Source organism: Cupressus sempervirens, chromosome 6 (genome assembly GCF_028749045.1).
Source record: "Cupressus sempervirens isolate cs-2001-9-10 chromosome 6, ASM2874904v1, whole genome shotgun sequence".
NCBI lineage: Eukaryota > Viridiplantae > Streptophyta > Pinopsida > Cupressales > Cupressaceae > Cupressus > Cupressus sempervirens.
This window is the reverse complement of record NC_143123.1, coordinates 644042436-644186614: the sequence shown is the minus strand read 5'-3', so window position 1 is coordinate 644186614 and position 144179 is coordinate 644042436. Positions and strand designations below refer to the sequence as shown.

Below are 144179 nucleotides of genomic sequence, written 5' to 3'. Positions count from 1 at the left end.
CTTTAATCTTATGTTTGGATAATTTTAGTGATTCATGGGTGATAGATTCTGGGGCTTCATTCCATGCTACAACCCATAGAAAATATTTTCAAGATTATGTTCAAGGTGACTTTGGACAGGTATATTTGGGTGATGATAAGCCCTATCCTATTGTTGGGAAAGGAAAAATAAAGATCAAGCTGCCAAATAGAAAATGACTAGATGTTCCAAGAGGTAAGGCATGTCCCTAATTTAAGAAGAAATCTAATTTCTACAAGACAACTAGGTAGTGAAGGCTGCATAGCCATGTATTCAGACAATATCTAAAATGTCACTAAAGCTTCATTAGTAGTAGATAAAGGTGCAAAAGTAAGCACATTATATCTATGTACTGGTAACACTTATTCTACCTTACTTGCTACTGATAATGTTAATGCAGGGAAATCTACTATAGATGTTGTGAGAGAAAATTAAAAAATGTGGCACCATAGGCTTGGGCACATGAGTGAGAAAGGGATGAAAATACTTCACTCTATTGCCAGAACTAAAAAACATCAATTTAGAGTTCTATGAAAGTTGTGTTTATGGAAACAAAAAAGAGTCTAATTTCTTAGAGTTGGGAAAGAAAAGAAGAGTGAGAAGTTAGATCTAGTGCATTCAAATGTATGGAGACCATCTCAGGTATCATCTCTTCGTTGCTTTCATTATTATGTTATTTTTATAAATGATTCAACCAAGAAAACATGGGTATATTTCCTAAAACCAAAATATAATGTTTTTGAAACATTTAAGAAATGGAAAACTTTGGTTGAGAATGAGATAGGAAAGAAGTTGAAGTGTCTTAGATCTGATAATGGAGGTGAGTATTACAACACAACCTTTGAATATTTCTATTCTATTAATGCAATTCGAAGGAAATAGATAGTTCCAAGAATCCCACAAGAAAATGGAGTGTTAGAAAGAATGAATTGGATAATCATGGAACATGCAAGGAGCATGACATTGCATACTAGTTTGCACCTTCATTTTTGGGTAGATGCTGTAAACACTATTGACTATTTGATAAATAGAGGACCTTTAGCCCCTTTGATGGTGGTATTCTAGAGGAAGAATGGACTAAAAAAAAGGGTAAATTATTCATTTATGAAAAATTTTGGTTGTGAAGCTTTTGTCTATGTTGATAAAGAAAATAGAACCAAGCTTGATGCTAAATCTCCAAAATGTACCTTCATTGGATATGGAGGAGATGACTATGGTTATTGATTATGGGATTTATAAAATATTAAAGTTATTAGAATTAGAGATGTTATATTCAATGAGAAGGTCATGTATAAAGAATAGTTGTAGGAAAAGAAGCATGAATAGGTCAAACAAGAATATGTGGTGTTGGGTGAGACTCCTAAAAATGAAAAGCCACTGGTACCTAATTCTTAGCAAGAACATGTTATCCCACAAACTCCTGTAAGTGTTAAGAATTCTACAAGGTCAAGTAGACCTCCTAAAAGGTTTTCTCCTTCTTTTTATTCCATTTTATTAATTTATTCTGGTGAACCAAAAGAATATGAAGAAGTAATGTAGGTGGATGCCAAACAATAGTGGAAGCTAGGCATGAAAGAGATGGAACCCTTGTTGAAAAATAAGACTTGGGAATTATTCCATTTACCTTAAGGAAAAAGAGACTTGCCAAAAAAATAGGTTTATAGACCAAAGGAGGAAGATGGAGGAAAAAAAACGTATAAGGCTAGACTTGTGGTAAAGGGTTTTGCACATGAAAAGGGTATAGATTTTGATGAAATATTATCCCCTATTGTAAAAATGACTTCAATTAGAACTGTACTAAGTCTTGTGGCTGTAGATGACTTGCATCTTGAACAAATTAGATGTCAAGACAAATTTTCTCCATGGATACTTGGAGGAGGAAATTTACATGCAATAACCGAAGGGATATGAGGTCAAGGGTAAGGAGAATTTGGTGTGCAGGTTAAGGAAGATTCTATGTGGCCTAAAGAAGGCACCTCAACAATGGTATTTAAAATTTGATAGTTTCATGGTTGAACAATATTACCATAGATGCCATTCTGATCAATACGTATATTTTAAGAGATTGGATAATGAGAGTTGCATTATCTTGTTACTCTATGTTAATGACATGCTTGTTGTTGGGTCTAATTTGCAACAAATAAATGAAAATAAATATAAATTAGCAAGGTCATTTTCTATAAAGGATTTGGGTGCTGCTAAGAAAATCCTTGGTATGAGGATTACATAGGATAGGAAAAATAGAATCTTGAATTTGTCCCAAAGTGAGTATACAAAGAAGTTGTTGAAAAGATTTAATATGCATGATGCTAAAGAAGTTAGTACACCTTTGGATATTCATTTAAAATTAACTAAGAAAGTGTGCCCAAAGGCATATGAAGAGGTAGATAAAATGTCTAACATCTCATATTCACCAGCTATTGGCAGTTTGATGTATGTAATGGTATCCTTGAACACGTACCATGCATCAATATTATCATGTACATTAGGGAGGAACAATACCTTCACTTTTTACTTATGGTCTTTGATATTAAGCTAGGGAATTGGACATGACCAAGGAATCTACTTTTGTATCTATTCCCTAGGGATTTCTTTAATGGAGAAGGCTTCAAAGCCTTTAATTTCATCACAAGCCTTGTTTCTATAGTTCTTGAGCATATGATTCTTGACTATGTACAAGGCTTAGACTTTCTTGAATGTCAACTTTGCATCTTCTCAAGCTTTGAGAACTTTATCCCTTTCTCTTTTATAGCAGCTATGTTCAACAATAATGCCTCTTAATCCATTGTGTTAATTTTTTTAAACTCATGTTTATATGTGAGATGAGTTATCTTTCCTTCTTAAGAGATCATCACAATACTGACTCCAAAACTAGCATATGTACAACTATCATCAAACTCTAGTATCCATATGCAAGAGTCATCCATGGGTGTTACTTCTTTTATCAATGACAAGTCACTCAAAATAATGTAATTTCCAAGTTTAAGATCTTGGTATAGAATTCAACCTTTGGAATCATCTAACTTCATCACGATGAACTTTTATTTCTCTTTTGGCTTTGAGCTTTATATTATTATTTCCCATAAAAAAGACATTTGTGTAGCTAGTCCAACTTGATTTCACCTCCCATGTCCTTGCAAAAATTTTGACTTAACAACATACCATAACTTGTAGGAATATCAGTGACCAGGATGATCAACTTTAACCTTTTGGCTGGATGGCTTACTAATACTACCTCTACATTTTTGATCTATCTAACCAAGGGACTTGCTTTTCATCCATAGAATAATGTCTGCCAAATTTTTTGGTCAAGGAGAGTCCTAGTGTACGAGTGATAGATGTTGGTATCACATTGTTTGATGCTCTTGAGTTAGTTATACAATTTCTTAATTTGTAGCCATTTATGAACATCAAAACATAGAATGGCTTAGGGTTTTTCCCTAAGTGGTATCTAGAACACAACACTCTTCCTCTTGAAATAGTTCTGACCATGAAGGTTCTTCCTCATGTCATAAATTTGTGCAACCATTAAAACTACTATTACTACCCTTACAATATTCAACCAACTTGACAAGTTTCAGTGGATTTAATTTAAAATAATATGTTGGGGGCATTTATTTAAGATAATCTCTACAAAAATAAATAATATCAAATGAGTTAGGATCCTTACTAGTTTGAACAACATGAGATGATGAGGCATCAGGGCCAATTCCTTTAGCAAGAGTGGTTGTAGGGATGTTATGCCAAGGTATAGTTGAGATAAATGGGACCTTTTTCTTATGACTCCTAGTTAAAATGACTAATGATGTCTCATCCAATATTGTAAATATAGCTCCTCCTCTTTTTGAGTCAAATTTATACTAGAATTAAAAACTTCTAGAGTCACCATTGGGAGAGGAATCATCCTCACACTTGAGAGTGTCTTCTAACAATGCATTTGAAATGATCATTTGCATGAACCTTAGCATCTCTAGCTAGGTTTCCCCATAATGATCAATAGTCAGATGAAACACAAACTTGTTCCCCTTCTTAGGTGGTGCCTCTATGGGCAACCCTTTTTCTACAAGAGGCAACTATAATATCTTCCCTTCATTGTTCCTTCTTGGGATATCTTGATAGGGCTATAAGAAAGATGAGTTGGGTTTTAGAAAGTACCTTTTCAATGCAATTACATCATTTAAAAGATTCTAAAATAATGCTACTAAAGAGTTTGTACCAATACTTCTTGCTCTGGTTTGCATTTCTCTCTTCCACTTACCAACAAAATGAGATCTTATATCTCAATCACTATACTCTTGATAACTACCAAATCAACCACTCAAGCTCATCTTTGATTGAAATTTATGTCAGGGGGCATGGAACTTAGGAAGTAAATACTATGATTATCTGGGGTTGGTCTAGTATTAGCCAAAATATGATTTGACAATATTGTTGAACTTTTCCATTAATCATTGCATAGTTTGTTAGAAATAGATAATATTGAGAGCAGGGGGGGGGTTGAATCAGTATTTTCAATCTTTTTTCCCACAACTAGATATTATTAATTACTTTTCCACATGCATAAGAAAGTAAACCAATAATGCTAAACAATATAAACAACCATACATAAAGAGAGCTCATAACACCATATTTTGTTAACTAGGGAAACCTTGGCCAAGGGAAAACACTAGTGGGGATGAAACCCATAGGATGATTCATTATATAAAGAATATGGTTAAGGATATTGACTTTGTTAGGAGTCTATGAAGAATGTATAGTGTCTTTGTTAGTGTAAATAATTATTTATTACACTTTACTTAGGATAAATGCATTATTTTATTATTTATTAGGTTAGACACCTAGGAGTTTGCATAATTAACTGAGTTATGATGTAGACAACGCAATTATTCACACTTTATTTTATCACATGTTGTCTACAATATAGAGTTTGCATAATCAACTGAGTTGTCATGTAGACAACATAGTTGTTTGCACTCTTAATTAAGCAAATGGTGTCTACAACATAATTTTACATGACACACCTTTGTAGGCTTATCTTCTCATCATCGCACTAACTGCTATACTTGATAGAGGATAATCCTATCTTGGTGGGCATATACTTAGTTGTGAGACTTATCATATTGCTAACTCCTAGACATTCTAGAAGCATTCTAGAGGCCTTTATATTCAGGCACTCCTAGTGTACTTGTACATCGATTGCATTTCATATTGTTACTCTGATCATACTCTACTGGTCTATTTTGTGCTAGCTATTGAGCTTCTTGGTCTTGGATTATTTTTCCCTAAGATAAATTCTTACATGATATTAGAGCCATAGGAGTGTCATTTCATAGCCATTGGAGACCATTCTTGCTTCACCTCTTTGAGGACACCTCGATTCAGTTCTAGAGTATCTGTAGCTATTGGGACTATCTAGAGCCAAAGTGGACCTCACCATTGCATCTAGAGCATTGCTTTAGTGAATTTTGACTATAAATTTGCCTATGTTGGGCCATAGTTAAAATTGGGGCAATTTTTTTTGCAAACTAGCACTTGAAGTCCCGATTCATAGTATTCAATATGATCATTTTTAAGATCTACACATTTATTTTCTCTACAATTTTTGGATTTGTATTTTCAAATTTTTTTTGGCCTATTAGGCCTATAGAGATTTTTTTTTTTAAGGAACTGGGTGGTGAAATCCCAACCCATCTAAGATATTTGACGAAATATTCCTTCCAACATTGGTGGTCTCCACAACCATATTCTGGTGGATTGCACAACTTATGAAAAAATTTATACAATCTGATGGCTACACATTTATGTTAATCTCTGCATGTCCTTTCTTTTATTGACCCCACTTTTCTTCAACCATGCATATATGGGACTAAAAGTCTGACTAGATTCCCTCCTCTAGCCACCTTGCCTCCCAATGTTGATGCCATCTTCTCATTCTTTGACTACTGTCTGTAACTTGTTGATGACCTCCAAATCACTACCAATCCTCCTACTAGCACATTAATATTTGGCATGGTGCTGTCAGTTTGGAACTTTGATGCTAGCATCATTCAAAACCTTGATGCTCTCTGCCCACACCACAAAATATTTTGTGCTCCTGCCACAATTCAACAACATAGGCCCACCCACCGCAAACTCAATGCACTCCACAACAATGTAAAATTTTCCACATTAGATGCATACCTAACATATAAGCACTGTGACACAGGCTCATCTGTATGATCTGTATGCTGACATCATTGCCATGTCATCCAAGGAGGCTTTTTTTGTTGACATCATCTAGGCATGTGAATAAATTTGACGATAATTTGACCATTATTTGTAGGCTAAATTGCACTATTGCAATGGCTATTTAGATGTCAAATTTAACCTCATAGTTTGCTGATGAGACCCCTCTTCATATTCAATTTTAATTTGATAGTCCGACTTTGGGAGGCCATATCTCAGTCATCTAAGCTCCAAATTAGGTGCAATTTTTTTGATTTTGGCTAGAATTTCTTGAATTTTTTAGTGGTCTATTATTTTTTGGTTTTGGTGCATGGATTTGTTAGAAATTGTAGCTTTCAGTGACTATACCTGTCCAATCTTATAGTTTTCAACTTCAATTGCTCTGTACGAGCTCATTTGGACTCCAAATCAAGTTCTATTTTTTAAAAAAGTGAATAATTTTTTATCCACTTTCTAGATATGCAATTAGATTATAGGCATGTGTGGACCAAAACATCACTTTCATAAATAGGTCCTTTTTCGCATTATAATGCTTTGATAAAACTGTAGAAATGTTGTATACTTGAGCTATAGTGATTTGAACTCTAAGAGGAGGTTGTAAATAGTAAATCAAAAGTCCACTAATGCCAAAATTGGCAAGTGGATATTGTAATCGCACTAAGTATAAAGTGCCAAAATCTTTCATTTGGTAGGTTCTTGATTGAGTGAATGGGGGGTGTCTCTTGGTGTTGTGTTCCTCTTTTCCTGCTATTATCTTTCATTTTTTGCATCATGCGAAATCTTAAGATTCCAAAATTAACACCACATAACAATGCCACATGTTCTATTAAAAAATGGTGTGAACTAATGGATGATGAAGTTTCTCAATATGTAGATGGTTCCTTTCCTAAACCAACAAGTGATCAAGTATCCAAAAGTGATATCGATGCTTGGATATAGGCAGGTAGGAAAGCCCTAAGTGATATTAGGTTAGGAGTTGAAGACAAGATCCTCTATCAGATCATGAAGTATGATACATTCAAGGAAACTTGGGATACCCTCAAAAACCTGGTAAAGTGACTAAGGAGGATGTTTACAAAATTGAAGATGAGCTTGTCTCCCTAGATCCTAAGACCTTTGATTCTATTCAAGATTTTAACATTAAGGTGAATGAATTAAGAATAAAACTTGATGATTGTGGTAGTCCTATTGAAGATGACAGGTTGATCTATCTCATTCATAATAAGCTCTCATCTGAGTACTCCGCATTTTTCTCTTCTTTCAATACCACAAAGGCTACCTTAGGAGCTTCCTATAAGAAAATCAATTTTGATGATTATGCTCAACTGTTAGAGGATGAAAAAACTAAGTTACAAACAATGGGGATTCTCAAGTCTTCAAATTCTAAGGCATTGGTGGCTAATAATGAGGGTTCTCAAAATTTAACTAGTCAAAATTCAAACAAAGGAAAGAGAAAAATGAAGAAGTGGAAGAATAAAAAATAAGAGGATACAAAAAATTCAACACCAACATCAAATCAACAAAAAAGTAGGTCTTCTTCTAATATCAACAAAAAGGGGGACACTAATTAGGAGAAGAAAAAGTGTTTCTATTGTAAGAAGATGGGTCATGATGAAGATCAGTATTATCACAAACAAATTGATAAGTTAAAGAACATCATGAAGAAACATAATGTTCTTTTGCCTAATGCTTATAAGGAGAAAGGATCTTCATCTTCAAATTCTAAGGGAAAAACGCATGTTTTACTATGAAACACTATTAGTTAGGGATAATGGATTATTGATTTAGGTGCCACACACCATATGGGTGCATCAAAGAGAGATTTTTCTTCCATGACACATTCAGAGGTACCACACATCTTTGTAGGAGTCGATACTAAAGTGGAAGTTGGAGGTAAAGGTGAAGTTGAGATGGACAATGGAGCATTCAAGGATGTTCTATATATTCCTAAACTTACCTCCAACCTTCTTTTAGTTTACCAAATGACTCACTATGGAGATGGAAATAAGGTTGAATTTCTTCTTGATTCAGTGGTAGTGAAAAGCATCAACGATGACTTTATGATTGCAATAGGAGAAGCCAATCATGATTCAAGGCTTTACACTTTCTCTTCCTTTGTGCCAAAATCTATTACACAAGCCTTGTTACTACATTCAAATGTAGAAAGAAAACTATGGCATGAGAGATTTGGACATCTCAACTACATATATCTTTAGTAGCTTAGCAACAAGAAAATGGTTAATGGTCTACCTCAAGTCCAGTTTTTAGAAGGTGTTTGTTCAGGTTGCTCACTTGGAAAACATCCAAAAAAATTGTATGAAAGGGGGAAGTCTTGGAGAGAACAATGTGTTCTTGAATTGGTTTATAGTGATGTGGAAAGTCCATTTCTAGTACCATCATTTGGAAAGTCTCACTATGCACTCACCTTCATAGATGACTTCTCTCACTTTACTTAGGGTTTCTTCATGGCTCATAAGAGTGAAGTGTTTGAAAAATTTCTCAGCTCCAAGGCTCAAGTGGAAAAGCAGTTAGAGAAAGCCATCAAAGTTCTTCGAATAGAATGGGGGGGAGTATGTGAACACAAGACTAATAGATTTTTAAACTCAAGAGGGAATTGGTGTTCAACATTAAATACCATATATGCCACAATAGAATGGTGTTGCTGAAAGGAAAAATAGAAATCTTAAGGAGATGCCCACTTTCATGCTACTAAACAAGTCTCTTGATCAAGTCTTTTGGGATGAAGCAATGAATTGTGCTAACTACATCCAAAATAGGAGTCCTCATAAAGATTTGGATGGTGTAACTCCTTTTGAAGCATGGATTGGTAGGAAACCTATAGTTAAGCACTTCAAAGTCTTTAGTTGTCTAGCATGGGCACAAATACCTCTATAGAAATGCAAGGCATTGGAAGCTCAAAGAAAACCTTACATCTTTGTTAGATATGTGAACTCACATAAAGGCTACAAGTTTATGGATCTAGAGACACATGATATATCCTATGAGAAGAGTGTACATTTCAAAGAAAGTTGTCCAAGCTTTACTTCTTCAACTCCTTCTTCCTCCTTCATTGAGGAGAGTGATAGTGAGAAAAATGACTTGGAAGATATTCATCCCCAACCAAAATAGAGGCATAAAATAGTTGAGGTTAAGGATATAACTTCTACATCTTCTTCCAATATACCTATATGGGCTAAGCAGACATTAGTTGCGACAGGACCATTGACAAGGAATCCTTTAGATACTAGAAGGACAAGATCATAGCACAACTCACTCCCACATGCTTATATTTTAGTTGCTTTAGATCCACAATCATTTAAAGAAGCATTAGGTATTCCATAATGGGATAGAGCAATGGAGGAAGAATATAACTCTCTTATGAGAAATGATACATGGGACTTAGTCTCTCTTTCTAAGGGAAAAAAATTGGTTCGATGTAAGTGGATCTATTGAACCAAATTCATAGTGGATGGAAGTGTTGATAAACATAAGGCTCAACTTTTTGCAAAATGTTTCTCTTAGGTACCTGGCATTGACTACACTAAGACCTTTGCACCAATGGAAAAAATCAATTCCATTTGTTTGACACTTGCTATAGTAGTAGCTCAAAGATGGGTTGTTCATCAGATGGATGTGAAAAATACATTCTTGAATAGTGATCTCTATGAGGAGATTTATATGGAGCAGCCACAAAGATTCATCCAGGATCTTTCCATGGTTTTCAAATTGAAGAACTCTATCTATGGACTTAAACAAGCTCAAAGAGCTTGGTATGCCAAGATGGATTCTTTCCTTCACTCAGTAGGGTTCACCAGATGTCATTCCGATCCAAATTTCTACATTCTTTAGAGGGATGATTCACATTTTCTTCTTGTGCTTTATCTTGATGACTTAACAATTACATGGAGCATAACATCCATCATTGAAAGTGTCAAGGCTACTTTGCAGGATAGGTTTTCAATGACAGACTTGGGTCTACTACACTATTTCCTTGGTATTAAGATACATTAGTCTTCATCGAGGATAACATTATCACAACCCAAGTATGCTCTTGATCTACTTGCTTGATTTTGCATAAGTGACTACAAGGTTGCATATACCCCATTCCTTTCAGGAGTTAAGTTAGAAAAAAAGTGTTCCACTCCACTTGTTGATGTGACTTTGTATAGATAGTTAGTTGGAAGCCTCATCTACTTGACACATACATGCCCTAGCATCTCATTTGCAGTTGGCATGGTTTCTCACTTCATGCAAGAGCCACATGAAATTCACTAGAAGGTATCCAAATGAATCCTATATTACATCTAGGGTACACATACACATGGGATACACTATGCAGCTAGTACTGGGCTCTAGTTAGTAGGTTATACAAACTCAGACTATTCAAGAGATATTGACTATCACAAGTCTACTTCAGGATATATGTTTCATCTTGGTTTTGGCCCCATTTGTTGGTAGAGTAAAAAGTACAACAACATTTCTCTTTCAACAACTAAGGCTGAGTATCGAGGAGCTGTGACTATAATGACATAAACTATCTAGCTGTAGTAGATTCTAAAGGAGTTTGGTTTTGATCTACCCAGACCCACAGTCATCCATTGTGATAACTAGAGTGCTATTGAAATCTCAAAACATCAAGTGCAACATCAATGCACAAAAAATATTGAGGTTCATATGCACTACATCAAAGAGTTGATTCATGAGTAGGTCATTGCATTGTAGTATTGTCCTATAGAGCAGCAGGTAGCCAACATCTTCACCAAGCCCTTCATGGAGGTCAAGTATCTTCATTTGGAGATATCTTGGGGGTGAGGGATTTTTCACCAAGGCGGTCACATGATCCTTATCTTCTATATTGTACATATCTCTCATTTTGGAGGAGGGTTTTTCTCATGAGGTTTTCCCTCTTTCTCTATTTTTAGAGAGATATCATTGCATTTTAGCATTGCATTGCTACTTGGTTACCTAACATGGCCTAATAGCTGAGACCCCTTATGCATTTCATCATAGCTTTTGTGAGCCTAAGTGCATTCCCCTAAGTTTCACTTAAGGGGGGGTGTTAGTGTAGATAATTATTTATTACACTTTACTTAAGTTTACTTAGGATAAATGCATTATTTTATTATTTATTAGGTTAGACACCTAGGAGTTTGCATATTAATTGAGTTGTTATGTAGACAACATAGTTATTCGCACTCTATTTTAGCACATGGTGTCTATGACACTAGAGTTTTCATAATCAATTGAGTTGTTATCAAACAACATAGTTTTTCACACTCTTAATTAAGCACATGGTGTCTACAACATAATTTTATGTGACACACCTTTGTAGGCTTATCCTCTCATTATCTCACTAACTCCTGTACTTAATTGAGGATAATCCACTCTTGATGGAAATGTGCTTAGTTGTGAGGCTTATCATATTGCTAACTCCTAGACATTCTAGAAGCATTCTAGAGGCCTTTATATTCAGGCACTCCTAGTGTACTTATACATCAATTGAATTTCATATTGTTATTCTGATCATACTCTATTGGTCTATTTTGTGTTAGTTGTTGAGCTTCTTGGTCTTGGGTGATTTTTCCCTAAGGAAAAATCTTATAGTCTCATGTCCCTATTAGGAGACTAGGCCTTGTTAGAAGTCTTAACCCTATTAGAAGTTGCTTCAACCCTGTTAGGAGTTGGTGGATCATATACAAATGTGTGCAATAAGAGCCCACTACCCTGACATGTAACTATACAATTAAGTTCTTAAAGAGAATAGATATACATATAATACTGGATCACTTGATGTACTTCAAAATTCTTCTGATTGTCAGTTCTTCATACAAGCCTTTGGTAGACTATAGAAAATCTTCTCTTCTATTTTCTTAATGTCATAAACAAGGAGTAACTATTCATATATCAACTTGCATCATAACTTTGCATTATCATATCACATAGCATAACTTTTCATTCACATGTCTCACATCTAACTTCACAAATGAAGTTTTTTACTTACATCAATCATATCAATAAATCCTTCCTTAGTCAGCTCATATATCATCCTTAGAGTTGGCTGATCAAGAAATAATAATCAAAATAATTCTTCAAGTCATACAACTCAATTTGCTGACTTGCTCTATTCTATTTGGTGAAGTATCTACATTGATGTTTCCTTCATAACTTGAACTTGGTTGACTATATGGACATGCGCACTAGTATACATCATCAAGATGATGTCATGCATCTATAGTCAACTACATAAGAGAATATTCTAAAGGAATATTCTACTATCAATAGATTTCATCAGGCTACTATAACATTGTCCAATACAGACAATTTTCTATTGTAAACAATCATAGCTATATTGTGAAACATATGTTGCCATAAATGAAAAACACATATCTCATCTTATTTGACTAATTGGTCATATTTCCAACAATCTCCCCCTTTGGCATTGATGGCAATATTTTGGGAAAATTGGCTAAGTCCCAAAAAATGCTATCACACTAATCAAAGTAAATAAATATACATAACAAAGCAAAAATATTATATTCATGTTTTGAGAAAAAAATTACATCCCTTATAGCTCTGATTACAAAGCTTTCTTAAAGCAAAACTTACTATTATACTTCAAAATACAACTATATAACTTACAATTACAATTTTCCTTATTTGTCCCCCTTTGACATCAATAACAAAGGTGTCAACAAAAAGAAAATCCTATCAAAATTTGAAAGCTACATCAAAATCTGGAAAAAAAATCATTGAAGTTAGTCTTCAATTGTGCAAGGTGTTTCTTTCAACTATCTTTCAATGCATCTAACACAATTATTAGTACACATAGGGAATATGTGGCTAACTCTACTGCATTTAAGTTTGTAGCCACAAACTTGTCATATGAAGTTTTAGCTCCCAAGTATTCCTCCAAATAATTCTATAACAATGTAACCTATGGGGATTAATGATCTCTCAAAAGAGTAAATCTTTTTAGGGCTTTCTCTTTTTTTGCTTGTATATCTGGGATGCTATCATGAATTGCTTCCATTCAATGCTTAAAGTTTTCTAACTTCTGATTTTGTTTTAGAAAGTTATCTATAAGCATCTATAGTTCAGTTGCCTTTCCTTTGATTTGTTCATCAAAACTATGAAGGTGAAGGTATGCCACATTGCATTTAGCATATATCTACTTCCCTTCCTCCATACTCTACCTTAATACCTTTATGCATATATTTAATGTTTCTATATCATTCCTTATATTTTTACACATAGTATTAAGAAGATTACCATCATGCTCAATCTGTGCTTGTATTATAACAATATTGGTAAGCATTGTAAACTCATTGTCAAAATTTTTGCACACAATTGCTACTCTGTTGAATGTTTGTAGATGTATCAATAGAACTTACTGTCTTCTCTAATCTATCCAAAACTAAAGTTAAAGTCTTCTCAATTGACTTAAGTGATTTCTTCTTTTCAAGGAATTTACTCAAAGAAGATATAAGTTTTTGTGCTTCATCTTCATCATCTAACTGTACTACTATGGTGACCACTGCCACTTGTGTAGGTGGTATAGAGGGTTTTATTGTTACTATAGGCACACTTGTAGTAGCTGGCTCAGTGCTACTTGACATAGTTTCCAATTTCTTCTCAGAAGATACATCTTCTTTCTTTTTCTCCTACTCTTCTTCGTCATCATAAGAGCTATTGTAGTCAACAATATTGCCAACAATGATAAAGCCAAAATATTTGAATGGTTCTTCTATTCTATCCATTATTACATTTGTGTTATCTACTTGCATGGATTCACTATCAATGGTAATGTGTGGTGAATCACTTGGAATTGAAGCTTTAGCTAGTTGTTCAAAATTGTGAGGTGGACTAGCTGATTGCACACTCTTCTCAGTCTCCTTAGGCATAGTAGACATGTATGTGACTATTGTCTTTTGAGTTTCCATATTTACCTCTTCATAATTTCCTCCCATAAAAAGAATGGATCTCTTCTTTTTCCTCAACAAAGGTGCTATACTTTGGAAAATTTCCTTTAATTCTTCCTCATTGTTTACTATACATAGCTTTTTGACCATATTCATCCTTATTTTTTTATCTTCCTCAATTACTCTATACTCTCTGTTTCTTAGTCTATTATACAAATCTTTAGGAATTTGACCTTTTATGCTATCAAACCTTTTATCTTTCAGAATCATGTTTCTAACTACAACATTTTCTAGTTGGATCCTATCCATATTATTGTACAAATCATAACACTTATTCAATTGCACAAAATTGTTGTCATTAATAATTTGCATATTAAGATTTTCTACCTTTGGCTTCCATACTTTCTTTCTTCCTAAAGTCTTTGCTTCCTGATCTGTAGGCTCTACTGGTCTGTCACCAGTATCTTCTTCAAATTTTGAGGAACTGATCTGTAGGGTTTTCCTCCTCTTACTTGGTCTACTTGTTGCTTGCTTAGTTCTCTTTCTAGGAGAGGGGATCTACACAAGTTTTGTTTTCTTAAACCTTGTAGACTTTCTTGGCATTGATGCCTCCTCTATTTTCTTTTGGTTCTTCAAGGGTTGCTGCTGCACAACTGCTACATATGGCACTATAGGTGCTTGTGCACTTATTTGTGTAATTATGACTTGTATAGTAGGTCTAGCCATTGCAATAGGTGTAGGAGTTAATAATTTGGTTTGACCACTAGCCTACATCTCAAAGGCTATCCCTTTCAATTCTTCAAATTCTTTCCTTGACATCCCAAATTATTTTAAGATAAAATCAATTACTTTGTCTACTTTCTTCTTGATGTCCTTGTCCATTAGATTTTTTTGGACCTCTTTCATCTTTTTAGTATATGTACCCCATCTAGGATATCCAAAATCTACTTTAGAGTGTAGAATTATCTGTGTATAGCCTTCAATTAGTTCAACGCTCATTTCACAACCCATAAGTCCAATGAACTTTATTTGAGGAACTACTACCTCCATGCATGTGAAATCTGTTTCTACCATGAAGCATAGTTCATTCTTATATTTCTCTATTAGCACAGGTGGTATCCTATACCTTTTCTTCTTTTTAGCTTGTAATCATTTCATCATTTTATCAATATCATTGTCCCTGACTATTTTTGATTTAGATCTATATGCTCGAGTGATAGTTTGCATTGCATACTCACTTCCATCCCAATTTGAAATACCAAGAAACTACTTTGTTGCATAGAAGAATATATGAGTTAATAGGGATTCAAACCTAAAGACTATGCTCTTAGAATTCTTGATCCTTGATATGTTATCCAAAAATTGAATTAGGATAATATTACATAGATTAACCTTTTCACCCTTTACTACCATCACATAAGCTGCATGAAGAAATCTGGTTGAGACTAAATTTGTCCTAGATTGATGGTTGAACTTATAACCCAAAATTTTAATTAGGTGTCTTACTCCATCATCCTGAATGGTGTTAATCTTCATGTTTCTACCATCAAAACTTGTGTTGAGATTTGTTTCAACTATTCTATGCACATTCTTTATGTTCATGGGATTGCATCCTTGATTGCTAAAACTAGTGACCTTGTGAATTAGATCATTATCAATGCATATAAGTGAATCTCCTAATCATAGAAGGTCATCATGAATTCTTCTCAAAATGATTCTTATCTATTCATGGTTTTCAAAGTCCATATAAAACATGTACTTAACTAGGTTAAGTTGTCCTAGGTATGCATACTCTGGTTTCAATGATAAATCATTGTTGAGCATTTTCTCCAATTCTTTATGGATCTTAGTATCTCCTATGCTTTCTATCTTATAGTGAATATAACTTCTTATGTCCTCGACATGAAGAACATTTTCCAATACTTGCAAAAATGCTCCAATGGGGTCATCAAGTAGAGAAATAAAAAGGTGTTTCTTAAAGTTATATCTAGGTCTATTACTGATATCAAACACTTCTTGTGTTTCCATTACTGAAAATATGCTCAATTTTTTTGAAAAATAACTCAATTTCACATTTTAGGGCTTTCAGTGATCATGCGTATCTGCAAACTTCTTCAATAATTCAAATAGCTATCAAATCACTCTTCACTATAGCACTTAAGATTTCACACAAAAAAATGATGTTTATAAATCAATTTTCATCCTTTAAATCTTATACAATCTATACTTTGCATTAAATTTTTGTCACAAATTCAAAATACTGTCTCTACGTAATAGAGAGATTATTTTTTCTACATAACCTCATACTGATCATATCAAGAAATGCACGCTTTACTATAGAATTATCTTAGTGCCTAGTATATACTACTAACTGTGTAACTTCTAGTATTCTCTCTAACATCAAGTTTCATTTAATTGATACACTATTTTATTGAGAATGCTTAATTTAGGTAGGATGTGTCATAGACAATAGGTGACTTTACTATCTTATTAGGTACATTAGGATGTACTTCTTTTAGAACTGTATTAGAACTTCTAGGTTTTTTTTCCTTTACAAATGTTTTCTTGAATTCTTCTATCAGCTTCTTCATTTCTTCCTTTAGACTACCATCATTTTTTTTTGTTGTTCCTTTTGTACTTTTGATTCCTGTTCAGGTTTCTTTTATCCATTCTATAGAAATTTTCTGTGTGACCAAAATTATTACATAATTGACATAAATGTACATTCCTTCACTACACTAGTTATTAGGTCCTCTAGAGTTCCTTGCAATGTGTCCAAGATTATTACATCTGTAACAAACAATTTTTCTTCTTTCTTCACGTTCATTGTTGTGAGATCCTCTTATGTTACCTGCACTATTAGTGTTCTTGAACATTCTACTATTTGCATTATAATTATCAAATTTAGGTTTCTTACAATCTACTACATAATGTCCATATCCATGACAATTATGATATTAAAAATTTGAAATAGGTTTAAAAGACTTACTTTTGCAATTGTCTCCAGTATGTTCAGGTTCATCACATCTGACATGAGATTCCTTTCTTCTATATTCCTCATCTTGATTGGATTCTTTAGATTTCTCAGAGTGAGTAATATTCTCTTTATCTTTAGATATATCATTAGATTTTCTCATGTTTAGATCTTTCTTGACTTTAGGAGTGACATGTGCTTTTCTCTCAATAGATTTCTTGGCAAATTGTCCAACAAAGAATCCAAGTCCAATCTTATCATAACTAGGTCTTTGTACAAATATTTGTTCTTCAATCTTATCACTATTGGTATATAATTTCTCAAGTTGCTGTTTAGTTTGCACCAATTCACCTTTCACAATAGTATTGTATTTCTTTAATTTTACATGTTCCAACTTGATAGATTCTAACTTAGATGTTACTTTGCTTAACTAGGACATTAGATATGCATTTTCATCTTTTATTTTAGAATCATTCTTTCCTCCATTTTTCTTAAGACTTAGCTTGAGTTCTACTATTTTTAAGTCATGTTTCAAGATATCATTTTCTTTCTTTAGATCTTCAATATCATCATCAAAAGTTTTCTCACTAAGTCCTTTTTGCTTTAGGTTATCTATCTTGTCCTTTAGTTTACCAATGTAAACTTTTGCATCTTCATATCTATCCTTAAGGCCATCTCTTTTATTAGTAAGGAGATCAATTTTCCCAAGAGCTTCTTCAAGATTCTTCTTCAACTGTTCCATATCTATAAGGATTTTATTTAAGCTGTTAAGCCTCTTTTGAATAGTTAAGCTTGGATACCAATTGTTAGAAATAGATAATACTGAGGGGGGGGGGGGGGGTGGTGAATCAATATTTTCAATCTTTTTGCCCACAACTAGATATGATTAATTACTTTGCCACATGCATAAGAAAGTAAACCAATAATGCTAAATATTATAAATAACCATACATAAAGAGATCTCATAACACCATATTTTTTTGACTAGGGAAACCCTGGCTAAGGGAAAACCTCAGTGGGGATGAAACCCACAAGATGATTCACTATATAAATAATTTGGTTAAGGATATTGATCCTATTAGGAGTCTATGAAGAATGCATAGTGTCTCGAGTCCTTGCTAGGAGACTAGGCCTTTTTAGAAGCCTTAACCCTATTAGGAGTTGCTTCAACCCTGTTAGGAGTTGGTGGATCATATACAAATGTGTGCAAGAAGAGCCCACTATCATAACATGCAACTATACAATTAAGTTCTTCAAGAGAATAGATATACATACAATACTGGATCACTTTCTGTACTTCACAATTCTTTTGATTGTCAATTCTTCATACAAGCCTTTGGTAGACTATAGAAAATCTTCTCTTCTATTTGCTCAATGTCATAAACAAGGAGTAACTATGCATATATCAACTTGCATCATAACTTTGTAGTATCATAGCACATAGCATAACTTCACATTCACATGTGTCACATCTAACTTTAAAAATGAAGTTCTTTACTTTTATAAATCATATTAATAAATCCTTCCTTAGTTGGCTCACATATCATCCTTAAAGTTGGCTCATCAAGAAATAATAATCAAAATATTCTTCAATTTGTACAACTCAATTTGCTAACTTGTTTTGTTCAATTTAGTGAAGTATCTACATCGATGTTTCCTTCATAACTTGAACATGGTTGACTATACGAACATGCACACTGGTACACATCATGATGATGATGTCATGTATTTGTAGTCAACTACATGAGAGAATATTCTAAAGGAATATTCTATTATCAATAAATCTCATCATGTTGCTGTAACATTTTCCAATACTTAGACAACTTTCTATCACAAACAATCATAGCTATACTATAACACATATGTTTCCATAAATGACAACCACATATCTCATCTTATTTAACTAATTGGTCATATTGCCAACATAGTTATGGTTGGCTCTTTTTTATATGAATGATTTGTGATAATAATGTGTTGTCATCCTCAACAATTTTCAACCTAGCTTCAAACTATTGTTTCATGTTGGACTAATTGGTAATGCATCTTAGAGGTCGATGTTGGATCCATTCTACAACTTTATCGATTAATTTTTCTATAAACAAGCACACAACAACATCTTTAAATTGGATAGTGAGGATGCTCATTATTGTGAAGAATGATATAATATGGTACTTTGTTAAAACTTTCCCATCACTATTAAACTTAGGAATTTTTTTTGGATACCCATGCTAGATCATTGTGTGCACCCAAATTTAAGGGGCCAATCATGACTCCCCATAGTACAACCATTTCCTTGGGTAGAATGAAAGGAACCAACTGTAAAATTAACTCTAGTAAGTGCAGTTAGTTTGTGCAAAGTTAGAACCTAGAAAATTAAAGATACTCTATTTTGTTTCTTTGGGGGAAAGCTGGTTGGCTTTTACTCTAAAAAATATGACTTATCAATGGGAAGTTAGTTCTTCTAAGTTATTAAAAAATAGAGTCTATTTTCCCTCAGTCCTTGACAATCCTTGTATACCCACTTAGACTCTAGATTACAGGAATATCCTTGTTCTTGCTATTTTTACTTTGATCAGTTCCCTGGTACTCATCATTGGGGTTGTCTTAGTCTTTTCCTTTGGATAATTATTTCCAAGTTCTTCTCTATAGCTTTTTCTTTCTCTAAGACTAAACTCATTCTTCTATAATCCTCCACATTTTTTCTCATTCTCCATGCAAGGGTATTTAACTATTTGCTAATATCTTCTTTCTCATCTTGCAAACCCATTTTTGGTTGGAGGACTGATATGTCTTCATGAGGAAGTAACATTTTTTTTCATAGTATAGGTGACCAATTGACACTTGACCATTCATATCCCTAATAGAGTTGCCAAAAATCTATTGGCTAATAGATTATTCTTCATATATCTTCACCTAATTTTTCTCTCTTGTGCCCACATGAAGATAAAACATTCCCAAAAGTTGGGAAGGTTATATATATATTATTGAAACTTCCCTTTGAATGTTTCTTTATATTTCCTAATTAACATGGGTATGTTCTTAACATGAGAGAAGAAGAGGAAATTACAAAGTCCTCCATATCCATGAATTATTTAGGCATGCAATTTGGTCACTTATTCCATCACCCTACTCAAAATCATGAATATGATAAGATTTAATATTTTCCCTTCCTACTTCTATATGAACAACTCACATTATTAACTTATCTAACTTCTGAAAAAAGAATGAATAATAGAAACAAATGAAATAGAACCAAAGTAATTTTCAAATTTCCTAATGCTTGTTAAAATTTAGAGAGATTCCACTTTACTAAAGTTCAACAAAAACTATCTCTATCAACATCCATCTATCACATAAAAAGGAAAATACCACAATAAACAAACAAACAATCTTTACAAGATTCTCTAGACTCACTTAGTTATCTTAGTAATAGGGGGAAAATGTACACCAAAATTTAGTGATCCTTTCCATTAACTTTTAAACTAGTACATATAGGCCCTTTATTTTCTGGTTGTTACAAAAGAAAATTTTCTTAAGAGAACAAAGTATATGAGAGGAAGAGTGACACTTATCATTTTATAGTGGATAAATGATTATGATGTAGTGCAATGCAGGAGAATCCCCAAAGAAGATGCCCTAGCCCCTAGAAATATAACCAAACAATGAAAACACAATAGCAAGAAGCAAAAATGCAAGATCTGATACCAAATTACAATAATTTGTTCATAAAATATAACTGATTACATGCAATATGTTCGATTGTAAGGCCTTCCGGGTTAGGGCCAAATACAAGAAAAAATTACAAAATAAATTTTGCAAGATCCAAGAAGATTCAACTTACAAAAGAAATCTCATGTAGTCCAAATACACAATTGGATAAGAACACCAAGAACAATCCAGACTTGTACCCTTAGGTCAACCAAGAGATCCTCTAGTTCCTAAGCCATAGCTCTAGCTCTTCAAATTTGCATCTATCCTTCCTTCTATACCAAATGAATATCTAAAAGACTCCAAAAGACCCATACTTAAATTAATATAAGCTAGAAGCCAGCCTAGAATGCTAAACACTAAATAAACCTAACATTAAATACTTGAAGAACCACAAGTCAGCCTCCAACAGAAATTAAATGTTTTAAAATTGATATCTCAAAAAAATCGCAATATCTCATAGCTTTGATTGAATTAGAACTCATGCTTCAAAAAAAAGGTATTAATTTAGGTCCTCTACAACCCCTTAAGATTTCTAAAGATGATTCATAAAGGATAACTTTGGATTCATTTTGGAAGTCACACTCAGAAACACATTGTGCAAAACTGCCAGAAATTGATACTCTAGGAGAATTTCCATATCTCCCAACTTATAAAGAATTAGGACTAGTTACCTTAACAAGAGATAGTAACATAGGTCCTATTCAATCCCTAAACTTCATATCCTCTAAATTATTTTGGAAAATTAGTTACATGGCTTGCAAAAGGTACCCAAAAACTAGAAAACACAGTTCTAGCAGCAAGGGTAAAATATCTCCAACTTTAACTCAATCTGTCCAATCTCTATGAAATGATGAGGAAAGGTTCTCCAATGTTTTTCCAATACATTCATAACCATAAAAGCATAACTCCATGAAAATCCAAGCTCAATTCTCCTTAGCACTTAACAAAAATGCCTCTGAACATACATGATTGCAAGCAAGCCTAGGATACTCCTACATCAAACACCCCAGGTTCAAAAAGATGTTCTAGTAATTGGAAGAAAATCTTCTAGGATTCAACACTTAAATCTCAAACTAGTTCTTCACATAGATGTCCTCCAAGCTTTCAACTTGTACACTCTTTCCCTTGTTTTTCTCCTTCTTCTTCACATCCACCACAAGTGTTCCATTGGTTTGATTTCCATGCTAATTTCTAACCTTCTCAAAATTTTCCAACTCAACTCAGTTGCCAATACTTAGGTTTCTCCTATTGAGCTCTTCATTCTACAAAGGAATTAGGGAAAACTTCCTACCACCTTTCTCAATAGTAAACACATTCCTAACACAATCATGCACATCCTTACAATCATACTGCCAAGGTCTACCAAGTAACACATGACAACTATTCATATCCACAATATAACACAACACTTGATCCTTATACTACCCAATCTGGAAATCAACAAGGCACTTCTTCCTTACTTCCAAATCATGCTCACCTTGCAACTAGCCAATCCAATAATGATAAGGATGTCTCACTCTCTTCAAACCAAGTTTTTGAACCATCTCTTTAGTAACAAGGTTATCAGTACTACCACCATCCAAAATCACCTTGCAGATTTTGCCACTAAAATTACAAAAAGTCCTAAAAAAATTAGTCCTCTAAAAAGAATCCAATTTCCTCTCACCAACAAATACTCATCGAGACAACAAACTCTTTCCTTTCCCAGGCTAACTATCCAAGACTACAACCTCATTCACAACAACAATTGTCCTCCCAATTAGATATTCAAAAGATCTATGCCCTTCTTGACCACACTTGAAATAATTACCTTTGAACCCACCTTCGCCTATCCTTCATTTCTATTCAATAAATTTTGGTTCACCTTTTTCTTTTAGTTTAGCTTGTGTCGAACTATCCTACTTCTTTGTCCCTCAAGAACTTCCTTGATTCTTCTTCTTTAGCTTCTCCTCTACTCTCAAACCATACTAATAAGCATCCTCAATTGAAGAAATATTCAGCATACCAACCTCATCCTGAATATTGAATCTCAAACCATTAATATACTAAGCTACCTTCTCTTTTGAAAATTCTGTATGCCCAGACTGAATAGTCAACTTGTAGAACTCCTTAGTATAATCCTTCACACTCATATCCTTCTATTTTAGATTCTACAAATTCTTAAACAACTCAAGTTCAAAATTAGTAGGAATGAACCTAACTTTCAACTTTGTCACTATAAATCTCCATCTAGTGATCTTCATTTCACCTTCCTCTTCTCTATCTCTTTGTAGTTCTTTCAACCAAAGAGTAGCATATCCCTTTAGCTTAGTTTGTTCCAACCTTACTTTGTGTGGATCCTCAATATCCTCAAGCTCAAAGTAGTCTTACAACTCACTAATCCAATCAATCAGGTCTTAAGGATTCAAAGTACTCAAGAAATTAGAAACCTCCATCTTATGTTTGAGCTTCAATAAAAATCTAGGTCGAGCAAACTGACCAACCTTAATTCTAATAGGTCTCTCCACATGATCAGTTCTATCCTCACTACTTGATCTAGAAACTTCAATGTCTTTGGAATATTACTCATAACTACCTTTAGTACCCACATGCCTAGGTAAACCACCTAAAACACTTATAATTTCAGCAATCATGCCACTCTTTGTCAATACTATTTGAGACCTGAAATTGGTTTTAACCTCCTCCATCTCAGATTTGAAATTTTCTTTAACCTTCTCTGAGATCCATTCTTGTACAACATCAATAAAATCATCAATTTCTCTAGTGTCAAATATTCTTGGAGGCATCTTCCAAAATTTTAGCAAACCCTAAGCAACAAATCCACCAATACAAAAGATCAATTAGCCACAAGATCAACATTCCTTGCAAATCTTGGTGTAAACTGCTTTAGCTTCAGTGATCTATCAACACACTCAGGAACAACCTTGGCTCTGATACCATTTGACACATTGCAAGGTAGGAGTATCCCCAAAGTATATGTCCTAGGCCCCAATAATATAACCACATAATGAAAAGACAACAAGAAGAAGAAAAAATGCAAGATCTGATACCAAATTACAATAATTTATTCATAAAATATAACAGATTACATGTAACATGCCTGGTTGTAAGGCCTTCCAAGTTATGGCCAAATACAACCAAAAATTGAAAAATTAGTTCAATAAGATCCAATAATATCTAATTTAAAAAACCAATCTCAAATATTCTAGATACACAATTCGATAAGAACACCAAGAAGAATCCACACTTGTACCCTCAAGTCTACCAAGAGATCCTCTAGTTCCTAAGGTACAACTCTAGCTCTTCAAATTTACATCTATCCTTCCTTCCATTCCAAATAAAAGACTAAAAGACTCCAAAAGACCTCCAATTATACCAATATAAGATACAAGGCATCTTAGAGTTCTAAAAATTTAAATAAACCTAACATTAAATACTTGAAGAGCTACAAGTCAGCCTCCGACAAAAATTACATGTTTAAAAATTGATATCCAAGAAAAATTATGATATCTCATAGCTCAAATTGAATTATAATTTATGATTCAAAAAAAAGGTAGTACTTTAGGTCCTATACAACTCCTTAAGCTCTATAAGGTTAAATTATTAAGGATAACTTTGGATTCATCTTGGAAGTCATGCACAAAAACCCGTCCTGCAAAGCTGCCAGAAATTGATACTCTAGGAGAATTGCAGTATCTCCCAACTTATAATGAATTAAAAATAGAAAACTTAACCAAAGATATTAATCTAGGTATTCTTAAATAATTGAACTTTTCATCATCTAAATCATTTTGAAAAATTAATTACATGGCTCACAACAGGCACCCATGAACCAGAAAGCATAGTTCCAACAACAAGGTAAAAATGACTCCAACTTCAACTCAATCCATCCAATCTCTATGAAATCATGAGGAAAGGTTCTCCAATGTGTCTAAAACATGTCTCTAACCATGAAATAATAACTCCACCAAAATCCAAGCTTGATTCTCCTCAAAACTTAATCAAAATCCCTCCAAACATGTAGGATTGCAAGCAAAACTAGGATGCTCCTACATTAGATTACAACATAAACTAAGGAGAAAAAGGATTAACATTCCAACCATAAGCTTTGTGGAATTTTATTGAATAAAAAAGAGAGTCTTCATGGCCTTAAATATAAATGAAAGATCATTCACATTAGTGATATGTACATTGTAGAGGGAATCATCTAGTACTCATGATCTCTCACCATTTTCTTAAACTTTTTAGACCACAACTTCATTTTCTCTAAGGCTTTGGCTAGCATCTTGTAAAAAGAAGTGAGCTTGTGAAGTTATAAAGCTTGAAAATTTGAAGGATTCATTCAATCATCAATAAATTCATGGAATTATGTCTTCATATGTTTGATGTCAATGACCTATCCACTTTTTCTCACATGTGAGTTTATATGTAGATCCTTGAGATACTTGAAGAGTGTCTCCTTTTATTTCTTCACTAACTCATATAGCCTCCTTAAATTATTCTCAACCTTGATTACAGTATCCCTCTTAAAATCAAGTAAATGGAGCTAGTATGTCAAGAGCTCATCACCAACTTTCAATAACCTGAGGCTGATGGCTTTTTTGACCTTTAAATCTATAGCCTCCTGCAACAAAAAAATGATGTTCTTATACTTAGTAATATCATTCCTCAATGCTTTGAGATTGGAAAACATGGTCTCTCATAGACTCAATATTTCCTTGTAGAGATTGCCAAGTTTTTCAATTACAAGTAGCCCTGTGACTTTCATATTTTTGATCCATCCTCACCCAATTTTCTCAAAATTGTTTTATTTCTATAATATGGAAAGTAAAGCCTTGTTATCCTTAGTCAATGGGTCAAAATATTTGGAGGTAGAGGAATCCCCTAGAAGAATGGAAATTGGTGTTAGTAACTACTGAATATACTCAGACAAATTGCAATTATATGCTTTCAAATAAATCTTCAATAGCTTTATCTCTTCTATCTTCTCTTCCACTTGCAGGTTCATAAAATTTAACATCTGAATAGTGGCATTGTGGCTTGGTGACCCCATGCCATATATATGAACATTAAAATTCCCTAGAGAAATGTCTACTATATCTCCCTCACCCTAGCCTTGAGAAATTTCCATCACCACATTCTTCGTGTTGGTATCTCTTCCTAGGGAAGCTAGGGTATGATATTTCTTGGCCTTCTTCATTAAGGTGGCTTCTTTTCTACTTGAGTAATTAGATCCTTTGGGGGAGCACTATCCTCCACCCTTCTCTTCTTTTCCAAGGAATCATCAAACCATGACTCATTGGTAAAAATATTGAGGAATTATTAGAGGGAGTCTGCATCGAAAAGCTTTCTTTCCATAAGAAGGGTATTTTTCTAGTTAGAAAAAATGGGAAATCAACTATCTTAGAAGAAGCTATAGTATTAGGAGAATTACCTTGATCTCCCCAATCTTTTGGTGTTTCATGTTTCTTTTTTTCTTCGTCAAGTCCATCATAAGTCCAATTTTTTCCAAGCTATCTACATTGATCACATCTACATTAATCCTCTTCTCCTTTATCACTTCTATCTCTATCTCCTTGTCTTTACCTTTACCTTTTTTTTCTTCCTTGAAAAACCCTATATTTGGAGCAAGGAATTTTCCATAGGTAGGTTGGATCTAGATATTTTTCTTTAGATGTTGGTACCCCTTTCTAGTGGTCTAGATGGGATTTGATGTGATGGATGTGGTAGAAACAAAAATAGAAGTAATGGTACAGAGGCTTGTGCTAGATTGGTGACCAGTAGTGAACCACCTATCCTTTTCCTTGTCACTCTACTCTACTCTACACACTTATCTAACCTCTTTAGTATGTCTCACATTAACTTGTTAAAAATTTCCACACCAATATTCACATTATACATTTTATTGTTTTGCACAATCAACCTAGAGTAGAACCTTTCTCTAGTCTCAATCTCGTCTATGCAATCCATTTAGTATCCTCCAACTCTGGGATAAGCCTAAAGCTTGCACCTAGCTATAGATGGTATTTAGTGTAATTGAAAGGGTCAAACTTTAATCTTATCACTTAATAAGAATCAAACTTATACTTTTCACTAAAATTCTTTGACACATTCTTCATGTTTGAATTCTACATCCAGGATTTTCTCCAATTGTGATAGGGGACTAAATACCCTCCTTACATGCATCAACACATGGAGTTTTCACCTCTAGAATTTGATGCCATATCTCAACTAGGATGACCTTGTCATCTATATATCTCAATAGCTTCTAGGGGAACTCATCAAACCCAACTACTCTGATATAGATGAATGAGGTAAACTAAATGAAATAACTATTGAATTGGGCCACAATAGAGAGAACTTTTGGAGATAATCTCCTCTCTAGGAATCCTTGTTACTCTTTGCACAAACTCATTGTGAAATAATCATTCAATTTTATGAAATCTACATAAATACTATACAATTGGAGGCAAGGATAGAAATCACACACTTGAATATCTTCATCATACTCGCTCACATGGGGAAGCCCCAACCACAGTTGAACTATAGCTAAGACATATATCACATTAGATGACATAAAAAAATGATTTTGTATATTTTCTACTTGAAGATACCTAGATAACTATTCAGTGAATATATGGGCCCAATCTACATTCCCACCCTCAATACACATTGATTGCATTGGATAACAATAGTGATCTACAAATTATAAGGCATCTTCATTTCATTTAACCCTATGTAAGAGTACCAAGATATCAACAATTTTCCTTTTTTAGGTTAGTGCCATAAAGCATCTTAGGAAAATTATTTCAATTTCCCCTTGGACATTTTCTTCTTATTATAATGCCCCATCAAGTTCTAGAAGGCCATATCATTGAATATTTCTCTAGCAGGTAGGCATACAAAATTCTACATTGTGTCCTAGTTGATTATGAGAAATACCTAAATATTAAACATCTTAATTTTGTGTGTGTCAAGATCGTAGTGTAAAATGCACTGTAGGATTAGTTCAGGGGCTTGAAAAACCATGGGAAATCCTGCTTCTACCAAACCACTTTTTTTCAGCCTTAACATAATGGGATTTATTGGATTAGATCTCAATCTCCTATATGAATCCCCCAAATCATAGAGTTTGGGTTGGGTGTCACTCAAATATTTCCACTTTTAGTCAAATCCACTCAGACTATCATATCTAATGAATTTAATTTCCAAGGTTTATAGTGTCTCTCATGTTTGCAGGTTGTACCTTGTCTATTTTGATTCAAGAGATACTTGATAATATTATTATATGTATTTTTAGATGACTTGAGGGTTAGATGTTATACTTTGATTCAGTACCATAGATGCTTTACTACTATGCTGTTTAGTTGATCATATTTGCATGTTGATGCTATTTTGAGATGACAATAGATCTATGATGATATCTAGTTATATGGTTTATTGGACATATTTGTTGGTTATGTTATGAGATGGATTTTTATGCTATGGTTATTTACTTCATTAATGTATCTTTATGTTTTTTGCAAATGTGAGTGGTGTAAATAGATTAATTAGTTATTTAATGCATTAATTTCTTTAGCTATTATATTATATGTTATTGTACTTGATCATGTGTTTTAGTGTACATGATTTACATCCCTAGTAGTGGCATATGGAGATAGTGATTCAACTATTCATATTTTACCAATGTCATCCCTATATGGTCGACATATCCTTATTTAATTGTTTTAAATTAAAACCTTTCGGTGATTAGTAGATCCAAAATCATCTACATTATGTGATTAGTCCATGAGCATGTTTGTACATTTAGAGGTTTGCTTTGTTGTGAAAGTGTAGAGTGTTTTTCTATGTTTTAGGGTTTTAGATATTTTTGGATTTAATTTCTAGTAGCTTTACCTTAGGTGAATTCCCATTATAGAGAATAACTTGTTTTCATTTAGGTCGATTCAGAGTCTAGTTGCTATAGTTGGCTATTTTCCCTAATTTACTATTCACTCAAAAAGTGAATAAGTGTTGAAAAAGGAATTTTAATTACTCACTTTTTCTAATTTGGATTTTAGAATTTTGGAGAGCTTTTTGAGAATCCTCTTCTGAAGGATTTGAATTCTATTCATTCTAGGAGCTGCGAGTGTGGGTTTTTCACGAGGTTAGTCTCATTGGATTCGACTCAAGGAGTTTATGCTTTGCCGACACTTTCAGTGGATTTGGCAGGTTATTTATTTTATTGTGTAGGTTTCAAATTTTGCTCCTTTTTTCTATTAGGTAGGGCCTTCCCATTTTTTTTTAACTCCATTTCAGCTTCCATTTCTTGTAGTAGTATGTTAGGAGGCTGAGAACTATTTTTCCCCTCTATTTCTATTTGTTGGTTTTGCTTGGTTGGTCAAGTATGAATGTTTTCCTAGTTTTTAGGATGGGGGTTTGGAATTTTGAGCCGTTATGCTGGCCATTTTTGCATATGATGTCCAAATTTTTTTTGTATATAGATTTTTGGGGTTTTTATGCCCAAAGGCCAAATGGTTTTTAATTTCAAAAAATTTCCAAAATATGGAGTTTTTATCTTGTTTTTCATACCACCCTATTTTCTTAAGTTTTCTCAACACAATGTGGGTCATGGGCCTGGATGATCCATATGGATATTAGTCAGACCCCTATTACACTTTTATGTTGCATTGGGATATGTGTTACATCCATCCTCTCAATTCTATTTTCAATTGAGGGACTTTTTGCTTTGTGTTCTCATCTAGTCCTTGTGCTTGATCTTTGTGATGATGGTGTGCCACACACAAGTATGTGTGCATACATTTGTTGGGTGACCTGCAGGGCCTGATCTTTTGTGGTATTTTTGGAAGTTATGATCGTTGGGGTTGGGTTGGGAATTTGCAAGCCTACGAGCACTCATTGTTGGATGAGCATGGGTAGGGTAGGGTAGCATATGGAGGGGGCTTCTATCTCATATCTTGTCAATCATGATGCCACATGTATGGTAGAGGGAGTTTTAATTAAGTGATTACTAAAGAAAACACTATTTGGTAATAAAACTAAATATAATAAAACGTATGTGTGAGAGCCTTTCTGTTGAGAGATTTTGTATCTGCAAGATCCAAGCTTGGGCTTGTTGATACCAAGTGACTCTCCATGATGTCTATCCCTACATAGTAGTCTATTGAGATGTCTGACTAGGACCTGTAGTTTTGCATTGTGTATATCTTGGTTTCAATCATCATACTGCTTGGCATGTGTGTTAGCCATGGATGTTTGTTTTGCATGTGTTTGTGGTTGGATCATTATCTCCATCAGCGTGGTGAGTTTGGAACTATAGGTTCCATGTGGTTGGGAGGCATAGTTGCCTATACCATTGCTAGGGACCAATGTATAGAGATGGTCTATTGTTCTAGCATGACCGTGGCGGGATATTTTCACTTGGTACTTTAGTTTTTGGAGTATGTTTCTTGATAACTTATGCTTTCATTGGGATGCTTTTATATCATGTTTTGATGATGTTAGTTATTGAAACATTTCCTTATTCTAATGATTAGCATGTGATAGGTGATGTTATCTACTTATAGGATTATCTTATGCTTTGTTGCTAGCATGTTAGATTTCCTTATGCTTATGTTGTAACATGTTTAGTAGTAACGTATCTATTCTGATAGTACTGATGATCTAGTTGGTGGCTTGGGATGTTACGCATGGGGGATGGCTAGGGCCCACAATGGTCTTATGATGCTATTGATAGTTGGGAGGAACCACATATTTAGTTAGTTTCTTTGTCTATTGCAATTTTAATTGTGTTATTACAATGTTGCTTTTAGTTCACTACGATGTTTCCCTTCCATACTTTTCTTTCTTACTATTTGTTAGATGGTTAGTGTTGTTTCCATATTTTAGATTTGGTTCGAGTGTTCTTGCCTCAAAATATGGATCTAGTACTCCCTAGTGTGGAGGTCTTTTACTCTATTTTTACCCTTTGGTTGTTGTCCTTAAGTGTTTCTTGTTTTTCGGGGTGACCATGTGTTAGCATGGTTTTGATACAATAAAGTATTGGATGCCCATTGGAACTCTATCATGTGTTTCCTAATTGTGTCGCACACCTCTTGGAGTTTTGTTGTGTGATACTTTCCAGTATCACACCCACTTTAAAGAACTGTTGTATTATACCCTTAAAGTATCACATGCCCTTATGACTTGTATCACACCATCCTTGAAAATGTCACCCTACTTCTTTAGAAGTATCATGCGATATTGGAAAGTATCGCCTAGTGCTGATTTAAAGTATCACCTAGAAATTGCAAAAACCTATGCGGGTGGGTAGTAGGCACTTTTTGGTAAGACTTAAAATTTTTGAGAAGTGTTTCTAGTACCCTCTTTAGTGTTCTTCAATCTTTTGGTGTCACATTTTTATTCTAGTTGTGTGTCTTCCATAGTTAGTCCTTTGGGGTTTAAAATTTATCATTTAAGTATAAGTTGATGTATATTCCTTATACTTAAGATATATTTTAATTGTTGGTGTAAATAAGTATTTACTTATTACAATTACTTAAATTTACTTAGGTTAATGTATTATTTAATCATTTTTCATTATTTTATTATTTATTTAGATGAGACACTTAGGAGTTTGTGTACTCTCATGAGTTACACAAGTCTAATTATGCACATGGTGTCTACAAAATAGGAGTTTGCATCATTCACTGAGTTGTCTTGATGACAACACAACTATTCACACTCCTAATTTAGCATATGTTGTCTACACCACTGATTTACATACTACTTGTAGGGTTATCCTCACATCATCACACTTAATTCTATGCTTAATGGAGGATAACCCATATCTAGTGGACATGTGCCTAGTTGTATGACTTATCATGATGCTAACTTCTATGCATTCTAGAAGCTCTCCAGAGGCCTTTATATACAGGCACTCCTAGTGTACTCTCAAGTTGGCAAGCTGACATATTGAATGAATATCATCATTCTAATCATACTCTCTATTTTGGTCTACTGTGTGCTTGTGATTGAGTTCCTTCATCTTGGGTGAATTCTAGCCTAAGCCTAATTCTTACATGGTATTAGAGCTGAGGGATATTCTCTACACATAGTCATTCAAGACTATTCATGTTTCAACACCTCTACCCAAATCTGAAGGATCCACAAAAATTGGGAGTGTCTAGAGCTAGATCTAACCTCACCATTGTGTCCAGAGTGTTGATTCAGTGAAGATCGACTATAAATTTGCATATGTTGGGTGAAAGTTGATCATGAGGCAAATTTTTTTTGCAAATTAGAACCCAGAGGCCCTAATTTGCAGTTTGGGTATGGTCATTTAATTGATCTGATTATTGTATTTTAGATTTGCAATTATTTTATTTCTCTGCATTTTATTTTTTGAAGTAGTATTTTTTAGATTTATTAATTGCACAAGTAGAGAAACTTTGTTTAGCCAAATTGGGTAGTGACACCTTGGGTCAGCTCTGTATTTTTGGTGGAAATTTAGATTTATTATTTTATAGGGATATTCCTTATTAAAGTAGCATGCAATATCATTTTTAAATCAGGTTGAACAAGTGGGCACCGTACTACGCATTAATCTGGCCAAACATTCCAGCTAAGCCAAACCAATTCACTGGACTGGTGTTCAAAAATCCTCACTACCACTTTGTTACCAAGCATTTCCATAGCATTGTATTTACACAATGTTGGAGGCCAATTTCCCACACATGTGGGACTAATACCACATAATTTGGCATCGCATAAATAGGATTCTAGGCATCACTATTTGGTAAACTTGAATCCCAGTAGTGCATTATATATTCCAGCATGGGGTTAATAAAAAATCTTCGGTGAATGGATTTGATAATTTGGAGATCACTACTTACAAAAAATCTGGTGGCCAGTTCTATTTCTAGTGCACAAGTAGTGAATATTCCAACAGTGGCTAACATAATAATAGTCGTCAATCCCTGCTACTTTCAACCTCTGGTAAGAATAGCAATGAAACCCACTGCCATGTGGCAGATATCTATTCTCTTAGTCTACTCCAATACTCAGACACATGGTGACATCTCACTTTCCACACCTGTCGAGTTTGCTGCACACTCACTGCATAATCAATAGTCCTTGATGGAAATACAATCAGATATTGTACTCCAATCAGTGCTCTGTCAGTGAAAACATAGGCAGACATGTGTTTTTTTGTTGCCTTGTCCATACAGTATAGATGTATGGATCCATATAGCTGACATAATAATCTGTACATGCTAACATTATTTGAGGGCCAGGGTATGCTAATGTCATCTTTTCACTAGCTTAAACTTGACAACCATCTGACTGTCATACTAGGAAAAATTACAACTACTGCAATGGCTATATGACCATCAATTTTAACCCCACCAATCACTAATGCAACCCCTATCCAAATTGATTTTGGTTTTTGTAGTTCAACTTAGGGAGGCCATAACTCAGACATTTAGACTCCAAATCATGTGCAATTTTTTTTGAAATTGGGTAGAATTTCTTAAAATATTTAGTGGTGTAGATTTTTTCTAGTTTTGGTGCATGGATTTGTCAGGATTTGTATTTTTGGTGACTGTACCTACATAATCTTGCATTTTGTAACTTCAAACACTCCGTATGGGCACATCTATAATTAAAAATAGGTTCTATTTTTTTTGAAAGTGCATTATTTTTTTGTCTACTTTCTAAATCTACTATCAAATTCGCTTTGTATTGCTTCAGAATTGTAGCACATTGTAAAGTTCTAGATTTGTAATCTATTAAGAGGTTGTAACAAGCAAACTCAAAAGTCTAGAAAAGCCAAACTTGGCAAGTGGCCCATTGTAATTGCACTACTAAAAAAGTTTCCAAAGCATCTATTTTGGGGGGTTTCTTGATTGAGTGAAAAGGAGGGGTGTTCTTGGTGTTGTGTTCTCTCTTTTCTACACTTTTCTTTCATTTTTTGCATTATGGGCAACTTTAAGTTTCCTAAATTAACCTCTCATAACTATGCTACATGGTCCATTAAAATGTGGTATCACTTAATGCATAATGGAGTTTCACAATATGTAGATGGTACTCTTCCTAAACCAATAGGTGATAAAGTTTCAGAAAGTGATATTTTAGGTTGGGTAGCAATGGATAGGAAAGCCCTAGGTGATATATGTTTGGGGGTAGATGAAAAGATCATGTATCAAATCAAGAATATGTTTGGGGGTAGATGAAAAGATCATGTATCAAATCAAGAAGTGTTGTACATCCAAGGAAGCTTGGGATACCCTCAAAAACCTTTATTGTAAAGTGTCTGAAGAGGATGTTTTCAAAATTGAAGATGAGCTTGTTTTCTTAGATCCTAAGTCATATGATTCAATATAGGATTTCATCATCAAGGTGAATGAACTAAGGACAAAGCTTACTGATTGTGGGAGTTCTATCAAATATGACAGACTAATCTATCTCATTCATAACAAGCTACCATCAGAGTATTCCACATTTGTATCTTCTTTTAACACCTCAAAGACTACCTTAGGGTCTTCCTACAAGAAAGTCACTTTTGATAAATATGCTAAATTGTTGGATGATTAAGAAAAGAAGTTGAAATCAATGGGGATTCTCAAATCACCTTAGTCTAAAGCATTGGTGGCCAACAATGAGGGTTCTCAACATTCAGTTGGACAATCTTCAAGTAAAGGAAAGGGTAAGGAGAAGTGGAAGAACAAATTAGAGGATGCAAAAAATACAACACCACAATCCAATCAATAAGGCAAGTCCTCAAATTCCAACAAGAAGGGGGACAACAATAAGGAGAAGAAGGAGTGTACTTATTGCAAAAAATTGGGTCATGAAGAGCATGAGTGTTATCTTAAGAAGATTGATGAGTTGACCAACATCATGAGGAAGCATAATGTTCCATTGCCTAATGCTTACAAGGATAAATGGTCTTCTTAAAATTCCAAGGGCAAAGGGAAAGCACTCATGGAAAATTCAAACTCTTCAAAGGAATTGATATTTGACTCAGGTGCCTCTTATCACATGGGTTCTTTAAAGGAGGATTTTTTTTCAATGAAGCAATCCAAGGTGCTACAAATCTTCATGGGAAATGATAGCAAAATGGAAGTTGAAGGAAAAGGACATGCGAAGATGGAAAATGGAGAGTTTCAAAATGTTCTCTATGTTCCAAACCTAAGTTCAAATCTCCTATCAATCTACCAAATCACTCACCTTGAAGATAAACATAGAGTTGAGTTCCTTCTAGACTCAGTAAAAGTGCATAGTCTTAAAGACAACTCATTGGTTATAGTGGGGAAAGTGAATCATAAAAAAAGGTTGTACTCTTTCTCTCATTTTGTGCCCAAGTCTCCTTCAAAGGCCTTGTTATCTTAATCAAATTCAAGCATGCAATTATGGCATGAGCGATATGGTCATCTTGACTTCCTCTACCTTCAACAACTTTGCACAAACCAAGTGGTCAAAGGTCTACCTCAAATCAACTTTTCCAAAGGGGAAGTTACAAAGAGGGAAGTCTTCAAGAGCACCAGGTGTTCTTTAGATGGTTCACATGGTATTAGCAAGTCCTTTTGGACTCAACTAGGATCACTACATACTTACCTTTGTTGATGAATTTTCAAGGTTCACTTGGGTCTACTTTATTAATAACAAGAATGAAGTGTTGGAAACATTTCTAGACTTCAAGACTCATGTAGAATGAAAATCTAGGAAAGCAATCAAAGTAATCCAAATGGATAATGGAAGCATGTATATGAATAGAAGACTTATGGACTTTTCTAGACTTGAGGGCATTGATGTTCAGACTTTGCTAGCATTCAGTCCACATAAGAGAGATGTTGTAACTTTGAGGATCCAAACTCTTAAGTCTATGGTAGGTTGCATGATCCATGCCAAGTCTTTGGATCCATCATTAGAAGTCAAAGCAATCTCTAGTGCCACTCACATTCTTAATCACTTTCCTCATCTAGCCTTAGATGGAAAAACTCCTTTTGAGGCATGGTGTGGTAGAAAACCTATAGTGACACACTTCAGTGTCTTCGGTTGTCTTGTATAGGCAAAAAGATCTTCCAAGGGATGCAAGGCATAGTCATCTCGGCCTTGTACCTTCATTGGTTATGAAGATAGTGTGAAGGCATATAGACTTCTAGATCTTGAGACACATCATATTTTCGTGGAGAATGATGTATACTTTGAGGAAAGTTCACCAAGTTTTTCCTCTACTCCTCTTTGCACATCATACAGTGTGGAAATTGATAGTGACATAAGTGATAGTGCTTCAATAGATTCAAACACGTGGGGTTCTATCAAAAGTTACAATAAGAGGTCACTTCATCAATCTAGTCCACATGCATACATCACCACAGTGATAGGTCCAGAACAATAAGGTACATCTAGTCTTCTAGGTACAAGTTCATTGACAGATTTGGGGGACAATATTGATGATCTGCCTCTTCTTCTTGATGTAGAAGCACCTTCTTTAGTTGTCACAAGGGCTCCATCTTGACTCTTTTGTTCATTCTCTACATGATCGATCATCATAGGTTGAAGTGATTGTGGATACTTATGATCAACAGTTGTAGTAGGGTTCTTCATCAATTGCAGAGATAGATAGTTCTTTGGGATAGGTTCCTTAGCCAATTGAGTAGGTTTCATAGACATCACTTATCCATGGGATTCTTTCCACACACAGTGAAAGTGTCTCATTTGTACCTTTGGTATTGTTTCTTCCTAAGGGGAGGAACACCATTCTGCAGTCTTGGATTAGCTTCTTCATTAGAGCAGTCAGTATTTGACATTCTTCTTTGGGGGGGGGGGAGCCTATCCTATCTCTCTTCCTCTTCTCATTATTCTCTTATGTATAAATTGGATGTATGTTGTAATGGGGGAGTCTTGATTACTACATCCATCCATGCATCCCTATTTATCTCTCTTTTTGGGGGAGGGTTTTTCTCATGAGGTTTTCCCTCTTTCTTCACTTTATGAGAGATTGTATTACCATTATGTACATGGGTACCTAACATGGTCTAGTAGTTGGGACCCATTGTTGGGTGATGCGATGTGCTCCCCTACCCACATGTGGTTAATTATGTGGTGTTCCATGTTCACTAAAAGTCATGGCTTTTGGTGCAATGGCAAATGGGCCCTACAATTGGTATCAGAGCCTGGTTTTGGCTTGGTCATGGGTTCAAATCTCCCTGGTGCCTTCCCGACCCGCGTAAGCACCTGGTATGCGCATCGAGGGGGAGATTGTTAGGTGATGCGATGCGCTCCCCTACCCACAGGTGGTTAATTATGTGGTGTTCCATGTTCACTAAAAGTCATGGCTTTTGGTGCAACGGCAAATGGGCCCTACACCCATTTTGTATTTTATTCTAGATTTTGTAAGCTTAAGGGCATTCCCCTAAGTTGCACTTAAGGGGGAAACTTATTACACTTAAGTTTACTTAGGTTAATGCATTATTTTATTATTTATTTAGGTGAGATGCTTAGGAGTTTGTGTACTCTCATGAGTTATGCAACTCTAATTATGCACATTGTGTCTATAACATAGGAGTTTGCATCATTCATTGAGTTGTCTTGATGACGACATAGTTATTTGCACTCCTAATTTACCACATGTTGTTTACACCATTGATTTGCATGCTACACCATTGTAGGCTTATCCTTACATCATCACACTTAATTCTATGCTTAATGGAGGATAACCCATATTTGGTGGACATGTGCTTGGTTGTATGAATTATCATGATGTTGACTTCTATGCATTCTAGAAGCTCTCTAGAGGCCTTTATATATAGGCACTCCTAGTTTACTCTCAAGTTGGCAAGCTGACATATTGAATGAATATCATCATTTTGATCATACTCTCTATTGTGGTCTATTGTGTGCTTGTGATTGAGTTACTTGGTGTTGGGTGAATTCTGGCCTAAGAAAAATTCTTACATCAATATATGTGATGATTCATTTGAGATAGGTTCTAGACCTCTACGGGCTAAGATAAAGATTCTACAAAAATTTAGGGCTTCAGGATTTTAGGCTTAACCATTTTTTCAGGGGTCAACATTTGTCTTTTAGCTTGGTTGATCTCTTATGTTTTCTTGTTTATGTTTTGGTTAGTGGTGATACTTGGAGATCTTTGGTGGTTGGTTGTTGGATAGTCTTTCATTGCCATCTTTGTGATCCATGTATGTTGTTGATATGTGCTCATACACTTGTAAAAAAATTATTATCCTACTTTTATTTCTTCCTTGTTCCAAGGATCTCCGAGCGGGGCATTACAAGGTTAAACACATAATAAAATTCAAGGGTGCCATTTTTCTATGTAAATAAAAAATGTTTATTCAATAATTGTGATGGGAAAATATTTCCTAAATCCGTTATTATGAAATTCCTATGTGATCATTAAGCAAGGGTTTTTGTGCCAAACGCACAAAAGCTAATTCATTTAATTTGGAAATGACCCCTTGTTAACACTAAAATTTGAATTTCATGCCCAATTGTTAATAGTTGGATCTTATGTTAGCGAACCCTTTTAAATTTATTTTATTTCTCCAAACATTAGATTTTTTGTACACTTACCCTCTTTAAGCTTCAAGCTATCATCTTTTTTGATTTTTAATCTTTGACTTTATGGCATAGGTCATTGATTTCCCACTATTAGTGGGAAACTCAAACACATGCTTTAAATGCTCCTTTAGTGCACCACTCTTCTTGGAGTAAGCACTTTTTCACTTTCCTACAAGCTTTTTATTTCTTTACCTTTATTTCTTTGCAAGGATGAAAAGGGCAAACCTCTCCCCTTGAGAAGTACATATGAGGAATCCATAAGAAATAATCCAACTTCTTTTACTTAGCCTTTTGTGGTGATGATTGTGCATTTACACATTGGGTAGTAGTCATTTTGCTGCTTCTCCAATGAGAGTAATAGAAAGGATGAGAAAACTCAAAATCTTTATTGATTGAAGTGGCTTTCTCATTCAGACCAATTTATGATCAGGGGGAACTCCCATGAATCACCCACTTGTAAAATACACTAACTTCCTAATACTAATCATGCAAACCACTTTTTTCCAATTCTTGCACTTTGTGAATGGAGGAGTAGCATGAGAAAGGAAAACCCATAAACCCACATGACCAAAGGAAAATAGCTTGATGAGAAATGACATGACCCAAAACCCAAGCATTGGACATGGACTTATACTTAGGTTCAAACTCAGGATTCAAAATTCTTATAGATGAAAGGAGGGGTTTCAAAGGCAAGAGAACAAAAACAAGGGAAACACCTAAAATGTGATGGAACATAGAAAAGTACTTCTTTAGATATTTGAAAAATTAATTTATGGAGTAGGAAGAGATTTCAGATCTTGCATATTATATAAATTTTATATTATTCATGTCTTGTAAATCCAATGCTTCACTTTACAGATAATTCCAAGCTAGGACTCATTGTTTATCCTTCTCAATAGGTCTTGAGCCCATAGTTGAGCCCTAAAATAATGTTCTTTTTACAAAAGTTTGGAGGATATGGACTTTGTTGAGGTTTTGGACAATGTAGTAATTTATGAAAATTGTTTCTCTTCAATGGAAAGAGAGCATTTGACCTACACAAAATTGGGAATTGTCTTACATATAATAAATATTAAATAACTCTTTGAGACCTAATAAAACCTCTTAATTTATATATAGCATGGTTAATGTGTTTAAATTATGGATAATTTCTTCACCTACTAATTTTTAACGTAAATATACTTTTGTATTGTAGGATCCATTTCATGTGCTTCTCTTATACATATGTGATCTTAATAAAAAAAAAAAGGACAACGTATTCATTGGTTGAACGAGGGCCTTCTTGACCATTTAATGTCATTGATAGTTTCATACAATATGTGGGTTTATATTTTTAGGAAAAATTAGTCCATCTAATTAGTATTTATATCTATGTTAATTTATTTAATTTAATACTTGGATATTATTTTTTTATTAGAAACTTGCATAATAAATAAATAAATAATATAATAGAAAATTATTTAAAGGTTAGAATTTGAAAAAAAGAAAAGAAATATTTAGGAAAACTACAACCTAACATTTTAAAGATTAGCACATCAATACAATGTATTAAAGTAATTCGTGTACATAATACATTTCAAATGGATCAAAACTACTATTCTTCAACCTTCTAGGTTCTTTCTTGGGTCTTCCCCTTGCGACTGACAAAGTTATCTCTAACTTATGGAATACCATCCTTGAAAGAATCTAGAAGAAACTTTCTGATTGGAAGAGGTGGTGCTAGGAACCTCCAACTTCTATCATCCTCTCTCCTTGGTATTCAAATCTATTCATATTTTTATTTAAAATTTCAAGGGTGTTCCTTGAAAGTTTGATAGAGTCCAACACTTTCCCTCTAAATAGGAATGGACAAAAAAAAGAGAAGGTACTAGTTTATAGGGACACTTTATATACCGCATATTATGGGAGGACTTGGAATTAGAAAGCTAACTAATCTTAATAGAGCCTTAACAACTAAAGTTTGTTTGCACTTGGTTGCTAGAGTTGAACTAAATTTAGTTATGTTGTATATGAACCTTAAATGAAGAATTTTGAGCATATAACTTCTTTAAATGAATGGAGTTGATGGGTTATAGGAGTTGTTCTCCCTCTTTTGTTGAGAGCTAATAGACTCCTTACCCAAATGAAGACATGATGATATGGGACCCAACCAATTAGGTTCAAACTTTCCTTTTATGCATGACTCTGGTATTTTTTGGATTCACTCAAAGTACTAGATCACTAACCTTAAAGAATCTATGGCGTACATTTTATTCTATCATTTTGACATTTTTTTCTGACAGAATGCTATACAATGAAACATAGTTTGTTTACATTGATCCAGTAGTTCAAGGTCTTGGATGCAAGATATTATATACTATTCATCCATCACAAGCTCTTTAGGGAGACTTTGAGTGAAGGTATTTCTAGCTCAATTGGAAAGACTACCTCATCACAATAGATAAAGGTGAATGAATTATCTCCTATGGGTGTTCTAATGCTAATTCTATAAGCCCATAAAGAAGGGTTTAGATTGAGATGCAAGTATATACTAGACTTACCATTGTTTACATTATCTTTAGGAATATGGTCTTATTGGATGCTTAAATTTATCCATTACCTTTTAGATAGTAGATTGACAATTGGTCTTAATTGATTCTATAATTCTTGTATAATTTATTCAAGTCTTTGTTTTAAAATTGTCCTCTAATTTTTAGTAATAATGGATGAATTAATGCCATAGAAACATATTATGTAGTTCAAGAAAAATATGGACACATATTTTCATGTCATTATAGAGATTGGAATAGCTTAAACCCACTTTGTGAAGTACTTAGTGATTATGATGATAAATTTATGTCCACCAAAAGAATTTGAATAAATTTGACCCACCAGATCAAATACCAATTGCTAAGAGGACTAGTGAGTGATTAAAAAAATAAGCTTCCTAAATGGAGAATGTATCATCAATGTATTTTACATTTCTTGCAAGTCTTAGCATATTTGATTGCATCTTTCTCTATAGTAGACTAATAATAGCCTACTCTACGAATTTTTTGATAAAGTGTAAGACTATTTGCATGAAACCTACACATGCCTTCTTGGACCTCATCAAACACATAATAATACAATAAAACTCCTCTCATTCTAGAAAACTAAGAAAAGTACTAGCTAGATGCCTCCTAAACAACATGCCATAGATGATAGTGTAGCAAGAGGCATTTCATAGGAGTTCACATTTTACTTTCTTGGAAAAATTATTAGATACTACTTGGTCACTAAGGTAAGAGTAGATAGTGGCATATCAGGATGAATGATGACCAATTAAAGTAAAAATGGTATGGGATTCTATGGAATCATAACCAAGGTAGTCCATCCCTTCCACTACTAACCCATAGTGAGACTCATGTTCTTACAATTGTAGCACAAATGCCAAGGTAACCATTACATCAAGAGGCTTGTTTTATTTATTGGAATTTTATGAAAGGAAATTAAGATAAAGAACTTTTAAAAGTCATCCTATTGCACACAACTAAAGCTGATGAATTAAAAGGAATATTGTTTAATAGAAGTAAAGTTGATAAGATGAAAGTTAAAATAGAGTTGCAAATTATTGTTGAAAATAATTGATTAATTGTGTATTGTCTTTGATGTTACTCAAAATATCATATCATTGATAGTCAATGTATGCCGAACTTACTCAAGCATTGAAGATAGTTTCTTGTGTCTGCCAAGCATTCCAAAGCTTGCATAGTTCAGAAGATAGTGTTTACCGAGTTCACTCGGTCATCAAAGGAAAGTTTGCAGAAGTTGAGTGTTAACTAAAATCACTTGGTTAATGAAGAAAATGTTGGATGAAACCAATGTTAATCAAGCTCACTTGGTTACCAAAGGAACTTTGTGAATATGCAGTATTAATTGAGTTCACTTGGTTAACACAAGAAAATCATTTTCTGGTAGTGTCTATCAAGTAGGGTTGACTAACCAAGGATATTATTGTTTTGGCATATTTAGTTCAATTGAATTATTTTTTGGTTCTAATCAACTGAGGAGATGAATAATAATTATTCCAAGTTTTTAGAAATCATGTCATCTCATTGTTACTTTCTATTTATTTTAGCAATGATCTAAATCTCTTAACCAAGTTTTCTTAACAACTATTTGTAAATCTGTAATGACTCTTTTTTGGTCATTCATTTTTATGTTTTTGTTATTCTTCTTTTTAACTTAATGTTTTTGATTCATCTCTATAAGTATGCAAGTCACTTATAGTGATGTTATTGCTCTCTCTGATATGTAGATTATATGTATGCAATTGTCTCCAATATTGCTTGTAGCAATCATATTACTATCTGATCTAACACTCACAAATATTAGAATACACAAGATGGCAGTGCTCTTCCTAATAACTAAACTATATGCAACCTGATTTGTTAGAGACAAGTTCTCAATCCATTGAGCAATCCAATAAGGATAAATGTGCAGTTGGAAATAACTGACGATTAATTTTTTGTATGGATATTTTCTAATTTATTATGGTTGTTCTCTCCTTCATGCTCACATATTGCCTAGCATGAGGGGTGATGTGAAGATGTTGCAAACTCTCCATAAACTCTGCTAGATTTCCTATCGCTGTGATATTGTATCATTGTCTTCTTCTTTTTATATGATGATGGTCATTAGTGGTCCCCCCAAAGTTCTCTATAGTATATAACATCTATCCTCTTTAGGCAATGAATGTCTCCATCTTGGACAACTTATATGTTCACCACTGACCTCAATTCCTTATACAGATCATGTTTGCTAATTATATTTTCTTTGTTCTAATATTATTATGGTGGCTCTGCTATTTGCTCATAGGATATCTAAATATACTTTTGTCTCCATAAGTGACTTTCCTATCTTCATAAATCCATGTGTAAATTATAATGCTATTTATTTCATTCTCTTCCAATGCTACTCTAGGTAATACTTATAAGGTAATAGTCAAAGAATCGGAAGAAAACACGTTCGATCAATAGGTAAGTCTCTTTATTTTCCTTTCATTATCAGTACCCAACTATATTAAATATAGTCCATCTTTATCATTGCTAATTATGTCTCCTGCTTGCCTTGATCTTCTTCCCCACTCTTACTCTTATATATGAGCAAGGGAAATCTATGAGTTGCTAACCCAAAGTCACAACCTTTTAGTCTAGCAACTCTATATATTAAATATTCTTAATTTATCAATTACCATTTATTTATTGTATAATGATCAATTATATGTTTCATGATTTATTTATATATAAAATCAAGTATTGGTGTAAACTAGATGAATTTTAATATTGACTTATATTTTTATATTATCTTTTATATTATCAAATATTGAGTTATCATCTTTATTATATATTATTTGTCAATATTCTTATTAGTTAGGATTCTTTCAATATTCGATGCTCAATGTCATTATTATTATCCATTAACAATATTGGTTGATACTTTCATCCATAATATTTATTTGGTTTGTCACTTCTCAATATAATAATTATATAATAACAATATAATAATATAATTATTTATTTATATTAAATTTAATATTTATATTAATATCACAAAATATATATTATTTATTTATAATAATATCACAAAATATTTATATTATAATATATATTAATTTAATAATATATCAACTATATTATTAGATTATAGTACTTTATCAATATAGTACGTTGCTATATTATATTGGATTATTATTATTATAACATGATATGATATTATTGTATAATTAGAATGTAGTACAACTTTATAAAAATATTATTTTAATATCATTATTAATATTATAATTATAATATAATATTTTATATTATAATTATGCTATAATCTTATATATAGTTTTATTTTTATATTGTCAAATATATCACTATTATAATGGATTATAATAATATTATTATTAATTAATATGTTATTAAAATATTCATATATCCATAAATTTGGGCTCATGAAAAAATCCTCTACCAAGGTGGCATTTCTAGATTGAATTGTCCAAAGACCCCTAACAAGGCCACTCCTAATAGGGTGATTAAATCCTATAACAAGGTCACACCTAACAATGTCTTTTGTAACCTTTAATAGGGTTGGTTCCTAACAAGGCTCACTTTAGAAGAGTGAAAATTAGTAACTAGTTGCAATTGGTGGTTTTTCCCAAACTGGGTTTCCACGTTAAATCTTGGTGTCAATTATGTTCATGCTATTTATTTTATGTGTAAGAAACTAAGTTAAGTAAGATCAATCATGGATAATATATTAAATATTTTCATGTTAAGAAGTTATCAAGTTATTTTAGTGTTTACAAAGATACATCATTTGCTAGTGTAAATCGAGTGCATGTGTGTTTGCTGAGTTACAATAGGATACAATTTAATTCAAGTTTTTATTTGTATTGACATCTAAGGGATCTAGGATTTATTTTAGTGGTAATTAATTCAACCCTCTCCTCTTAGTTACTCTTCTTATATTTCCAAAAATTAGTATCAGAGCTTCTTGGTGCTTGTAGAAAACATTTCAAGAACCTAAGCTAAAGATCAAGATGTCTTATAGAAGGAAGATCCCAAAGTTGAACAAAGACAACTTTGCAACATGGTAAGAACTTATGAAGTTGCATCTAACAAACATCAGCTATTTAGGTTTGAAATACTTAAACACTTCCTATAAGGCTTCTACTGGTACAATGTCTATAGAAGAAATTATTTAAAAGAAGAATCATAATATCATGATGTTTGACATAGGATCAACTCTTAGCTAAGCTGAATTTGATGAAGTCAAATGATGTGCTACTGCTCATGAAATGTGGACCAAAATAAAGGGTATCTATGGAGGTGATGATAATGTAAAAATACCCAAGGTAGAAAGTTTGAGGGGCCAGTTTGATAAGATGACAATCAGAGAGGATGAAAACATTGCAAAATATGTTGGTAGAATCAAAGCCAATGTCAGTGCTATAAAAGCCTCTGGAGGAACAATTGATGATGTAATAGTGGTAAGCAAGATACTCAAAACTCTTCTTCTTATCTATGCAATCAGAGTGTCTTCTATTCAAGAAATGAGATGTGATCCAAATAACAAGATAACATTGGATGCACTAGTTGGAAGGTTGACAACATTTGAACTAGATAAAAATGATAATTACATTCCTAGTTCTAGCAATCTTGAGTCTACATTTGAAGCCAAGGTATCACTCAAGAAGAAAGCCAAAAAGTCTAAAAGAAAATAATCTAAAAGTGAAGAGGAAGATAGTTCTAATAGTGATCATGAAGTCATTGAAGCATTACTTACAATAAGGTATCCCAAAGGCAAAGAGAAGTATAAAGATAAAATTTCACTAACCTATTTTTCTTGTGAAGAAGTTGGACATATTGTTGCTAGGTGCCCAAATAGAGAAGAAAAGTTGAAAAGAAGCACAAAAAGTATAAAGGAAAAAAGGATTTCAAAAACTACAAAGACTACAAGGACAAAGGTAAGAAATCTTGTTTCATAGCTAAAGATTCAGATAGTAATGAAGATAATTGAATGGTCTATATTGCTATAAAAGATGAATCTGATGATGAAGGAGATATAATGGCACTAATCTCTCAGGGTAGCAAAAATGATACATGGATTATAGATAGTGGCTACTCATATCATATGACTGGTAATAAATCAAAATTTGAACACATGGAACATTATGATGATGGTAGTATGAGATTTGGAAAGAATGAACCTTGTTGCACAAAGGGAAAAGGTTGTATCTCACTAACCAATGAACTTAGATGTGACAATGCTTACTAGGATGAAGGATTAAAGAGTAATCTACTGAGTGTGGAATAGTTGAATAACATAGGATTCAAGGTAGAATTCATGAATGGGAAGGCCAAACTACTATAGGAAAAGGAAATCTAGTTGGTTCTGGTAAAAAAACAAAAGGTAATTTATTCTACCTAGATCTCAATGAAAGTTCATGTTTTATTGCTCAAGTAGAAGAAAGATGGTTATGGAAAAAAAGATTATGTCATATGAAATTTGAAAATTTGGCAAAGATAAGAAAAAATAGAAGAGTAAGAGGTATTCTTAGTTTGAGGAAACTTGACATGGGTCTATGCAAAAATTGTCAAATTGGAAAGATGGGAAAGACTAGTTTCAAAAGCAAGAACTATCATTCAAAAGAAGTCTTGGAGTTGGTTCATATAGAGATATGTGGACCTATTGGAATAGATATTTAAAATGGAGATAATGATTTGATTCTTTTTGTTGATGATTATTGCAAAATGATGACTATGATGTATCTAAAAGAAAAATTTGAATCTTTTCAAAAGTTTAAGTGGTATATGACAAGAGTAGAGAAAGAAACTAGAAATAAACTAAAATGTTTAAGATCACACAGAGGTGGTGAATTAATTTCCAATGAGTTCAATAAATTCTACATTGAAAAATGAAATAAGAGACAAGTATCATCCCCTGGTACACCTCAATAGAATGGTATAGTTGAAAGAAGGAACAAATCCATCATGGATTGTGTAAGAACCTTAATGATAGAAAAGAGTGTTGCAATCAAATATTGGAAGGAATCAATTGATATGGAAATGCATACCTTGAATAGAGTATGATTGAAAAAAGAATCAAATCAAACTCATTATGAACTATGGTATGGCTACAAATCCAATGTAAGTTACTTGAAAATATTTGGTAGCAAATGTTATATCTTGAAGGAATCTAGGAAAGGTAAATTTGATGTAAAAATTGATGAAGGCATATTCCTGGGATATTCTTATAGAAGTAAATCATACAAGTGTTTGAATTTATCCACTCATAAAATCATAAAAATTACACATGTGAGAATTTATGAGTTTGTAGAAAAATAGTGAAGAAGAAAGCAACAAAGAACTTGAGGATTACCAAAAATTAATTTACTATGAACCTAATACATTACCAAATCTATTTGGAAGTCAGGAGGCCTCACCTCTTGATTCCCCAAAATATCCAAAACCTACCAAGCTGCAACTAGTACAACCTAAATCACAATCTGAAGGATCCAAGTTGCAATCAAAAGCTACCAAGCTAGTGCCAAAGAAAACTAAGCCTAATAGACTCGAGCCACAGATAGTGGGACCCAAAATTGATATAGAAGATCATGAAGATATTAGTAGAATGAATTCTAAATCAAAATTATCCATGTTAGAAAGATATGTCAAAAGGTATCATGAACCTAATTAGATCATTGGAGACCAGTCAAATGGAACAATGACAAGAAACAAATTGAAAGGTACATGTTTGCTTGCTGAATTTGAACCTAAAAATGTTAAAGATGCTTTGGATAATTAAAGTTGGATTGAAGCTATGAATGACGAAATGGAACATATAGAGAAGAATACAACTTGGACTCTTGTTCCAAGATGCAAGGATAAAAATGTGATTGGCACAAATAGGGTATTCAAAAATAAGATAAATGAAGATGGAAAAGTCTCAAGAAACAAAGAAAGGTTAGTATGTAAAGGTTAGTATCAAGAAGAAGGTGTTGATTATGGTGAAATTTTTTCTCTTCTTGCAAGATTAGAAGGTGTTAGAACTTTACTAACATATTCAACTCACAAAGGATTTTAAGTATATCAAATGGATGTAACATCTACATTCTTGAATGGAATTCTTGATGAGCAAGTCTACATAGAACAATTTGAAGGTTTTGTAGATCCTAGCAAAAGAGATATGGTCTAAAAATTACAGAAAGCATTGTATGGTCTTAAGAAAGCTCCTAGATCTTAGTATGAAAGACTTAATAACTTCTTGATAAAGATAGGTTTTCAAAGAATAAATGATAACAATAGTTTGTGCATCAAAGAAGGACCAACCAAGAAGATTGTGCTGGCAAAAATATTTGTGGATGACACTTTATTTATAGGAAATGATGCCTTATTGGTGTAGGAGCACCCAATCTACATTCAAATAAAACCATTATGATTTCAACCTCAAGTTCTTCTAGCCTCTAGTCATGCTTAGGTTAATGATTTCACATTGGATCTAAATGTAAGGCCATAGATCCAAGATTGGCATTTTATGAGCCCTTGGTTTAACTATTGGTCATTTATGATCCCATACACTAGGCATAGGTATTTTAAATTTTTTTTTTTTCATGTTTGGATCCATTAGGATCATAAAAATTAGGTTAGGACCAATTTTGGTCACTAGATATGCAATATTGCAAAACATGTAAAAGGTGCTCTAAAAGTGTCAAAGCAACTTTTGAGCAATTTCTTAAAAAGTTGTTAAAACTTGTAAATCCCTCTCCCAAATGGCTAGTTGGTTCAAACTAGTCATGTAACCATTGGGAGAATCCTATATAAGCCCTTATAGGTGGGTGATAGGATATAGTTGTAATTTGGGCATTGAAAGCAATAAAATCAACATTTTTCCTTGCAAAACATGTGTTGTAGACCCTGGTATGAAATTGTATGGAAGGAAGGACATGTCTTAGTGGTTTTAGAAGTTGAAGGGTTGAATGTACTTTCATTTTATATGAGTATCATGTTTTGATCAGCCATAGATTGGAAGTTATCCTATTTTCTTGCTTACTGCCTAGGAATCAACCTAAAAATCAGCAAACTTGGTAGGATTGAGTCATTTTGGCACATTCCACCATGGGAAATTGATACCCTTTGGTGGAATTCAAGGTGTAACAATACCCTTTCAGATTATGAATTTTTTTTTCCAAAAGATGCAGGGAGGTGAGTTTGCTTCCATACTTTAGGTGTGCATTATGAATGGTACACCAATTAGTGTTTACAACAATCCCTTTTGGATTGAGTTTTTGGATTCATCAGAGGCTAAGACCTTGGAATATTATTTCTTTTAGATGCCCCCACATGTACTAACAATTGGAAGGTGTAACAATACCCTTTCAGACTATGAAATTTTTTTCCAAAAGATGCAAGGAGGTGAGTTTGGTGGCATACTCTAGGTGTGCATTATGAATGGTACACCAATCAGTGTTTACAATACTCCCTTCTAGATTGAGTTTTTGGATTCATCAGAGGCTAAGATCTTGGAATATTGTTTCTTTTAGATTCCACCACATGTACTAACAATTGGATTGTGTTTTTAATTTGTAGAAAGTATACCTATAGTACAAATGGAACCCTAATTAGGCCTTCAAATTTGGTCTAATGTTGCAACAACAGAAACCTGTGTTCCTCTCCATGCTTGAGCACTTTGGAATATTTTATAATACCAAAAAGGGTATCTAAATCCTTGGTCAAGTCACCATGTCCTTTGAAAGAATCCAAACTTATACCTCTTTCTCATTTTAGGAGGGCTATAAGCCAATTTGGTGGTCTTTCAAAGCAACTTCGTGCTATAAGTTGTCTTTGATAAAATGAATCATTGATTCATGTTTGTTAGGACCTAAATAGGCCATATAAGTGATTGAAGGCCACCCCTAGTCCTTTTATCTAGTTTTTTTTGGGTTTGATCCCTCTTTTGGTTAAGGGAATCCATTAGCGCATATTGATTTTTTGGTACTTAGTGTAGGGCCCATTTGCCGTTGCACCAAAAGCCATGACTGTTAGTGAACATGGAACACCACATAATTAACCACCTGTGAGTAGGGGAGTGCATTGCATCACCCAACAATCTCCCCCTTGATGTGCATACCAGGTGCTTACGCGGGTTGGGAAGGCATCGAGGAGATTTGAACCGATGACCAGGCCAAAACTAGGCTTTGATACCAATTGTAGGGCCCATTTGCTATTGCACCAAAAGCCATGACTGTTAGTGAACATGGAACACCACATAATTAACCACCTGTGGGTAGGGGAGCGCGTCGCATCACCCAACACTTAGAACTCTGCTAGACCTAGTGATTAGGTTACCTTGTGTTGTGGGGTTGTGATAACCTTTATATAAGCCCATCTCCATACTTGTGATAGGTATTTGGCACTAGGACCCTTCACCTTGGGTGTTGAGGAAATTTGTGAATTCTTACCATTCCTTGCTATTTGAAGACTTTTTCTATCTACTATTACATCAAGTGGTATAAGAGCCATGTATGAACTTGAGAATGAGGAGATCCTTGCAAGGGTTACAAACAACAAGTTATCAAAGATGGTGAGAGAACAAAAGGCTGCAAATAAGAACTTGACTCAGAGGCTTCAGGAACTTGAGAAGAAGCTCGAGATAAAGACAAACAAAATGGGTCTGAAGATGAAGAAGGGAGTGATGAAGAGGAGGATAACTCTAAACAACACATCCCTATAGACCAAAGGCCTCTCATTGATGCCTTGAAATCCATGGGAAAGAGAACCATGGAGGAGAAGATAGATTTGATAGTTTTCAATGGAAAAATGAATGTAGATATAGCCTCGGATTGGATAGAGGCTTTGACCACATTCTTTGAGTGTGAGGACATCCCCAAAAATCAAAGGGTAAAGATGGAAAGATCCAAGTTGAATGGGGCAACCCTTATTTGCTGGAACTTCATCTAGATAGAGAGGGTGAAGAATGGAAAAAGAATGATCAGTTCATGGAATAGAATGATAGCTTTGATCAAATAAACCTATGTACCTAAGGATTATGGCATACAAATCCATAGGAGGAAGCAAAGTCTAAAACAAAAAGACATGGATGTAGGCACATACATTGAGGAGTTCCTAAACTATGTATGAAGACCATTATGGCAAAAGATGAGGAGGAGAAATTGGAAAAATACATGAATGGCTTGAAGGTGCCCATTCAAGAAGAAATCAGCCTACATTTCCCTACCTTATTTAATAAGTGCTATCAAATGGAACTAAAGGTAGAGGAAAAATGGAAGAGAAAGAAAGATTTTGGCAAAGGGAAGAACAATGATAGTGGGAAAAATTTTAGAGGCAATGACAATTCTTGGAATAAGGGACAAAGTAGTGGTAGCAAAAACAAGATCTTTGACCAAGGAGATAAAGAAAATAGTGACTCTAATGCAAGGAGAAACTATGGAGGAAGAAGACCTTTCAATAGGGGAAAAAAAAATGCAGGAAGAGGTAATGAAACTTTGAAGTGTTTCAACTCTAATAAAATGGGACATCATGTAGGAAGATGCCTAGAGAAGAGGAACAATAATAATCAAGGTGAGAGGACAACAACATTTGTCCAAGAAGATAAGCAAGAAGACAATGCTGATGCTAGAGAATTGGAACCAGAGGAAGGAGCATGTTTGATGATGAGACAAGTCTTCCTTCAAGTGCCACAAACTCAAGAACCTCCACAAAGGATGAATATCTTAAGGACAAAGATCAAGTGTCAAGGAAAGATATGCAATGTTCTTATTGATTCTTGTTCAACTAAAAATCTTGTGTCTTTTGAAAATGGTACATAAGTTAAATCTTCCAAAGAAGCCACACCCTTACCCCCATCATGTCTCATGGTTAACCAAAGGCCAGCAAACTTTAGTCATAGAACAAACCTAGGTAGAGTTTTCTATATCTAATTTTAAGGAAAAAGTCTTTTGTGATGTAGTTGAGATGGATGCCTCACACATCCTTTTAGGTAGGCCTTGGAAATTTGATGTTGATGTTGTACACCATTGTAAGAAGAACACCTACTCCATCACCAAAGATGGGAAGACCTTCACTATGAAGCCCCTTCTTGATAACAAGTTTGAAAAAGAGCCCATTGTGATTATCAAAGGAGAAAAATAGATACTAAAAACCTTGAAGGAATCTAATATGGAGTGATTTATTCTAATTTCAAAACCCAAGTATAACATCAAGTCTGATCAAAAGGAACCTATACCAAATGAGATTGTTAAATTGTTGCAAAAGTACAAAGATGTCATTTCTAGTGACTTGCCCACTAGCCTCCCTCACATTAGGGATATTAACCATCAAATAGACCTTATACTAGGCTCATCCTTTCCTAATAAGCCACCATACAAGATGATACCATTGTAGCATGCAGAGATTCCAAAATAAGTTGCTAAATTGTTGGAAAGAGGACTCATTCAAAAGTCTTAGTCCTTGTGCTGTACCTTTAGTGTTGGCCCCTAAAAAGGATGGCAAATGAAGGTTATGTACAAACAATAGGGCTGTAAACAAAATCACCATAAGGTATAGGTTTCCCAAGCCAAGAATAGAGGACATATTGGATCAACTAGAAGGTGCTTGCTACCTCAGCAAGATAGACTTGATGTTTGGTTACCACCAAATTAGAATCAAGCCAGGAGATGAATGGAAGACAACATTCAAGACAATTGAAGGTTTTTCTGAATCGTTAGTAATGCCTTTTGGTTTAAGCAATGCTCCTAGTACTTTTATGAGGCTTATGAATGAGACATTCATAGATTTTATTGGAAAATTTGTTGTAATATAGCTTGATGATATACTAATATTCAACCATAGCATGGAAGACCATATTAATCATGTGGAACATGTATTAAGAAGACTCCATCAACACAAGTTGGTAATCAGCTTGGAAAAAATGTATGTTTATGAAGAAGGAACTTGTGTTACTAGGATTTATAATTTCACAAGGTACCTTCAAGATGGATCTTGAGAAGGTAAATGAAATTATTAATTAGCCTCCACCAAAGAATCCAGGTGATGTGAGAAGCTTTCATCGGCTTTCAACCTTCTATAGGAAATTTATTAAAATTTTTAGTCATGTGTGTGCACCAATGTTGGAAACAATAAATGGTGGGAAGAAAACCAAGTTTGCATGGAAAAAGGAAGAAAATAATGTATTCCAATACTTGAAGAACAAAGTATCTCAATATCCTATCTTGGTTCTCCCTAATTTCAACAAAGTCTTCACTATGGAGACATATGCAAGTAATGTGGCTCTAGGTGCTGTCCTAAGCTAAGAAGGAAAACCGGTTGCTTATTTTTAGAGACATTGAATGAGGCTAAAAGGAAATATTCCACATATGACCTAGAGCTTTATGCCATGGTCCAAGCCCTCAAGAAATGGAGGCACTATCTGATTCCAAAGGAATTTGTTGTCTATATGGACAATCATGCATTGAGTTTTCTAAATTCACAAGAAAAACTTTTAGTCATGCATCTTAAATGGGTAGAACAATTGTAGGCCTATAACTTCACTATTAAACATAAAAAGGGTGTAGCAAACAAGGTTTCTAATACTCTAAGTAGGAGGACTAGTCTTGTTGAAGAAGTGAAACTTCAAAGTGTTGGCATTGAATCTCTCAAGCACTTGTACCCAGATGACCCTGATTTTGCAGAGATAGATTTGTACAAAGATGGAGGGTAGATATCATACTGATTATTTTGAATATATAATTTAGAATGGGCTCCTCTTCAAAGGAGAACAATTACACATCCCAAAGTGCTCAATGAGAGCAAATATAATAAGGGAAAAACATTATGGTGGCCTAGGAGGTCACTTTGGCATTGACAAAACAATAGAGATGGTAAAAAGGAGTTATTTTTGGCCCAAGTTGAACAATGATGTTAGGACGTACATTGAGTCTTGTACTATTTACCAACAAGCTAAAGGAATGACAAAAAATAAAGGACTCTACTCATGCTTACCAATCCCATAAAGGCCATAGGAATCCATATCAATGGATTTTGTCATGGGACTACCCAAAACAAAGAAAGGTTATGACAATGTATTTTTCATAGTGGACAAATTCAACAAGATGAGCCACTTTGTGCCATGCAAGAGCACAAATGGTGTATCTCACATAGCCAATCTCTTCTTCAAGGAAGTAGTTTAGATTAATGGCTTATCTCAAACAATAGTATCAGATAGAGATTTGAAATTTCAAAGGCACTTTTGGAGGACACTCTTCAAGAAGTTGGGTACAAATATAACATATAGCTCTGCCTATCACCCTTAGATAGATGGGTGGAATGACGTTTTAAATAGGTCCCTAGGTAATATTTTAAGATGTCTATCCATAAAATATTCACAAAGTTAGGATACCATACTACCCCAAGTAGAGTTTTCCTTCAATAACTCCATAAATAGGTCAACTAGTACAACTCCTTTCCAAGTAGTGTATGGTTTGCATCCCAAGGGACCATTGGAACTAATGGAACTTCCCTCTGATTTTAGAATTAGTGCACAAGGCCAACAATTAGTAGAACTCATCACCAAAGTGCAATAGCAAGTGAAAGGCACTTTACAATTTTTTTTCTTGAAGTATAAAGAAAATGCTGACAAAAGAAGGAAAGAGGAACACTTCCAAGTAGGAGAAAAAGTTTGGGCATTCCTAAGGAAGGAAAGACTACCTAAGGGAAGGTACTCCAAGTTGCAAATGAAGAAGGTGGGACCTTGTAGCATACTGAAAAAAATAGGTGACAATTCCTATGAGATATCGCTTCCCCCAACTTTGCAAATTTCTCCAGTTTTTAATATTATAGACCTCACACCATACAAAGTTGTAGTAGGTACCAATAATGAGTAGGGTAAGGATGCAAGCCTTGAGGATGAAGACTATGTCACTAATCTTCCACAAAGAAAAATGGTGGAGATTGAAGCCATTTTGGACTCCAAGGTACTCAAGAAAACTAGATAAAGGAAGCACATGTAGTACTTAGTCAAATGGAAGGGTCTCTCAAATATTGATGCCACATGGCTTATTGAAGATCAAATACAACAACATGGTACTTTGGTGGAACACCTACTCTCAAGTAGGGACTTGAGTTTTCAACATCCAGGGGAGTATGGTGCAGAAGCACCCACTCTACCTTCAAAAAACACCATTATGAGTTCAAACTAAGGTCCTTCTGGCCTCTAGTCATGCTTAGGTTAATGATTTCACACTGGATCTCATTGTAATGCCATAGTTCCAAGATTGACATTCTATGAGCCCTTGGTTTGACTATTGTTCATTTATGATCCCATATCCTAGGCATAGGTTTTTTTTTTTTTCATGTTTGGATCCATTAGGGTCATAAAATTAAGGTTAGGACCAATTTTGGTCACTAGACATGCAATATCACAAAACATGCAAAATTTGCTCTAAAAGTGTCAAAGCAACTTTTGAGCAACTTCTTAAAAATTTGTTAAAACGTGTAAATCCCTCTCCTAGATGGCTAGTTGGTATAAATCAGTCATGAAACCATTGGATCCTATATGATCCCTTATAGATGGATGATAGGATATAGTTGTAATTTGGGAATTGAAAGGAATAAAATCAACACTTTTCCTTGCAAAATATGTGTTGTAGACCCTAGTATGGAATTTTATGGAAGGAACAAAATGTATCAGTAGTTTTAAAAGTTTAAGGGTTGAATATACTTTCATTTTCTCCAAGTCTAATGTTTTGATCATCCATATATTGGAAGTTATCCATTTTTCTTGCTTGTTGCCTAGGAATCAGCCTAAAAATCAGCAAAATTGCTAGGGTTGAGTCATTTTGGCACATTCCACAATGGGAAATTGATGACCTTTTGTGGAATTCAAGGTGTAACAATACGCTTTCAAATTATGCAATTTTTTTTCTAGAAGATGCAAGGAGGTGAGTTTGCTACCATACCCTAGGTGTGCATTATGAATGGTACATGATTCAACATTTACAACAATCCCTTCTAGATTGAGTTTTTGGATTCATTAGAGGCTAAGACCCTTGGAATATTGTTTCTTTTACATGCCTCCACATATCATAATGGTTGGATTGTGTATTTCCTTTGTAGAAAGTATACCTATAGTGCAAATGGAGCCCTAATTAGGCCTTCAAATCCAGTCTAATGTTGCAACACCAACAACGTCTATTCTTCTCCATGCTTGGGAAATTTTGCATATTTTATAAGACCCAAAAGGGTATCCAAATCCTTGGTCAAGTCACCATTTCCTTTGGAAGAATCCAAGCTTATACCTCTTTCTCATTCTAGGAGGGCTACAAGCCAATTTGGTGGTCTTTCGAAGCAACTTCATGCTATAAGTTGTCTTTGATGAAATGAATCATTGGTTCATGTTTTCTAGGACCTAAATAGGCCATATAAATTTTTAAAGCCACCCATAGTCCTTCTATCTAGTTTTTAGGGTTTGATCCCTCTTTTGGCTAAGGGAATCCATTAGTGCATATTGAGTTTTTGGTGCTTAGAAAGTGATTAGGTTACCTTTTCTTGTGGGGTTGTGATAACCTTTCTATAATCCCATCTCCATACCTGTGATAGGTATTTGGCACTAGGACCCTTCACCTTGGGTGTTGAGGGAATTTGTGAAGAGATGAATAAAGAATTTGAGATGTCTATGTTTGGAGAGATAAAATTATTTGTTGGATTGTAGATCCAGTAGAAGAAAGATGATATCTACATCTCTCAATCCAAATATATCAAGGAGATACTAAAGAAGTCTGGAATGGAAGATTCAAGACTAGTTTGAACACCTATTTCTACTCGATATAAGCTTTCCAAAAATGATGATTCCAAAGAGGTAGATCTAATTGCATACAGATCAATGATTGGAATATTGCAATATGTAGTGCACACAAGGCCTGATATTGCATTAGCAGTTGGTATTATGGAAAGATTCTCAACAAATCCTAAAGAAAACTTACATGATGGCAATCAATAGAATCATTATTTATCTAAAAGGCACTAAAGAGTATGGTTTATGGTACAAAAAAAGAGGCAATTTGGATTTGAAAGCATTCACAGATGTTGATAGGCAAGAAGTATTGATGGTAGAAAAAGCACAAGTGGTGGAGCATTCTTTCTTGGTAAAAGACTAGTGTCTTGGACAAACAAGAAGCATAATTGTATTTCTCAATCCACAACAGAGGTAGAATATGTGGTAGTAATAGTTGAATGTTCCAATGTTGTTTGGTTCAAGAAACTATTGGTAGGTATGAAGATAAAGATCAAGGATCCATTGGTTATCTTCTATGCTAACACTAGTGCAATTAATATATCAAATAATCCTATGATGCATACCAAAACCAAGCACATTGCTATAAAATATCATTTTTTTGAGAGAATTGGTATAAGATAAAGAGGTAAGATTAGAATATGTGAATACTAAAGAGAAAATTGTAGATATATTCACTAAGCCATTACCTAAGAATGCATTTTTGTATCTAAGAGGTAAGTTAGGGGTCATTCCCCTATCTAAAGCTCATTAAATGCAGTTTAGTGATGCATTAACCAGAGCATGTTGAAGATCAATCAGTTGATGTAGTATTGACAAGACACATTGCAAATGAATTAGCACATGAGGCAAATTGATATTCACTATACATTATCTTTGGCATGAGTTGTAAAAGAGAGAAAAGCTTGTTGGCATATCTCACAAAATTTTTATAAAGAGGCAGATTATATATTTCCAGAGTTGTTAAAGAGGGACAACTTGGTCTAATATCAAAAGAAACTAGGGAAGAGAGAGTTTTTCTGACAGAGGAAGAAACCAAAGGCAGAGGGAGTTCAAATTGATAGATAGAGTTCTCATGGATGAGAATTAGAAAGAAACTAAGGATATGTTCCTTATATTATTCTTGTTCTAAAATTTCATTTTGTTATGACATGTTATGTTGCCATCAATGCCAAAGAGGGAGATTGTTGAAAATAATTGATTAATAGTGTATTGTCTTTGATTTTACACAAAATGTCATATCATTACCAATCAGTGTATGAAAAGATCACTTGAGCATTGAAGACAATTTCCCATGTCCAAGCATTTTAGAGTTTGCCTAGTTTAGAAGATAGTGTCTACCAAGTTCATTTGGTCGTCAAAGGAAAGTTTGCAAAAGTTGAGTGTTAACCAAGCTCACTCGGTTAATGAAGAAAATGTTGGATGGAACCAATGTTAACTAAGCTCACTTGGTTACCAAAGAAGCTTTTTGAATATGCAGTGTTAACTGAGCTCGCTTGGTTAATATAGGAAAATTATTTTGAGTTAGTGTCTATCAGCAGGGTTAGCTAACAAAGGATTTTCTTCTTTTGTATATTGAGTTCAATTTAATTATTTGTTATTTTTTGGTTCTAGACAACTGAGGAGATGAATATTAATTATTCTAACTTGTATTCAAGTTGACTTGACAATGTGTAAGATATAAATATAAAGTCAAGTTTAGAATTGAATGTGTGGAACATAATAGAGGATTTGATGATGCTTAGAAAAAGCAAATTGAAAGGATAAGTAAAATATCCTTGTTGAGTTGCAAAGATACATTCAATTAGGAAGAATCAAGTATACAAGCCATAATTAAGATATATAATTAGAAATTTAGTTGCATCAAAATTTAGGTCATCTCATTGTTACTTTCTAACCATTATAACAATGATCTAAATCTCTTAACTAAGTTGGCTTAACAACTATTTGTAAATCCTCTAACAAGGTGGTATTTCTAGATTGAATTGTCCAAAGATCTCTAACAAGGTCACTCCTAATAGGGTGATTAAATCCTCTAACAAGGTCACATGTAATAGTGTGTTTTGTAACCTTTAATAGGGTTGAATCTTAATCGGGATCACCTCATAAGAGTGAAAATAAGTAACTATTTACAATTGATGGTTCTTCCCAAATTAATTTTCCATGTTAAATCTTGGTGTCAATTGTGTTCATCTATTTCTTTTATGTGTATGCCTCTAAGGTAAGTAAGATCAATCATAGATAATATATTAAATATTTTCATGTTAAGCATTACCAAGTTATTTTAGTGTTTATCGAGATACAACATTTTCTAGTGTAAACTGAGTGCATGTGTGTTTGCCAAGTTACAACAAAATATTGTTTAATTAGAGTTTTGATTTGTATTGACACCTAAGGAATCTAGGATTCATTTTAGTGGTAACTAATTCACCCCTCCCCTCTTAGTTACTCCTCTTATATTTCCAATAGTTGGTATCATAGCTTCTTGGTGCTTGTAGAAAAGGTTTCAATGACCTAAGCTAAAGATCAAAAAGTCTTACAGAAAAGAGATCCCAAAGTTGAATAGAGACAACTTTGTAGCATAGTAGCAACTTATGAAGTTGCATCTAGCAACCATTAGTGGTTCAAGTTTGAAATACTTAAACACTTCTTATATGACTCCTACTGGTACAATGTCTATAGAAGAAATTATTGAAAAGAAAAATCATAATATCATGATGATTAACATAGCATCAACTCTTAACTATGCTGAATTTGATGAAGTCAAAGGATGTGCTACTACTCATGAAATGTGGACCAAACTAAAAGATATCTATGGAGGTGATGATAATGTAAAAAGAGCCAAGGAAGAAAGCTTGAGAGGCTAGTTTGATCAGATGAAAATGAGAGATGATAAAAACGTTACAAAATATGTTGATAGAATCAAAGCCAATATCAGTGCTATAAAAACCTCTAGAGGAACAATTTATGATGCAATAATAGTAAGAAAGGTACTCAGAACTCTTCTTCCTATCTATGCAATTAGAGTGTCTACTATTCAAGAAATAAGATATGATCTAAATAAAAATACAACTTTCGATACACTAGTTGGAAGGTTGACAACATTTGAATTAGATAACTATGATAATTACATTTTGAGTTCTAGAAATCTTGATTTTGCATTTGAAGCCAAGGTATCACTTAAGAAGAAAGACAAAAATTCTTAAGGAAAACAATCTAAAAGTGAAGAGGAAGACAATTTTGAAAATGATCTTGAAGCCATTGAAGCATTATTTGCAAGAAGGTATCCCAAAGGTAAAGGGAAGTATAAAGATAAATTTTATCTAAAATTGCTTGAGGGAAAGATACATACAAAGGTAAACTTTCTATTATCTATTTTACATGTAAAAAAGTTGCTCATATTGCTGCTAGATGTCTTGACATAGATGAGAAGGAGGAAAGGAAAGAATTTAAGTACAAAGGAAGGAAATATGATAGAGATAACATAGGTAACAAAGATAAGAGATACTATAAGGACAAAGGTAAGAAATCTTGCTACATTGCTAAAGAGGATGATTTTGACAGTAATTCTAATGATCATGATGAAGAAGTTATTTATGTTTTAATGAAAGATGATTCTAATGAAGATGAGAAAACTAAATTGATCTTACATGTGAATGAAAATGATAGATGGATAATTAAATAGTGGGTTCTCACATCATATGACTGGTGATACAAGTAATTTCAATAAGCTAGAACATTATAATAGGAGTCTGTTAAGTTTGGTAATGATGAAACATGTTATGTCAAAGGTAAATGATCAATTAAACTAAGTGAAAAGATCAAATATGAAAATTTATATTTGCTTAATGGTTCTAAATATAAATTTTTGAGTGTGGCATAATTGATAAGTTCAAGCTATAGAGTTGATCTCTAGAACAAGAGGAAAAAGATCTATGATGCTACTAGTGAACTAGTTGGAAGTGGAGAGAAAAAAAGAGGTAACTTTTTCTATATAGACCCATCTGAAGATACTTGTCTATTTGAATAATATGAAGATGTTTGGTTCTGGCATAAGAAGCTATATCATGTGAACTTCAATAATTTATGAAAATTTAGTAAGATGAAAAGAGTTAGAGGGGTACAAAATACTAAGAAAACTTGATAAATTGATGTGAAAACAATGTCAAATGGGTAATATGAAAAAGTCTAGTTTCAAGAGAAAGACCTATTCTTTTGATGATATTTTTTAGTTGGTTCATACTAACTTGTGTGGTCCTATTGGAGTGAAAAGTTATTATGGTGACAAATAATTTATTTTGTTTATTGATGGCTTTTCTAGAATGATGACTATGATGTTTCTGAAAGAAAAATATGATGCCTTTCAAATGTTTAAGTGGTATGCAGCTAGAGTTGATGTAGGGAAGGGATGAAATAACTATGGCCAAATGGTCACCAAGCTATCCAAAATATCTTGCAAGAGTTAACACAACAAAAGAAAACACATATAACAACAATTGAAGGAGAAAGAAGAGTGAAATACATTTATTGATTCATCAAAATACCTTCATACATACCCAACTGCAAGGCCTTCTAGGTTCTAGCCAAATACACATACATTCACATTCAAAGATCCATAAACAAATTCACACTTTCCAATTTTTCTCTGCAATCTTCTTCCAAACTACCTAACTCTAAGCCCAAACACCCTATATATCTTGCCAAAATGACTTATAGATCATTCTAGGAAATTACATAAGAGAAAGGCTGACCTAAAAATAGTTTGGATACATCCCAAGAAAAAAACTTAACATAAATATCATGATCAAAATAAATCCTGCAAGTCAGCTCACAAAAATCATGTCCAAATGTTGATACTTAGCATAAATAAGAGAACTCAACACATGAAGGGTCACTCAACATACACTGGGTAACTTGACACATGAAGAGTCACTTAGCATACACTGGGTAACTCAACAACAACTGGAACTTAATAGCAACTAGAACTCAATAGTAACTAGCACTTGGTAGCAACTGGAACTCATTAACAATGGAAAATTAGAACTTGGTAATAACTGGCACTTGGCAATAACTAGAACTTGGTAGCAATTGGCACTTGGAAAGAACTAGAACTCGATAGAAACTAGTAGAATGAACAAAAAGTGTAGGATTACAAGGAAACCCAAGATGCTCCTGCATTAGACAACCAAGGTTGGAAGAAATGATTCTCTTGAATCATTGATATGTCACAACCTGAGCTGAATCCAACTCAGATTGAGAAATCCATGAAGCATCTTCAATAGGTTTGTTCTTACACTTCACCAAATATTCATAGTAATCTTTTCCTCTTGTGCTCTTGCCAACTCTCTGATCCAATATCTGTTCAACTTCTTCAATCTGCTTCTTAGGATAATCTTCTAATACAATAACTTCATCATATGACTTATGATACTTATATAAATCAACAATATTGAATATAGGAGATATATCCATGTCATTAGGTAACTCAACTTCATAAGCATTATCATTGTCAAACTTTTTCAAGATCTTATAAGGTCCAAATTTCTTCATCTTTAGCTTACTATATTTTCCAACATGAAATATTCCTTTCTTTAAATAAAACATCACCTTATCACCAACTTCAAAATCATGATGTCTTCTAGACTTATCACCATTCTTTGTATACTTCTGATTACTTTGTTCCAACTTCAACTTCACTTCCTTATGCAAAGACTCCATAAAATAAACAAATTCTTATCCTACAACACTTCTCTTTTCTTCACTAGCAACATCTCTCAAATTTGTTATACCTATGGGATGCATTTTAGTAATGATCTCAAAAGGTGCATTTCTTGTACTCCTATTCACAAAATTATTATATGAAAATTTAGCTTGTGCCAATACCTTCTCCCAATTACTTGGCTTATTCCCAACTAAACATCTTAGGAAATTACCCAAGCTTCTATTTACAAACTCTGTTTATCCATCTGTTTGCAGATGAAATGTACAACTAAACTTCAACCCAGTATCTATCTTCTTCCATAAAGTCTTCCAAAAATAAACAACAAATTTACTGTCTCTGGCAAAAATAATGCTTCTTGGTAATCCATGCAATCTCACAATCTCTGTAAAGAAATTTTTAGCAACATGCTCTACATCTGATGTCTTCTTACATGGTATGAAATGAGACGTCTTAGAAAATTTGTCCACAACAAAAAAAATGGAATCATACCCCTTCATTGTCTTAGGCAATCCAAGAACAAAATCCATACTAATGTCACTCCAAGGTTTCTCAGGAATAGTAATAGGTGTATACAAACTGGTATTTTGACTCACTCCTTTTGCAACTTGACAAACTCCACAACTCTTTACAAATTTCTGAACATCCTTATAAATTTGTGGCCAATAATACTTCTCTTTCAAAAAAATCAATGTCTTATCAATTCCAAAATGTCCAGCCAATCTACCATGATGCTTTTCCTTAATCAAATTCGACCTCATAGAACTTCTATGAATACACAACTAAATACTTTTGAAAAATATACCTTCTTGAATGAAATACTCATCATAGTTACTTATGTGATCTGTCAGATTTAGTGCTCTGCACTCTCTCCATGCCTAAGAAAAATCAGGATCAACATCATACAACTCTTTCATTTCATCAAAACCAAGAATTTCAACCTTCATTTCTATCAACAAAGAACATCTTGTACTTAATGCTTCAACAACTATGTTAGTAACTCCACTCTTATGCATAGTAAAAAATGTGAAACTTTGCAAGTACTCAACCCACTTCATATGTCTCTGATTCAATTTATGTTGACTTCTCAAGTATTGTAAAGATTTATGATCAGTATACAACACAAACTCCTTAGGAATCAAATAATGTCTCCACTTCTTCAATGCTTGAACAATAACATAAAATTCTTGATCATACATAGAATACTTCCTTTTAGCATCATTCAAATTTTCACTAAAGAAAGCAACAGGCTTACCTTCTTGAATTAATATAGCTCCTATTGCATTACCACTTGCATCACATTCAACTTGAAATACTTTGTTGAAATCAAGTAAAGCTAATACAGATAATTCAACAACCTTTTGTTTCAAAGTCTCAAAACTCTTATCAGGTCCATGTGTCCACTTGAATTCCTTTTTATCTCCCCTCATTGTCTCAGTCATAGCATTACAAAAAAGACTAAAATTATTTATAAAATTTCTATAAAAACTAACCAAACCATGAAATGATCTTACCTCATCCACATCCTTAGGTGTAGGCCACTCCAAAATTGCTTTAACCTTCTCAGGATTTATCTTCAATCCATCAGCTAAAAATCAAAAATCCCAAATACACAATCTCCTCTTGCATAAAAGAACACTTTCTAGATTAATTAGAAAATTTTCCTCTTTCAACCTCTGTAGTACTTGTCTAATATGCTCAAGATGTTCTTCGTTAGTCTTACTAAATATTAGAATATCATCCAAATAAAAAATCACAAACTTACCCAAAAATCTTTTCATAACTTCATTCATCAACCTCATGAAAGTACTAGAAGCATTAGTCAAACCAAAAGGCATAACCAACCATTCATACAAACCATCTTTTGTCTTGAAAGTAGTCTTCCATTCATCATATTCTCTAGTTCTAATTTGATAATAACTACTCTTAAAATCAATCTTTGTAAAATACTTTGCTCCATTCAAACAATTCATTTTGTCATCCATCCTCAGCATAGGGAACTTATATTTCACTCTTATCTTGTTAATAGATCTTGAATCAATACACATTCTCCATTCTCCATTCTTTTTAGGTGCTAATATAGTAGGCACAACACATGGGCTCAAGCTTTCTCTGATCAAACCTTTCTACAAGAACTCATGCACTTGTCTATTAAGTTCTTCATTCTTTGTAGGTGTCAATCTATATGATGCTTTGTTTGACAAAATAGCTCCAAGAATCAAATCCATAAAATGACTTATGCTTCTCATTGGAGGTAAACCATTAGGAATATCATTAGCAACAATATCTTTATATTCATTCAGCAATTCAAAAATTTCTATTGTCATACCAACTTTGGCTACTTGGTCATTACTACCAACACTTGGTCCTCTAGGAACTATAGCAAAAAAAACTTGATTCTTCTTTACTTCCTTTTCAAATTGTTTTCCATTAACAATGCAATCTTTTATTGCAATACAATTGACCTCATCTAGAATTTCAATAAAAGGAAACACTATTTATTTCTTCCCATTTACCCAAAGAGTACATTGATTCAATCTTCCATCATGCACAACATATCTATCATACTACCAAGGTCTACCCAACAAAATCTGACAAAAATCCATGGGCATTATATCACACAAAACTACATCAAAGTAATGGCCAATTTTGAACTTTAGAAGACATTGCTCACTTACCAATATCTTATGCTCATCTTTGATCCATGAAACATGATAGGGTTTAGGATGCTTCAGCCTCTACAATTGCAACTTTGTAACTAGCTCTTTTGATGCCAAATTTGTAGAACTTACTATCAATGATCACTTTATAGCATTTTCTAGCCAGCTTACATCTTGTGTTGAAAAGACTTCTGCTTAAAATAGGTTGCTCATCACTTCCCTTATTACATAAGGTTCTTCTCACCATAAATTTTTCTCTAGCCTTAGGTCCACGTGGTGAACCCTCATCATCTCCTTCAATCACAATATTTCTATTACCTTGCCCACTTTTAGAGGATCTACATTCAAAAAATCTATGTCCCTCTTTAACGCATTTGAAATAATTACCATGAAATCCACCTCTAGAATAAGAATTATTTCTTCCTCGATAAGAATTAGTACCTCCTTAGTTAGAATTACCACTTTTCCATTTAGTCTTTTCTTTTTCATCATTCTTCCATTTAGATTTGCCTTTATCTTGCACAAAACTATTAGATCTGCTACCTTCACCATAAGATCTATCTCTGCCTCTCTGGAATCTACCACCTCTACCTCTTTGTCTTTGTTCATGCTTCTTTGCTAAGATCTCCTCAGCTTTCAAGGCATATTGATATTCTTCTTCAACACTTTCTAACTTCAAAAAACTTATTTCATCTTAAATTCTAGATCTCAATCCATTTATGTACCTTGCAATTTTCTCAATATCATCATCCACATGTCTAGATTTGATGTCCAATCTATAGAATTCCTCGGTATACTCTTTCACAGTCACATCCTTTTGTTTCAAATTTTGCATCTTTCTTAACAAGCTAACTTGGTAATCAACAGGAAAGATTTTTTTTTTAATCTTGTTCACCATCTTTGGCCAAGTTCTAATATTCTCCTTTCCTATCCTTTGTCTATTATTTTGCAAATGTTCCCACCATAGTGAGGCATGACCTTTCATCCTGGTAACTGTAATCTTTGCCTTTCTATTATCAATACTATTTTCATACTTAAAGAAATTCTCCATATGTAATATCTAATCCAACAAAACATTGGTATCCAATTTTCTATCATAAGGAACAACTTCTACCATAGGCTTTGAATTTTCCATAGACAACACTCACAACAATCTTTCCTCATCTTGATCTTTTTCAAGTTGTAGATTATGGTTTGGTGCTATTGCTTCATCATCACTTATATCATCAAGATATGCTCCTCTCCTATGGGATATCTCAACAACATCTAATTTGGCTGCAATTTGTCTCAATTGATCTAATATATCATTATCAACACTATTTCCTCTACCACAAACCATCTTTACAAATTAGGTTCTTGCAAGACTGTAACCCTTTTTAAGTTATAGGTCAAATCCATAGATCTACCACCCTACAACCAAATGTAAATTAGGGTTCTACATAATCCAATTTCCACAAGGATGAATCTCAAGCTTTGATACCACCTGACGCAGGGAAGGGATGAAATAACTAGGGCCAAGGGTTCACCCAACTATCCAACCCACCCTGCAAGAGTTAAGACAACGAAAGAAAACACACAAAACAAAAATCAAAGGAGGAAGAAGAGGGAAATACATTTATTGATTCATCAAAATATCTTCATACATGCCCAATTGTAAGGCCTTCTAGGTTTCAGCCAAATATACATACATTCATGTTCAAAGATCTAATAAAAAATTCACACTTTCCAATTCTGCTCTATAATCCTCTTCCAAAATACCTAACTCTAAGCCTAAACACCCTATATATCTTGCCAAAATGGCTTACATATCATTCTACAACATTACATAAGAGAAAAGCTGGCCCAACAACATTCTAGACACATCCCAAGAAAAGATCGTAACATAAATATGACGATCAAAATAAATCGCGCAAGTCAGCTCACAGTAATCACATCCAAATGCTAACACTCAGCATAAATAAGAAAACTTATCACATGAAGGGTCACTCAACATACACTTGGTAACTTGGCACATAAAGAACCCACTCAACATACACTGGGTAACTCAGTAGCAACTAGAACTCAATAGCAACTGGAACTCAATAACAACTAGAAACTAGAACTTGGTAATAACTGGCACTAGGTAGTAACTAAAACTTGACAATAACTAACACTTGGTACTAACTGGAACTTGATAGCAACTGGTAGAATGAACAAAATGTGTGAGATTACAAGGAAACCTAGGATGCTCCTACATCAAGAGTTGAAAAAGAAATAGGAAAGAGTCTTTAAGATCATATAGAGTTGGTGAATTCATCTAAGATGATTTCAACATTATTTTCAATGAAAAAGGATTTAAGAGACAAATGAGTGCACCAAGGACTCCACCACATAATGGTATAGATTGTTAGCATGAATGCTAATGGAATTCTTTTGAGGGAGTATCCTAAGCATATGATAGATGATAACATGATTGACATCTTGCATTCATGACTATGTTTTCCATTGATGTCAACATAGTATTATTTATATGAAGACTAGAAAAGAAGCAGACAGAAAAAATTTGTATGGACTATATATTAAGGATGAGATCCTGGGTAAAAGCACAAACCTGTGTCACCCTGTGTGATATCTTTGAACGTTTTAGCCGAAAGGCTTTCGGCTAGAACAGTTTTGGCCTAAACGGCTCTAGCTGAACATACGTGGTAGTTGCATGTACATATGTGGCTCATACCATTTTGGCCGAAACTCGTTCTACCAAAACCGTTATGGCCGAAACCACAAGCCGCATTAAAACTGTCGTAAACCTCTTGCGGCTATCATTGTCATTATTGCGGTTCCTAGATTTTTGGAGAGCGGGTCAAGTGTTTTGGCCATAACTAGTTAGTGGTTTTTTCCTCTCCATTTCTAAATAATTTTTAGATGTATTTTTTGATTAATAGATGTTAATTGTACTTAAAGTAGTTGTTTTTGACCTATTTTGTGAGTGAAATACTTAAAATTGTTTATTTTTTAATATGTTTAAATTATTTAAATTATTTTAGATTGTTTTAGAATGGTATTTAAATTAATTTGTTAGCAAAAATTTAGTTAAACATGAGATAAACATGTAGAAAAACATTAGTTAAAAGTGTAGAAAAAAATTAAGTTAAAATATAGAAAAATATTAGGAAAAACATTAGGTTAAAATATAGAAAAACATTAGTTAAAAGTGTAGAAAAATATTAGGTTAAAATATAGAAAAACATTAGGAAAAATATTAGGTTAAAATATAGAAAAAAATTAGGTTAAAATGTCAAAAAAATTAGTTAAAAAATATACAAAAACATGAGGTAAACATGTAGAAAAATATTAGTAAAAAATGTAGCAAACCTTTAGGGGACATTATTCAGTTTCTAACATAACCTGATGGATCTAGAGGTGAAACAATAATATCTTATGGTAAAATTAATTTTGACATTAAATACACCTTCTAACATAACCCTATATTAACTACAATCATAATCCATACCACATTCTAACCATAGCATATGCCCTCTACTAACCGAATGAACCACACTTAGATATTGATGATGTTCATTTTAAAAACTAGTTATTGTTAGGTAATAATGAGTCTTAAATTACCAAACAGCACATTAAGATTAGTTAAATGATATGTTTTTAGGTACGTTATCCATGCATCTATGTCTTAAGGGGATAGAGGAGTCGTAATAGGTCATACTATTTTTTATAGGTTCTAATAAGTCTTAATATGTATTATTAGGATATAATAGGTCTTATTAGGTAATGATGATTCTTACATTACCAAATGACACATAACGACCTCATGATACGTTTCTAGGTATTTTTATCCATATATATGTTAAGGGGACCTAGGGACTCCTACTAGGTCATTACATCTATTATAGGTTGTAATAGGTATTCATATGTTTACTAGCACATAATAGGTATTGTCAAGTAACAATGAGTCTTACATTACCAAACAACACATTAAGATCACTTATGTTGCATTTTTCAGTATGTTATCCATACATGTGTGTCTTAAGGGGACATAGGAGTCGTAATAGGTCATACTAAATTTTATAGGTTCTAATAAGTCTTAGTATGTATTATTAGGATATAATAGGTCTTATTAGGTAATAATGATTCTTAGATTACAAAATGACACGTAACGACCTCTTATGATACATTTCTAGGTATATTTATCCATATATATGTTAAGGGGACCTAGGGACTCCTACTAGGTCATTACATCTATTATAGGTTGTAATAGGTATTCATATGTTTACTAGCACATAATAGGTATTGTCAGGTAATAATGAGTCTTACATTGCCAAACAACACATTAAGATCACTTATGTCAATTGCATTTTTCAGTACGTTATCCATACATGTGTGTCTTAAGGGGACATAGGAGTCGTAATAGGTCATACTATTTTTTATAGGTTCTAATAAGTCTTAATATGTATTATTAGGATATAATAGGTCTTATTAGGTAATGATGATTCTTACTGTAGACACCTAAAAACCTTTAGAAAATAAAGTATTTTTATTTTTTGAAAAATTTTTGATGACATCATCATTTATTAATTAATTAGTTTATTTTTATGCCATTAAATCCCTTTATCTTAATTAAAAATATTTAATTAAGGAATCCCTCCCAAAAATGTTTAAATCTTATTTAAACATTATTTCCTTATTTATTAATTATTTAATTAATAAATTGACCAAAAAACCCAAAATAAATAAAAAATTTATTTTTTGCCCAAAACTTGGCCAATTTTCTTAAGACCACTAACCTCTTCCAAAATCTTATAATCCTTCTTTAATTTTGATTAAAGGCTAATCCCATCATTTCCTACCCCTAATCCCAACTCAAAATATTTAATTAAGATTAAATATTAATCCTCATGTTTATTAAAAAAGTTTTAATAAATATCTCCTCAACCCAAACCCTTGAAATAAATAAAACTTTATTTATTTCCTAAAAATCTAATTTATCCTCATCCTAAGAAGTTCTAGACTCTTCTAGAAAGTCTTCATCCTCATCCTAAGAAATTCTAGACTATTCTAGAAAGTCTTTATCCTCATCCAAAGTCTAGACTCTTCTAGAAGATGTCTTTAAACCTAATCCTAATCCCCTCCTAACCTTGTCACATTCCCTAAAAATAGATTAAGACTTACTAACCCAAGCCAAAGTTAACAAATATCTCCTCCTTCACCCACCCTCATTAAATGTCATCCACTTGCCTATCCCTAAGCTAATCCTAAACCATCCTAATCCATCCTCTAATCATTTGCACAATCCTAAGCAAGCTTAAAACCCTCCTAACCAAGCCCAAGTTGAAATTCCTCTCATCTCCCTCAAAATATCCCAACCATAAAACTTTATGAAGCCCACTAGGCCATAAATGACTCTTCCAAGCCCTTTTATTGCTCTTACAAGCCATTATGAGGGTCTTTATGAAGATTTTACCCCTTGAGCCTCCTTTGTTGACTCATCCTTCCCCTTTCCTCCATCCTCTCACCCTGTGACATGTGTCACTCCTTGATTGGCTGTAAGGAAGCACAATCCATGTGCTCTCCTCTCATGCAATCTGAGCCCTCCATGAGCTTTTTCCCATCCTTGCATCTTAGCCCTCAATCCCTCAAGCCTCTTGCCTATAAATTGGATCCTTCCCCTTTGCAAAATAACACAATCCATGAAGTAAAGTCATAATGCCATTTTAAGAAGCCATTTTACATCAAAACCATACACTCACACCCAAATTCCAACTCCATTTGAAGCCCTTTTTTAAGCATAAAGCTTGAGCATACATCCTATCTATTTAGACAAAGCTACTCAACAAGAGAGCTTCTCATTGAGAGAGCCCATTAATGGGTCATATTCTCAATTAAGAGCTCATCTTAGTCTATCTTGAAGTTTATGAATTTTTTTTAATTTGTAGAAGCTTTATTTAAATTTGGTTTCTATTAGCGTACTAACATTGCTCATATACATTTTGGCACACTCGGTGGGACCCCGCATGGGTCATCTTCATTAGCTTTTTTAGTCAAGTTTTGTATGTCATTTACTAATTTTGGCTAATTTTGCTTGTTTTTGTGATTGGTAGGATTGTATAAATTGGTTTTGTAGGTCCACATGAGCTTGAGGAAGACAAAGGAACTCATAGTCTATCTCATAGTATTTGAAGATTTTTCAAGCTTATAGGTGGACAAAGCACTTTGAATTCTTCTTATTCCATCTACTTCTTCTTCTTCTTCTTGTGGGAGATCTTGGCCATTTTTTTTGAGGAAGCAAAATCATACACACTTCTTTTTAGTGCTTAAAATGAACCCCCAAATCATACTTAAATCCATTAAAAAATTAAAAATTTGCAAAATAGAATTTTTTTTTTAACAAGTGAAACTAGACCAATCCAATCATTTGCATCCTTGCAACATCAAGGTTTTAGATGCATTCATGCAAAGTTAGGAACACTTCATTTTTGGGAATTTAAAAAGAACTCCAAGTTTCCATTTCAAAAGGTTCAAAATCAACACTAAGTGCACACTAAAATTTAAATCAAACTCAAAGCATCAATCAAGGATAAATTGAACCTCATTTGCAAATATTTTAAAGTTCTTTTAAAAATCTTATGAAAACTAAGAGTCCTAAATGGTTGCCAAAAATTGTCCTAAAAGCTTTGTTATTTGTTCCAAACAAATGTCTTGTTGCAAAATCTTAAATGTTTCTTAGGTTTTTCATGCATCAAAACAACCTAGGAATATCATTTTTGTGCTTAAAACATGCAAACTAGAACACAAAATCTTGAATGAAAACCAAAGTCCAAAGAGTCATTTTCACTTTTGAGTCCAAAACAATCTTGAATGATCTAAGGTTAAAACAAAGCACTTCAAATTTCTTAAAACAACACACAAAATCTCAATCTTGAATGCTCAAAGGAAAATACTTGAATGTTTAATCACTTGTCTTTGAATGCATGTTGCTAAAATCACTCTTGAGTGCCATGGATTAAAATCAAGTTTGTTTTTTATATGAATGCATGATTAAAACAACAAATCCAATCTTGAATGCCATAGATCAAATAATCATCTTTTGGAGCATAAAAAGAATCTACATTTTTGTAATCTTTTAAGTTATAAAAACAAATAAAAACGCTTTGAGTGAGTTTGTCGTTGGACTCACCCTCTTTAATCACCCATCAATTTAACCATTGGTTGCAATCTTAGTGCCATCTATGGGGATGGGTCCACCTAAGAGGGTGTTAAGTGCTCCACGCAAATCAAAATCCACTCACTTGGGTTTTTAGTGGTTTTTCTTGTTAGATTGTGGTGACTGATCAGGAAAGTACTGTACATACTTCATAAAATTTTTTTTTTGGAAGTAGCCGACATGGTAGCCAACATGGTAGCGGACATATTATGGCCGACATATGGCCGACATGTTATAACCCTAAAGCAGTTTAATACTTGTATAAAAAGGGCTTAGGGTTGGGTATTTTTTATGTGTGGTGATACGAAATTAGTTCTTGTAGCGGTATTGAGCTGTAAGGGATTACAGATTGTAATCAGGTTGTAATCACTGGATTGTAATAAGATCGGACTTGCTATTTGGTGGACGTAGCCCAGGGATTGGGTGAACCACGTTAAATCTTGGTGCCTTGTGTTCATTTTTGTGTGTTCTATTATTTTTGTTATTGGTTATATTTGCATGTAGTTTTTATTTCTGTCCGTGGTTTATCCTAACAAGTGGTATCAGAGCTTAGTTGTTTCTCAGTTATCCTCTGCAGGAAAGTCTCACAGTTAAGTGGGAGTCTCACGGTTGAGTGGGAGCAATGGCAGATGATGGTAAGCTGCGGGTTGATAGGTTTAATGGGCAGAACTTCCAGTTATGGAAGATGCAAATGGAAGACTATTTATATTAGAAGGATTTATGGAAGCCGTTGGAAGGAAAAGCCAAGAATCAGGGAACTATGTCAGAGGCTGAATGGGATCTTTTGGATAGAAAGGCACTTGGAAGCATTCGGTTATGCTTGGCACCATCGGTGGCATTTAATATTACAAAAGCAAAGATGACAAAAGATTTGATGAAAACCCTAGCGACACTGTATGAAAAGCCCTCCGCTTCAAATAAGGTATTTCTCATGAAGCGTTTATTTAATATGAAAATGGCAGAAGGTGGATCTGTTGCAGATCATTTAAATGAGTTTAATACTATTACTAGTCAATTATCTTCTGTGGGTATCAATTTTGATGAAGAAATTATGGATCTCTTGATTTTGTGTTCTTTGCCTGAAAGCTGGAATGGCTTGGTAATGGCGGTGAGTAATTTTGTTCCTGGATCAAGTACCCTAAAATATGATGATGTGATCGGTGTTATTTTAAGTGAGGAAACTCGTAGAAAATCCTCAGGTGGATCTACATCAGGAAGTGCTTTAAATGCACAAAGCAGGGGCAGAACGACTGAAAGAGGAAGTAACTCTGGAAATCATGAGAAATCAAGAGGAAAGTCAAAGGGGAGGAGGTCTCAATCGAGAGGACCAAATGATTGCTGGTACTGTGGGAAACCAGGGCACAAAAAGAAAGATTGCTGGACTCGAAAGAAAAATGAAGGAGATAAATCAGATGGAGACAAAGAGGCAAATGTGGTAAGTAATAAATCCGAAGAGGATGCTTTGCTTCTGTCTTTAGAGAGTGTTGATGATTCATGGGTTTTAGATTCTGGTGCTTCTTTTCATGCTACACCTCATAGAGGTTATTTCATTGATTATGTCCAAGGGGATTTTGGGCTTGTTTATTTGGGGGATAATGAACCCTGTCAGATTGTTGGAAAGGGAAAAATTAAGATTAAGTTGCAGAATGGGAATCATTGGCTACTACATGAGGTAAGACATGTTCCAAAGCCGAGTAGGAATTTAATTTCAGCAGGGCAACTCGGTGATGAGGGTTGTGTAATTACTTTTAATGATAAAAATTGGAAGGTTTCAAAAGGTTCCCTTGTAGTAGAAAAAGGTGTGAAAGTAGGCACCTTATATCTTTGTACAGGTCATATTTTTCCTTCTACTTTGATTGTTTAAGAGAAAAATGAATATTCAGGAACAATTACTGCAGTTGAGCAGGGAGAACAAATAGCTGCTGTAGATTCTGATACAGCGCTGTGGCACAATAGACTTGGGCACATGAGTGAGAAAGGTATGAAAGTACTTCATTCAAGGAAAGTTTTACCAGGTCTAAAATGTGTGAATATGGATTTCTATGAAAGTTGTGTGTATGGAAAACAAAAGAGAGTGAGTTTTGTAAAGACAGGGAAGGAAAACAAAAAGGAGAAATTAGAGCTTGTGCATATAGATGTATGGGGACCAGATCAGGTATCTTCCCTTGGTGGTTCTCATTATTATGTTACATTTATTGATGACACAACTAGAAAAGTATGGGTTTATTTCCTTAGACAGAAATCTGATGTATTTCAAACTTTTAAGAAATGGAAATGCTTGGTTGAAAATGAGACTGGTAAGAAATTAAAATGTCTCAGATCTGATAATGGTGGTGAGTATTGCAGTCATGAATTTGAAGATTATTGCTCCACTAATGGTATTCGTAGACAAAAAAATGTTCCAAGGACTCCACAGGAAAATGGAGTGGCTGAACGCATGAACAAGACTATAATGGAGCACGCAAGGAGCATGAGGTTGCATGCTGGGTTGCCCTTACACATGTGGGCGGAGGCTGTCAATACTATAGTATATTTGATTAATAGAGGTCCCTCTACCCCTTTGGGCTGTGGTATTCCAGAGGAAGCATGGACTGGTAAGAAGGTGAGTTATTCTTTTCTCAAGACCTTTGGTTGTGAAGCTTTTGCTCATATAGACTCTGAAAATAGAACCAAGCTAGAAGCGAAATCAAAGAAATGTGTCTTTGTTGGATATGGCATTAATGAATTTGGCTATAGGCTTTTGGATTTTGAAAATCATAAAATTATAAGAAGGCAGGATGTCATATTCAATGAAAAAGTGTTGTACAAAGATCTATTGCAGCAACATGAGAAGAAAGAAGATGATTATGTAGTGCTGGATGATACTCCAAAAGCTGATGTTCCAGCCATTCCTCATGATGTGCAACAACTGCAACAACAAATACCACACACACCAATGAATGTTAGATGGTCAACACGACAAATTAGACCTCCACAAAGGTTTTCTCCTTCTTTGTATTCTATTTTACTTACTGATGCTGGTGAACCTGAAAGTTATGATGAAGCTGTGCAGGTGGATACTAAGATTCAGTGGGAGTCTGCAATGAAAAATGAAATGGACTCTTTGCTGAAAAATAAGACATGGGATTTGTGCAAGTTGCCTGCAGGTAAAAAGGCTTTACAGAATAAATGGGTTTACAGGTTGAAAGAAGAGGAAGGAGGTAAGAAAAGATTTAAGGCTAGGTTAGTTGTAAAAGGATTTGCACAGAAAAAGGGAATTGATTTTGATGAGATATTTTCTCCTGTTGTTAAAATGACTTCTATTCGTACTATTTTAAGTCTTGTGGCTACTGAGGATTTGCATTTAGAGAAGATGGATGTTAAAATAGCCTTTCTTCATGGTGATTTGGATGAAGAAATATATATGGCTCAGCCACAGGGTTTTGAGGTCAAAGGTAAGGAGAACTTAGTGTGCAAATTGAAGAAAAGTTTATATGGCCTGAAGCAAGCACCTCAGCAATGGTATCTAAAATTTGACAGTTTTATGCATGAGCATGGATATAACAGGTGTCATTCAGATTACTGTGTTTATTTTAAGAGGTTGGATGATGATAGATACATTATTTTATGTCTATATGTTGATGATATGCTTATAGTTGGGTCTAACATGCATCATATTAAGGGGCTAAAATGCCAGTTAGCACATGCATTTGCTATGAAGGATTTGGGGGCAGCAAAAAAAATCCTTGGTATGAAGATTTGCAGAGATAGGAAGAACAGAACATTGATGCTATCTCAAGCTGATTATGTTGAGAAGGTGTTGCAACGTTTCTCTATGGAGAATGCTAAAGCTGTCAGCACATCTTTACCTGGTCATTTGAAATTGACTAAGGAGATGTGTCCCAAGACACAGGAAGAGGAGGATAAGATGTCCAAGGTACCCTATACTTCAGCTGTAGGAAGTTTGATGTATGCTATGGTATGCACTAGGCTAGATATTGAACATGCAGTGGGAGTCGTTAGCAGGTATATGAGTCATCTAGGTTTTGAGCATTGGAATGCTGTCAAGTGGATTCTCAGATATTTGAGAGGAACATCCAATAAGTGTTTACACTTTGGGGGCTCTACTACTGATTTACAGGGCTATGTTGACTCAGATTTGGCTGGGGATATTGATACTAGGCGGAGTACTACAGGTTATGTCTTTACTGTTGGTGGGGTAGACGTGAGCTGGGTTTCTAGGCTACAGAAGATTAATGCTCTCTCCACTACAGAGGCAGAGTATGTTACTGCTATAGAGGCAGCCAAAGAGATGATATGGCTTTAGTTCTTCCTGGAAGAATTGGGACATCCTCAGAAGGATAATTATTTATTCACAGATAGTCAGAGTGCCATTCATCTTACTAAGAATTCAGCTCTACATTCTAAGACCAAACACATACAGTTGTGGTACCATTTCATTCGGTCAGTTTTGGAGGATGGACAGTTAAAGCTGGAGAAGATACATACCAATGAAAATCCAGTAGATATGTTGACAAAGGTTGTCACAAGGTAGAAGCTGAACTCCTCTTCAGCTTCAGTTGGTCTTTTAGCCTAAATGTGAATAAAAGAACAGCAGAGTCTAGGGTGGTTTGATCCAGTGGGAGCCCCATGCGGTAGTTGTATTGCTATAGGATCAGTCTCCAAGTGGGAGATTGTTGTTTAGTGTGGAGCCTGATCAGTCCCCAAGTGGGAGATTGTTAGATTGTGGTGACTGATCAGGAAAGTACTGTACATACTTCATAAATTTTTTTTTTTGGAAGTAGCCGACATGGTAGCCAACATGGTAGCCAACATATTATGGCCGACATGTTATAACCCTAAAGCAGTTTAATACTTGTATAAAAAGGGCTTAGGGTTGGGTATTTTTTATGTGTGGTGATACAAAATTGGTTCTTGCGGCAGTATTGAGCTGTAAGGGATTACGGATTGTAATCAGGTTGTAATCACTGGATTGTAATAAGATCAGACTTGTTGTTTGGTGGACGTAGCCCAGGGATTGGATGAACCACATTAAATCTTGGTGCCTTGTGTTCATTTCTGTGTGTTCTATTATTTTCGTTATTGGTTATATTTGCATGTAGTTTTTATTTCTGTCCGTGGTTTATCCTAACATTTCTAAGTTAGAAAATTCCTTGAATGCACATTAGTCTCGCTAACACTTCATTTGGGCATAAAAATTGAACAACTCTTGACGTGGAGGGCCTTCGAGCGGGTGCTTGACAAATCAAGTTTCACATATCTTTGTTTTGGGCTTAAAACAAACTCACACTCAATCTTGAATGCCTAACAATCAATGAACATCGCATGGTTTTGATGCATTTTCAATGATGCTCGCATTTCTTATGTTATCGATCTCTTGTCGTCCATTATGCTAACAATGCTATCAAATTAGAATGAACATTGTATGCCATAATCACAAGTGTCTTCAATCATAGCTTACAAAATATAAATCATCAATTGGAATAAACGCATGTCTTTTAAAGCCAAAGATCATGTATGTGGTCTTGTTTTACACTTTTTAGGAGGCCTACTTGGAGATTTCATCACCCCTTGGGATGACCTCAACTCCAGTGTTTCGACAGAGTATAAAAATTGGGAGGTGAATCCAAAGACACCTCTCTTGGAATCAAGATTTTGTCACTCGGGCTAAGCCTCAAGGAACTTTATACCCTTGAGAAGTGAAAGAGGAGAAGTGGGTTACTGCTCCTCTTGGCTGTGTGACATCTTTTTGGTTTCATCTATGGATTTTGGCCTCATGTACCTTGTGTATATCGAGGACTCCCTAGCTATAAAAAATTTCATCCTTGTAGAAAGCTTCCTAGGATGTTGGTGTGTTTGACGTGCTTGCTCCAAAATTTTGTCTGCTTGTTTGTTCATAGCTTTTGAATGAATGTTTGTCAACTTCAGTCAAAATCTCAAAAAAGAAAAAATATCACAGCTCAAGGCATACTTAGCGTAGTCACTGCCTCATCAGAAAATCATCCAAGCTCCCCCGTTGCAACCAAATCTATCTAGTTCCTTGCTTTAGAACAATCCCAAATCCAAAGTCTCCCCAAATCATCCCCCCTATCTAGCTAGCAACCCAATCCAAAATCACACCCAAGCCTTTAGAGAGTTGTTGTCACTCTACCAGACTTTGCTATCCAATCAATCCTACCAATCAACCCATCTCACCAAGGTTATCCCTCTAACAGAGCTTTATCTAGGGTAATCTAGCCTTGTCACTTGTCAGCCCTCATCACCTTAAGCTAAAGGTTGGGAACCACAAGTGGTCAATCTTGTGTCATGCCGATAGGATCATTAGTCTATCCTCAAGTTGACATAGCCACCACCAAATCTAGCATATGGGAAAGCAAAAATATCACTTTTTGATAGCATATCCTTTAAGTCTTCCAACCACAGGAAAGCCAAAAATCTCTAGTCAATCCTCCTTAGGTCTGTCATGCAGCTTTGACTCTCCCTAGGAAATCTTTCATCAACCAATCCAAAATCTAGGCTTAATCCAAATCCAAACACGAGCTTCTGTGTTCATCCATATGCAAGACCCCATCCCCTTCCAACTCATCATCAAAACATGAAATCCCAAACCTATCATGATGTGTTTGGTCGTATTGTCCTTTCTCCCGCTACATCCTATTCCAATGATGATGAAAATCTTGTTGACTATGATGGGTATCTTGAGAGCCTTAGAGGCCTTCCACCAACCATCCCCCAAAATCCAAGAGTTATTCCAAACTATCTAGTCATGCCATCTGATATCCCAGCTTCTCCTCCATCACCCAATCAACCAAGCTTCCAATCTTCCACCCTCATCACACTAGCTATTCCTATCAATCCACCACCTCCACCTCTGACACATGAGTCTCCAAGGAATCTCCTAGAGGAAATACAAGAAAAGATGCCTCCAACAGTCGATAAGCCATGTCATCTAATCCAACCATGTAAAGTAGTTAGTGATGAAGCTTTCCCATCTATAATATCACCCCCATCTTCCATAGCTATCATCCCCATACCATCCATCAAATTGCTTAAAATCATTCCACTTCCTGCAAGCATCAAATTCCCACCACCCATCGAATCACTCCAAATCCCATCCACATCTCCTCCTCCAAGCATTATCCAAATCCCATATAATGAAGCTCATGCATCCACTCCCATCCATTCCTATCAAGATCTTGTCCAAAATCATGTTGAAATATCCTCCGACAGAACAAAAGATCTCACCATCCCACTTATTCCCTTACATGATCCACTTTTACCATCCCCTCCATATCTAAATCCTACCATCTTACTTACTCCATCTCAAGATCCCTTTCCATCAGCCCACCCAACTCAAGATCCTATCCTCCCATCTCCTCTGCTTCATGATCATACATCTCCCATAATCCATGATGATAGATCCATCGAAAAAGAACTAATTATCATATCCAAAGCTCCAACTCCTTCAGCTAGTAATGGACTCACATCTTGTGTTCCGAATAATGAACATCATATTGAAAAAATAAATGAAAATGTATTTCTAGATGTTGGTATCCCCACTATTCCTGCATGGTCCCAAGTCCTTCCATCTCCACCCCAAAGTTCCCATCCATCTTATTCTGCATCTATTTTGGGCCCTCATCCTACTCCTTATCTCCAACCCTCCATTTTGGGTCCATATATCCCTTATCTAAATCCCACACCTTTTCCATCCATTTTGGGTCCTTACATACCTAATATGAATCCTTTATCCCCTCCATCTATTTTGGGACCTACACCTTCCCCATTTCCATCTATTTTGGGCCCATATCCTTCCTTCCCTCCATCCATTTTGGGCAATTATATCCATCCATATCCTATGTTCCAATCTATCCTTCCATCCCCTCAAATCCACCAGCTAGATCATCAAAGGCACTCACCCTTGAATCCCTTCCAACCTTTAAACCCCATCACTCCATCAATTATCCCTCCATCTCCTCCATGCTCTTGTTCCCATCCCATGGCTAATAGAAGCATATTGGATGCCAAAATACAAAAGCATAAATCCAAAAATCCACAAATATCCAAGTCTCAATATGTCCCTTCTAAAATACATGTTCAAAACAAGAAACATTTAATCCCAATCAAAGAAAAAGTCAAGAGGCCATAAAAGCCCAAGCTAAAAAAGTCAAAAATCATGTGGATACCCAAGATGCTCATAAAAGAAATGCATCTCAAAGAAAAATCTCAATTGGCATCCATTCATGCTACTCAAAAAGCCTCATCCATCCATCCTTCATCCAAATCCCCATATAAGCATCCTTCATCCCCCCAATCCACTTTTAGTCCATATGCTTCTTATCCTAAATTTCCCATCCTCCATCTTCCAACTCTACTTTTAGTCCTTATCTTTCTCTTCCTCCATTTTCTCCTCAACCTTGCTCAAAACCATCTTTCCCACTACTTTATCACCTCTTAAGGTGTGTTCCAATGATGATCTTTCCATTTTCCTCATCCATTTACCCACAAGCCTTATGTCTTCGCATCCATTATCTATCAAACTCCCACCCACCATTCCACTTGTTCAATCCAATCCTTTTTCATCCATCCTACCAACATCTATGAGCCAAAAATAGCTGAAGAAAGCCAAAATCATTCTAGCTAAGTCCAAAGTCAAAAAGTCAAAAAAAAGTAAAGAAAAATAAAGCATCCACTAGTGAAAATTTGGCAATTCAAGCACTTTGGACAAGTACCATGATGAAAACTTGGCAAACAAGCGTCATGTGTAATCTAGCCATCCCTAGCTTAGCCCATCATCCTCATGCTTTTGGTCACATCTTGCCATCCAGCTCCATCTTCCAATTTATCCACCTATCTTTCATCCTCCATCTTTTATCTATCGCTATCTACTTATCTTCTGTAACCTCACCCCATCATCCCAGTTATCATCCATCTCCCTAGCGCCTTCTACTTTTCCATCCTAGCTTGAATCCTATCACATCCCTCATAAGACCTCCTTCCGCATGTTATCTTCTGATTGGGGGCACTATATTCCTTGGAGATCTTGTCTTGTCCATCCTTCCTTGTCATTGGTATCTAGATCTAGGCTATCCTCATGCAAACCCAATGTCATCTCTTTATATCCATCATAATCCTAGCTATCTACCATCCTATCTAGCCATCTCATCTTGCTCCTCTAGCTATCCTTGGTCACAAAATATCTCATCATCATTGGATGCATCCTGCCAAATCCATATCGTTCACTATCACCCCACCCTTAGCTTTTGCATCTTGCACAACATCGAACCATCCCACTATCCTATCATCCTGAGCTTTTGCCTACTTGTAACTATCTTGGTTAGCTTCAACTTGTAAATATCTTGGTCCGTCATCTTGTACATCCTCTTTAGCTTATTTCCATTGTATCAATCCAACTTTCATGTCAGTCCCTCCTTGATCAGCATCTTGCACCCATCGCACATCTTGGTTAGCTATTCCAATGCATCCTTTAGCTAGATTTCCTATCACCAAAGTGTTATCTTTCTTAGTTTAGCTTGCCAGATGCATCACTCATCCAAATTCACTAGCTTAGGTGCTCTCCGATAGGTCCTTGCAGGATATAGCTTTTCTCATGTCTGATCTTGGTTTGTTAGTACCTCGTCCTACCCATCTCATTGGCAAATGGTTCTCTTTTGGATTTTTGCTTTCTTTTGATTTGGACTCTTCCCTATTGGGTCTTGAAATATCTTTTCCAAGCAATCTCCTTGTTCCCTCCTCAAGGTTGCCATGATCTTCCATATCATGGTATATTGCGAATGGGGCAATCAGAGCGTAAGGTCTTGATCATGTCTTGTGCTTGTTTTCTTTTCTTCTTGTGGGTTACCTAGTGTCATTTCCACACTGCTTCCTTTGGGATTCATATGTGATACTGGGGCAATCCTTGCATGTTTATTTTGAGTCAGTTTGTTAGTCCTTTAGATGGTTGGTGACACAGCCTTGATGTTCTTGCTAACCTTGGCAATTAACCAACAATCCTATAGCAAATATAGTGCTCAACTACATGGTGGTACTTCTCTTTGAAGTATCCCCCCGCTCAAAAAGCTTCAATGCTTTTCCTTCATCTCCATTATCCCCCATCCATATCCAACATCCGTCTCTCCTACCCCAACTTATGCATCAATATCTCTTTGAATCACTCCTCACCTTTAGCTTTAGGGATCCACAATCCTAGTCTTAGGGATCCACCAATCCAAATCAATCCACCAAGCCTCATCTTTCGAGATCCATAATCCTAGTCCTAGGGATCTCTGAAACCCATCTTACCCCAATCTAACTCTTTGAAATCCTATTGCATAAGCTTTTTAATCCCCTCATCCATCTCCCCATCCTGGATTCCTTTTATAGCCCTCCACTCCTTCATCCTTTGCAATCCCTGAGAACTTAAGCTTGCTTCCTCTTGTGCCTCTAATTCTCCCTTTATCATTCTCCCGTAGTGAGAGTTTGAGCTAACTAAACCTCTTCTCTTAAGCCAATCTAAGTCTTCTTGCTCATCTTGGATTCTTGTACTTTTCAAGAAGTTGCCGAGCCTCGCTTTCTCTCCCTGCTGCCTTCTTAAGGGGGCATCTTGCAGTCCATTCTCTCCTCTTCTGCTCTAGCCTTGGGCATCTTATTTTCTTATCTTTGATGCCATGCCACTTCCGGCATCACATCAAAGAGGGCCAAAATGTAGACACCTAAAAACCTTTAGAAAATAAAGTACTTTTATTTTCTGAAAAATTCCTGATGACATCATCATTTATTAATTAATTATTTATTTAATTAATTAGTTTATTTTTATGCCATTAAATCCCTTTATCTTAATTAAAAATATTTAATTAAGGAATCCCTCCCAAAAATTTTTAAATCTTATTTAAACATTATTTCCTTATTTATTAATTATTTAATTAATAAATTGACCAAAAAATCCAAAATAAATAAAAAATTTATTTTTTGCCCAAAACTTGGCCAATTTCCTTAAGACCACTAACCTCTTCCAAAATCTTCTAATCCTTCTTTAATTTTGATTAAAGGCCAATCCCATCATTTCCTACCCCTAATCCCAACTCAAAATATTTAATTAAGATTAAATATTAATCCTCATGTTTATTAAAAAAGTTTTAATAAATATCTCCTTAACCCAAACCCTTGAAATAAATAAAACTTTATTTATTTCCTAAAAATCTAATTTATCCTCATCCTAAGAAGTTCTAGACTCTTCTAGAAAGTCTTCATCCTCATCCTAGGAAATTCTAGACTATTCTAGAAAGTCTTTATCCTCATCCAAAGTCTAGACTCTTCTAGAAGATGTCTTTAAACCTAATTCTAATCCCCTCCTAACCTTGTCACATTCCCTAAAAATGGATTAAGACTTACTAACCCAAGCCAAAGTTAACAAATATCTCCTCTTTCACCCACCCTCATTAAATGCCATCCACTTGCCTATCCCTAAGCTAATCCTATACCATCACAATCCATTCTGTAATCATTTGCACAATCCTAAGCAAGCTTAAAACCCTCCTAATCAAGCCCAAGTCAAAATTCCTCTCATCTCCCTCAAAATATCCCAACCATAAAACTTTATGAAGCCCACTAGGCCATAAATGACTCTTTCAAGCCCTTTTATTGCTCTTACAAGCCATTATGAGGGTCTTTATTAAGATTTTACCCCTTGAGCCTCCTTTGTTGACTCATCCTTCCCCTTTCCTCCATCCTCTTACCCTATGACATGTGTCACTCCTTGATTGGCTGTAAGGAAGCACAATCCATGTGCTCTCCTCTCATGCAATCTGAGCCCTCCATGAGCTTTTTCCCATCCTTGCATCTTAGCCCTCAATCCCTCAAGCCTCTTGCCTATAAATTGGATCCTTCCCCTTTGCAAAATAACACAATCCATGAAGTAAAGTCATAATGCCATTTTAAGAAGCCATTTTACATCAAATCCATACACTCACACCCAAATTCCAACTCCATTTGAAGCCCTTTTTGAAGCATAAAGCTTGAGCATACATCCTATCTATTTAGACAAAGCTACTCAACAAGAGAGCTTCTCATTGAGAAATCCCATTAATGGGTGATATTCTCAATTAAGAGCTCATCTTAGTCTATCTTGAAGTTTATGAATTTTGTTTAGTTTGTAGAAGCTTTATTTAAATTTGGTTTTTATTAGCATACAAACATTGCTCATATACACTTACATTACCAAATGACACATAACAACCTCTTATGATACATTTGTAGCTATTTTTGTCCATATATATATTAAGGGGACCTAGGGACTCCTACTAGCACATAATAGACTGACCTTACTATCAACCTTAATAAAACTATATCCCATTTACTTTATTAACATTCTTAACTCTAATTCAAACTACTAAATTAAGTCATGAGTTCTAAATTGTAAACTAACATTTTCTAACTAAACTCATTTACTTATCTAGTAACAAATTTTTCTATCCCTATGTCCTAACTCTCATCTACACTCCCCATAATCATCAAAGCATTTACATCAAAATCTAGATTTTAGTCAAGAATTATATTTTTTTATTGCATGTATACATGTGTACACTTAGTTATCATTTAATCAAGAAATTTTATTTTATTTTTATTGCATATACATGTACATGTACAAATATTTATTTTTCACATTTGCACGAGCACGTTACAATGTACATTAGATATGGTCTCTAAGATAATTTGTTTTAAAAAATATATGTATGTTACATGATTGAATTTAGCACCATACATTTAATGTTGTGTATTTATATGTACATGTGTTTCAAATTAAATTTAACTTTTAATTATTTTAATTTAAATACACTTGTATGTTTATATTTGTATATATATGCATGTGCAGATCTCTAGATATTTATCACTCTTGTAGCTTCACATTCATATCCTCATATTTATTTTCATATATACATTATGGTATCTAGTTCTAGGGATCTTTCTCTTGCATCCTTAGGGGATGCCAATGTTCATGGTGGGGGTTAGAGTGCTAAGTTTGGTACAGCACGTAGATCAACCTCCTCCACTCATGATAGACAGTAGTTATTTAGAGATATAGTTGCAAGATTATATCGTGCTATGCAAGTTTTGGATACCTCACTTTCCTCTTCTACCACCCTCACTAATAGGGAGAAGGTCACAGTGATGTGAAAGGAGTTATTTCGTATGATTCAGATAGTTGAATCATACAACCCTTTTGATGATATGAGAATTGAGACATTTTATTCTTCTTTATCTCACAGTGTCACTAACACTGTGAAGTACACACAAATTGACACTGAGGTTTCCATCGGCATGGTGAAATCCATGTTTCCATCTTATACAGATCATCACAGAGTTAGAGGCTAGTCTTTGATGAAGTGTACTGATCCACTCGTCGCACCATTGATGTATCCTCGTTGGTTGGCTACTCATCATAGATGGCCATAAAAGAATGAGTTCCCCCTATAATTTTGTAAATAATTGTTTGCAAAATTTCATTTACACTATGATGTTGACTATACAGATTATCTAGGGCATGTTGGGTAGGGTCAGGGAGACTTTCTGATAGATTTAGACCTGCGAACACTACTACGCCCATTAACAAATAGGCAATGGTGGGTCCAAACCTTTTGGTTATGCCGAGAGGTCCACAGATGGCTACTGCAGGTGAGAGTGTTCCTGATGACACAATTAGGACACAAATTTTTTCGAGCATCGCCACCATCGCCATAGAGTTACACGAGATTTCTTCTAATCAATGTGGTAGATATATGCTATGGTCTCAAGGTACCACTCCCATAGCTGCATCATTTAGCACACCTGTTGATGATGATTATGGAGTTGTAGACATACCTTCTCCTGTAGACATTTTTGCAGTCTTAGAGGTGGATGCATTGCATCATTTGGCATCATATTTAGCATCTGATCTTTTAGATGCTTATTGAGCATTATCTACACTCTTAGGGATTCCACTTCATGACATGAGCTCTCAGATTAGACATATTTTGTCACATATAGTAGTCCTAGAGGATTCACAGAGGCAGGAGGACATTCTTGCACCTTCTACTGCTCCTGTTGCTACACCAGCCTAGGCTACAGTACCAACCCCAGCTACTTAGGACCCTACAACACCCCCCCTACTTAGGATCTCAGTGCCATATAGCCTGGTCTATTTACTTCCATGCTTTCAGATCAGGGCCGCACTATTGACTTGGATGCTGATACTATTTTTTCATTACATGATTCAGATATCAGTCAGATTAGCATAGTAGTACATAATGCTACGGTAAATATCTCTATATGTTTAGATTTATTTTTATTATAATAAATAATATGTCTATATGTTTAAATTAATGTATATGTGTGTGTTTGTGTATGTGTTATAGGGTTTGAGTGATAGTATGTTACGTTTTGCTGATCTACAGACATTGAAAGATCCTACACGTCGTGAGTCCTAGGTATGTTACAATTTATATATATATATATTTGATTTATATACATGTAGATCTTGATATAATTTGTTTGTACACAAAATTAAATGGTTCAAGTTATCATTTGATACAAGGTTCAGATGTAGTTGATAGACCCTTTTGGGGACAAGGCCTAGGATCAGGAGGGGGGATGTAGCTGATTAGATCATATGTGGCCTTTTATTTTATTACACACATGTTATGTCTAGATACATATTTATATGGACAGTTTGATGTTTTATATGTTATTTCCATATGCATACATTTTATATCCAGACACTTTGATGTCTTATATGTTATTTTCAGATACATGGTTTATATGGACAGTTTGATGTTTTATATGTTATTTCTAGATACATGTTTATATCATGGACACTAAATGATGTTTTATATGTTATTTCCAGATAAATGTTTATATGGAGATTTTGATGTTTTATATATGTTATTTCAAGACATTTGATACATGATCTATTTTTATACATTTGATATGGGTACATTATATTCTCTAGATATATGCACATGTATGTGATTGATCTTTTAATGTACACGTCTCTTTTATTGATCTTTTGATGTCTTCATCTTTTATGTAACTTATGTATGTGTTATGCACATGTTTCTATATGTTATTCGTGTTTTCAATATTCAAGTTTACATGTATATGTATAGTTATTCATCTTAATGCCTTAATCTAAGTGTAATTAACTATATAATTTTAATGGTCGATGTACATAAGAATATAACATATACATGTACATAAGAACATATAAAGACTATGATCACCTAGAAAGAATGCATGAACTATAACATTTAATTAATAAAAGTTAATATACATATGTATATGTTTTCAATATTCATGTTTATACATACATGTTATTATTTTTAATGCCTTAATTTAAGTTTAATTAACTATACTTAATGACATGTCTTAATATAAGTATAATTAAGTTCTATATATTTAATCTAAGTATAATTAACTATATTTAATGACATGTCTTAATTAACTGCATAATTAACTATATTTAGTCTAATTATATTTAATGTAGATCATGTATTAACTATATTTAATGACATGCCTTAATTAACTATAATTAACTATATTTAATCTAATTATATTTAATATCTTAATAATTAACTCTATTTAATGACTTAATTAACTCTATTTAATGACATGCCTTAATTAACTATAATTAACTATATTTAACCTAATTAACTATAACTAACTATATTTAATCTAATTAACTATAATTAAATATATTTAATCTAATTATATTTAATGTCTTAATAATTAACTCTATTTAATGACATACATTCTTAATTAACTATAATTAACAACATTTAATTAATAAAATATAATGTATGTAATATGTAACATAGTTCATATAACATATACATGTAAGAACATATAAAGAGTATGACCTAAAGAATGCATGTTACAACATTTAATTAGTAAAAGTTAATACATGCAAGAACATAACGATTATATACAAACATAAAGAATGTATCATATAAGAACATATAAAGATTATATGTACATAAATACATAGCAACATTAACAATCATATGTAAGAAAACATAAACAATGTACATATAAATACATACAAATACTAAAGGGGTTGTCTTAAGGGGAGGTCCTAAGAGACTTGGTCTTAAATGAGATATCTATGTCGAATTTAAAGAAAATAACAATACATACCTAATTTTGCATATTAAAGATAAATGATCCAATGTACAAAAAATTATAAAACAAATATCCTGTCAATATTAAATATGAAAGTATAACAGCTATATAGGCATAACTCAACTAGAGCTCCACAATAAGTAGATAGGTAAACTAGAGCTCCACAAACAATGTATTGTTAGGATCATCTCTACTTTTTGTTATCTCTAGAAGTTTTTCATGTTCTTCAATAGGCAATTTCCACTTTTGATTTCCACGACGTCCTTTTCTTTGTACTACTTCAAATTGTAATTTGGTTGCTATAACATGGTTACTGTAGTGTAAAACCTTTTCTCCGGGCTTGTATTTAATAAATTCAATACCACTATCAATTAGCCTTGTTTTTTGATAATATGTTCCTTTAATAACAACTAATCCAATTGGATATGACTGTTCATCAGCATCTATAGTTCCTTCTAGCAAGTTGTGTTTTTCTTTTGTGCATCTTAAAAGATAATAGTCCACATTTTTCGCATTATCTGGTAAGGCTTGAACTGCAAAAATATCTCCTGCATGTATATAAAAAGATAAATATAAATTAATTTTAAAACAAATATACATGTATATTAACTTATATATATGTATATATGCACACAAACCTGCCATAACTAAATCAGAAATGCACTCATAGCTAGCTGAATATACAGGATCAAGAATGTCAATGTCAATGTCAACATCTTCAAAGGGAGGCTTTCTAGCTATCTCCTTCAAATCCCAATGTGAAACATATCCATTCCCAATATTTTCACGTGCACTCACTAGATTGTCCTTAATGCAATCATCACAAAAACATGTTTTCTCTCTTACTTTAATTACTGGAAGTTTATGGTTTCCTGTAGTCATCACTTGATGTAAACTTCTAATTCCAAGAATTGTTTGACAATTGTAAGGATTAGATCGATCTATATTTGTTACAAATAAAAAAATTAATTATCATATTTCAAAATAAATATTTAATTAAAAACTCAACTTGATTTTAAAAATACATTAAAAATAAATATAACTTAGTTCACCTTTCACCTCCCAAAAGTAACGCTTATTGTATTCAATATCTCAAGTAGCAAAATGAACTTTGCACCATTCAACAATTTGATTTGCTCTCTCTATCCTATTCCCTGTATGTACATACAATATGCATGTATATATAAAATTTAAAATATATGCTACTAGAGTATTAAACATGCATATTTTAAAAATGCATATATTTACTTGCAAGTTCATGTTGTCGAAGTGCACGTTTTATACATGCTCCTGCTCCATCATGCTCCCCTTTTCCGTGTCCACTTTCAAAGAAATTCCATAACAACCTAACATTGGTTCTAGCATGTTGCATTGCTAACCAATTAAATGCTTTTGCAAATTTGAATTGTCCTATGAACATGAAACATGATAAGTATCTACAATTATCCGTGTACATATATCAAATAGAAATAGACATGTCCAAATAAATATAAGTTAAAATAAAGTTAAATAAATGTGTAACTATTTCGTGTATACTAACCTGCACATCCATCAGACCAAATCCAGTGTTCTGAAACATTTATTCCACAATTTCTAAGATCTTCAGAGAACATTGCAAAACAATGAGCCACATAACTCCTCTCATGAATTTTATCATCACTAATATAGAAATGAACCTCTTTGATGATGATGTGTTCATTTTCATCCAATATTTCTATCTGATCCACCTCAAATTGTGCATGTCTATAGGTCACTTGCACAAATATTGCAATTTGTTTAGAATGATAATATTGGCTTTGGAGCTTTGCATGAGGTGCAAATGTATAATTCAAAAAAAAATCTACAACTGAAAGTATACAACCAGGTGGAAAACAATTTTTGGAATCACGAAACTATTTAGCTTGCCATCGTGCACCATGACAATGTTGGATATGTGGATATATCAATGGACGAAACTTGGCCATGAACTCATCATAATGCAATTCACTCTACTTCAATACAATTTTTTTGGATTCATCTCCTCTATTATTTTGGTATGTCTCATATTCATATCTCATCCATGAAACTGGTGCGGATTCATTAATATTCTCAACTTGCATAATTTTAAAAAATTTGTGTAAATCTGCACAATCTTCACACTAATTTTTGATGCATTGCACTTTGAATTCATCTGAATCTTCTAATTTATCACATAATATGGACCTCACAAATTGTGTTGTACTACTAGGGATGACCAAATTAGGATCAAGTACTGCCATAACTTTTTTAAATGATTGCAAGTGTAGACCAAATTCAACATGATTTCTACAACAACAAGTTTCACGCATCTTATTTATGCGTACAAAGGAAGGATGTAAACTCTCAAACATTCTCTGACATATTTTGACATTTGAAAATTCTTTTTTGAATGCTTCAAAAAGTTCACTTTGAGTTATATCTATGAAATGTTTTGGATGTTCAATTTTGGCCCCTGTTTCTTGATCTTTAATTTGTATAGTATCACGCCTGTTGGAAGAAACATGAGAATGGTCCAAAATTCAATAACTTGTCTTTTTACTTCTTCAAAAATCCTGTCTTTTCGAGGAACTCTACAAATATTCACCTAATTATTCTCAATGTTATCATCTAGCATATTTCTCCTCTTGATGTATCTCTAGACAGTTCTTCTAGATATATGTAGTACATCAAAAATTGCACGTACCTATTTTCTCTGTGTCAATTTTCTACTCGATATAGTAGTCATCAATGCTCTGCGTGCATTACTCAAATCACCTCCTCAAGTTGTCTTGTCAATTTTGTTATAAGCATTTTGCAAGTTTTCAACTATTGTTTTATTAATATTATGGGCATGGCTTTTCCTATTATCAACACCCAACAACTCTAAAACAGGTCTCATATCTTTTCTCCTAAATAACTTGAGAAATAATTGTGCTTGTCCAAATATACTTTTATCCTTGAAATATTCATCCCACATGTTCTGACAATGCTTTCTGATAGTGTTATCATTTATCATATCTTTAGATGGAATTTTTTTAAAAAGTAGTTCTTCATCCAAATCCATCAAATTTTTTATGCTTTCTAATTTGTCTCTATCAATAGAACTGCTAATTTCTTCTGCTTCATTACTTTCATTTTCTTCATGAATCTCATCATGTTCATGAATTTTAGTAGGTTGGTTTTGATCATGTGTTCTATGGCCTTTCATTTTGTCATCTCTTTTTCTATCATATTTCCTTGATCTTTTCCTTTTACTACCCATTGAATATTTCAACCTATAGAAAGAAAAATAAATAAATTTAGATTTCATGAAATATCAGCTAATGGTTCAATATATAATACAAAAAAGTAAAAATAATAAGATGAAAAAAAAAAAGAACCTTCAAAGTATTCGATCCTTTGCAATATTGATTAAATCCGCAGAACAGTTGTTGAAAATTGCATCAAAATTAATTGTCTTTTGAAAACCCTCTTCCAATTTTCATTGTCCTTGTATATTTAATTTTTAAAAAAAGAATTTTTTTTTTTTAAAATATCAAATAGTCACATTAACTACTAGCGATTTATTTTGCTAACAGGTGTTTCGGCCGGAAAAGTTTCGACCGAAACGGTTGTGGTCAAAACTGTCTATGTGGCAGCCAAACAAGCAAAAATATAACTTCTGTAAACATCTCACTTTGAAGGCCAATTTAACCTACTAAATTGAAGTTTTTTTAAAAACTAAAAATATACTTTTTTAGTTCTCAGAGTCATGATTATGATCACATAATTTTTTATAAAATTTTGATTATGAATAATATGTTATAATTTGAAAATATTACAAGTAGGTATCTTAAGATTCAGGAAGATGTCTATTCAAAAATAAGAAAAAAATAGTAAATCATGTTTATTTATTTATTTATTTTTTTAATGTTGCACTAGAGGAGAGAGTCTTCTTCAAGAATATGTAATTTTTAAAAAAAAAATGTAGATTTGATGGAAAAAGTTTGATGGGAGAAAAAAATTGTCAATTTTTGATAACCTTGACTTTGACTAGTTATAACTTCAAAAATATTAGCCAAATTTCAATTTTTCTTTTTCAGTGCACTAGGTATAAATGTTAACTCTAACATATTTCAAAATCAAACCAAAATATGAACACTTGCATATATTTATTTGATGGGAAAAAAACTCTATATTTTTAGTATTTTTAAAAAATTAAAAAACACACTTAAAAAATTTAAAAATAAATAAAAATTTCACTCAATTAAAAAAAAAAAATTATAGACATAAACTTCATCCAATTTTACACATTTCAGTAGTTTACATCATCTTCAAATTCTAAGCACAAATGTCACTTTTATTTTGTTAAAGTTGAAGACTTTAAATTTTGATATCACTTCTCCTTTATAGACTTTATGTTCTACATTGTAGCCTAACAAATTGGACAAGTATGCGTGTAAAGATTAGAAGACATGTGAAAGTTATGCATGAATTATAGGAGACAGTGAGCAGATAGAGTACCTAATAAGTGGTTTTTGATGGTTGATTTGTATATCTTAACTGAGATGGAATCATGATAAGAAAAGTTAGACAATGATAGAAAATAGTTTTTTAATGATATCACCAAGTGCACAAGGTTAGAGGTTGTATGTGTGAGAAGTTGTAAAGAATGAGAGCTAACAAAGATTTTTAATTGTAAAATGATTGTTTATCTTAATGTGGTCCTATTAAAATTAATTAGGAAAGCCTCAAAGCCAACTCAAGGATTTATTTTGAGGACATGGTATGAAGGAAGATTATTTTCCTTCTTGTGATGTGTGAATTCAAGTGTGATATGAAAAGTATTTGATTAATGCAAGTAAGTGATCCAAGGGATTATTTGGATGCAAAGTTGGTGATTTGGTATTGAGATCAAAAGAGGTTTGGTACAGTCAAGAGAATAAAGAAGAAGATGAGGTTATATCATTTCAATTATTCTACAAGGAATAATTTAAAGACTAGTTGGATAGTGATTTTGGTGGTCTTACCCTTGAAGATGTTTGGACAATAGGTCCTTTTTCCTTCTACAACTCCTAATAGGGTTGGCACAACTCCTAATATGGTTGGAATCTCCTAATGGGGATTCAAAGTCTCATAACAAGCACTAATATCTATTGAATGTATTTCATTGGCTCCTAATAGAGTCCATACTCTCACAAGGATTTTTAATATTAGTACATCATTTTATGGGTATCATCTCCACTAGGGCTTTCCCTTTGATCAAGGGTTTCCCTAGTTAATGTATCTGGTGTTATTATGCACGTATGTATATTCTTATGGTTCCTAATCATATTATTCACATGCTGAAGGATTTATAAAGTTGATAAATGTATTAATAGCTAGATAACTAATTCACCCCTCCCCCCTAATTATCTTGTTGGGCTTTACTTTCTAATAATAGGTATTAGAGCATTAGGTCCTTGAAGAAAAAGATTAACAACTTAAGGAGATCGATGGAGGGTCACTTTAGAAAAGAAAGTCCTAAATTTGATAGAGTTAACTATGACAATTGGAAGGAGAAGATGAAGACTCATTTTCTATGTATGGGTCCAAGGTATGGGCTAATGATAAAAAGTAAAAAGGAGATTAAGGAAGAAATCAAACTTGAGGAATGCAGTGAAGCTAAAAGTGAACTATTTATGTGTAATATGATTGCTAGAGAAGCATTATATTCATCTCTTCTTGAGAACGAATACAGTCAAATAATTTTTTTAGAGACATCTCATGAAATTTGGATGGCCTTAGAATCCACTTTTGTGGGTGATAAACATGCTAAAATAATTAGACTATATAATTAGATATGTTTTTTTCTAGATGCTAAAATGATGGAAGATGAATCTATGATAATCTATATTGGTAGAATATTAGAGATTATATGGATCTAAAGATGAAGATGAGATTATATGGAAGATTTTGAAAAATTTGATGCCACCATTCAAATAGATAGTACAGACGATTAAACAAGTGATACTTTGTACTAAGAAGTTACTAGAGAGACTTTACTTGGAAAATTGGAATCTAAAAAAGTAAGCTTGAAGAAATTTGGAGAATTTCCTAGAGTGGAAACAAATTTTAGTGCATTGAGTGTTCATTCTTCTTTATCAAGAAGTGTAAGCACCAGTGGAGACTTTGCTAGTAGCAATAGATCTAGATCTAAGGAGGATAGAAGAATTAGAGAAGGAATCACCCTACTTGTAAGAAGAGAACCAAATGGTAAGAGAGTCTTTAAATGTTGGAATTGCAATGAATTTGGTCATTATGCTTCTAAGTCTCCTAAAACAAGAAAAAGTATAAGAATAATTTCAAGTCTAGAAGACCTAGAGATTGTTTGTATGTAAATGAAGATGATGAGTCTGAAGAAAGAGTTCAAAATGAAAGTGATGATAAATTAGGATTTGTTGCTATAAAAGAAGAAAATCCTAAAATCATAGAAGAGAAAGCCCTAGTTTCACAAGTTGAGGACTACATGTAGTGGATGTTCACATCATATTATTGGAGACATAAATAAGTTTGTTAAGTTCAATAATCATGACAGAGGAATTGTTAGAGTTGGAAACAATGTGGCCTATCATATCAAGGGAATTGGATCTATTACTCTTGATGGAAATACTAACACTAGTGATGTTTATTTTGTTGATGGATCAAAGCATAATCTATTGAGTGTTGGATAGTTGATTAATAAAGGTTATTAGTTGAAATTCATAGAGAAGACATGTATCATCAAGGATAAAGATGGTAAGTTGCTGGTAGACAATGTAGAGATAATGTGTTTCAATTGAACCCTATAGAGATGAATTTTTTTGTTGTAGAGGTTTATAATAGTTGGTTATGGAATAGAAGATTTTTTCATATAAAATTTGATAATATTGTGAAGGCTAGCCATACAATTATTGTCAGAGATCTACCTACAAATTGCAAAGAATATGTTATGACTAAGCAGAAGAAATTTTATTTTCCTAGAAAGAAATCACTACCACAATAAAATTCAAGATTGTTCATATATACTTGAGTGGTCCTACCAGAACAAGAGGATTCTATAGTGAAAGATACTTTATGATTTTTGTTGACAATTTTAGTAGAATGATGTGGGTAGCATTTATTAAAGATAAGCTTAATGCATTTGAAAAGTTTAAATTGTTCAAGAATAGAGTTGAAAATGAATCTAATTTGGAGATAAAATTTTTAAGGTCAGATAGATGTGAAGAGTTTACTTCAAGAGAGTTTAACACCTTTTGTGAAGAAAATGGTATTAAGAGACAACTATCAACACCTAAGACCCTTCAGAAAAATGAGATTATTGAAAGAAAAAATAGGTCTGTAACATAAGCAACAAGAGAAATGATGTATCCAAGAAATTTTAGAGAGAAGTAGTAAACACAAAAGTATACACCATGAATAGAGTGGAGATCAGAAATGTATAAACAAGACTCCCTATGAATTATGGTTTGGACATGCACGCTCAGTAAAATATTTCAAAATTTTTGGAAGTAACTGTAACATAAAGAGAGATGATGACATTGGTAAGTTTGATATGAGAAGTGATGAAGGTATATCCCTTGGTTATTCATTGAAAATAAAAGCTTATAAATGTTTTAATAAATAAACTAAGACTATTGTTGAGTGTGCAAATGTGAAAGTGGATGAAAATTTTGGTGTAAAAGAAAGAATGTTGGATTATAATTCTGATGAAGAAGAAGATAATCCTAAAGCTTTTAGAGAAAATATTGAAGTTTTATTTGAGGCTAACAATGATTTTTAGAATGATGTTCAAATTTTTCAACAAAGAGAAGAACCAAGATATGAACCTAGAGAAGAAGTTAGAATTGAAACAACAATATCTATATCAAATATAAATTTGAAAAAAATCACCCTACTGAACAAATTATGTTAGAAATAGGAATTACTGGGGGGTGAATTAGTAATCTACAAACTTTATTCACCAATTGGATATTATTTATTACTTTAACCCATACATAGAAAAGTGATAAAGTAATGTTGAATAGTAAGAGTAACCATGCACAAAAATAATTCATAAAACCATATTTTGTTAACTAGGGAAACCTTCACCAAGGGAAACCCCTGGTGGGGATGATACCCACTAGATAATATATTGATGTATAAGTTCCTTGTTAGAGGATGGACCCTGTTAGGATTCAATGAGAAAATTCAGTATAGTGAGTCCTTGTTAGAAGACTTTAAATCCCTATTAGGAGATTCCAACCCTGTTAGGAGTTGTAGTATAGTAGATACAAGATGAGACCACTGCCCAAACATGCACTTCCAATTACAAGAAGAGCTCATTGCTGATGCAGAAGCATCCTGGGTGTAAGGGCAATCTTGCATCACTCAAAAATATTTTATTTTCAACCTTTTCTATTTTAATAAGGACTAGTAGATAGGGTGGCTACTACTTATGGGAACTTGCTATTTTTAGTAAGTTTGTCATACAAGCTCAAAATTTTCTTGTTTTCTATAGGAAGGTTCATTTTAGAGATATAAGCCTACCATAAAAATATCATTTCTCTAGCTTAAGTATCAGAGAAGTTATTGCAGATTTTTGGTTGAAAAATTTGTAAAAAAATCTTCAAGCTCATCGTTGGAGGCCTTAGAGTGCCTAGATGGGGTTCAAAAACTCGAGGAAAGGGTGGTAGCACCATTATGAGCCTATAGATCAGAAGCTAACATTTATGAAAAGAGGTTATAATAGCCAATTAGAGCAACGGTTTGTGAGTTATGGCCTTAAGAAGTTGGGCTATTGAAATTTCTAAAATAATTTGTCAAAGATGTATTTGGCTAACTCTATGTGTATTATTAGGGTCTATCAGCCCTAGGTATTAAGTTTGAGCATCTAGAACCTTCTTAGGTGACATAAAACTGCCTATTTGAGAAAGGCCAGAACATTGTCTAGGGCAACTCTAGGTGATAGTTCGCTGCACTATATTGTAGATTACTATAATGAAGGCACCCATTTGGGTTAGCATATTGTAATTGAGAATTTTGTAATTTTGCATTTGTGATGATAATAAGAAGTCCATATTTTGCTTCTCATATTTGTTGTTGGTTTTTTTTTTTGTTACGAGTTTATGGTATTAAGGGGAGTCCCCTACATTAAGTGGTATTAGAGAGGGAGTTCCTGAGTGTGAGGATAGATCACCAAATGTGAGGTAGTTTGCACTAGGATCATGGTTTGGGTTGAGCATGTAGATAGATCACTGATTGTGAGGTAATTTGTACTAGGGTTTTAGTGGAAGGGCAAAAATGACTCCACGAAGAGAGCATGGTGGAAGAGTTGTAGGTGTTACACCTAAGGCTTTTCAAGGCCTCTAAAGTAAAATGTAAACATTGGAAGAACAAATGTGAAGAGGAATAAATCTTCCTATGAGAGATGAGAGTGAGGATGAGGATGAAGTAGAATAAAATATTGAAGTAGAGGTAGTTCTAAATCTAGAGGAGGAGAGGCTTTTTAGGGGCATCTATAAGATTGGGAAAAGACCTAAGTTTGAGGTTCCCACATTTTCAAGAAATCTTAACCTAGAAGAGCCGATCAATTGGATCAGTGAGCTAGAGGAGTACTTTGAGTATGAAGATATTGAGGATCTGGATAGATTCAAGTTTGCAAAGGAAAAATTGAAGAGACATGCAAAGATCTAGTGGTAAGAGGTTTACTTGGAGCAAAATAGAAAGGGAAAGGAAAAAATCACCAGATGGGATCAGATGATAGTTAAAATGAAGTAACAATTTATTCTTATGGATTATGAGCTTGATTTGTTAAAGAAGATGCAAGGAATGAAGCAAGTAGGAAAATTTGTTCAAGAGTATACTGAAGAGTTCTACCAAGTTCTAATTAGAACTAGCCATGTAGAAGTTGATAAGGAGAAAGTCATCCTCTATCTTCATGGGTTAAGGCCAAGCATTTAGGATGAGCTAAGTCTAGTTCAAATGAGTAGTATTGAGGAGACATATATGTTTGCCCTAAGAGTTGAGGAGAAATTGAGCAAGAAGTTTGACAATAAGAATAGTGGAAGAGGTCGTGGTGGAAGATCTGGTGGATGATCTTATGGAGGTTGTAATGATGAATAAAATAATAAGGATGAGGTTGGAAATATCAACAAAAACTAAAGAGGAAACAATTCTAATAATTTCCAAGATTAGAACAATAGAGATCAGAGAGCAAGATGCAGAGGACAAGGATCTAGAAGAGGAGGCTTCTATGGAAAATGTTTTCACTATGGAGAAGAAGGGCATACATCATTTGAATGTACCCAATGCCAAGGAAGGATTGATCAAACAATAGAAGGTTAGGTGAGAGTTGCACATGTTGATGAACATGCTAGATCCTCACATTTTGAAGATGTTGAAAGAGGAGAAGTCCTAGTTAAAGAAGAGTCTTGCTAAGTGGTGAGAATGAACTTGATCAAAGAAGGAGTTTGTTTCAAACAAGGTGTAGATGTGAAGATAAGTTTTGTGATGTGATCATTGATGGTGGAAGTACTGACAATCTAGTGTTAGAAATGATGGTCACCAAGTTGAAGTTGAAGAGAAAGAAACATCAACATCCATACCGTATTGCTTGGGTACAAGATAACCATAAGGTTATGGTTAATGAGTAGTGCTCAGTGAAGTTCAAGATTGGAAGCTACCAGGATGAGGTACTATGTGATATCATACTTATGGACATATGTCATATGTTGTTTGGTAGGCCATGGTAGTTTGACAGGCATGCTATACATGATGGGTGAGAAAATATCTACATTCTAACTAAGGATGGAGTGAAACATAAGTTGAAGGATAAAGAAGAAAAAGTATGTAGTGCTACCAGAATATGTTTTGTTGATGGAAAAGAGTTTCTTAAAGGTATGAAACATGAGCATATGTGTTTTGCTATAATTTGTAAAGATAGTAAAGAAGAAGTAGAGGAGGTACCTGCAAAAGTTGTAGATATGTTGGAAGAGTTTTTTGATATTATATCAGATAATGTACCTGATGGATTGCCCCCAATGATGAAGATCAATCACTGGATGGATTTGGTTCTAGGAGCTAGTTTACCAAACAAGGCAGTGCATAGAATGACACTAGAAGAAAGTGAAGAGTTGAACAATAAAGTTCATGAGTTTTTGTAGAAGGGGTTGATTCAAGAGATTCTAAGTCCATGTGTTGTACCAATAGTGTTAGCTCCAATGAAGAATGGAAATGAGAAATGTGCATAGATTCTCATGATATCAACAAGATCACCATCAAGTATAGATTTCCTTTGCCAAGTGTGGATGATATTATGGAATTTTTGAGTGGAGCTTAGTATTTTACAAAGATAGATCTAAAGAGTGGGTACCATCAGATTTGTATTACAGAAGGTGATGAGTAGAAGACTACTTTGAAGACAAGGGAAGGACTACATGAGTGGTTAGTCATGCCTATTGGGCTAACCAATGCACTGAACACTTTCATGAGGCTTATGAATGAGGTACCGAAGGAGTTTCTAGGTAATTTTTTCATTGTTTACCTACATGATATATTGATATTTAGTAAGACATTAGAGGAGCATTTGATCCATATTTGCAAGGTGTTTTAAAAGTTGAGGGAAGAAAAGTTGTTCATAAGAAGAAGTATAATTTTGTAAAGAAGGAGTTGGTTTACTTGGGGTTTGTAGTCTCAGAAGAAGGTCTAGAAGTGGACCTAGAGAAAGTAAAGGCTATCCTTGAATGGCCTACTCCAAGGAGTATTTTAGAGGTAAGATATTTTCATGGACTAGCTACATTTTACAAAAAGTTCATAAGAATTTTTAGCTATATTTGTGGACCCTTGACTGAAACAATGAGAGGAGATAGTCCTAAAAGTGTTTAAGTGGACTATAGGAGCAAATAAGAGTTTCAATATGTTGAAATAGAAAGTTAATGAGCAGCCTATTTTAGTACTTCCTAATTTTAACAAGGTGTTTAAAGTAAAATGTGATGCTAGTGGTATTGCAATAGGAGCTATTTTGAGTCAGGAAGGTAGACTAGTTGCTTATTTTAGTGAGAAGTTGAATGATGCAAAAACAAAATATTCTATTTAAGATCAGGAATTTTATGCTATAGTTCAACCATTAAAGAAGTAGAGACACTTTCTTCTTCCCAAGGAGTTTGTTTTGTAAACTAATCATCAAGCTTTGCAATATTTCAATAGTCAAGGAAAATTGAACCAATGACATTTAAAGTGGGTTGAGTTTTTGCAAAGCTATACATTTGTTTTGAAACACATAAGTAGGAAGTCTAACAAAGTTGCAGATGCCCTTAGTAGAAGACAACTTTTGTCAATATAAATGTAGATAGAGGTGGTTGGGTTTAAGGAACTTAGTAAATTATATCTAGATGATCTTGATTTTGGTAAAGTATAGAAGGCTTGTACAGAACTTATTACACTTGATAGGACAAAGTGGTTGGATTTTATGATCCAAGATAATATGTTGTTCAAAGGAAACCAATTATGCATTCCAAGAAGTTCAATGAGGGAGAACCTCATCAAGGAGAAGCATATTGGAGGATTGGTTGGACATTTTGACAAAGATAAAACTATACCTTTGGTTTCCCAAAATTAATATTGGCCACAATTATAGTAAGATGTGATGAAGTTTGTACAAAGTTTCCAAGTATGTCAGATGGCGAAAGGAGTGAAGTAGAACATAGGGTTGTATCAGCCATTACTTGTACTAGAGAAGTTGTGGGAGGATGTTAGCATTTATTTTGTTCTTGGATTACTAAGGATACAATGCAAGCATGATTTTATTTTTGTGGTAGTTGATAGGTTTTCAAAGATGGCACATTTTATTCCTTGCAAGAAGACTAGTGACATTGTTCATGTAGCAGAGTTGTTTTTTAGAGAAGTGGTAAGATTACATGGTCTGCCAAAGAGTATAGCTTCAGATCAAGATACCAAATTTTTTGGATATTTTTGGCATACATTGTGGAAGAAGTTGAAGATAGATTTGAAGTTTAGTTCATCACATCATTCATAGACTGATGGACAGATAGAAGTTGTGAATCACAGTTTGGGAAACTTGTTGAGATGCTTGGTTGGAGATAGACCAAAAGGATGGGATATGATTTTACCATAGGTGGAATTTGCATATAATAATTCTATCAATAGGAGTATTGGTAAATCACCATTCCAAATTATATATGAGAGTAGTCTCAAAAATGTTTTTGAATTGAGGAAGTTGGATAAAGGAGAGATAAGTAGCGCTGAAGTAGAAGATTTTTCTAAATATTTGGAGAACATCCATGAGGAGGTGAGGAAGAACATCATAAAGATCAATACACAATATAAGGCTAAGGAAGATGTGAAAAGGAGATATAAGGAATTTTAGATTGGAGATGAAGTCATAGTTCATTTGAGAAAGGAACATTTTCTAGTCTAGTACATATAATAAGCTGAAGATGAAGAAGTTTGGACCATGCAAGATAGTGAAGAGGCATGATTCTAGAAATGTGTATGAAGTGGAGTTGCCTACTGAATTGAATATTTAACTATTATTTAATATTTTAGATTTGATAGAGTATTATGAAGGAGGTGATGGAGATGAAGTTGTAGAAGTATAGTGGAGCATTCTAATAGCTAGTTTGGCTACCAAGGAGATTGAGGAGATACTAGACAGTTATATTGGAAAAGGTACTAGAAATAGAACTTATGAGGAATATGTAGTCAAATGGAAAGGGAGACCAATTGAAGATTCATCATGGCTAGTTGTAGATGCTAAAAAATGGTTCGCATCTATGGTTTCATCACTTCTTCATACTAATTTGTCCCATTTTCTCATTCTACTAACTTCGATCTTTTGACCAAAATTGATCATACTTTATCATTTGTATCCTCTTTCACATCAATCTCATGTCATTTCAAAATCATTTTGTATCAACTCAAAACCATTTCATATCAACTCCAAATCACCCCAAATCAACTCAAAATCACTCAAAATTAATCCTAATCAATTCAAAAAATATCAGACATCCTAAATCAATCATCATTTATCTAATCCTAGCTATTGTTGTGGCTTTCAGTGGCTTGGAAACCTATCAACCTTTCGATCTTATCAATCTAACCTTAGTACAGCCGTAGCTCTTAGTGCTAGGTCAAACTATCATTCATTTCATTTGATATTTGACATTGTTGAGGCTTTCAATGTTGGATCATGGCATTATCAACCATTTTAATAATATTGACAGTGTCCGTCGATGTTATTATGATCAACCTTATCAATCAATTTTGATCTTGTAGCATTTACGTTGTCAGTTAAATGTTACATATCGATCAATTCATGTCATGTTATCAATTTCAATCAATCAATCTAATCATGGCTTTGGTCTACTCATCATCATCTTATTCGATCTATAATCATTATCACATCTTCATCAAAGGATACCATCATACTTATTTAATAAATTTTGGCCAATCATCTACTAATTTTCTCTCTAGGATTAAATAACCCATAATTCAATCCTATTATTCTTTCTAATTATTCTTCCTAATTATCATCCTCAATTAATTAATTCTATTAGTTAATTGATTCATTTTCCGCAAACCATGGAAATTTTTAATTTCCTAAGTCACATTTTCCATCATTAATTCCACTTTTTAGTAATTTCTATTTTTTGGAATAAAGGATTTTTAATTCAAATATTCCATAGAATATTGACAGCATCATGACACTTGGATATGACACCTCATGGATTCTCCTTTGAAATTTGGATAAGATATGTCATAATCAAATATTCTTATTCTCTTACGCATGCCCCTATTTGGCTTTTGTCATAGATTCTTGGCTTTAAGTGGGAGTGAGGTGTCTTATGATGCATCATAGATTCTCTTCCACATTTAGCCAAGTTTGACTTCCATGCATCATAGTGATGGGGACACAATCCAAGCACAGAATGGACACACAGGAAAAGGAACATTTTATTAACTGTAAAAATATGCTAGTACACTTAGTGCAGAGAAAAAAACTCCAAAACATGCCCTATGGGCTTACAATAACATAAATCTGGAGATAAATTCTTCTCCTAGTACCTTCTCTCAAACTCCACTCTGAACTACCTTTTACAATGCCAAAAATGTTCTTAAATAGACCCCAAAGGGTTAAGGATTAGGAATACATTCTAGAAAGTGCTAGTTTGCATCCATTGACCAAATAGAAGGCTCTAGAAGTCACATTAGAAGTCGACACAAAATTAGAAGAATCTAGAAATGGTAATCAAACTTTTGGGAGGCATAAATTTTGAACCATAGCTCCAATTTAATGCCCCTAACCTTACTTTGAAGCCTTCTTAGGAGGTCTCCAAAAATTGAAAAATTGCAATAACTTTCAAACTGTGGGGCCTTTTGACCTGATTCTTTTTCTGGAATGCTCTAAATTAAAATTACATTCATCTGGCCAATTTAAACCTTCTATTTCACCAAAATGATGGCTCAATTACATACTCCTATTTTTTTGGCATTTACACGTATCCCAAAGTGATTAAAAACTCTAACCCAGAACATGAATAGTGGAATTGTGAGTGTTGGAACCTTTATTTGACCCAAATGGGTATCCAAAAATGAAAACACATGAATCATAAACTAACTCTAAGTACATTTTTTTTGATGACACAAGATTGCCCTCATACCTCTAGATGCTCCTGCATCACATAGAATCTTACAATTGGCATATTGTGTCACATACATCATCAATTCTCAAAGGAATCTCTTGCCACATCACATATCCATGGTGACAAATCCAATACTCTCATCCTCCATGCTCATTATAAAATGAACACTCTTTCTCTCATTTTTGGTCCTTAGGTCCTAATTCTTGAGTCCTTAAGGTCCTAATTCTTGAGCATTTTCAAGTCCTTAGATTCTTTGCATTTTCACATCATTTTCTCTCAAGCTTAAATCACAACTTCAAGTATTCTAATGGGATTATCCATATCATAGACTTTTGCTTCAATTTTGTGTGTACTATAGGAAACTTTGGAGCTACAATCATTTGGAGAAGAAAGAAGGACATGGGAGCTACAAACAAAAGAGGGATTTCTAACCTTGTGTTTTCTTCTTTTGATTAGTTTGGCTTTCATGGTAGATTAGTGGGTGCTAATGTATGTTGATTGAGTTTGTGATTGCTCATAGTATGTTATGCATTTAACCCATTTTCTAGGTACTACACTAGCAAAGGAGGAGGTCAATTTTCTTGGTTTTCCTCTAAACAACTGAGATGTGACAGGGTCACTTCTCAAATTATCTCAGGTGTCTAATGTAGGAGCATCTTGGGTATAAGGGCAATCTTGCATCACCCAAAAATATTTTATTTTCAGCCTTTTCTATTTTAATAAGGACTAGTAGATAGGGTGGTTACTATTTATGGGAACTTGCTATTTTTAGTAAGTTTTTCATAAGAGCTTGGAATGTTCTCATTTTCTACAGGAAGGTTCATTTTAGAGATATAAGCCCACCATAAAAATCTCATTGATCTAGCTTAAGTATTAGAGAAGTTATTGTGGATTTTTTTTGGAAAAATTTGTAGAAAAATCTCCAAGCTCACCATTAGAGGCCTTAGAGTGCCCGTATGGGGTTCAAAAATGTGAGGGAAGGGTGCTTGTACCATTCTTAGCTTGTAGATTAGGAGATGGCATTTTTGAAAAGTGGTTATAATAGCCAATTAGAGAAATAGTTCGTGAGTTATGGCCTTCAGAAGTTGGGCTACCAAAATTTCTAAAATAATTTGTCAAAGATGTATTTGGCCAACTCTACATGTATAATTAGCCCTAGGTATTAAGTTTGAGGATCTAGAACCTTCCCAGGCGGCAAGAAACTACCTATTTAAGAAAGGCCTGAACATTGTCTAGGACAACTCTGGGTGATAGTTCGCAACGCTATCTTGCAGATTACTCTAATGAAGGTGCCCACATGGGTTAGCATATTGTAATTGAGAATTCTATAATTTTGTATTTGTGATGATAATAAGAATTCCATATTTTGTTTCTCACATTTGCTGTTGTTTCTTTGTTTTTGTTATGATTTTATGGTATTAAGGGGAGTCCCTTGCATTAATTGCCCAAACATGTAATTAGACTTTTGGAATATAGATTATTTAACTTCTTTCTTGACTGATCTTTGATCTTTAGCATAATATTGGATCACAAAATAACTTTTACAAAACTTCGCATATGTCGCTTTCATAATGAGTTCACATATCACAATACTTGCACAACTTACACTTGAATTCGCAAGATGTCTTTTGCATAAATACCATGCCTTTGCATAAATTGTTTCTAGGTCAGCTATGACCATAATATACTTTTCCAACTTAAAATAAACATCTAGGATGTCAGCCCTAATTGGACAAGTAACTATTTTGAAAACAAAATAGTTCCTTTCCTTTAATTTTGCTGTCCTGTTTCATTGCTAAAACACAAATATCTCTTTTTTGTATAGTCCGTATTGACTTTCAAGGTCATACACATTATCATCAACATCTATACAATCTCCATCTAACTTCACTAGCCATAATATGATGTCAATAACAAGTTACATGCAAAACAATACATTGTTGTATATCAAATTCATACTTAGACAATTTTCTGAGTACCAAAAGCTAAGTATCTTTATTTTCAAGGTTTCCTATAAGCATGTACATCATGTATTGCCATAAATGATAATAATTACATATCTTCATTTATCTTATTGTCAATAATCTCCCCCTTTGGCATTGATGGCAACAAAATAGGGAAAATTGGCTAAGTATCAAAAACTTTAAAAAAGCATAGTAACATTACATCTATTACAACTTGTCCATATATGCCCCCCTTACAATATGATTTCATACTTTACAATTTTGTCTTCTCCTTTACCTAATTTACTATTTTCTTATGTATCTTCTTCCTCTTTGATATCAATAATAAAGGTCAGAATCTCAAAAACTATCAAACATTATTGTCAAAAATGTTGTTCTTCTGCCTTAAGCTGATAATATTTTCATGCAATCATCAGAATTACCTTAAGATTGCTCATACATTTTGTCCATGTATTTTTGGTTGATTCAGTAGAGGTGAGAATTGCACATAAGGCATATGATTCAATCTCAATTGCATTGAGGTCGGAGTATAAAAAGTTAGAATAAGTGTCCTTGGCCTTGACATATTCCTCCAACTATTTCTCAATAATAGATATTTTCAAAGAAATTAAATCTCTAAAATCTGAAAATATTTTCAAAATTTGTTCCTTCTAAAGTTCCATTTTCCTAATCTCAGTATGAATACTAGCCACTTATCCTTCAAAACCATCAATTTTACTAGAAGGATGTTGCAACTGGCTAAATAGAGCCTCTAACTCACTCATCTTTCCCCCAATCTAACTATCAATATCCTTAGTCAACTTATAAGATAGGGTACACTTGATGTACAATATATTGCCATCCTATTGACATTTCCAAAGTTCCTTGATACAAGTATCAAGACTTATCAAATTGTTCTTGATGTTTTGACAAATAGTGCTAAACAAGTTAGCATCATGTGAGATTTGTGCCTTTGTTTTTGCAACATTCAAAAAATTTGAAAATTTTTCATCAAAAGATTTTAGCACTACCTATGCCCTCTATTTAGGATCTGCCTCTATATGTTGGACTACTAGAGTACTATTGAATCTATTAGTAACCTCAATCAAGGTTCTCTATAGGCTCTTCACTATCCTATTCTTCTTAATAAGTTTTGACAAAGATGAGAACAATTCAGTTTGATCATCATCATCATTTTTTAGGCTAGCAAGTGAATGCAGAGTAGATGAACTAGAAGGTTTAGTGTCTTATCCCTTTTCTTCTTTTTAGCTACCTCTTTGACTCTTCTTTCTTCTTCCTCCTCCTCTCCTATTTCCTTTCATTCTTTTTCTATCTTTTCTTCTTCTTCTAATCTCTTCTTCTTATCTTCCTCTATTTTCCTTTTCATTTCTTCTTCAACTAATCTTTTCTTATCTTCCTTTCCTTTTCTTTTCATCTCATCTTCAAGCAATTTCTACCTGGTCTCTTCTATTTTCTTCTTCTCTTCCTCTAATAACCTCTTTTCCTCTTTAGTTTTCTTCAATTGATATTCAATATCCTCAGTATGAGGTTCATTTTTTTTGTAAATTTCAAATGGGTTAGTATCATCAATGTTAATGGTAACATTGGTATGATCTATCTAAATTGTGTCACCACTTACTAACACTTTCGAGGTTTTGGGTGTTGGTGAAGGTGTTGCCTTGGACTCTATCATCATCTGACTTATAGTTGCTATAGTTTCACTTCTTATTTTATCTTTCTCACCCACCATATATAGGAATGGTCTTACCTTGTTCCTCAAGTAAGGTGTTATATTGTTCAACAATTTCTTGATTTCTTCTTCATCATTAGTCTTGCATATTGTTCTTATCATAGACTTCCAAAGTTTTATGTCCTCTTCTTGAGATGGTGCCTTTTTTTCAATGAGTTTGTCATAGACACTCTAGTTTACCATGCATTCAATGTCTTTAATTTTTAGATTATTAGATATTATGTATCTCATAGTAGAGATATCAATCTAATATTTCTCAAAATTATTATACAAGTCACAAAATGTGTTCATCTGAACAAAGTTTCCTTCATTAGCAATAGCTGAATTCATCTTCTCTATCTTTAGCTTCCAAGGTTACCAAGCTTTTCTTCCTAACTGTTTAGAAGTAGTTACTCTCTCTTCCTATTTAGCTTCTTGTTCTTGTTCTTGTTCTTCACTACAGTCAACAATTTTCAACAATGTCTTTTGTCTCTTTCCTAGTCCAGTGGCTTGTTTCTTGACCCTTTTAGTCTTGGTGGTCATGACTTCCACTAATCTCTCTTATTTCCTCTTTGGATCACTTTCTTGAACATCTGATACTATTGCATTAGAAATGTTCTATTTTGAAGATGTCTCTACAATAGACATTGACAAAAGTTGCACATTCAATATACCTTGTTTCATAGTCTGCATGACTTCTTGTGACTCACTCTCAGTCATACCAACCTTAGATAAATCTTTATTCATTATTATTTCTATTTTTTTGTGAAATTCTTTCTCCAAGGATGTCTAATGAGCTGATTGGGTAATCTCATCATAAATTCCAAATCTATACAAGTAGCTTGGTCCTTCTCTAATTTCAACAATAAATCAATGTATCCAACTGTTATTTCATCACTCAATTCATAACCTAAGGGATCAATAAATATTTATTGAGGTTATATTGCTTTAATATAAGTAAAATTTGTATCAACCATAACAAAAATATCTTCTTTAAATTTGTGTACAATTACAAGTGCAATTCTGAATCTTTGTCTCATCTCATTCTGAAATGTTTTCATTATAAAGTTCCTACTGTCCAATATTTTATCTATTGGATGTCTTCTACATACATCTATGATTTTATCCAATTTATATCTCTCATTGCTCATAATTTCTATGATTGACAAATATGGAAATCTCTTAAGTACATGAAAAGATAAATGATTGATCACTGACTAAAATCTAAACACACCATTCTTAGTCCTTTTGATTTTCTCTAGGTGCTTAAGAAGTTTCATTCTTAGAATTTCACTATGGTTAAATTGTTCCTTCTCAAAACATATCTTGTAGGCTATATAGATGAATATAGCTGACAATTCATCAATCTTGGAACTTGCACATATAGAGTAGGTGATAATTCTACTCAGGAATCTTACATCATCTTGTTTAATGGTGCTAATCACCATGGCCTTTCCATTATACACTACCTTTTTATAGCTCTCAAGTTTCTTCTTAACCAATTTCTCACCTATAAGTAATCTACCTTGTTTACTAAGACCAATTACCTCATTAATAAGGTCAACTAAAATATCAACTACACTATCTTCCATCCATAGTTTTCCATCATCTATTCTAGTCAGTATGATCTGCGTCCACTCATATGTGTTCAATTCTTAGTAGAAATGATATTTGAACAAGTCTAGTTCTCTTAAATGTTCAAATCTAGGTTTCAAAGTCATATCATGATTAAGGACTAGTTCCATATCCTTGTTCATATACTCACACTGAATAGATTCAAACTTACAAACTTACTAGTAAGATAACTTCCTATATCTTCCATATATACTACATTGTTTGGAGTAATGGATAATGTTTAATTAGGGTTTCCTTCTATATGTTTCATGGAAACAATCTTCAATTTTGGTCTCTACTCATTCTCAACATTATGAACTAATAATATATCCATTTTTCTATCAAATATAAATTTTTTATCAAATAAATTCTGCAAATAAATGATAAAATACCTCTTTCAAAAATAAGGCTTTCTTCAAAATCACCTTTTCAAGTCACTTCTGAGTGCTCTATGCTTTTGATGTAATCATAATGAAATGGTAATCAAGTTTTTACTCCATTTTATTCCTTCGACTTGAACTTGCATTAATTGCATACTTTGCAAACACAAAAAAGATGTCAATTACATTTTAAAGTCAAATATTTGCCCAAGATCTTCTATCTGATCTTTAGATGCTACTATAGTTTTTATCTTCTACTATAGAATTGACTTACTCTGTAATAATAGTAACTCTTAATTCATTCTTAACTAGTTTAGATAAGCCCCAAACTACAAGCAAGCTTAGATATATTCTAAACCTATCTTGATACACCTTTTTCCAACCTTGCTACCTCTATTGTGATCTCTAGATGAAGTTTCAAATTCTGGCGCTATGAACAAGCTTAATTCAACTTAATTGAATCAAAATTGATAACTGACTTTGATCTTTTTGTCTCATCATCTTCTAACTTTTCTTTTGAGATTCTAATCCTTTACAAATGCCTCATTGAAGTCTTTTCAAATTTCACCAACTACATTTCTTTGTTCCTCATTGTCTTTGTTAGTTCTAGAGTTCTTCTCATGGTCCCTTCTATCATTTCTGACATTTTTTCCATCATTCCTCCTATTTCTAAAGTTTCTTCCATTTTTCCTTCTATCTCTGAAGTTTTTGTTCATTTTGGAATACTTTGTTGTATGATTGAAGTTGTTTCATAATTGACATACTAGAGTTCTACTTCTAGGATTCTGCTAATCATCAGGTGCATGACAGTTTCAAGTAATGTGTCCAAATTTGTTACACTTCTAACAAATGATCTATCTTCTTTCTTCATAAGGTCTTCCTTCTCTTGATGTCCTTTCATTAGATCCTCTTCTATCTACAAGGTTAGTATTTCTAGACATTCTACTATTCCTTCTATCATTATCATATTTAGGTTTCCTATAATCAATTCTTTATGACCCATACCATGACAATTATGACAATAAAAAATCTTTAACATGATTAAATGACTTATTTTTACAATCTCTTTTCATACCTATTTTATTACGTAAAAAAAACTTACCTCTAAATTTATACCTAGTTTCCTTAGGAGATTATCTCAACTTCCTTTTCTTGTACAATTTTTTTAGATTTATCAAAAGATTGACTAGATTCAATCTTATCATCTGATACCAATTATTAGAAATAGGGATTACTGGGGGGGGAGGGGGGGTGAATAAGTAGTCTACAAACTTTAGTTAACGGTTAGATATTATTTGTTACTTTAAACCATAAACAACAAAGTAATAATGTAATGTTGAACAGTAATAATAACCATGCACAAAGATAACTCATAACACCATATTTTGTTAACTAGGGAAACGCTAGCCAAGGGAAAACCTTGGTGGGGATGATAACCACTAGATAATATACTAATATATAAGTTCCTTGTTAGAGGATGGACCTTGTTAGGAGTCAATAAGAAAATTTAGTATAGAAAGTCCTTGTCAGGAGACTTTGAATCCCTATTAGGAGTTGTAGTACAATAGATGCAAGATGAGACCACTGCCCAAACATGCACTTCCAATTACAAGAAGAAATCACTGCCCAAACAAGTGATTATACTTTTGGAATATAGATTCTATAACTTCTTTCTTGACTGATCTCTGATCTTCAACATGATCTTGGATCACAAAATAGCTTTTATGAAAAATAACATATATCACTTTCATAGTAAGTTCACATATCACAATACTTGCACAACTTAAACTTGAATTCGCAAGATGTCTTTTGTATAAATACCATGACTTTACACAAATTTTTTCTAGGTCATCTAAGACCATAATATACTTTTAAAACTTAGAGTAAACATATAGGATATCGGTCTTAATTGGACAAGTAATTATTTTGTAAACAAAATAGTTCCTTTCCTTTAATTCTACTGTCCTGTTTCATTGCTAAAACAAAAACATCTCTTTTCCATACAATCTATATTGACTTTTGAGGTTATACATATCATCATCAACATGTATACAATCTCCATCTAAATTTGCTAGTCATAATATGATGTCAGTAACAAGTTACATACAAAACAATACATTGCTATATAACAAATTATTACTTAGACAATTTTCTAAACCAAAAGATAAGTATCTTTATTTTTGAGGTTTCCTGTAAGCATGTACATTATGTGTTTCCATCAATGATAATAATTACATATCTTCATTTATCTAATTGTTAATAGATTATTGGAAGAAAATTCAAAGGAGTTATGACAAGAAACAAAGTACATGATGAATTGTGTTTTATTTCTAAAGTTGAACCAAAGAGTGTAGATGAGGCATGCAAGGATGATCATTGGACTCAAGAAATAAAGAAAGAACTAAATTATGTTGTGAAAAATAAAACACAAGAATTGGTTTCTAGACCTAAAGAAAAGAATGCTATATGAACTAAATGGGTTTTCAGGAATAAGATGAATGAACAAGGTGAGGTTGTGAGGAACAAAGCAAGATTGGTATGAAAGGGATATTCACAGTAAGAAGGCATAGACTATGAAGAATTTTTTTCCTATTTCAAAAATTAAAGTAGTAAGAATGTTCTTCACCTATGCAACATGTGAGAAGTTTAAAGTGTATTAGATGGATATAAAGTCTATAAGGAAACTCAGATGTGGAAACAACTTCCTACACTAATCTATTAAGGAAAATATTGTGCAAATTCTTTTAAAATCCTTACAATTATAGATTCAATATTATGTAAACAATAATATTGCAGTCAACCATGAATAAAAAAAATAGATAGAGAAATAATAAGACATAATCACAAAGATATGTTGGTGGGGAAAAACCTTTTGGTAAAACAACCCCACCCCTCCAAAACCTATACAATGTATTATCTTTAACTCAAAGATTACAACACACTTGTAGTGCAAGCTCTTTTAAGACATGGAAGACTTATCCAATAGCAAACAACAATACACTACTCACACTCTACTATCTATAGCCCTCAAAGTACTTATATAATGCACTTTCCATTTTTAAGGCATCTTCCAAAGATAGCTCTTACATGTCATAGGAATCCATCATAACCATTTTAGTCATGATTTCCTTATACATAATTAAATCTTCCAAGGATAGCTCTTATGTGTCATAGGAATTTTTCATAACCATTATAATCATGATTTTCTTACACACAATTAAATCTTCCAAAGATAGCTCTTACATGTCATGAGAATCCATCATAACCATTTTATTCATGATTTCCTTACACACTATTCAAGATGCCGACACTTGCAAGTGGAGTGACACATCAACATGCCAACTAGATGTGTCCACTCACAGTTAATTATATTATTTGCAAAAAAGTCCACTCACACTTAGTTACATTATTTGAAAAATATACATTTACAAAAAGAAAAGAAAAGAATGGGAATTATCCAAGGTTGAGACACCTTATTCCTAACATTCTCCAACTTTCTAAACACCTTGTAATAGCAATAGGAACATAATAAGAACTAAGTGATATAGGCTGAAAGGCCCATAGACTTTGAACACCATCTAAACTTCTCTATGCCCACTAGTTTTGTCAATGCATCTACAACATTATTTATAGTATCTACCTTCTCCAAATTTACCTTTCCATCTTCCACCATATCTTTCCCAAAGTGAAATTACACATCAATATTCTTCATTTTGACATGGAAAGTTGCATTCTTTGCAAGGCAAATAGCACTCTGACTATTGCAACAAATAGTAATCTATCCTACATCAACACCAATATCAGAACACAATCTCCAAAGCCAAATGGCTTCTTTACAATCATGAGTAGCAACCATGTACTCAACTTCTATAGTGGACAAAGCAACCACAAGTTTTTTCTTACTCATCCAACTAATGACACCACCAAACATAGTGAACAAATAAGCATTGGTGGATCTCCTACTATTAATATCACCTGCATAATCTAAATCCACAAACCCACAAATACAAAATGAGTGTAGAGCTCCATAAGAGTTACCATGATAAAAAATGGAGTAATCTGATGTACCCCTCAAATATCTAAATAATTACTTAACACTTAACTTCATCCCAATTTATCCACCTAGGATTAGCCATAAATTAGCTCAAAACTCCCACTACTTGGGCAATGTCTGGTCTAGTATAGACCATAGCATACCTAAGACTACTAAATGCACTAGCATAAGACACTCTACTCATGTACTCCACCTCACTATGAGATTTTGGACAATCAACTATAGATAATGTTGTTCCCATAGAAATAGGAACACACAATGATCTACAATTTGCCATGCTAAACCTGTCAAACACAAACTTCACATACTTAGTCTGAGTCAACCAAAGTTTTCTATTAGACCTATCTCTACTTATTTCCATACCCAAGATGTATCTTATTGCCCCAAGATCTTTCATCTCAAATTGTGCAGACAATTGAGATTTAAAATAAGAAATCATACCCTTACCCTTCCCAAATAGCAACATGTCATCAACATATAATGCAACAGTAAGAAGTCGATCATTTTCAAATCTAAAATAAACACAATGATCTGATTTCAATCTTACAAATCCAATTGAAAACACAAAGGCATCCAACTTAAGGTAGCACATCGTAGGAGATTGTTTCAAACCATACAAATACTTCTTTAATCTGCAAACCAAAGATTCTTTACCTTTATTAATGTAGTGCTCAGGCTGTGACATATAAATCTCTTCCTCCAAATCATCATGAAGGAAAGTTGTCTTCACATCCATCTATTCTATCTCTAAATCATATGATGCAACAAGAGATAATAGAAATATAATGGATGCCAAATTTGCAATAGGAGAGAATATTTCACCATAATCTATTCCCTCTACTTGTGAGTACCCCTTTGTAACCAATCTAGCTTTGTACCTTTCAACACTATCATCTGCAAAAAATTTGTTCTTGAACACCCATTTTCTGCAAACAAGTTTCTGGCCTTTAGGAAAAGGTACATGGTCCCAAGTTTTTTTTAAATCCAATGAAGCCATCTCATCATCCATGGCCTTAATCTAGAAACTTGCATCTTCCATATCCAAAGCCTCTTTCATAGATCTAGGCCCATCAGTGTTAGTAATCAAAGCAAAGGCATAATTAGAATCTAACATAGAATTACCAACTCTTTCCGGCTACTTTCTTACTCTCGTGGATCTCCTCAAGAGCTAAGGTTGAGGTTGTTCTTCCTCTTCTTCTAAACTATCAGAGCTACTAGAGCTCTCCTCATCATTAGATCCAACCTTGCCTTTCTATTTAGTCTTTTCAGGAGTAGGAGGCAACTAAACGACATCTTCCTTCTTTTCTTTTTCATTTGGTTGTAGCATAATAGGAGAATATATTAGCTCTCTTAAAATAATATTTTTTCTATACAACACCTTACTACTCATTGTGCCCCAAAGCTTGTACCCTTTCATACCAATACCATTTCCAATGAAAATACATTTGAAAGCTTTATTTTCCAACTTATACCTTTTCTCCTTTGGAATATGTGCATAAGCTTCACAACCAAAAAAATGAAGATTTCTAATTGAAGGCTTCTTACTAGACCACACCTCCATGGGAGTCTTACCAACAAGAGCTGATGTAGGAGATCTGTTAACCAAATAGCAAGCAGTGGCCATAGCTTCAACCCAAAACTGTTATTCAATACTATCTCCACTAAGCATACTCCTTACCTTCTCCATAAGTGTCCTATTCATTCTTTCTACAACTCCATTTTTCTACGGGGTATAAGGAGTTGTCTTATGCCTCTTGATACCTCATTCTTTATAGAACTATTCAAACTCTACTGAGCAAAACTCACCACCACTATTAGTTCTCACACACTTAATCTTCTTACTAGTCTAATTCTCTACAAGGGCTTTAAATTCCTTGAATTGACTAAAGATCTATGTCTTACTTTTTAGGAAATAAATCCATGTCCTTCTACATCTATGAAAGATACAAAAAACATAGACTTGGAGATTGAAGAAACTTTTATAGGACCAAATACATCAGAATGAATAAGATCCAAAACATCAAAAGATTTGTGAGAACTAGAGTAAAATTTAATTTTTTTAAAAAAATATAGACACAATGTTTCCAAAAGTCAAACTTGAGATTACAATCATTTAACCCCTCAACAAGGTTCTTGCTTTTCAGGTTTCTGAGACCCTTCTCACTAATATGGCCAAATCTCATATGCCACAACATTGTCTTTTCTATAGGAAGCTTTTCTTCTAATTTGTTTGCACCCTTAGGTACACATGTTGCACTACCATCAAAATCGATAACCGAAGTCTTCTTTATTACTGCTGTCTTCTTTAAAATAGAAGAGCTATTACACAGAGAAATGCATGCATCAAGCTAAAAAAAAGTACCTTTCCTAGTACCCTTAGCAAGCACCATAACTCCTCTGATCATCTTACATCCATCTTTATAAAAAACAACTTGCACACCTACATCATTTAGCATATTTATAGATAATATATTTTGTGCCAAACTAGGGATGTGCATTACCCCATTGATCCCCTTTACTCATCCATTAGGGAATTTGATAGTTACCTATCCTCATCCAACTATCTTTAGGTGATAATCATCATCCATTTATACCTTTTCACCATCAAAAAATTCATACTTTGATAACTAGCTTTGATGAGAGGTCATGTGAAAAGAAGCACCCAAGTCTATTAACCGCACATCATCAGATGCATGTGCTACGAAGGCTACAATTAAAGCATCACCATCTTCTTGAGATTTTCCTAAACCTAAATCTAAGGCCTTCTTTTTCTTTGGCTTTTTACAGTCTTTACAAAAGTGCCTAGTCTTATCACAGTTCCAACATTTTGCCTTGGAATTTTTAGGAGTCTTTGATTTTCGATGGGATTTGGATCTACCCTTTCTAGACTTGTCATTTTTCTTGCCTCTATTGTTGGATCTATGATGAACAACAAGAGCTTCCTTAGTTGAATCTAAAGACTTTCTCTATGTCTCCTTCAATAAGAGCAAAGACACCACATCATCCATTCTGAAAGTGACTAAAGTACTTCCAAGAGCCATCACAAGATGGTCCCATGAATCAAGAAAGGAACATAATAGGGTCATATCTTGACACTATATGATGTCAACTATGCAATTAGCAAATTAAAAGCATTTAGATGATCTATAACAAACCCTCCTTCCTCCATTCTTAGAGAATACAACTTCTTCCTCAGGAACAACTTGTTCACCAAAGATTTGGCCTAATACACAGACCCAAGCCATGTCCACAAACTATTTGCAGTCTTCACATCAAGAATGGTCAAGAGAACTGAGTCAACTAGACAAAGTCTAATGAGACCCTTAGCTTTTCGATCCTTGAGATCCCAATTTTCTTGAGATATTGTTACAAGTCTCACATAAAGTGAAGTCACATCCCATAGATTGTGATCTTCAAGCAAGTCTTCCATCTTGAGTTTCCACAACTCAAAATTACTGCCATTAAATTTCTCCACCTTCATTTTTCAATATGATGAACTAGCCATATCAATTTGTAAATAAGATTCAGAATGATCTACACAAAAATCCCACTCAACTTGACATTAGCTCAAAAAACCCTACCCAACAACTAGGATCAAAAGTTGATCAAGCTTTGATACCACTTGTAAGGAAACTCAGGTGCAAAAATAACCTCCTACACTAATATCTTAAGGAAAATATTGTATAAATTATTTTAAAATCCTTATAATTGCAAATTCAATATTATGTAAACAATAATATTATAGTTAACCATAAATATAGAAAAAATATAGAGAAATAATAATAAATAAACACAAAGATATGCTAGTGAGGAAAAACCTTTCGGTAAGACAACCCCACCCCTCCAAAACCTACACAATGTATTATCTTCAACTTAGATTACAACACACTTGCAATGCAAGCTCTTTCAAGAAATGAAAAACTTATCTAGTAGTAACCAACAATAAACTACTCACACTCTACTATCTATAACCCTCAAAGTGCTTACATAATGTGCTTTCCATTTTTAGGGTATCTTCCAAAGATAGCTCTTATGTATCATAGGAATCTGTCATAATTGTTTTAGTCATGATTTTCTAGACACAATTAACTCTTCCAAACATAACTCTTACGTGTCATAGGAATCAATCATAATCATTTTAGTCATGATTTCCTCACACACAATTAAATCTTCCAAAGATAGCTCTTACACATCATACGAATCCACCATAATCATTTTAGTTATGATTTCCTTACACATAATTCAAGATGCCCACACATGTAAGTGAAGTGACACATCAACATGCCAACTAGACATGTCCACTCACACTTAATTACATTATTTTCAAAAAATATATTTACAAAAAAAATAATAAGAATAGGAATTATCCAAGGTTGAGACCCCTTATTCTTAACAAATTAAAAATTTCTAAATGGAGAACTTGAAGAAGAAGTTTACATTGAACAACCAGAAGGTTTTCCTTTGAGAGAAGAAAAATACATGGTATGTAGATTGAAAAAAGCATTGTCAGGCCTAAAGAAGACACCTAGAACTTGGTATGCAAGATTGGATAAATGTTTGGCAAAATTGGGATTTAATAAAAGTACAATAAATAGTAATTTTTATTTAAAAGAAATCAAGAATGGATTGTTGATTATTTTAATATTTTTGGATGACATAATATTTGCAGGAAATGATGAAGAGAGTGACAATTTTTTTGGTGAAATGAAGAATAAATTTGAGATGACTATGATTGGTGAGATGGAATTTTTATTGGGTCTATAGATTGTACATAATAGTGATGATATTTTCCTATCACAAGCCAAGTATTTGAAAGACTTTTTGAAAAGATTTGGCTTGGAAAGTTGTAAGCCTATTGGTACACCTATGATAACTAGTCACAAGTTATCTAGTAATGATGAAACACCTATAGTTGAGAAGAAGAAGTATAGATCTATGATTAGAGGTTTGCAGTATTTAACTCACTCTAGACCATATATAGAAAATGTAGTTGGGATTATAGCAAGATTTCAAGTAGATCCTAGAGAAGCACATTATGCAGAAGTAAAGAGTATATTTAGACATTTGAAGGGTACACTTGATTTTGGTTTGTGGTATGACAGATCGAGTGATTTTAATTTGTGTGCTTATACTAATGTGAATTGGGTAGGCAGTATGGATGATAGAAAGAAACCAATGATGGAGCATTTTTCCTTGGAAGAAGACTAGTTTCTTGGCTAAGCAAGAAATATGATTGTATTTCAAAGATTATCAAAGAAGCAGAGTATGTAGTAGCATCAAAAAATTGTAATTAGATCATATGGATGAAGGAGGTGGTGAAGGAAATTAGGATAGAATTCTTAGAACCTATTATCATACATTATAATAAAAAAGTACAATGAGTATGTATAAGAATCCTATGTTGCATTCTAAGACTAAGCACATATCTATTAAGTGTCATGTTCTAAGAGAAAAAGTTGCAAAAAAAGAGATTGAATTAGAGTATGTGAGTAAAAAGAAGAAAATTGAAAATATCTTTACAACGCCTTTTCCTAAAGATACATTTGAGTATTTCTGAGCTATGCTTGGGGTTATGCCCTTGCCTACTTCTGGGTAAATGATGTAGAGGATACATTAGTCTAGTGGTACAAAGCACTGTTGTTTATTTGGACTAAATGCTAATGCTTCCTGTATGGGGGAGTATTTGAGATGGGAAGAGTCACCAAGGATGCTTGATAGTTGGTAGTGAATAGTATCTTTGGACCCTTGATCTAGTTGAAGACCTTTGAGCAGATAATTGACAAAATGAAGCATTTTTCATTGATGTCAATTGGGGAGAAGTATACATGAAAAACATCTCCTATGTATGGGGGAGAGTATCATAGATGGAGAATATAAGCTCTCTAAAAAAATGAAGAAGAAAGATTGTAAATGAGGAGAAAAATTGAATCATATCAATGGGGGAGAAGTTTAAACAAATGATGTTGATCCTAAGAATGAGAAAGCACATATAGAGTAGTGTTCTAGTGAGTTTTAATTTGATTGAAGAGGAATTGAAAAAAAGAGAACAATATCATCAGCACCATAGTTGGATTTGGTATTCTTGGAACTTAGATGTTTCTCATCTATGTTTCCATCAATGCAAAAGGGTGAGATTAATAGCATGAATGATAATGGTATTCCTTTGAGGGAGTATCCTAAGCATTGGATAGATGGATAGCATGATTTCCATGTTGCATTCAAGATTTTTTTTTTTCATTGATGTCAATATAGTATTATTTTTGTGAAGACTAGAAAAGTAACAAAAAGAGAACAAGGTCATATAGAATATTTATTAATGATGAGATAAACCAAATTCAAGTATGTGTTCTAAATTGTATCCTAATAAAGTGGACAAGTGCATGTGCAAAGATTCAAAGACATGTGAAAGTTCTGCATGAATTAAAGAAGACAATGAGTAGACATAATATCTAATAAGTGGTTTATGATTATTGATTTGTATCTCTTAATTGAGATAGAATAATCATGAGAGAATTTAGAGAGTGGAAGAAGAAATTTTGATGATGATTTAAGCAAGTGAACAAGGTCAGAGGTTGCACATGTGAGAAGTTGTAAAGACTATGAGCCAAAAGTGATGTGTAATTGTAAAATGATTGTTTATCTTAAAGAGGCTCTATTATAATTATTTGGGAAATCCTCAAAGCCAAATTGAGGAATTATTTTGAGGAAATGGTATAAAGGAAGGTTATTTTCCTTGTTATGATGTGTGAATTCAAGTGTGATACGTGAAGTATTTGATAAATGCGAGTAAGTGATACAAAGGATTATTTGGATGCAAAGTTGGTGATCTGGTATTGAGATTAGATGAAGTCTAGTCCAAGTAAGAGGATAGAGAATGAGTTAAGGTTATTTCATTTCTATTATTCTATAAGGAATAATACATAGACTAGTTGGATAGTGAGTTTGGTGGTCTCATCCCTGAAGCTGTTTGGACAGTGGATCCTTCTACCTTCTACAACTCCTAATAGGGTTGGGACAAGTCTAAAAAAGGTTGGAATCTCCTAGCAAAGATTCAAAGTCTCCTAACAAAGACTAATATGTACTAAATGTATTTCATTGGATCCAAACAGAGTCCATCTTCTTATAAGAAAATTTTATATTAGTACATCATTTTGTGGGTATCATGCCCAACGGGTTTTCCCTATGATCAAGGTTTCCCTAGTTAACATATCTAGTGTTATTATGCATATATATCCTCTTATGGTTGCTGATCATACTGTTCACATGGTTAAGGATTAATAAGGTTGATAAATGTTTTAATAGTTGGATAGCTAATTCACCCCCCTCTTAGTTATCCTGTTGGACTTTACTTTCTAACATAGTTGAGAGAAGGAATAGATCAATTATGAATTATGAAAGAACACTAATGATAGAGAATATTTTTCTACAAAAGTATCGGAGAGAGGTTATGAGCACTAAAATCTATACTCTAAACTGAGTACAAGTAAAGAAAGGTACAAACAAAATACCTTTTGAACTTTGGTATGGATATGCACCAAATGTGAGTTATTTCAAATATTTTGGAAGTAAGTGTTAGATATTGAAAAATGAAAGAAAAGGTAAACTGATGCAAAAAGTGATGAAGGTATACTCCTAGGTTATTCCACTAAAATAAAAGCTTATAAGTGTTTAAATTCTAATGCTAATAAGATTGTGGAAAGAATAAATGTTAGAGTTGATGAATTTGCAGAGATAAATGAAGAAGAATGTAAGAAATGTTAGATTAGGTGAAAAACTAATCTCCCAAGAACACTTGCATGCATAACCTTGTCACATGGATGAAGCAAAGAACGGAGGCAAGGAAAAATCAAGGAGGCCAAAAGCCAGATCCATCTTATGGACATGCAAAGAGCAATATCTCATATAATCCAATAAGTGAATGAATAAAATACATAGAGGAGAATCCTTATAAAGGAATCATGAAACCTGAAAAGGGAAACTAAAGCCTAAAAAAGCTAGGGTTGCATAATATAATTAATAAAATATTAATTATATGCACCTACAAGATAGCTTAAGAAAACTAGAGTAATAGGCAACTTAATTAATTAAATCAAAGTGATTTAATTAATAAGTTAGAACAAATAATTACTCTAACAAGAAAGAACCTTATCACACTTGTACATTTGCACTTATTTTTCTACCAATTTTTTTGACCAAAGCTATGATTTCATCTTATTTTTGGTTTTCATCCTCATGTTGGTTGAAAATATCCTAAGTTTTCCTATGTTGGTCAAAATTTTGACCAACTCAGGTCGTAAAAAATTAGGGTTAAAAAAACCCATTCCTCACAGATTTGGTTTCCCACTTGGGCTTCCCTCTCTCTAGCATCTGCATTACTAGAAGGAAGGTTCAATCAGACCTCCCTCACTATCTTTTTAGAATGCGAGTGTGCGAGGAGCCTAGGAAAACTTCATGGCTAAAAACTTGAGGAGCTCGTACTATCCTATGTGGTGTTCATGGCATGAACACCAATGTACATATACAAATCCATCTTAGGTAGCCCATTTCAGTGAATGGGTAAAGTAATTGTTAGGATGATTTAGAATTGGAAAGCACATGTTCCTTTAGATGCATCAACTCTTCATGAAGTAGATGCAAAGGAGTATCTTACTCAAGGTTGATATCTTATCGGTTACTCAAAATTTCTAAGGTTGTAAAATAATTAGATTTCCCAATTCATAGATTAAATTGTTTGCAAATTTTTGTAAGAATAGTTTGGATCACATTGAAAAAGAGTAAAATTTGAGTAAGAGATCACACAATCCAAAAAAAATAGGGGCAATTTAATATGAAAATAGTCATTATTATCATGCTTTCTTGGAAAATGGACTGCAGACCTAATTTTCCTATTATATTCCTCAAGTCACCAGATCTAGTCTCCTTTCAAATCAAATGATACTAGTTGGAGTGTTCTAGTTTTGCTATTAGGATTTAACTATGTAGTTTTTTTTAATTAGTCGAAGTGTTTTGATATTTCTATTAAGATTTAATTGTGTAGTTTTTGAATTAAATTCATTGACTCATTCATGGTGAGTAGTGATTCACACAAATATATTTCTCCTGATAATAAATGGAACACTTAAAACTCATTGGATCTAGGTGGTAGTCATAGAGGTGAATCATGAGGAATCCTACAAGATCGTCAATCCCTATACTATTCCAACTAATATGCACTTATATTTGAATATAATGTCATAATTATTACCCATTCTTTACTTTTATGTATCTAGATTGCATTATGTTTGAATTCTTCACCCCCATTTCACCTTGTTTAGCTGGACCTTGCCCAATTTCACCTTGTTGTGAAAGCCCAATTGATTGTTTTCTATTGACCATGGGAGAGATCGCCCTAGTAATGATTTAGGTAGAAAATGTAGAGAGGGTAACCTACTTCATGGATTCTTGACATGCACTTCGTGCCAAGTCGAGGAGACAGCGGGCAAATATGATTGTACAACAACAAATGTCTTACAATATACAATTCAATAAGATGCTTTGGTGGGTTGTTTCTAGTTTGGCATTTTAAGCTCAATATGCATGATGTAGGCTAAGAGTTTCTATAATGTCTTAAAAATATGGTGGCCATGTCAGTTCGGGCATGTTTGGTGTGACTTCATAGACTAATGGGGCATTCACTAATGCCTATTTGATGCTAACGTTTCTTTAAAAAATTTAAATTTAAAATGAAATTCTATGCACATAAATCCTGGTACTAAGTGGTCATAAATAGTTTCATTAATGCATAAACTATACACACATTTCCCCTCTTGTGAGGCACAATACTCGGTTCTAGTCATTTTGGACTTGTACATGGTTTTGGTGTTGACATTGGAAACATGTCATTTTTCTTAATTAGAGCTTCGAAGCCTATCATCAAGTTTTTAGTATACTTCTATTGATAAAATTATTTCTAATAAGAGTTTAATAGAAGAAGAGGAAGAAGAAGTCTCAAAAATCTTGAGGCATTTTGACATTGGTGATTGTAAGAGAAGCATTCTTGAAGCTAGAGTTATGACGTAGGAAGAATATGAATGATCCAAGACCTATAATAGTTAACCATTTTCTAAAGTAGTGTTGCTTTAATTATTACATCTTTCTATTGGAAGCTTCAATCATGAAAACATTTCTTGGAAGTCCCTTGACCTCTAACTGAACCAAGATGAACATTGGTATTTATTTTAGTAGCACAAGGCTACACTTCACAATGGATGGCCTTTGTAGTAGATCACACAATTTGGTTGAATGCATAAAGATGAAGGGAGATGAAGAGATAGGAAATCCCTAAAATTTAAATCAAACATAGAGTCACCCTGAACAACTTCAGTTTTTGATAGTCAATACTATAGGAAGCAGACATTATTTTTGTAATTTTTTAAAGTTTTGTGAAGAAGGAACCATTCCTTCCAATTTTAGGCCTCAAAGATTCATTCAATGATACCCAAATTGAGCTAATAGTAGTGCTTATAAATATTTTAATAGTCAAATACAACTTAGGAGATTTTACCAATAAATATAAGATAATAAACTCACTTTTGAATCTCCAAAAATATAAATATAAAATTGGTATGAATTGTTCATTTTATGTGTAAGTAGAGCACTGCACAACTAATTTGAATAAAAATCTTGAAGACTATTGATACAAGTGAAGCTTTATATGCTTTTAGTTTTATCAACTTGAATATGAAAATTGGTTGATGCATAACATACACTTTCTTTCTTTTGAAATCATTTGAAATGAGGGTTTTTTGGGCCAACACCAAAGCCTGATAGTATGGTTAAATGTGTGACCAAAGTCTAACAATATGTTCAAATTTGCATCTAGGGCATTGGATAGATGACACAATGATCATTTACCTATTTTCTTGTCTATATATGGCAACTTACCATAAAAACTAACTTCGAAAGAATAATCTATAATCCATAGACAAATCTAGATCTCCCAAGAGTCAGGTAGATTAGCAATGCCAAAAAATAATCTCCAAGGTGCTCTTTCAGCTTTGTGAGGAAATTTGGTTGAAGATTTTCAAATATTAGGATTTTTGAATGCTTGAGATTGTGTCCTAAGCTTGGACTTTCAAAGCCCACCAGTTTTATGAAATTCAATCATATAGTTTTGAGTTAGAATAGAAAGTCTGATATTGAGTTCAATTTAATTATGGCTTGGATAAAATAGATTATATTTTCCATGAATGACTTATGGACATTAAAAACCTCGAGAATTTTTTAAAATAGTTTAACTCCAAAACTAGATACCAGGGAGAAGAAGCAAGAATTGAAGTTTGGGTAATTCTCCATAGTGCTAAAGCTGAATTTGAAAGTAAAATTGTGCATCCTTTTTCCAATTAATTTATGTTCCTCAAATTTTGAGCATTATTTTTTCATGGTTGCCATAGTTTTAGGCATATGTGCCCACTTCCTCAAAGATAAAAATGACTACACTATCACATTCCCTATAATGGAATCAATAAATGTCTCTCATCATGTCATATAAGGTCAAGTGTACAACTCTAAGTGGATTTGCAAAAAAATGATGAATGTTCATCAAAGGTGCAAAAAGGAATATATCAAACCATAATAGATTGTTATAATTTAAAACTATGTTAAACAAACTAAAATTTATACCTTTGACATTGTAAGAAATGCCTCTAATGTCATGTGCTCCTAACCTCATCACTACACCGATATCCAACATTGGACCACTTAATCAATTAATATAATTGAGTATACATTTAATTATTTTAAGGACATTACAAGGAAAGACTTAGTTTTAAAAGTTAATTGTGGGAACTGTAATGGTAATGTTTGATTGTCACTTGATCTTCTCTAGGATATGTTGGACTCTTTTGATTTTCTTTTCCTCACTGATACTTGTGATAGATGTGTACACTCTCTTCCTGCCATTCCTCCAGTTGTCATTTTTCAGGAGTGAGACTAGGAGTTTTTGTGGGGTCACGTTCCTTGTTAGTGAAAAACTTTGTAGTTTGGTTTTAGTTACCTTGTCTGACACCTTCACTAGATCATGCAGTTAAGTTATCTCACATTGCCCTTGCATTTGTGACATCTTTTTCTCCTCTTACTAGAAGGGCTACTCCTATCTAACTATTTGGATTCAATGGTAGCTCTTGAATAAGATGCTTTTTCTTCGCTTGATTTATGAATGCCATCTTTTAAAGATCAATTTTTGTTTTCTTTAGTCTTAGATTGGTAACTTTTATTGTTGTTAACTATTATTTTGAGTCTATTATAGGAACCTTACTTAATAGAAAAATTGGACTCTACAGAGAGAACATGCAAGGAACTATCAATATATTCCCTGATTTAATTTTGATCACATTATTTCCATTTGTATTTGCTTAAAATATATTTCTCCTTAAAATTGGGTCAATTGATCACATTTCTGTACATAAATAAAATATGAATACACACAAATAGTGGTAAGACCTTTTCATTTTTCTATTTTCTATGGTTGACATCAAATACTTTTTGAAAATTTCAAGCTACACATCTTTCTTGGATACCAATAAGATGCTTTATTCCTAAAAAGTTTTCCTTCATTTTCTTTATTCTTTAGATTCTTTCCTTTTGTGCTAAATAACTATTTAGATCTTTGTTCTTCCCTTTGGATTAGGTAAGGATTTATATTTTTCACCTGGTTTGCAATTAGGATTTCATCTCATCCTAGTTTTGCATAAAGAAATGACTATTTGAATCTTTGTTTTTCTATTTGCATTAGGTATGGATTTATATTTTTCACTTGGTTTGCAATTAGGATTTCATCTCATCTTAGTTTTGCATAAATAAATAACTATTTGGATCTTTGTTCTTCTCTTTGCATCATGTATGGATTTACATTTTTTACTTGGTTTGCAATTAGGATTTCATCTAGTCCTAGTTTTACATAAATATTTTTACCATTCATTCCTTGTTATTCTCTTGCTTTTCTTCAATTCTTTTTAAATTTTTTATTCACCTTCCCTAGACAATCAATTAAACTAGTCATTGATTGCTTCAATGATGCTTTTTACCAAGTATCCATACCAAGAATGAACTTCACATTGAAGAGATTTTTTTCATTTACTTCAGCTCTTTTGTATTTATTTATAGTATTTTTTTCAAGATCTAGACCAAGAAAAGTTATCATATATTTTATGATACTAAAAAAATGTGGAAATATTTTCCTATCTCTTCAAACACTAATTATATTCTAAATGCTAAACATAAGGAACAACTAGATGAGGTACTACACTAGAGGGATAAAAAAGAACATAAAACATAAGGAGAGGCAATAGACCCATTTATAGTTGAACAAACAATCCAAGGGGGTTTGGTTTGTTGGAGTGACATTACTACAAGGTTTTCTCATCATAGCCCACCTATAGACATTGCTGATAGAAAAAAGGGGAGGGCTCATTCATTTTGTCCTAAAATTTGAGGTGAAAGAAATTTTTATGCATTGTTAAATATGATATTCAAATGCTTGCTAAGTTCAACAAGAACATGCCAGTGAGTTTAGACAATACATGGTAACATCATGCATGTTGGGGAGATCAATTCTATGAGCTAGAAAAGTAATAATGGATGCATAGTCACACATAGTCATAGAAGTGTCAGGGTTCATTCCTAGACCCCAATAACCTTCTTTCACTCATACAGAAGAGCTACATCTTGTTCAAGAGGTTCAATTCCCTTTTTTTGTTGAGGTGAGACATGCATTGTAAAGTATGACACTCTTAGTAGATCAAAAACCTTTTATCTTTGAGTGCTTATTTGAAGTAGATGAAGACAAGAGGTGGAAGAGTTGAGCAGAGTACCAACAATACAAATGGACTTTCAGCAGGCCTTGGGTAAGGTTACTTTAACTCAGTTTGACATAAGTGACAAATGCACAACTAGAGCATGGTTTTAGATACTAGACAAGTACTTGGCTCTTAGGCTTATGTTATAATATACGAAAATAAGATTTTTGACTTTGCACTAAGATGGCATAGCACATGAGTCATTATACCATGGTCTAGTTACCTTGGGTCATGTTTAATTTCCACATGTGATGTGTTCACCAACAAAATTATCAAGAGGTTTGATAAAAATGATCTAAAATTTCATTTTAGAGTGTTGACATAACTCAAGCAACATGGTTCTCTAGATGCATACACAATAGAATTTTAGAGACTTTAGATGATGGCTCTTGGTCATAGAGAGGAGATTGATAGTTCTTTTCAATTAAGCAATCATGGTCCCCATTAGGGTATGGGTTCAGGCTTTTGTGTACCATCATTACAAGAAGGCTTGGTGAAAGCAAGACTGATGGAGTTTACTACTTTGTGAAGCAAGTTCTGATCAAAACCCTTTCAAAGAAAGAAGGAAACAAAAATTTTTCACAAGGATATAAATCAAAGTAAGAAGAAATCTTCTAGATAGGATATTGAAGCATCAAATACCTTGAAAATGAAGAAATAGTGCTGCACTTGCAAGGAGCCTTGGGCCCTAGGATAGAAATGTGCTACCAAGGGAAAGCGTAGTTTCAAATCCCTATTTTTCTCTATTTTTCTAATCTTTGGTCTGAATCATCCAATTGTTCTTTTTTTGAGTGCTTTGGTTTGGTTTTTATGAGTTCTCAATGCATATATGTTTTTGTCATAATATGGAGCAATTATGGAAACATTTAACATAAGAAATGACAACAAATATATGGACTAGAATTAAAATAAAAAATCTGATATAGTTCTGAGTAGCAAGGTTTTCTTGTTGATTTCAATGTGTTTCAATATAATGACATACCTAATGTTTTCCTTCAATCTTATGATGCATAAAATACCATTCAACAAGGTATGGATCCTAGTTTCTGAATATGAATTTTAATTTTATGGCAGACGTGAAACAAGGATGAGGCTATCCCAAATGTCTAAAATGGCTTCCGAAATCACCTTGAAAGGTTAGTGCTAGATCTCATAGGTTAGTGCTCGAATTCTTTGTACAACTTAGCAATTAAATTCTATCAAGCCATTACTCAAACAAATCCAAACCCCTCTAAAGTGAGGTTTGATATAAATTTTGTTAGGTTTGAAACACAAATCCAAATGATGATAGATGCTAACAATCACATAATGATAAAACCCTTCCAAAACATGGTGTTACCTTCCAAATTTTAGTTATCCAAGTTGTCATACCCCCAAGAGAAATTTCTTGTTTAAACTTTCATTAATCTAATAATGAATCACAATGGAGAATTCTAGATGAATCAACACCAAAGATGGATTTGGATTTATGCCTACATCACTAAGAAACTCCAAGGTTTCCCATCCTTAGATTTATTGTAAATGCAAGCCAAAGTTCTAAAGGTTCTCAAGAGAAATATAAATAAGCCCAATATTTGCAAATGATCTCCAAATAAGCCCTTTCATAATTCTCTAAGGAAGCTTCTAGAAAACCCATTTAATTCTCCCTCTCTTTAGTTTTCATATTTATTTACAACTATATATAATTTTTAATTAACATTAAGTCACTTTATGAATTAATTTTTGCATTCACCTTATATCTCACCTATATTAACACCTATCTCCATAAAATTATGTTCGCTCATCATTGCCAAAGTAATATTTTAAATTTGTGTCATACTTCCTTCGATACCATGTTTATCTTTAGAATATTAATGAAAGGAACTTTATGATCAATATGTGGAATGCCATATAATGGATATGTCAGAACATGAAATCTTTATTTATTATGTGAACCATATTGGTTTGATTTAATCAAGGCTTATGTGAACCTTTTTAGATATGATTCTATCTTTAATTAGTGCTCCCTTTTGAATCTAACGTACCAAGTTTGACACTTTATTTCCAAATATTTTGGTGTGGCACTTCCTATAACAAGGATTGCATCTTGATGGGAAACTTTAAATTTGAGCAATCTAATGAAATATTGAAATATTTTTGAGCTTGTGGGTTACATATAACAAAAGAGACTTTCTAGATTATGGGTTGGTTCGCCCTTGAGATCACCTAAAACTAACCTTAATAGAGAAAAGGGGAAGGAATGCTTTGGAATGAAATGTTAAATGATTTAAAGGTCTTTTACAACTACTATTTGATGTTCTTACTAACAGAATGAGGATGGTGTCTTTCAAGGTCATCAGTAGCCTAGCTGAAAGAGAATTATCTATAATATTTTCTGCATTCCATCATTTTTTGGTTTGATATGTTTAGTGTGCATTATTTTATAGGTTGGTTATGCAATTTGTTTTGAAGACTGCACATCTGAGAAAACAATTCTTAAATACATGATTGATGGGATGCTACTCTGGGAATTCTTGGGTGAACCTGATCTAGCCTTCTATAGGTTTGTTTAGAATGTGAAGGAATGCTATATTTTACATACTTTTATTAGTAGGTCACATATTTGTTTGTCCAAATATTGTCAAAAGTAACATCTTTTTCAACTACATGCTATAGTTTACAATGTTATGATGGTTGACAAGGCTCATGAGAGAAGTATTTCAACAGATGTATTATTTGAATTAGTCAAGGTATTTCCTTTTTGGTGTTTGCAAGCCTTTATTCTCTTTTTATATTTATTCATGGTTAGTGCTAAACAAAAATCTTACATTCTAGCACCCCTCCACATCCTGCTCTCTCCTACCCTACCTCTCTCTCTCTCTCTCTCTCTCTCTCTCTCACACACACACACACACACACACACACACACACACACACACACACACACACACACACACACACACCGACTTGACATGCTGGTTTCTATTATTTCCTATTATTCAACATCATAATCATTGTGAGACACATATTTGTAAATGTAAGTGAAATTGGATATCATGTGTTGTTGTGACCATTTGTATGCTGATTATATATGAATTTTCAATTTATTGATACAAATGATGAAATATAGAAGTACAAAACTTTGTAGAATTTAATAAATGGAGGAAATTTGGACTTGTCATATACTCAATGAAATGCTCACTGATTTGATATTCTTTCATGAACAACTGAATTGAAATAAATTTTAATCTGTTTTGTAGGATATTGCTCATTCTCATCTAGATATAAAACTACTTATACCAAGTGCAACATTAGATGCAAAAAAGTCTAGTGAGTACTTTGATATGGCTCCAATTTTCAAAATCCTAGGGAGGAGATTTCTAGTTGAACCCCATTACACAAAATCAATTGAAGAAGACTATTTGGAAGCTTTTATTGTGACTGTGCTACAAATACATGTAAAGAATAGTCAAGGGATGTTCTTGTATTTTTTACAAGGCAAGAAGAGATTGAAGCAGTAGAAGAAATGTTAAAACATAGGACTAGGGGTCTGGGCAAAAAAATATCTAAAATGATCATATGTCCCATATATGCTAATCTCCCATTAGATATGCAAGCAAAAATATTCGAACCAATAGTAGAAGGAGCCCACAAAGTTATACTAGCAACAAATATAGCTGAAAATTCTTTGACTATAGATGTAATAAAGTATGTTACTAATCCTAGATTTTGTAAAAAGAAATCTTATAATCCATGTTTAGGAATGGAATCATTGATTGTAACTCCAATTTCAAAGACATTTATGACTTGGTAAATGCTTTCCATTGTATATTGCTTGGTCACATCAAAATGAAATGGAGGAAAATACAATTTTAGAAATACAATGGACAAATTTATCTAATGTTGTGCTCATGCTCAAAATTTTAGGTACTCACGACCTCATAAATTTTGATTCCATGGATTCTCCTCGAGTAGAAACATTAATAAGAGCACTTCAGCAACTTTATGCTCTTGGCACTCTGAATGACAAGGGTGTGTTAACAAAATTAGGATGGTGGATGGAAAAGTTCCCCTTGGATCCTATGCTATCCAAAATGATAGTCTCGTCAGATAAATATAAATGGTCAAAAGAGATCATCACAAGTTCTGCCATGCTATCAGTGCGAGGCTCAATATTTTATCATCCAAAGGATAAAAAAGTGCATGCAAATAATGCTAGGATGAATTTCCACATAGGAAATTTAGGAGATCATATAGCATTATCAAAGGTATTTAAAGTTAATAAATTTCTTATTCCTTGCATATTTATGCATATGATATTCTAAAAAATGAGTTGAATGACTTCCTAATTGTTTGGTCTCAATTGTTGTGGGATGAAGATTTAGAAATCCAATTGATGTTAAATGAAAAAAAAAAAACCTAATGCTGACCAAGATAGATCATAGATTCTATAAATATCTAATTAGCAAATGCTACCTCTAGTTTTGTGAATATCCAATTTTGTTCATTTCTAGGTATTCATTTTCTTCTATTTTGACATGATTTAGCCTTTTTAGATATGACTTTATCTTTAATTAGTGCTCCCTTTTGAATCTAATGTATTAAGTATGACACTTTTTTTTCAAATATTTTGGTGTGGAACTTGTTGTAACAAGGATTGCATCTTGATGGGAAACTTTAAATTTGGGCAATTTGATGAAACATTGAAATATTTTTGAGCCTTTGGGTTGCATATAATGAAAGAGACTTTCTAGATGATGGGTTGGCTCCCATTGAGATCACCTAAAACTAAATTTGATAGAGAAAAGGGGAAGGACTACTTTGGAATGAAATCTTAAATGATTTAAAGGTGATACAATAAACTACTAGATTTCAGAATCCTTAATAGATAATTTGACTTACATTATCTTCAAATGAAGCTGTATTTGTTCACAACTCAATCATAACATTTCATGCATGTGTTTTTTCAAATGAAAGTACATTTTTTCAACACTTGTAATATTAATTTCACAATTTCAATTAATTGAAAACCAATAACACAACTTAAGATTTGTATAATTGTGAAATTTCTTGCAATGAACTGAAGCCTTAAATGAGATAAAACTATAGAGCTTGCTGGTTTTTTTACAGTGTTTGTATTTAAGTGGAGCATGGGAACTATTGCTTTGAAATAGACTTTCTTCTAAAATTTTCTTCTTACTCAATTTTTCAAGTACTTTCTAAGGGTTTGATGTTTGGAAGGGTCAATCTCTACCAAATTTTCCTGTGACTTATTACTTGCTCCAAGTATGTTGCCTATGGAAACATTGCCTGATGGTTAGAAATGTCATTGATCTATGTATCAATAATTGAATACATGTTAGCATCATTTTGAAAGTTTTGTTTTTTTAATATTTTTAATTAATTAGAATTTCATCATTTTGACAGTTAAGCTTATCAAATTTCCTTGAAATACCCTCACTTTGGTATATCTGGAAGCAATGATGTCAAGGTGCACTTTGTGAGTCACTCAAAATGAAACTATAGAGATAAAAAAACTTGGCATGTTTTTGTAGTAGAAAATGCTACTTCAAATTTGTGGATGAGTTGTTTATTTTAAGATGATTCTAGGCTCCCTCGTGGGTCAACTGGTGATTTTATTTAGTCTCTTCATGCCATATTTGCAGAATAAGGGAACATGCATTGTCTATAATTTTATCACTGTATATGATCTCTTTAGCCATTGTGAAATCTTAAAATATATATTGATTATTATTTATTTACATATAAGTTATTTCCTATCCAAATTTTTTGTGGATGATTCTAGTAGGATTTATTAATGATATTCTATAGAAGGAAAAATAGTTGGTTTAACAAGGAGCAAAAAAATTTGATAGATGAGTTGTTTGTTTTAAGATGATTCTAGGCTTCTCTATGGGTCAACTGGAGATTTTGTTTAGTCTCTTTAGGGTATATTTGCAAAATAAGGGAACATGCACTGTCTACAATTTTATCACTCTATATGCTCTCTTTAGCCACTGCCAAATCTTAAAGTATATATTCATTACAATTTATTCACTTATAAGTTATTTCCTATCCAATTTCTTCTGGATGATTCTAGTAGGCTGCATTCATGATATTCTATAGAAGGAAAAATAGTTGGTTTAACAATGAGCATAAAAATTTGATAGACTCAATTCCTACGTAGTGGTTGGCCTTTAATTTGCATATAAAATGTGCAATGAGTGTAGTGAACCATGCTCACTAATGAAATCTTGAAGCTAGTTGAGAGATGAATAACTTGCAGGAAACCACTTATAGTATTGTGCACATTGAAGAGATCAAGTAGAAACTCATACAAATAATAATCACATTTGGATATCAATTTTCATTGTTCAACTAAGCCAATATAATCCTAGCCTATTAAAGTGATCATGGAGACACATAAAAATTTGTTGACAACATTGTTTGAGTGGATAATCTTGTTCCTATGAGACTTGAAGTTGAGCATAAAAGATTTTATAAGGCAGCTCTAGAAGGAATAATACCTTAGTGAGTACTTTGATATGCCTCCAATTTTCAAAATCCCAGGGAGGAGATTTCTAGTTGAACAACATTACACAAAATCAATTGAAGAAGACTATTTGGAAGCTGTTATTGTGATTGTGCTACAAATACATGTAAAGAATAATCAAGGGATGTTCTTGTATTTTTTACAAGGCAAGAAGAGATTGAAGCAGTAGAAGAAATCTTAAAACATAGGACTAGGGGTCTGTGCACAAAAGTATCTAAAATGATCATGTCTCATATATGCTAATCTCCCATTAGATATGCAAGAAAAAATATTCGAACCAATAGTAGAAGGAGCCCACAAAGTTATACTAGCAACAAATATAGCTGAAAATTCTTTGACTATAGATGTAATAAAGTATGTTACTAATCCTAGATTTTGTAAAAATAAATCTTATAATCCATGTTTAGGAATGGAATCATTGATTGTAACTCCTATTTCAAAGACATTTATGACTTGGTAAATGCTTTCGATTGTATATTGCTTGGTCACATCAAAATGAAATGGAGGAAAATACAATTTTAGAAATACAATGGATAAATTTATCTAATGTTGTGCTAATGCTCAAAATTTTAGGTACTCACGACCTCATAAATTTTGATTCCATGGATTCTCCTCGAGTAGAAACATTAATAAGAGCACTTCAAAAAATTTATGCTCTTGGCACTCTGAATGACAAGGGTGTGTTAACAAAATTAGGATGGTGGATGGAAAAGTTCCCCTTGGGTCCTATGCTATCCAAAATGATAGTCTCATCAGACAAATATAAATGGTCAGAACAGATCATCACAAGTTCTGCCATGCTATCAGTGCGAGGCTCAATATTTTATCATCCAAAGGATAAAAAAGTGCATGCAAATAATGCTAGGATGAATTTCCACATAGGAAATGTAGGAGATCATATAGCATTATCAAAGGTATTTAAAGTTAATAAATTTCTTATTCCTTGCATATTTATGCATATGATATTCTAAAAAATGAGTTGAATGACTTCCTAATTGTCTGGTCTCAACTATTTTGGGATGAAGATTTAGAAATCCGATTGATGTTAAATAGATTCTATAGATATCTAATTAGCAAATGCTGCCTCTAGTTCTATGAATATCCAATTTTGTTCATTTCTAGGTATTCATTTTCTTCTATTTTGACATGATTTAGCCTTTTTAGATATGATTCTATCTTTAATTAGTGCTCCCTTTTGAATCTAATGTACCAAGTATGACACTTTATTTTCAAATATTTTGGTGTGGAACTTGTTGTAACAAGGATTGCATCTTGATGGGAAACTTTAAATCTGGGCAATTTGATGAAACATTGAAATATTTTTGAGCCTTTGGGTTGCATATAATGAAAGAGACTTACTAGATGATGGGTTGGCTCCCATTGAGATCACCTAAAACTAAATTTGATAGAGAAAAGGGGAAGGACTACTTTGGAATGAAATCTTAAATGATTTAAAGGTGATTCAATAAACTACTAGAGTTCAGAATCCCTAATAGATAATTTGACTTACATTATCTTCAAATGAAGCCGCATTTGTTCACAACTCAATCATAACATTTCATGCATGTGTTTTTTCAAATGAAAGTACATTTTTCAACACTTGTAATATTAATTTCATAATTTCAATTAATTGAAAATCAATAACACAACTTAAGATTTGTATAATTGTGAAATTTCTTGCAATGAACTGAAGCCTTAAATGAGATAAAACTATAGAGCTTGCTGGTTTGTTTACAATGTTTGTATTTAAGTGGAGCATGGGAACTATTGTTTTGAAATAGATTTTCTTGTAAAAATTTCTTCTCATTCAATTTTTCAATTACTTTCTAAGGGTTTGATGTTTGGAAGGGTCAATCTCTACCAAATTTTCTTGTGACTTATTACTTGCTCCAAGTATTTTGCTTATGGAAACGTTGCTTGATGGTTAGAAATGTCATTGATCTATGTATCAATAATTGAATAAATGTTAGCATCATTTTGAAAGTTTTGTTTTTTTAATATTTTTAATCAATTAGAATTTCATCATTTTGACAGTTAAGCTTATCAAATTTGCTTGAAATACCCTCACTTTGGTATATCTGGAAGCAATGATGTCAACGTGCACTTTGTGAGTCACTCAAAATGAAACTATAGAGATCAAAAAACTTGGCATGTTTTAGTAGTAGAAAATGCTACTTCAAATTTGTGGATGAGTTTTTTATTTTAAGATGATTCTAGGCTCCCTCGTGGGTCAACTGGTGATTTTATTTAGTCTCTTCATGCCATATTTGTAGAATAAGGTAACATGCATTGTCTATAATTTTATCACTATATATGATCTCTTTAGCCATTGTGAAATCTTAAAATATATATTTATTATTATTTATTTACATATAAGTTATTTCCTATCCAATTTTTTTGTGGATGATTCTAGTAGGATTTATTGATGATATTCTATAGAAGGAAACATAGTTGGTTTAACAAGGAGCAGAAAAATTTGATAGATGAGTTGTTTGTTTTAAGATGATTCTAGGCTTCCCTGTGGGTCAACTGGAGATTTTGTTTAGTCTCTTTAGGGTATATTTGCAAAATAAGGGAACATGCATTGTCTACAATTTTATCACTCTATATGCTCTCTTTAGCCACTATCAAATCTTAAAATATATATTCATTACAATTTATTCACTTATAAGTTATTTCCTATCCAATTTCTTCTGGATGATTCTAGTAGGATGCATTCATGATATTCTATAGAAGGAAAAATAGTTGGTTTAACAATGAGCATAAAAATTTGATAGACTCAATTCCTAAGTAGTGGTTGGCCTTTAATTTGCATATACAATGTGCAATGAGTGTAGTCAACCATGCTCACTAATGAAATCTTGAAGCTAGTTGAGAGATGAATAACTTGCAGGAAACCACTTATAGTATTGTGCACACTGAAGAGATCAAGTAGAAACTCATATAGATAATAATCACATTTGGATATCAATTTTCATTGTTCAACTAAGCCAATATAATCCTAGCCTATTAAAGTGATCATGGAGACACATAAAAATTTGTTGACAACATTGTTTGAGTGGATAATCTTGATCCTATGAGACTTGAAGTTGAGCATAAAAGATTTTATAAGGCAGTTCTAGAAGGAATAATACCTTATCTATAAAATTGTGATATTTTTCTATTTTAGTTCTATTTGCAATTATTTTTTAGAATGGTGATTTTACTATTTTTTCTTTTTTAGGGTTTACTATTGTCAGAGTTCTATTTGCCAATCTATTAATTTGTTGTAAATATATGTTCAAGTGCATATAAATTTTACCTAATGTTCTAGGCTTAGGGTGATTTTGAGTTGTGTAGAGGAGAAAGAGAACATGCTCATCTAAAGCTAATCCTTCTAGTTCTTACTCCATTGTAGGGTGCTATGGAATATAATAAACAAGCTCTAGCTTATTTTGAAGAAAAGGGGGTGTCATTAATCTTCCCTCTCAGACATAACATTTTAAGAAGATTCCTGTCCATCCTTGCCAATGTTTTTGGCAAGGAATAAAAGCTCCTTAATGGTACACAACAATCTCATGTACATTCTGAAGTTGAGGTTAATGACTAAAAAATAATTTCTTTTAAGTTATTGAACTTTAAGATGCATTCAGAGAAATGTATGGTTGGTGTTACTTTATATTCAAGGATATGTGGATGCAATTATTGCACTGTAGTGATTTATGTAATGCTTTCATAGGTAGAGTGTAGATTCTTTTTTGTTAAGAAAGAAGAAAAGATCCTTTACAAAAAAGACTTGTAGCCTTTTGGTCACTTCACTGGTTGTAGGTTAGGTGGCTTTTTTAATATGTAATTTTTAATTAAGATGCTTCTTTTACAACTTCAAACAATGTGGAATTTTTGAATCAATTTTTAAAATCAAACTACATAATTCATCATTAGGATGAGGAAATATTTCAAAGTGGTTAATTAGGTTCAACAAAAACTTAGATAATGTGCTTTCTACATTAGAGACTTCTAGGCATTAGAAAGTTTCTACATATAAAAGCTTTAGTGTTTAGATAAGTTTAACAAGGAGAAACTGACAAATCTTGGAATTTGTTATAAGACATTGATAGGAAAATATGAAGAGCACCATTTTGTGTTTTTGGTCAAGTGTATGAATTGCTATCTGGCTTATCTGCCATTGGATTCTCTTACATGTTTTTGTCACATCCAGACTTTTCATTTGTATAGAGAATACCATAACTTGATGGAAACTATAGCTTATGGTTGATTATTTGATTATGTGCAAATGAATACTTGAAATTAATGGCTATTTTTAGTTGTATGCTTGATATCAAGGTCCTTTTTTTTAATTGTCTTAATGTAAAATATAATTATCCAATGAATGCTTTTGATTGTATGCTGGTTGAATCTTGTCAAATTAGCTAAAAACCTATTGCATACAATTGTTCAATTGTGTGTTGTCTTTGATGTTACACAAATGTCATATCAGTTATTAGATAGAGTCTACCAAGCTCAGTTGGTCAACAAAGAAAATTATAGAGTCTACCAAGCTCAGTTGGTCAACAAAGAAAATTTCAATCCACCAAGCATTCCTAAAATTTACTCCATAGAAATAGTGTCTACTAAGCTCACTCGGGTGTCAAAGGATTTTGTAGCAGAAGTCAGTATTAACTAAGCTCACAAGGTTAACGAAGGAAATTTAGTTTTTACTGAGTTCACTTAGTCTCTAAAGGATTTTGTAGAGTTCGTAGTTTTCACTGAGCTTTAGTTGGTTAACACTAGAAATCATTTCTAGAGCAGTGTTTACCAAACATGGTTAGCGAATGAATGATTTTATTGTTTTGGAAAATAAAGTTTAATTGTTTCATGTAATGATTGTAGTTGACTGATGTAATGATTATTAGTAATTGTAACTTGTAAATGAGCTGACTTGACAATTTGCAAGGTATAAATAAGAGGTCAAGTTGTGAATTCTAATTGTAATGAGAAAGAATGCAAGTGTGTTGATTATGTGAAGAGGAAAGTGTTAGCAAATTTTGAAGAAGGATAAGATATCCTTGAGGAGCAACAAATTTGTAATTTGATCAGAAGAGGATCTAGTAAAGTAGAATAGAGATCTGTATTAGCAATTTAGTTGCATCTCATTTAGGTCAAGTCATTGTTACTTTCTCACCATTGTACTAGTGATTTCTAAACCTCCTAACAGAGTTGGTTTAATAGCCATTTTGTAAATCCTCTTACAACATTATAGTTCTATTAAATTATTCTAAAGTCTTCTATCAAGGCCACTCCTAGTAGGCTGATTAAATCCTTTAACAAGATCACACCTAACAGTGTGTTTTGTAACCTTTAACAGGGTTGGCTCCTAACAAGGCTCACTTTAGAAGAGTGAAAATCAATAGCTAGTTACTTGGTGGTTTTTCCCATATTGGGTTTCCACATTAAATCTAGTGTCTCATGTGTTCATGTTATTTTTTTTATGCATGCATGTTAATCACTATAAATGTTTAAGATCTATTAAAGATTACATACACTGCATCTACCAAGTTACAACATTTTTTTATAAGCTACCAAGTGACAACATTAACTAGTTTTATAAGAAATCTTAGACATATAAGAGATCTAGCTTCGATTGGAGATACATGATTGAAATACCTTGATTAAGAATATGTAACTCTTTTGGTACATTATCTGTTAATGACATTGTTGAGAAGAAGAATCATAACACCATGATGATAGACATTACATCAGCCTTAAGCTATGAAGAATTTGATGATATCAAGGATTGCAAAATTGCCTTTGAAAGTGGAACAAGCTGAAAGATATCTATGGAGGTGATGACAATGTGAGGAGATCCAAAGCAAAAAGTCTAAGAGGACAATTTGATTAGATGAGGATGAGAGAGGATGAGAACATTGCTAAATATGTTGAAAGAGTCAAAGCAAGTGTCAGTGCAATCAAATCTTCTGGAGGAGATATCAAAGAGGAAATAGTTGTAAGTAAAGTTCTTAGAACATTGCTTTATGCAACTCAAGAAAGAAGATGTGAAGCAAATCATAAGATAAATTTAGAGGCCATAGTAGGAAGATTGATTACATTTGAGTTAGATAACTATGATAACTATGTTCCAGCTTCCAAGAACATTGAATCAGCATTTGAAGCCAAGCTTTCACTCAAAGATAAAGGCAAAAAGATAAAGGATTCTTAGTTAGAAAGTGAAGAAGAATTAGAACAGAGTTTTGACAGTGATCTTGAGGCGGTTGAAGCTCTACTTGCAAGGAAATATTCTAGAGGCAAAGGAAATTAAAAAGGTAAAGTTCTTCTAATCTATTTTTCATGTGAAGAAATTGGTCATATTATAGCTAGGTGCCCAAACAAGAAAAAAAAGGATGAGAAGAAAGGTCACAAGTGTAATGACAAGAAATAATTCAAATCATTCAAGGAAAAAGGTAAGAAGACATGCTTCATGGCTAAGGATTCTAAGGATTCTAATAATAGTGAAGATGAAATTGTTTACATCGCTGTGAAAGATGAATTTGATAATGATGAGGAAGATAAGATGGTACTTATTTCTCATGTAAGCAAAAATGATACATGGATCATAGATAGTGGTTGATCTCATCATATGACTGATAACAAAAAAAAGTTTGAACATTTTGAAGATTATGATGGTGGCAGTGTGAGATTTGGTAATAATGAACCTTGTTGCATAAAAGGAAGAGGAAGAATCTCACTAACCAAAGAACTTGTATGTGATAATGCCTATTGAGTTGAAGGACTAAAACACAATCTATTGAGTGTGGCACAGCTAATCAATATTGGATTCAAGGTAGAATTCATGCATGGAAAAGCAAAACTATTGGATGATAAAGGAAATCTGATTCGATCAAGCATATAGACAAAAGGTAACTTGTTTTATCTTGAACTTAGTGAATGTTCATGTTTTATTGCTCAAGCTGAAGAAAGTTGGTTATGACACAAAAGGTTATGTCATGTGAATTTTGATAAGCTAGTGAAAATAAGATGGGAAAGACTAGCTTTAAAAGTAAAAACTATCAGTCTGAAAAAATTTTAAAAATTGTGCATACTAATTTGTGTGGACCTATTAGAATTGAGAGCTATACTGGAGAAAAGTTCTTTATTCTTTTTGTTGATGACTACTCTAGAATGATGACTGTTATGTATCTAAGAAAGAAGTCAGAAGCATTTGAGAAGTTCAAATGGTATTTGGCCATAATAGAGAAGGAAAAAGGGAAAATATTGAAATGTTTGAGATCAAACAGAGGTGGTGAATTCATCTCCCATGAATTCAATAACTTTTGCATTGAGAGAGGAATCAAAAGATAGGTATCAACTCTTAGAACTCCTGAGCATAATGGAATAGTTGAAAGGAGGAATAGATCTATCATGGATTGTGCAAGGACTCTAATAATTGAAAATAACATTGCTATCAAATACTAGAAGGAAGCTATCAACACTCTAGTTCATTGAACCAAGTATAGTTGAAGAAAGACTCATTCAAAACCCCTAATGAGTAATGGTATGGCTCTAAACCCATTGTAAGTTACCTAAAAGTATTTGGAAGTAAATGTTACATCTTGAAAGAATCTAAAAAAGGTAAATTTGATGTGAAGGGTGATGAAGGTATATTTTTGGGATATTCTTGCAAGAGTAAGGAATATAGATGTTTGAATTTATCTACTCACAAAGTCATAGAAAGTGCACATGTGAAAGTTGATGAGTTTGCAAAAAGGACTAAAGAAGAAAGCAAAAAGAAACTAGAAGATTACATGAGATTTTTTTTCATTGAACTTGATACAGTGCCAGATATATCTATCAATCAAGAAACTTCTGCTCCTGAGTCTTTCGTCATCGAGTCGCAAGAAGTTCAAACTGAGTTGTAGGAACCCAAGTCACAATCGAAAGCTACCAAGCCAATGCCTACTAAGTCTGAAGGACTTGAGCAATAGTGAGATCAACCAGAGCTAGAAATCAAAATGAAGATAGTGGAACTTAGTCAAAGGGCAAGGAACCTATATTGGCCAAGTATGTTAGGAGACATCATGAACCAAATTAGATTATTGGAGACAAATTTGAAGGTATTATGATAAGAAGTAAGCTAAAAGGTACTTTTTTACTTGCTGATTTTGAACCTAGAAATGTCAAAGATGCATTGGAAAATGAAAGTTGGATTGAGGGTATGAATGAAGAGATAGAGAAAATAGAGAAGAACAAAACATGGACTCTTGTACCTAGGCCTAAAGACAAAAATGTGATTGGAACAAAGTGGGTCTTTAGAAATAAGTTGAATGAAGATGGTAAGGTATCAAGAAAAAAAGTTAGATTGGTATGTAAAGGCCACTCTCAAGAAGAAGGAATTGATTATGGAGAGACTTTTGCTCAAGTTGCAAGACTGGAAGGTGTCAGGACCTTACTTGTATATGCTATATACAAAAGATTTAAGGTATATCAGATGAATGTCAAATCATCATTTCTCAATGGTATTCTTGATGAAGAAGTCTACATTGAGCAACATGAAGGTTTTATTGATCTAGACAAGAAGGACATCATATGCAAGTTACACAAAGCATTGTATGGTCTAAAACAAGCCCCTAGAGCATGGTATGAAAGATTGCATAACTATCTTATTCAGATTGGTTTTTAGAGAACTAATGATAACAATAGCTTGTTTATCAAAGAAGGACCAGACAACAAGATTGTTTTGGTAAAAATATTTGTGGATGATACTTTTTTTTATAGGGAATGATGATCAATGCAAAGAATTTTTAGAGCAAATGAACAAGGAATTTGAGATGTCTATGTTTCGTGAGATTAAATTCTTTGTTGATCTTCAAATTTAGTAGAGCAAGAATGGTATCTACATTACTCAATCAAAATATATCAAGGAGATATTCAAGAAGTTTGGTATGGAAGATTGTAAACCAGTTGGGACTGCCATGTGTACTGGATTAAAGCTTACCAAGGATGATGAATCAAAAGAGGTAGATCAGACCTTATATAGATAAATGATTGGAAAGTTGCAATATGTAGTTCATACAAGGCCTGCTATTGCTCTTGTAGTTGGTATTATGGAAAGATTTTTAGCAAAAACTAGAGAAAATCACATTATGGCAATCAAAAGGATCTTGAGATACTTGAAAGGAACTGAAGATTATGGATTGTGGCACAAATTTGGAGGAAATTTGGACTTGAAAGTGTTTACTGATGTTGATCGGGTAGGAAACATTGATGACAGAAAGAGTACAAGTGGTAGAGCATTTTTTCTTGGAAAGAGGTTGGTTTCTTGGACAAATAAAAAGCAAAATTGTACATCCCAATCTTTAGCAGAAACACAGTATGTTGCAACAGTAGTAAACTATTCTAATATTGTTTGGTTTAACTAGTTATTGGAAGGCATGAAGGTTGAGATTAAAGAACGAGTTGTTATGTTTTGTTTTAATACAAATGCAATAAACATATCAAAGAATCTGGTAATGCACTTCAAAACCAAGCACATTGTAATAAAGTACACTTTGTCAGAGAATTGGTGTAGGATAAGGAGATCAAATTGAAATATGTCCATACAAAGTAGCAAATTGCTGACATATTCACTAAGTCAATACCTAAGGATTCATTTTTGTATCTAAGAGGTAAGCTAGGGGTTATTCCCCTATCTAAAGCTCACTAAAATGAAGTTTTAGTGATGCATCAATAGGAACCAAGTTGAAGATCTATTAGTTGATGTAGCATAGTTACTCATTTGGTATGTGTTGTCTTTGGCATGTGTTGTCAAAGAGGGAGAGTGTATTGTCATATCTTTCTAAAATTTGAATTTGTTTGTGGAGAGTTTGCTATATAGAAAAGAAGCTATGTAATTCCTTCATAGAGGGAGATTACTACATTAGAGAAGTTTGTGGCATAAAATCTAAGAGTGAGAAATTTTTTGTCACAAAAATACATGTTTTCAAATTTTATCTACTATGACATGTTGTGTTGCCATCAATGTCAAAGAAGGAGATTGTTGGATAAAATTGTTC

At 33.4% G+C, this 144179-nt stretch overlaps 1 pseudogene; it reads left to right on the top strand.

Moving 5' to 3' along the window:
• The first annotated feature begins 50439 nt into the window (after positions 1–50439).
• LOC149553865 (pre-mRNA-splicing factor ATP-dependent RNA helicase DEAH1-like) lies at positions 50440–135125 on the top strand (annotated as a pseudogene).
• The last annotated feature ends 9054 nt before the right edge of the window (positions 135126–144179 follow it).